At 41.9% G+C, this 144,179-nt stretch overlaps 1 protein-coding gene across 2 annotated transcripts; it reads left to right on the top strand.

The window, feature by feature from the left end:
- Positions 1 to 261: 261 nt before the first annotated feature.
- On the top strand, positions 262 to 87,477 carry LOC126203132 (protease inhibitors-like). Of its 2 annotated transcripts, XM_049937379.1 has the most exons (4): positions 262 to 418; positions 29,098 to 29,208; positions 56,226 to 56,384; positions 87,205 to 87,477. In XM_049937379.1, the coding sequence occupies exons 1-4, from the start codon at positions 352 to 354 to the stop codon at positions 87,318 to 87,320; spliced, it is 453 nt and encodes a 150-aa protein (XP_049793336.1). In that variant the 5' UTR covers positions 262 to 351; the 3' UTR covers positions 87,321 to 87,477. The 2 variants fall into 2 exon arrangements, with proteins under 2 accessions (XP_049793336.1, XP_049793337.1); XM_049937380.1 differs by lacking the exon at positions 29,098 to 29,208 and having other exon boundaries at positions 275 to 418.
- The last annotated feature ends 56,702 nt before the right edge of the window (positions 87,478 to 144,179 follow it).

Here is a 144,179-nt window from a genome sequence, read left to right on the forward strand (position 1 = left end):
AGAGCAGGGCGAAGCGGGACACATCAAACCAGTTTGAAGACTTACGAAATAAAGAAGTATGTATTACAAGACAAACTGAAAGAATAAAATAAGCGGTTAAAACAGAGAGATTGGTTTACGGAGGCATAGCCGTTTTCCTCCCGGTCAGTATGCTAAATGATATTGGCACGAAATAACCTCTGAGACGCCATGCACTGTACAGCGTCCAGTGTGCACGTGCCCTTCGCTTCGGAAGTCAGAGGTCATCAGTAAACATAGAATTATCGCTGGGTCGACACAGCTGTCAGATAGTCGGTCGTGGCTAGGCAGCTGTTAGGTCCAGGCGTCTTCAACACTAGCAGTATAGCAGCCATGAACACCACAGCCTCCGTATTAGTCCTTTTATTGGCGCTGGGGTCTCTGGTGGATGCTGAGAAAGGTACAGTAGACATTGCTAAAGTAGTGTGTAGATAATGCATACATCAACACACCTTTCATACTGTCTCTTGCGCTGAATGTTGCCTCCTACTGCTTCACAACGTATCACAATCTTCCATGGGGAGAAAGTTCAGTTCACATCTACATTCATACTCCGGAAGCCACCTTAGGGCTGTCGTGGAAGGGCAGTTCGTATAGCACTATCATTCTAACCCAACCCCCTCCTCACCCTCCTCCCCCCTTTCCACCTTCATTTTCCTGTGCTACTCGCGTACGACTAACTCACCAGATAAGCTTCAATTTCTGTTATTTTCGTGTCGCGATAATTTCGCCACATGCATGTGGGGCGGAAGTAATTTGTTGCCAGCCTCTTCTGGGAACATATACTCCCGGAATTTTAACAATAAATCTTTCAGTCATGGACAGGAGTCTCTTGCAGCGTCTACTAGTGGAACATGATGTGAACATCCTTAGTGCTACCCCACTTACTACTTGTCAACCATATCCTGTTTAACCCACCCACAATAAACCAAAAAATTCACAGCCTCGGTCGTAGGAGATCTGAAAGAATTCATTACAGCAAATCGATTTTTGTCACTGTGTGACCATCTTCAGTGCTACAAAACTATTGGCCATAAAATCAGATATGAAGACCGTATTATGTCACAGTACCCAATTTTTGCAAACAACCCATTACACTGCATATATTTCATTAAAAAGAACCAATTAAAAACGTAATCACTGTAACCCGAGAAATCAATAATATAAATAATACAAAAATATAGCAATACTAGAAATTACACTCTCAGTTGTACGGAGCTTTGCTGCACGCTATTGTAAGCCGCTAGCTCAGTTCAAAATTTGTTTATTAGCTGCTATGTTCTTCTGTATTGACGCCCTGTTGAAGTGGCAATATGTGTTTTTATTGCGTTAAACTTCAAGACTTAATTTTTTGTATGTACTGTATGTTATAATTGTAATATATTCGACGTGAGGTATGCCTACGTTACATAATACGGTCTTCATGTCTACTTTCATGTCTTATAACATCACCGAAGATGGTCACAGAGCGGCTGAAATCGATTTGCTGTATCAAATGATTTCAGACCTCTTACGATGGAGGCTGACATTTTCTTTACAGTACTAATATTGCCGTCGCTGAACACGTGGTTCCCAGTGGAATCTAACGTCAAGGAGGTTTTTCTTATACATCACAGAGCACGTCACATTTCACGAACTAGCTTCGACAGTGTAAGGAGATAATTAGAAAGTGGATTTTACACATGCGAGCAATTTAGTGGGCCTGAACTACAAATTAATACTTTGAAACACAAACGTATTGGCGCGTTCTTCTTTTTCGACGCTGTTTCGTATAACATTTTTATTGTGTGGTGGTAATTCCTGGATTCTTCTTCTTTGGAGAAGTTATGTACGATATTAATTTTTTACTTCAGCAGAGACCAAACGTGGTTAGTCAATGAGTAGCAACTGCTTTGTGTTCACATATCTACGAGGGCGCTTCAAATAGTAAGATATAAATTATTACAGCTGGCGGACTATGTTTTATTGAATGCTGCACCACACTTCAAAGTGACACAGACACATTACACTATTTTTTGTCATTGCCATCAAGCCTCTGTAAATAATGGACAGAAAGTTCTGCCAATCGTTCAGGTCCTCGACATAGAAATCCGTTCCTTGGTCAACAGAGCCATTCGAGAACCGCTGTGTGGGCGACCTCATGGTTGGAAAATCTCTTCCCACCACCTATTCTTTCAGCTTGCAGGAAGGATGGAAATCCCCTGATGAATAATGTGGAATTCCCTATCAGCAACACAGATTTATGCGCAGCCTTGGCAACATTTCACAACGGCTAGAGGCTACTTTGCCTTTTATAGATACAGCGCCTGTATTTCACCCAAAGAGGGCCAAAATTTCAGGCTGAATCTGTGTGCAATTTAGGCGTTTTGCCCACACGAACTGTACTGTCCCGCGTTCTTCAACTCTTCCGGTTGCCACGCCGTTTCAGTGGTCTGAGGTGAAACGACATGAGTAAGTTACTTTCTAAAGTCCATAAAGTACATGTTGCACCGCAATAGTGTTTGGTGGCACCGTAATGACTCCAAACATAATGAGTATGCCAAACTGAAGTTTCTCTCCAAGTAACTGGAATGCATACACACCAGTTGTCATCAGAAACACTACATCTGTGGAATAAAACGTCGTTTTTAATTTTGTGATGCCGTAAAATTTATTAAGGTGGGTTTTGTGTAAGGAGAGTTTCTATTTTATGCCGCCTTGGCTCTGCATCTTGCAGTGTAGCCAGCTCTTTACACATACCAAAACAATATTGTCTGTGCTGTGTGTCTTTCGTTAGTAAAATTCTGTAGTCAGTTATCTGTCCTGTTAAATCCGAAAGATCAGTCAGTCATTGCGGTAGACACGACAAAGCGTCAGCCACAACATTAGTCTTACATTTTATACACATTTTGTCGAAACTGTATTCCTGTATGAAAGCTGTCCACCTCGTAATCTTAGGATGTAGTAGCCAACAGGTCAACAAAAAGCTCAGAATGTGGTGATCACAAAATACCTAACGTGCTATAACTGAACTTCTTAAATGCCCATATTATGGCCAGAGCTTGTAACTGAGTAGCACTCTGAAAGGGTTCTCCTAGCAAAACTAATTGTATTAACTTCTGTCCTTTTCAGACGTTTGAAATGGACATGCACCAATTCACAAAAACGATGCGCCAGTGGCAACGCAAAATTCTACGTTCATGTCAACATGACATAGGATTTCAGAATTAGCTAAAGCATTCTTTACAGCGTTGAAATCTATTTGATATTTTACTGACCATTTTCATCGGACATTCTTTTTTAATAGTCTCAATAGTGGTGGACTGTTAAGCGGTTGTCCAGGAAAAAACGATGAAAAAACGAACAATGGTCAAGAAAAGCTTCCAAATGCCGTTTTGTGTACGGAGCTGAAAAATTTTTCACTGTACTTATCAGGATCAGGACTTATTCCTGAAGGAGATACCACATGCCCCAAAAATTTTATTTTCTCACGACCAAACTTTGACTTCTGCAAGTTAAATGAGACTCCAGCCTGTGAAAATTCACGAAATGTTCCTGTATAACAGCTAAAATCAAGAGATAATCAACATATAGTGTTACTTTGTCTAGGAGATCTGGTCCGAGAACAGTATCTAGTGCCATAGTTAATAAACCAGAAATTACGCTAAGTCCAAATGGCAAAACAGAAAACTGATAACTTCTGCCAGCATAGACAAAAGCTGTGTATTTCCTAGACTCATCTAACAATAAGACCTGCCAACAGGAGCAGGAGACATCTAGCCTTGTCAAGTCATGTACTACATGAAATTCCAGTAATTGCTCTTCTAGATTTTCTGGTTATTTGCAGACTGTTATAATTATTTCATTGATACCAGGCACATCCAGAATGAGACTTACTTGGCTATTATGTTTATTCACCGCTAATAATGGACTGCAGTATTGTGAATGTTATGATTCAATTACTTTTCACTGAACATTTGACCATATTTCTCGAACAGGAGCGTCTCGTTTCATTCACGGAATGAGGTAAGATTTATAGCACAATTTGTCCTATGGAATCATGTCCACATCTATTTCTTACGCCAGGTTTCGCCTCAACAACATGTAAGTATTTCAAAAGTATGTTTCTTAAATCTAATTACAGTTGTGTATCCAGATAAGAAGATTCTATTGTCTTATCTTGTAAATAAGCTATTTTATTCTCATTTTTACCATGATGAGTTGAGAAACAATCTTGTAGAACACTCTTGACCTTTAAAACTTTTACTTTATTCCCCTGGTAGTACATATCATGCACCATTGCTGATTGTATTAAATGTGCTTTGATAACCTTGCCCTCGATTCGTAAGTAGAACTGTAGAACTTACCCAAATAAAAGTCTAATTTTACAGAAAAACTCCATACCCAGCAAGCAGTCGACAACAAGCCTTTTTGCAATCAGTAACAGGAAAACACCTCTCCATTTCCAACGACGACATTTACTTTTGTCTGCGATTTGATAGGTTGCAACCTATTACCTAGAGCTCTCACAATTTTGTACCAGCTAGATTGGTACTTTGTCTACTACTTTAATCTTTTTTTAAACAAGTTATGTGGTAAAACCTCAATAGAGGACAAGTGTCTATATTTTTGTAGGAATTTTTCCCACTATGGCAGATACCGAAGCTAGCATTAAACCCCATGATTTCTTACTGCGCAGAAGCTGATCCAAAGTAAACTTACCTCTAATATCGGTACCGTCATCATACCTTAAGAGATTGACATGGTTGCCTTGAGAGCCCATACATCATGATACGTCTGCCATCACAGGGCTTAATCAGGTCGAAATTAGTTTGATTAAGCTTCTGTGGAGATAGCTGGTGGTGCTTCATTGGTGACTTCCTCAATCTTTAGCAAATGACTTTGATTTTGCCAACTGCTATCAGGCGCACCCTGCTGTATACATCTATTTTGCTGGTAAGTATTGTCTTCACTTCCTTGTCTCTGGGCTTCATTAACTGAATTCCAGAAACTGCTATCGTTCTTTCTGGAATTTTGTCTGCCTGTTCCCCTGGTACCCGGCGTCTTGCAAGCTATTTTTAAACCTTCCTCTGTAACTATTATCCGAATACCGTACCTGTGCCACTATGCAGCATACATCACACTTGGGTGACGTAGAAGGTGACATCACAGGAGCACCACAGTGCTCTTTAAGATTACCCGTGTTATATCCTGCGCGCATGGCTGACCTCAATGCAGCGTGCTAGTCTGGCCGATATGGTTTCAGTTATAGACATTCATATCCTCGTCAATAAGACCAGTAGAATCTAGAACAGACATAAAAATGTTCTAAATCCTCTTCTGGTACGTGTCCAAGGTTCTCACGAATATCGAAGTAGAAGTTTGGCTTCAGAATTCTTAAAACATGTTTGTGAGAAATCGGTTCGTCCTATTAACAAGTTTTGTTTAAATATTTCTCACAGTACCTGCGAAGAATATCCTGGAGTTTAGCACTGTCTGTGTCAAAAGGATCTCCACGGCCTTCTGTGTAGTCTGTGGTAAAACGGATGTTTTGATGCTCAGTCTAAGACAGCGGTAACACTCCTCTGGAAGCTAGTATAAACACGATTCTACGCGGAATATTTTTCTGTGGTATAAAGACTTTGACTTGTCTATGATTGAGCAGATTATCCTCAAGCAAAACAGATTAGAGTGAGATGCAGCTATTACCACATATGGTACGTGAACTACCGACTGGTTATTATACTTTGTGTCTTTATTGTACGTTGTACTATTTGTTGCAGTAGGACCGGTGTAATAATCGCATACTTTATAGACTGTCGTTAGTGTACATGGAACCACGCACCTGACTGTAGACAATTCCTGTTATGCGGTCGTGATTTGAGCAACTACTTGGTCACGCCATTCTAGCAGAACTTTGTTTAAACTAGCTTTTATTTGTTGAGATTAGGATTTTATCGATTTTCCAGCATTGTCTAATTCGGACATAGCGGCTGTGACCGTTTCTTCTACGACTCGCTATAGTCCTGAATTTATCTCTCATACTTTTGCAAAAACGATTGAGGAAAATCATTCACAATGTGTTTGCACTGTTCACGGAATTGTTTTTGAGCCTTCACGCTTTATTCTTCAATGAAAGTATCGACTTTTTTTTATAACTGCACAAGGGCATATTTTAATTGTTTTTCTTCTTTATATTATGTCCGTCGATCTTCCAGAAGGCCTTGACAAGCATTCATCATTTGGTAGAATATCTTACTGTAATGACAATATGTTGAAATTAGCAATCAGTTACTTTTTGCTACTAGGCTGTTTTTTTTTTCAAATAAGTAGACTGTGTCGCAATTCTTTGTACTGGTTTCGTAATTCTTTGGATTGGTTTTGTAATCATTTCGATTGATTCTCTAATTAGGTGATTATGTCGCCTCAAAATTTTCTAATAATAGAGCAATGAGGTCATTTGGTTGACCGGTTGTTTGCATTTTCGTTTCACGTGAAGTATTGCCAACATGAATACTTACTTCAAGTGAAACCTATCATCCAATTTATGAATTACACTACGCGAAAGATCACCTAAATTAGTATCATTTTCAGACAACGAATTATTTGTCGTACTATGAGGATTAGTTTCAGAGCACGTTTACACTCAGGTTCCGAAACTCGTGTGTGTTCAACTTCCGAGTTAGCAGACTAGTTCTCTTCAAAGTTAATATCTTCCTATGTAGTCATTTTAGGAATCTTACCTAATTTTACCATAACATTAATGTAAATCAAAAATATTTTTGCAAAAATTTTTAATGAATACGATCTGAAAAACATCTACTAGGTAAAATATCCAGCTCAGGAATGCCATGACAGATAAAAAGTTACGTAGACAGTCATCTTGTGACTTACATTCCTGTAATCTCATTGATAGTGCCAAGCGTTATTAAATGACTTGGATGAAAATTTCAGTACAACGTTTTTAATTTTTTTTTTTCTGATTGGTTTGATGCGGCCTGCCACGAATTCCTCTCCAACGCCTACCTCCGTTACAGAGTACCACTCACACCCTATGACCTCAGTTATTTGCTGCATGTATTTCACTCTTTGTTTACCTCCAGAGTTTTTACGCCCTACGCGTCATATGTTAACAGGTGTCCTAAAATCCTGCCCCTTCTTCTTGACAATGTTTCCCATACATTCCTTTTTCTGGAGAACCTCCTCTCTCTTAACCTTATCAGTCCACCCAATTTTCAACATTCTTCTGTAGCACCACATCTCAAATGCTTCGCTTCTCTTCTTTTCCGGTTTTCTCTCAGTCTATGTTTCCTTACCATACAACACTGTTCTACAGTCGTACGTTCTCAGAAATTTCTTCTTCCAATTAAGACCTATGTTTGATCAGCAGACTTCTCTCGGTCAGGAGTGCCCTTCTCGTCACTGATAGTCGGTTTTTTTGTCCTCCTTTCTCTGTCCGTCGTGGACTGTTTTGCTGCCTAGGTAGCAGAAGCCCTTAACTTCTCCTACGTTGTGATAAAAAATCCTGATGTTAAGTTTCTCGCTTTTCTCATTTCTGATATTTCTCATTACTTCCGTCTTTCTTTGATTTACTCTCAATTCATATCCTGCACTCATTAGACTTTTCATTCCATTTAGCAGATCCTGAAAATAGCAATATCGTCACCGAATCTTATCACTGTTATTCTTCTACAATGAACGTTAATTCCACTCTTGAAATTTGCTTTTGTTTCCGTCATTGCTTCTTCGATCTATAGATTGAACAATAGAAGTGAAAGACTACATCCCTCTCTTACAATCTTTTCAATCCGAGCACTTCGTTCTTGGTCTTCCACTCTTATTGTTCCCTCTTGGCTCTTGTACGTTATAACCTCCCTACAGAAAAAAATAATAAATAATATGAATAATATTCTAATTTAGTGTAACCTCAAAACAGAAAAATTCCTAAACTTCTCAACAGTAAAAATTATAATTATGTCGTTCACATTCAGTGTAACGTCCCAACAAAAAAATAAATTCAGTAACCTGGTAATAATACAATGTATCTAACCTCTCAATTAAATTGTCGCTCACTTATAACTTTTCAATAATTGACTGTGAATTTAACCTGGTAAATTTTGGACGTCAGCAGTGCTGCATCATGGCCCTGAAAGATCATTCTGAATAAAAAAAGAAAAATTCTTACCTCAATGAAGTCGCCGGATAACGCATATATATCTGCTCTTACAATAATTTTTTCTGGTACAACCCTGTGTAATGCTGGCCGATAGATTTGTCATTTATGAAAAGAAACAACTGATTTTTCTTTTGCAATAATCGGGATGATCATGGATTGGAGAAATTAGTAAATTCTTTAAATTGAAATGAATGGTTGTTAAAAGTTACTTTTTATGAGAAAGATTATTATTAGGACATTTTTTAAAACATTTACGAGGGACTTGAGATAACAATACTACATATGCGCGAGGCTGCTTTTACCTTATACAATAATGCTCAGGCTCCGGCATCACTGCACCACGACCTGCCCAGCCAACACGATACACCAGACCAGACTGCTCACAAGCAACAACTTACTCCTACAGCTACACAGTTCCTACTGCAGTCAACACTGCTCTCTGGTCTGAGATTCTCTTATACCTTACATATCGCAGGCAGTGCGTGAGCAATATATCGAAATTACATCTGCTCGGACCTCTTACATAACCCTCCACTGGGGGAGGGGGGGGGGCAAAAATTTGGCAGCGATGGTGAGTCAATTGGACTTGCCATGAGCAACAAATTTTTCTAAAATCTATTTAGTTATTAAGTCTACAGTCACAGATTATATACACTATTGATAAGTGCAGAACATATTAAGTAATGAAATAGAGTACACACGCACTGAGTACAGAATATATCAAGAAATTACAAAAAGTATACGCAATGAGTACAAAAGATATTAAAAAATGACAAAGTGCACACGCACTGTATAAGCCTTTACCAATTTTTACGTAATATCATGGAGTGAAATAAAGTGCACATGCACTGAATACAAAATATATTAACAAATTACATAAAGTGCACATGCACTGTAGAAGTCTTTAGCATTTTTACAACATATCATGAAGTGAAAAGAAGTGCACACGCACTGAGTACAAAATATATTAACCAACGACATAAAGTGCACACGCACTGTAGAAGTCTTTAGCATATTTAGAACGACTGATCATATTAACAATTGAAATGAAGTGCACATGCACTGTAAAAATCTTTAGCATTTTACAAGAACTAGGAAAGGAATGGGAAGGATTACATCATGGGTGTATCACAGTAGGTTGCACGTAGTTGCACCGAAAGTCCATATCTTTCTACAGAAGCACAACACCAAGTGAGACAATCTGAAGTTCTCTTCCCTGAAGTATTTATCAATGTAGCCAAGACACTGAAATGTTGTATTAATATTCAATGTTATCATTTTGGTAGTACATTAGGTACACTAAACAGTAGTACCATAACAACATCACCATCGTTCAAGGTGGTGGACAGCTTGGTATGTCAACACCACATTCTTGTAGAATCCATACTCTTTCACCAACGTAGAATTAATGCAAAAACCAAATATAGTGCTCCATGATCACGAGGATGGACAGGACAAACGGATATTGCAGTAATTTCTGGTAATTTGGTCAGAAGGTGAAGGACATTAAGTCTTATGCTAGTCATCATTGAGAATTACACTAGTCTGTCAACCGATTTGAGTAATTACTGGCATTCTTTGGCTATTTACACACCATTTAAGTAGTATGTATGGAGTATTACAGAACATTATTCATAAGTCATCTCAATATAGTAATTATTGGCACTCATTGGCCAGTTACAAAGCATTGTTTCATGCATTATTCAGAAGTCATCATTCAAAATGAGTTAATTATTGGCATAGCATTTATACATAATTCATCTAGTTATAGTAATCATTGGCATTCATTGGCCAGTTACTAAACATGTAGCAAGTATTGAATATTACAAAACACTATTCATAACTCATCTGATTGCGGTAATTATTGGCACTCATTGGCCAGTTACAAAGTATTCATATAGTTTTACAAAACTTTATTCAGATTTATTCAGAAGTCATCATTCAAAACAAGAGTTAATTATTGGCATAGCATTTATAGAGTATAACAATAATATTATTTACAGAAATTATTGGCATAGCATTTATGCATTATTACGAAACATCATTCAGTATTACCCAGAACTCATCATTCAAGTGGCATAGGACATATTTAAAATGTAACACACTGTAACTATTACTCAAGGTCTGTGGTCCCATAATACATTGATATAATGGATTCAATACAACAGAGAAATTTGTATTACATTTACATTTGTGTTAGCAATGCATTGCGTTGGGATTGATAATTGCTGAGGGCATGAAAATATATGCTTTTGACTTATTGCTGGAAATAAGGATTAATAACGTCATTCGTCATGAGTCAGCTGTAACAAGGTTATGAAACAAGTAGAGTATATGTGATCACATTCATGAATGATACACACAAATGGATAAAAAAAATGCAAGTACTAGAACAGGTTTAATGACTAACTGCTTATAGCACATTAATTTCATGAATAGCTTCTCCTGGAAAAAATACAAAATGGATTATTGAGCTGAAAGAAGAAACGCATATTATGCTGAAAAGTAGTGAACTTCAAATTAACAGGTAATGAAACGTGTACTTAATATGTATGTACTCTAGCTGTCTTTCCCAAAACATTCAGTCATTATACCATGCGAAATAAGACATACTGTGAAAAGGAACTGCAACAAATACTTAAATAACTACATAGCATTTCTTAACTGATAGTAAATATATAAACTTCATCATTCTCATCTGCAAAGAAAAACTTCATTATTCATATTACCATAACTTCATCACTATCATAACCTGCAAAGAAAAACTTTATTATTCATATTACCATATTCTTCATATAACTATTCATCATCATTTATTATCATCTGCAAAAAAGGACACTTCATTATTCATTACTCATTTTTCCATTTACTTCATACGACTATTCATACTATAAAGTTTCTTATTTCTAGCATATTTCATCACTTAAACTAAGATGTGTAGTTCTGTCTGACAGCCTGCATCAATCGCCTCGTATTCTGAAAGAAAAATAATTAGTCAAGACTGCTATCATACGATGTGTATAGTATATTCTGGTTAATGCTTGTTAATTCTGATCCATTTACTCTTCATGACAAGATATTGCATTTTCTTTCGTTCATTCCGAAGGTGAAATTCCCATTTCATAGTAATCCACTGTGGTTTGTTTAATTTATTTCTTTTACACGTTATTGCTTTCTGAAAATGATGAATAAGGATTAATATCTTGCATTTAAATCATATACTCATTAGATAAAAACTTGTTTCTAGTGATACAATAAGCATACAACATAGCATGACAGAAAACGTATTATGTCAAAAACATAGACAGTTTTGAAGTGCAAAAAATGTATACACAGTATCATAATGCAGTAGCAAAAAAATGTAGAATAGTTAAGACATTGAGATATCATAAGAAAAAAATGTCAAAGTCAACGGGTGTTTGTTATATCTTAGAGATTACATAGCGCATACAGACAAAAATTCTACTTTCGATAGGAAAACAATCATACATACATAAAAAATGAAAAATGTGCACGGTCTGATATATAACGACAAGAAAAGCGACTTGTTAACCTTACCAAGCCGGACCCTTGCCAAGAAAAAATATGATAATCATCAGTAAATAGTCACATAGATAGAATTGCATAAGTGGTCATAAAATATGAAAGTTTATCTGGAAAAATGTGCACGGTCTGATGTGTAACGACAAGAAAAGCGATCTGCTATCCTTACCTTGCCGGGCACTTGCCAAGAAAAAAATATGAGAATCATAAGTAAGTGTTCATATAAATATAATTGCATAAGTGCTCATATAAAATTAAAGGAAATGGCATTACAGTGTGATAAATCATAAAGTATATTCATTCAGTACAGGGTTTAATATTGGGGACATGGTGAATGCCTTTACTTTCTCTGGTTCGACGAGATGTAGGAACGGATACTAATTCTGTAATTTTGTTGGGTGGTTCAACATTTTTCAATATAACAGTCGGAGATAGCATAGTAGATTCATTTGGTATGGAGTTGATTACGTCCTGGAATGAGAGTATGTGTGTGTCCCAATCGATATGTTTTTTATGGCAGTATATTCTACATAGTTTACCGATTTCTTTCATTAGACGTTCACAAGGGTTCGAAGAAGCGTGATACTTGGATATATAGATCGGGCAAATGTTCCTTGCTCGTAACATACGGGTCCATATTGCAGATCGAAATTGTGGTCCATTGTCGGAAATTACTTTCAATACATGCCCTACATGAAATAGAAAATGTTTTACAAATGCATTCGAAACAGATTTAGATAACCTTTGCGTAACAGAGTGAAGGTAACAAATTTCGAAGTGAGTTCAACAGCGACAAAGATGTAGCAAAAACCTCTATTAGATCTGGGAATCGGACCAAAAATGTCTACAGCGGCCATGTGTCTCAATTTAACGGGTACAATGGGATGTAACGGAGGAATATGTGAAGTCGTGTCTGATTTAGCTTTCTGGCAGATTTTACATGACGCTAAAACTCGTCGTATACGTTTCTCCATGTTGGCAAATTACAGTTCTGTCTCAGTATAAGAAAACATTTCCTGGTTCCATAATGTGCGTAACTTAAATGAGTATACCAAATTAATTTGTTAACAAGCTCGTCAGGAATACATAATAGCCAATTGTTGCTGTCAGGGTGAGAGCGGCGAAACAGAATGTTATTGCGTACAGTGTAATGGTTTCTGATAGTAACATTATTCTTATCTTGCCAAAGGCGTTTAATTTATTTCCATACATTGTCTTTGCTCTGCTCCTGTGCTATGTCTCGTAATGATTACGAAATAAATTTTCGAATGCAACTTGTTGAATATACACGACGCTAAAATTTGCTTGGCAGAAGTTGGTTGCGATGTCTTGCTGATTGTTGCTGAGAGAAATGGATAGTGCGTCTGCTACATTTTGTGTACCGGGAATGTGAACAATTGTAAAATTATATTCCTGTAAATAAAGTTTCCATCTGCTTAATCTGTCATGTGAAAATTTTGCGGAAAGTAAAAACTGTATAGCTCTATGATCTGTGTAAACGTTAGTATGTCTTCCATAAAGAAAATGCCTAAATCTCGTAAATGCCCATACAACACATAATGTTTCAAGTTCTGTGACGGAATAATTGCGTTCAGCAGGTGACAGAATGCGACTTGCAAAGGCGATGTTTTTAATTACTGTATTACCGTCTTCTTCAATTTCCTGAAAAATGTGTACGCCTAAAGCTGTGTTAGAACTGTCGGTGGCAATGGAAAAATTTGTAGTAAGATCTAGGCGTGATAAAAGGGGTGCATTCAACAAGGCATGTTTGAAATTAACAAATTGAGACTGTGCTTGGCTATCCCAGGACCAAATAGCGTTTTTACCCGTCAATTGGCATAATCTAGGGATGTCTAAAGCAGAGTAATGAATAAATTTACGGAATAAGCCCAGAAAGCTGCGCAGTTATTTCTTCGTCGTTGGAACAGTAATGTCACGTAAAGTTTGAAGTTTTTCCGGGTCAGGCGCAATGCCTTCTGCTGATATTACATGTCGAAGAAATTTTATGGAAGTTTTACCAAAGTGCGATTTGCTAAGATTAATTGTGAGTCCTTGTGCACGAAAAGTTTGTAACAGTTGTCCAAGAATCAGATTGTGTTCAGACCAGTTAGCTTCTGCAATAAGAATGTCGTCTACATGCATTGTGATTCTGTCTTTAAGTTCTGTCGGAAGTATACTATTCAAACCGCGAATAAATGCTGCTGAAGAAATAGTTAAACCGAAGGGTAATTTACAAAATTGGTAACAGTCACCAAAACAGAGAAAAGCTGTGTACTTTCTGCAGTTCGGATGGAGCTGAATTTGCCAAAATCCCGACTTCAAATCCAATGTGGAATAAATAGCAGTACCATGAAATTTCTGTAGAAGTTGTGGGCGATCTGTTTCATTAATAATAATATCTTTGATGTGGCGCGAATCAAGTACGAGCCGAAGTGAGCCATCCCTTTTCTTAGCAATATGGAGCGGGTTTATGTACTGACCAACTGCCGGTTCAATAATTCCTTGGTCAAGTATAGCTTGCAATTCTTTCGTAACTTGTTCTCTGTGAATATACGGATTGGGATAATGTTTGGCTTTAAACGTGTCGTGCTGTTTAACTTGAAATTCATACATAAATCCGGACATAGTACCAGGGATGTTGTCAAAAACTGGAGCTTGCTGTAAAAGAATATTGCATAGTTGAGTACGTTCGTTGTCTGTATTTACACTGCTTTGTTTTACTTTATCAGAAATCATTTGCATAACGTCATAGTCGGCTTCGTCGTGTATTGTAGTTGCGTATGTACGTATCTGTGAACAATGTGGAATGACACTCTATATTACGCGATGTTGAAATGACCTCTGTCCGATTAATTGTTTCTTCTTCTGCAGATAAAGCGTGCTGAAATTCTAATACCTGTTGTACATTCTCATCCTTTAACATTAAACAGGATTTTTGAAAGTCAATAACTGCGTCATGTAGTACCAAAAAACTCGTACCTAAAATAACGTCTGTTGTCAATAAGGGAACAATCCAAAAATTTGAGTGGAACGTATGACCTGCAATACAAAATGATAAGTGTCTGTAATTTTACATCTACTCCTTTACTAGATACTGCTCCTTTTACTTTAGTTTTGCCTAATGGTAACGTAGGATAGGTATTCTCTTCGTTACATTCGTTGAAAGTTTCCTCATTTATAACTGACATAGGTGATCCAGAATCGATTACTGCTGAAAATTTGGATGATCCAATCTTCAATGACAGGGTGGGAAATGGTTTTTTGAATAACTGGTTTTTCCTGCAAAAGAGTCTCTCGGATGTCGTCAAAAGTAATAACATTTTCGTGAACAACATTCTACGTGTCAAAAGCATTGCTTACGTTGCTGAAAGATTCAGTCTGTACTGTACCTAGTCAAATTCTTTCTGACGTGTTGTTATTTGCGCGAGGATGCTGTGGCATTTCGACTATTTGTACTGTTCTGTTATTTCTTCCTGACATATTAGGTTCGGGATGATAGCGACTGTCTGGTTCATTCATGATAATCTGTTGTTGTGGTTGATTCTGCTGCTGGTAAGAGCGACTGTTATTAAATGTACGCTGAAAATTATGCTCATTACTTTTACGTCTGTCATGATAGTCATTGCTATACGGCGCGTTGCGATAGGAATTGAAATGATGTGTTTTCTGTACGTAGTTATTTCCTTGTTGCTGTGCATTACTATTTGGTGTAGCCGACGCTATACGTGTATGCGGCGAAACATGAAAGTTTGGTTGACCTTGCACATTACATTGTTGGTTAGGTATGCTAACCGACTGGTTTTGTTGCTGTTGTTGGGAAAAACCTCTATTCTTACCAAAATGTGGTTCCTGTTGCTGATAATTTTGACGATACTGATAATTAAAATTTTGTCTGTAATTAAAGTTCTGGTGGTTGTCGTTTCTGGAGCGTCTATTATCTTTGCTATTGAAATAGCGTGGCTGTTCGTAATTACTGTATGTTGGTTGGCCTTGGTTATGATGTGAAAAATTTTTCTTTATGAAGGGATAATCTGATTGCTGAACTTCCAAAAGCTGTAACAGATCTCTGAATGCCGAAATATTTTCTTTCTGCTGACCTGTTAAAAGTGATACTCTTAATGATCGTGGTAATTTAGAAATACATAATTGGATAAGTGCAGATCACTTAAGTACTGGTTTTGTTGGACCATGTGTTCAAAAAATTGCGTGACAGTGGGAAAATTTGAGTTCTCATAATTCGGTAAACTAGTTAATTGATCCTTGATTCCGCGCTGTGTCGTCTTCGACCAATACGCTGACAGAAAAGCATTCTGAAATTCTTCTACCTAGTAGCACTGTCTCGCGATCGGTCTCATACGAGTTGCCGGTTCGCCTTCCAAAAAACTGCAAATAAATTCAAGTTTGTGTGTTACGGGCGAGGCTGGTGGAAAAGCAAAGCTAAGTTGTTGTATCCAATCCAAGGGGTGAATCTGAATTCTGTCATTTTTAAATACCTTAAATTTTCTCACGGATAGAAAGTGCTTATAATCAAATTATCGTCTCTGTATGTATGAACAGGTTCAGGATTGAATGATAATCTGTTTGTCTGTGACTGTTCGGATTCTAAGTCACGTACACTCTGTAAATTACCTAAATTATACTGGCTATGTGAGTGTGAGAAATGTTCGGAATGTGGCGTATGCTGTGCCGTGTTAGAGGTTGAAACATTTTTCATCTCTGTCACTTCTTGTTGTAACGATGACAATTTTCTACGTAATGTATTATTGGACGAACCTATCTCACTGATCGTCTGCTGTAAATTTTGGAATTCGGGTGTTTGATTAAACGAAACTGGTGACGTATCGTCTGATTTGGTGTCATTATTATTTTCGATAACATCAATACGACTGGCCAATTCATCACGTTTTTCAGTCAGTGCTTTTACCTGATCATCGTTTTTAGTATCACAAGCATTAATTTGTTTCTGTAATTTACGTGTGGTTTTGTTCAATTTCTTAACGTCTGCTTTGATGGCATTGGAATCCTGTATTAATTCCAACTTTTCAAGTCTGAATGTCTAATGTGTGTGCGTCTGTTTTTGTTTTAAAATCGGAGATTTCATCATGCAATTCGGTGTTCAACTGTTTGATTTCGTCTGATACTGTAGCAAAATTGTTGTCTACGTATGTTTTTGCTTTCGTAAACAATTTACGCTTATCTTCCTGTCTCTGTGCAGTAATTGTTTCCATGACTTGTTGCTATACTTAATTCTGTTCCTGTATAAATTTACGGTAACGCGTTTCACTGTTTTGTAGGTGGTGATTAAAACGTTCGTCAATTAGGCTGCTTTGCTGTTTAAATTTCTTGTCGACTTTCGCATCCAGTGTGCGTGAAAGTTCTGTTGACATTAATTTAAACACGTCGCGTAACTGTGTTGCGTTTTCAGAGCATTGTTTAGCGACTGCACTAATTTCATCTCTAACTAATTTAGTTGTGGCTGCATGCGTATTACTTAATTCTTGTGCCACAGATCTAATTTCTTCACTACTATTCCTAGCACAAGCCTTAATTTCCTCACGTAATTGTTCTTTAGTATCATGACATTGCACGGCAACGGCTGTAATCTGTTCACTAAGTCGTTTGTTCTTTTCATTAAGTTGTTTGAAATTGTTGTCTTGTTTTTCATTCGACTGTTTGAGATTTTCATTAAGTTGTTGTTTGAGATTTTCATTAAGTTGTAGCAATAATGCCATAACTCGATCCATGTCAAAATTAGCTGCTGTACTCTCTGTGCTGTGTGATGGTGTATGTGCATTTGTCACGTTTTGTGTACCGGTAACCATTTGGTCATTGTCTGATTCACAATAAGGTTTGCCAATCGGATGTGCACTGTTGGTCACTACATCGGAATCAAATAAACTTGACGTGTTTTGTGAATATTGTTCACCTTCGTTAGAGTCATTTATCTGTTCACTGTGTAAATTTTGCAAATCAAGTGTGTTAAACTGGACAGCGTTCATTGTAACGGAACGTGCCGCGTCATCAATTGTCGTTGAATTAACAGAGGACACTATTGAATTTGTTTGCTCATCATTAGCATTAAAATCATTACTAGTGATCGGTACGCACTGATTGTAAATAGAGGATTATCACTATTACACTGAGTGTCGCAAGTATTATCGGTCAAATTATTCGAGTCGGCTATTCCACTCATTGCACATCGCGATGTACTGTTAGCAGTTTTTCGCGGCATTTTTCACAAATCAAAATTAAGCACAAAATGAAACAAAGACGAAGCAAAAATGGAACAAACACAATTACAACAAAGAGCAATAAATTGCCGATGATCTGTGAAAGAAAGAGTGACAAATTAGTAAGTGCGTTGCGCCAGATGCAAACTACGTTTAATATTAAGTAAATAAGAGCAGATATATGACTACTTCTCAGAAATTCACAAAAATACGATCCTGGCCGGTTGTCGCCAAGTGTAACCTCCCCACAGAAAAAATAATAAATAATATGAATAATATTCTAATTTAGTGTAACCCCAAAACAGAAAAATTAATGAACTTCTCAACAGTAAAAATTATAATTATGTCGTTCACATTCAGTGTAACGTCCCAACAAAAAAATAAATTCAGTAACCTGGTAATAATACAATGTAACTAACCTCTCAATTAAATTGTCGCTCACTTATAACTTTTCAATAATTGACTGAATTAAATCTGGTAATAATCTGGTAATAATACAATGTAACTAACCTCTCAATTAAATTGTCGCTCACTTATAACTTTTCAATAATTGACTGTGAATTTAACCTGGTAAATTTTGGACGTCAGCAGTGCTGCATCATGGCCCTGAAAGATCATTCTGAATAAAAAAAGAAAAATTCTTACCTCAATGAAGTCGCCGGATAACGCATATATATCTGCTCTTACAATAATTTTTTCTGGCACAGCCCTGTGCAATGCTGGCCGATAGATTTGTCATTTATGAAAAGAAACAACTGATTTTTCTTTTGCAATAATCGGGATGATCATGGATTGGAGAAATTAGTAAATTCTTTAAATTGAAATGAATGGTTGTTTAAAGTTACTTTTTATGAGAAAGATTATTATTAGGACATTTTTTAAAACATTTACATGGGACTTGAGATAACAATACTACATATGCGCTAGGCTGCTTTTACCTTATACAATAATGCTCAGGCTCCGACATCGCTGCACCACGACCTGCCCAGCCAACACGATACACCAGACCAGGCTGCTCGCAAGCAACAACTTACTCCTACAGCTACACAGTTCCTACTGCAGTCAACACTGCTCTCTGGTCTGAGATTCTCTTATACCTTACATATCGCAGGCAGCGCGTGAGCAATACATCGAAATTACATCTGCTCGGACCTCTTACAATGTATTGTATATTACCCGCCTTCCCCTTACCCCTACGTTACTCAGATTTTTGAACATCTTGCACCATTTGACATTGTCGAACGCTTTTTCCAGGTCTCTAAATCCTCTGAACGTGTCCTGATTTTCTTTGGTCTTGCTTCTGTTATCAACCACAACGTCAGAGTTGCCTCGCTGATGCCTTTACCTTTACTAAAGCCAAATTAATCGTCATGTAACACATCCGCTATTTTCTTTTCCATTCTGCTGTTTGTATTATTGTTGTCAGTAACTTGGATGCGTGAGCTGTTATTCTGACTGTGCGATAATTCTCACACTTGTCAGCTGTTGCTGTCTTCATAATTCTGTGGATGATGTTTCTCCGAAAGTCAGACGTTGTATCGCTAGTCTTATACAGTCTACACAACAAAGTGAATAGTCGTTTTGTTGCAGCTTCCCTCTAGGATTTTAAAAATTCTGATGAAATGTTAACTGTCCTTTCTGCATTATTCGACACTAGTCTTCCGAAGCTCTTTTAAATTTTGAATCTAATACTGGATCCCCTATCTCTTCTATATCGACTCCCGTTTCTTCTTCTGTCACGTCCTCCCCCTCACAGGGCCCTCAGTGTACTATCTCCACCAATCCGCTACTGGTCTGCATTTAACGTTGGAATTCACAGTGCGCTTTTAATGCTACCACCCTTGTTTTTAATTTCACAGAAGGTTGATTTGACATTTCCGTATGCTGAGTCAGTCCTTTCAACAATTCATTCTTTCTCGATTTATTCACATTTTTCATACAGCCATTTCGTCTTAGCTTCCCTGCACTTCCTATTAATTCATTCCTAAGCGATTGTATTTCTGTAGTTCTGAATTCCACTGAACATTTTTGTACTTCCTTCTTACGTCGATCAACTGAAATATTTCTTCTGTTACCCATTGCAGTTACTGTCTTTTTACCTTTCTTTTCAAATTCTGTGGTTGCCCTTTTTGGAAATATCCATTACGCTTCAACTGAACTACCTACTGAGCTATTCCTTATCTCCGCAGCTCGTGGTCTCTCGGTTGCGTTTTCGCTTCCCGAGCACGGGATCCCGGATTCGATTCCCGGCGGGGTCAGGGATTTTCACCTGCCTCGAGATGACTGGATGTTTGTGTTCTCCTCATCATTTCATCATCAAGATCGGACTGAGCAAAAGTTGGGAATTTGTACGGGCGCTGATAGCCACGCAGTTGAGCGCCCCACAATCCAAACATCATCATCATCAGCATTATCTCAGAGGACTTAAAGCACGTATCTTCATTCCGTAATTCTTCGGTATTCCACTTCTTTGTGGATTTATTCTTCCTCACAAACCTCTTAAACTTCAGTCTACTCTTCATCACTACTAAATTGTAATCTGAATTTGTACCTGCTCCAGGGTAAGCCTTAAAATCCAACATATGATTACCGGATCTTTGCCTGACCATAATGTAATGTAACTGAAATCTTCCAGTATCTCTTCCCACGTATACCTCTTACTCTTGTGTTTATGGAACAGATTATTCGCTATTACTATCTGAAATTTCTTTCAGAACTCAATTAGTCAGCTTCCTTTGCCATTCCTAGTACCACGCCCATATCCTCCCTTACCCCTTCTTTTACTCTTTACCGTACAACTACATTCCAATCCCCCATGACTTACATTTCCATCTCCCTTTACATATTCAATTACCACTTTCATATTCATAATGAGCCCTACTCCCGTTACACTATTTTCTGATGCTGTTGATGTTACCCTATACTCATCTGCTCACAAATCGTTGTCTTCTTTTAACGTTATCCTTTGGTTGGTTATTCAATCTTTTCGTCATGGTCACCTCCACCTGGGCAGGAGACTCCCGTCGTACTCAGCATGAGTAGCTAAAATTACGCACTGGCGACTATTCTTACCTCAAATAGCGCTACGTTGACGTTCTGAACATGTTTTCTGGATTTGATGAATGGAATTGGCTATTTTTAACCATTATTTTTCTTCTTTGTTACTGTTTATCGGTTTTTCCCTTTTTAAACGTAAATTCTACATTGAGATGTGGTAGATGCAACATAGAAAAACAACCAATGGTAGACAAGTCTTTCCGCAGGCTCGCCATTTGTAAACGCTCTTTTCCTTTAGTAAGGTGATAACATTGATTGCAGCGTATGCAAAAGGCAAAAGAGAGAAAGTGCTATTAAAACAATGAGGTGAAGGACGAAAATCGGCAAAGCCTCTGTAGTAGGGCTTTCTTTAACTCGGTGATGCGTGACCGTGGAAATATGACGAAGTAGTTCTGTGCATCAGAATTAACTTTGGAATAAAATGACGCCCACAAATCGGCATCGGACTTCGTTATCATGCAACTGAAATGAAGATAGATTCATTTTCTGAAAGACACTGTGAGCACTCAAGACGGCGACAGTGGCGGCCAGTCCATTGCATCACAGCAGATGAGGACAAGGACTAAATTAAATAATGCAAATAAATAAATCAATAATCATATTAGTGTAAGTCAGCTTATTTAAAATAACATCATGAGACACCACCTTTTATTCTGTCCGTTCACTAGGACGGCTACGACAGAATAGAGTGCAAAGCAGTATTGAGACACTAGCAATTGTCCTAAAAATAAATTCGAGGGGAAAAAAGTCGTAGGTCATATATCTGACATAGGGAAGTTGTCTTGATAATGATAAATTATGGGATTACATAAATAAGGAAATGCAGAGGAATTTCAGTGCTTATTCGCATGCAGAAAATACAATATAAATGCTATGCACATATTAAAAGAATCGATCCGACTAGAACAGCAAGGGAAATTCAATAGTTCGGCGACACTCGACACAAAACTAAAATCAACAAAATAATGTTAATTATATCAGTATAAGAAGACGCGAAATGCTCGTTGGAAAAACGTTTACGCAGAAAATTCACTACTTGATTATTGCGGTACTACATCAACTCGAGAAGACCGGAACCACACCGTCAAAAGGTAGAAGCAAGTCTATCCTGAGGAAATGAGAGTGTATGGGCACGAATTAAGCCCGAAAGAAAATTCAGAAATGACGTTTTTGGTATGTCGTATGGTACAATACTTCCCAAACGTTAATAACACGTACATACAAAAACTATACACTATCTCAACAAATGGCCGATACGGTTATTATTGTACATAAAAATTATACACTGCTTCATTAAACGTACACGGACAGCCTTAAGTAATGCAAAACTGACCATTAAATGTTACCAGAGGTGGGTCCACCAGTATGAGAGTAGGAGAGGAGTAATCTGCTGTCAACAGAGAAGCAGTGAAAGTAGAATGGATCGGTCAGGAGAGGTCAGTGACTCTGAACGTGAACCAGTCATGTGATGTTACTTGAGTAATAAATCCATCACGGACATTTCAGTCCTTCTAAAGCTGCCCCAGTCAACTGTTGGCAACGTGACAGTGAAATACTCGTAGAAACGCGAGAGTTCTGCTACAACCAAACGAAGATCAGATAGGTGTCATGCAGTGACGGACAGGGAACATCGAGCACGATGATTATAAAACAACCTCATGAAATGATCGGAAGGAGTCAGCCGTGAGTTGTGAAGAGCTATCAGCAATCACGCTAGCAGAATGACTGTGTGTATGTGTGTGGCAGTCCAGCTTGACAACGTTTCTACAGTCAGTGCTAAGCCGTTCTTGAGGTGGTGTAGAGAATCACTGGACAAAAATGATTCGGAGAAAGGAATCGCGCTCGCTTTACTCAGTGGTAGTTCTGTGGGCGGTTTTGGGTACATATTGCACTTAATAAAACGGTAAATACGGAAGTTTGTGAACACAGTTGACAACATTGCGTGCTGCGTATAGCACCGAACCATTTTGGAGACGATTTTTCAGCATATGAGGCAAAGATTGGTGGTGAATGCAATTCCTGAAATCGACTGTGCCCATAGTCACAACCCGAACCCAATGGAACAGTTTTGAGATGCAGCAGAACATCCATTTTCCTTAAAAACAGCCATCAAATGCGCATGTTCTTGGGTTAAACTGTCAGCGTCAGAAATGGCACATGCTCTCCGTTTTTATTTAACGGTAACCTTTTTGAACAGAATGACGGAGTAGCTATGGGTAGTCCTTTATCACCCATAGTCGCCAATTTATTTATGGAGGACTTCGAGGATATGGCACTGAGGTTTTTATGGAAAATGGATACTCCGAGAAGCAGATTCGTCGGGCTGTGGAGTTTGGACCATCCCTGGAGGTGCATGAAGAGGAAAATAGATCGGTGGCCTTTCTTCCTTTTGCTGTAGGCATATCGTTTAAGGAATTTTAACATCAAGAGTGTGTTCCGTCCACCTTCCAAGATCAGGGCGCTACTCGGCTCTGTGAAAGATGATTTGGGGCTTAGGAAACCCGGCGTATACAAAATTCCGTGTCAATGTGGGAAGGCTTAGATTGGCCGTTCGATTCGCACAGTTCGTGACGGGTGTGTGGAACATCGCCGTCTTACGAGGCTATAACAGCCGGAAAAATCGGCAGTAGCAGAACACTGCTTAAATAAGTGACATAGTATGAAATTTGATGAAACTGTGGTAGTAGCTAACATTTCCAGTTTTTGGAACAGTGTCTATAGAGAGGCGATTGAAATTAGGTTGGCGGATAATTTAATCAACAGAGACAATGGGTTTCTCCTAGCAAGACATGGAATCCTGTATTATCTCGTAACAAAATTGAACGTTCTTCGGTGTGGCCCTGAGTGCGATATATCGTTGCCAGCAGTGTTCTACTACGGGCGGCGCCACCTCCCTGTCTTGGAGGGCAGCAACCGTGATGGGCGGCTCATGCGTCGTGTACTGAACAGTGGCCTATATAGGACGTCCATTTGCACCCTGGCGTCAGTTCTCAGCGGGACTCATCGGCAGAAGCAGTATTCTACTGAAGATGGTGACCAGTTGGATCGTTGGATCGCCGAAATATCGAGCCAAGTTGATTTTAGGATCCGGCAGAAAACCCGAAGAGACTTTCAAGACTTATTACGCCGGGAAAACCTACGTAGTCACATCAAGTCCCAATGATGTTTTACGTTATAATTGAGTATTAAAAGGCCACTAACTAGATGACATTCCATCAGAATTTCTAAAATCATTGGGGGAAGTGGCAACAAAACGACTATTCACGTTTGTGTGTGGAATATATGAGTCGGCGATATACCATCTGACTTTCGGAAAAGCATCATCCACACAATTCCGAAGACGGCAAGAGCCGACAAGTGCGAGAATTATCCCACAATCAGCTTAACAGCTCATGCATCGAAGCTGCTTACAAGAATAATATACAGATGAAAGGAAAAGAAAATTGAGAATGCGCTAGGTGACGATCAGTTTGGTTTTAGGAAAAGTAAAGGGACGAGAGAGGCAATTCTGACGTTACGGCTAATAATGGAAGTAAGGCTAAAGAAAAATCAAGACACCTGCATAGGATTTGTTGACCTGGAAAAAGCGTTCGACAATATAAAATGGTGCAAGCTGTTCGAGATTCTGAAAAAAGTAGGGGTAAGCTATATGGAGAGACAGGTCATATACAATATGTACAACAACCAAGAGGGAATAATAAGAGTGGACTATCAAGAACGAAGTGCTCGTATTAAGAAGGGTGTAAGACAAGGCTGTAGCCTTTCGCCCCTACTCTTCAATCTGTACATCGAGGAAGCAATGATGGAAATAAAAGAAAGGTTCAGGAGTGGAATTAAAATACAAAGTGAAAGGATATCAATGATACGATTCGCTGATGACATTGCTATCCTGAGTGAAAGTGAAGAAGAATTAAATGATCTGCTGAACAGAATGAACAGTCCAATGAGTACACAGTATGATTTGAGAGTAAATCGGAGAAAGACGAAGGTAATGAGAAGTAGTAGAAATGAGAAAAGCGAGAAACTTAACATCAGGATTGATGGTCACGAAGTCAGTGAAGTTAAGGAATTCTGCTACCTAGGCAGTAAAATAACCAATGACGGACGGAGCAAAGAGGACATCAAAAGCAGACTCGCTATGGCAAAAAAGGCATTTCTGGCCAAGAGAAGTCTACTAATATCAAATACCGGCCTTAATTTGAGGAAGAAATTTCTGAGGATGTACGTCTGGAGTACAGCATTGTATGGTAGTGAAACATGGTGTGTGGGAAAACCGGAACAGAAGAGAATCGAAGCATTTGAGATGTTGTGCTATAGACGAATGTTGAAAATTAGGTGGACTGATAAGGTAAGGGATGAGGAGGTTCTACGCAGAATCGGAGAGGAAAGGAATATGTGGAAAACAGTGATAAGGAGAAGGGACAGGACATCTGCTAAGACATGAGGGAATGACTTCCATGGTACTAGAGGGAGCTGTAGAGGGCAAAAACTGTAGAGGAAGACAGAGATTGGAATACGTCAAGCAAATAATTGAGGACGTAGGTTGCAAGTGCTATTCTGAGATGAAGAGGTTAGCACAGGAAAGGAATTCGTGGCGGGCCGCATCAAACCAGTCAGCAGATTGATGACCAAAAAAAAATTAAAAAAAGGCCACTCCATTGATATTTTATCCAAAATAACATTAGTGTGTATAAAGGTAACTACACAGAAATTACCACTCATCTCGATTAGCATACTAAAAGGGGCGATCACAAAGTTTCCGTTTGAGGGCGTTGCTACAGCGTATACGCCTATGCGGGTATATAAGCGCGAACATGTAGGTGAGGGATTCGGGTGACATTTAAGACGTTCCGACTTGCGGTGCGGTAAATGCAGAAACGTGAACTATGGCGATGTTACTACCAAATTTGTCCAAATATGACCTATATGCTGTTATTCGCTCCTTGGCTGCCAAAGAACAAACACGAGCAGACATCCATTAGAGAAAGAATAATATGTATGGAGCAGCATGTTTGATGAAAACCTCCATTGTGCGCCACATTCTGTACTGGTCGTGATTCTACACAAGACGCCAGTCGATCTGAGAAGGCAGTCTCATCCATTACAACTCCCGTCGGAGACACCTGAGTACCCACCCTGTAGTCCCGATATTTCCCCATGCGATTATCACATCATTGGAGTTGTAAAAAAGGTCTTCTTGGGTAAACGAGAGATTAGATTAGTTTTTCGTTCCATAAATCCGTCCTCTCGTGGATGTGGATAATGTCAATGTTTCCTTTTCTTTTTTTTTTAAGCTGAAATAACAATACTAATAGTATGAATATGTACAATACATCATTTGTTTCTATCAAAAACTTCGTCAATGGAGTAGAAGGAGATAGTCACTAGTATGTCTTTCAGTCTCCTTTTAAACTGATCTTTATTTGTAACTAAATTTCTTATGTTTGCTGGAAAATTATTGAAGATGAGTGTTCCTGAGTAGCGGACCCCTTTTTGAACTAAAGTAAGTGCTTTTAAGTCCTTGTGCAGATCATTTTTGTTCCTAGTATTGTATGTATGAATTGAGCTGTTTGTTGGAAAAAGAGATATATTATTTAGGACAAATTTCATTAAGGAGCAAATATACTGAGAGGCAGTAGTTAGCATACCCAGTTCCTTGAACAGGTTTCTACAGGACGTACGTGAATGTACTCCACAAATAATACATATTACACGCTTTTGGACTCTGAAAACTTTTGTTTGACTTGAAGAGTTATCTCAAAATATTATACCATATGACATTATGGAATGAAAATAGGCAAAGTATGCAAGCTTTTTCTTTTTGATGTCGCCTATGTCAGCTAACACTCGAATTGCAAATACAGATTTGTTAAGGCGTTTCTCCAGTTCTGTGGTGTGTTCCTGCCAACTGAATTTATTATCAAGTTGTAATCCCAGGAATTTAAGACTGTCAACCTCTTCTATCTGCTCTTCTTCATACTTTATGCATATGCTGGGTGGAAACCTCTTACATGTTCTGAATTGCATATAGTGAGTCTTTTCGAAGTTTAATGTCAGTGAGTTAACTTTAAACCATTTATTAATATCCATGAAAATATCATTAGCAGATCTATCTAGAACTACACTCGACATACTATTTATTGCAATACTTGTGTCATCTGCAAACAAACCGAACTATGCTTCTGGCAATGTAAGTGATGAGAGATCATTAATGTACACAAGAAGAAGCAATGGCCCTAAGATGGGTCCTTGTGGGACACCACATGTAATTTCATCCCATTCTGATGATGACTGATGACTTAATTCACTAGTTCCTTGCACTGACACCCTTTGTGTCCTGTTAGCGAGGTATGACTTGAACCATTTTGCAGCACTGCCCGTGACACCATAGAATTCTAATTTATTTAAAAGGATGTTGTGGTTCACACAATAAAATGCCTTTGACAAATCACAGAAAATACCCGCTGCTTGTAATTTGTTATTTAATGAATTGAGTACATTTTCACTGTAGGTATAAATAGCCTTCTCGATAGCAGAACCCTTCATAAATCCAAACCGTGTTCTTCATAATATGTTATTTGTGGGCAAATGGTTGAGAAGCTGCCTGTACATTATTTTTCTACATTTTTACGATTCCAGTCGCACGATGATGTGCAACAGGCGGTTGCGGACTTCTTTGTACAGCAGGATCTTGTGTTTTACCAAACGAGTGTATCTTCAACCTGGTTGTGGGGTGATTGCCTCAGTGCTCAGGGCGATTTTATATGATTGGCTTACCGATTCAGGAGCGTACAGCATTCGAACGGAAACGATTCGATCGCCCCTTGTAAAAGTTGCTTTGTTCCACATACTAAGCAGCCGTTTGCAGTGCAGCAGTTCACATTTCAGGCTGATGAATAGGATTTGGAATGGCGTACAGGCTATACTGATATCCAGAATAGGAAGAACAAACTGTATGGAATGCAACCTTTCGGTCCCTACAGGTCTAATGGGCTGCTGCATTACATTTTTTCACAATGCGCTGGGACTGCTAAGCTCCGTCAGTAAATCTACATCTACATCTACATCTACATTTATACTCCGCAAGCCACCCAACGGTGTGTGGCGGAGGGCACTTTACGTGCCACTGTCATTACCTCCCTTTCCTGTTCCAGTCGCGTATGGTTCGCGGGAAGAACAACTGCCGGAAAGCCTCCGTGCGCGCTCGAATCTCTCTAATTTTACATTCGTGATTTCCTCTGGAGGTATAAGTAGGGGTAAGTAATATATTCGATACCTCATCCAGAAATGCACTCTCTCGAAACCTGGACAGCAAGCTACACCGCGATGCAGAGCTCCTGTCTTGGTGAGTCTGCCACTTGAGTTTTGCTAAACATCTCCGTAACGCTATCACGCTTACCAAATAACCCTGTGACGAAACGCGCCGCTCTCCTTTGGATCTTCTCTATCTCCTCTGTCAACCCGACCTGGTACGGATCCCACACTGATGAGCAATACTCAAGTATAGTTCGAACGAGTGTTTTGTAAGCCACCTCCTTTGTTGATGGACTACATTTTCTAAGGGCTCTCCCAATGAATCTCAACCTGGCACCCGCCTTACCAACAATTAATTTTATTCGATCATTCCACTTCAAATCGTTCCGTAAAGGTCTAAGAGATTTTTACCTCCTTCAGGGAGGATTGTGCACACGTTAAGGTGGCTGCACTGAAGGAGGTGGGTTGTTAGGGTTTTCCAGCCTACATAGCTCCTCCTACCCCGTGGCCCTCTATATGGAGGGGGGGGGGGGCTGGGGGCTTACATCGCACGCACCCCACAGCGCCCTCAGGCAGCAGCGCCAGCTTAGGAGTTAACTGAAAGGGTGAACAACCGCGAAGGAGGAGGAGATTAGTGTTTAACGTCCCGTCGACGACAAGGTCATTAGAGCCGGAGCACAAGCTCAGATTAGGGAAGGATGGAGAGGAAAAACGTCCACGCCTTTCGAAGATGGCCGGACATGGTTTGAACTGTCGTCCTCGCGAATGCGCGTCCAGTGTACTAACAACTGCGCTACCCTGCTCGATGTGAACAATCCTAACAATGATGTTGTTTTTCAGAATGTACTCCTGGCGAGACGAAGCAACTGGACTGCAACACATGCTTTTGCACCGCTCGTGGCGTCTGGGGATGTACGCTCATAGGGTGTCACACATATACTCTGCAGCCAGGTCTGTATCAGTTGCTTTACATCCCATGTGGCTCAGCGACTTCGCTTTAAGTGGCAGTTTTGTGGTAAAAACTAAGCAGGTACGCCGGCCCGGGTGGCCGAGCGGTTCTAGACGCTACAGTCTGGAACCACGCGACCGCTACGGTCGGAGGTTCGAATCCTGCCTCGGGCATGGATGTGTGTGATGTCCTTAGGTTAGTTAGGTTTAAGTAGTTCTAAGTTCTAGGGGACTGATGACCTCAGAAGTTAAGTCCCAGAGCCATTTGACTACGCAGGTACTGTCAAGTAATTCCGAATGTCCTGTATTTTCGTATCATTATACTTATATGTGAAACAATAGAAGGCAAAACTCCATCGACTGACTGCCGGCCGCTGGTGGCCGAGCGGTTCTGGCGCTACAGTCTGGAACCGCGCGACCGCTACGGTCGCAGGTTCGAATCCTGCCTCGGGCATGGATGTGTGTGTTGTCCTTAGGTTAGTTAGGTTTAAGTAGTTCTAAGTTCTAGGGGACTTATGACCTCAGCAGTTGAGTCCCATAGTGCTCAGAGCCATTTGAACCATTTGAACCATCGACTGACTCAAACTTTTCGGACAGACGCAAAGCTTAACATTCTATGTATTTAAAATGGTTCAAGATATCGAAAAGATGTTTCCTGCAAATCACAGCACATAGAGGGTCATGTTACTCTATGGGGCAGTGCAATGGAAACGAGACACGGAAAAAAGTAAAGAAACTGTTTATTATTACAAAAGTAATCGCGATAATTGTTAATATATTTGTCCCATTGTGATACAAGATGATCAGTGTCTTCAATGGAGCAATGTTCGGTGTCGTCTACGGAACCATGATTGCGGCCAAGCGTGAACCTCTTTGTCCGAAGCAAATCAGCGGCCACGAAAGTTTTTCTTCAGGGCTCCAAAATCGTAAAAACCTCAAGGGGAGAGATAGGAACTGTATGGACGATGTGTAAGAGCTTCCCAGAGAAGTTTCTGCAAAGTAGTCGACACAGCGAGACCTTCAGAGGTAGTGGTCCGGATTTCTGTACACACCGGTATCTCTAATACCCAGCAACACGTTCCCTTGCACTGATGCATGCCTGTAATCGTCGTGGCATACTATAGACAAGTTCATCAAGGCACTGTTGGTCCAGATTGTCCCACTCCTCAATGGCGATTCGGCGTAGATCTCTCACAACGTTTGGTGAGTCACGTAGTCCATAAATATCCCTTTTCAATGTACCCCACACATGTTCGATAGGGTTTATGTCTGGAGAACATGCTGGCCACTGGGAGTCTAGCGATGTCGTTATCCTGAAGGGAGTTATTCAGGAGATGTCCACGATAGGGGCGCGAATTGTCGTTCATGAAGACGAACGCCTCGCCAATATGCTGCCGATATGGTTGCACTATCGGTCGGAGGATGGCACTCACCTACCGTACAGCTGTTACGGCGCCTTCCCTGACCACCAGCGGCGTACGTCGGCCCCACATAGCGCCACCCCAAAACAGCAGGGAACTTCCACCTTGCTGCACTAGCTGGACAGTGTGTCTAACGCTTTCAGCCTGACCGGGTTGCCTCCACTCATCGGTGAAGGGAACGTGATGCCAATCCTGAGCGGTCCATTCGGCATGTTGTTGGGCCCATCTGTACAGCGCTGCATGGTGTCGTGGTTGCAAAGATGGACCTCGCCATGGACGTCGAAAGTGAAGTTGCATCATGCAGCCTATTGCGCACAGTTTGAATCTTAACACGACGTCCTGTGGCTGCACGAAAAGCATTATTCAACATGGTGGCGTTGCTGTCAGCTCCGAGCCATAATCGGTAGGTAGCGGTCATCCACTGCAGTAGTAGCCATTAGACGGCCTGAGCGGGGCATGCCATCGACAGTTCCTGTCTCTCTGTTTCTCCTCCATGTCCGAACAACATCGCTTTGGTTCACTCCGAGACTACTGGACACTTCGGTTGTTGAGAGCCCTTCTTGGCACAAAGTAACAATGCGGACGCGATCTAAACGCGGTATTGACCGTCTAGGCATGATTGAACTAGAGACAACACGAGCCGTATACCTCCTTCCTGGTGGAATGACGAACTGATCGGCTGTCGGACCCCCTCTGCCTAATAGGTGCTGCTCATGCATGGTTGTTTACCTCTTTGAGTGGGTATAGTGACATCTCTCAACAATCAAAGGGTCTGGGTTCGTGATACAATATCCACAGTCAATGTCTATCTTCAGGAGTTCTAGGAACCGGGGTGATGCAAAATTTTTTTTGATGTGTGTGATATCTGATCAGTTTTCCTCTCCCCAAACTGTACGAACCATGATTTTAGCGCGATGTGGTGGCTTGCTTACCTCTATCATGTTGATGTCGGTGACGGAGGTGCAGCCGCACTAGAGGAGGCGCCACCTATGGTTTGTGAAGAGGGGCAGCAGCCCTTCCAGTAGTAGCGGGGACAACACTTTGGCTGACAGATTTAACTGCCTGTTTAACAATAGCCAATACTTTCCTATTCTGTTGGTACAGTGAATGTCTAAAAACAAGGGTAAATTGCAGCCATTGTACTTGTTGTTGACATTAAGCTCTACAGTACGATTTAATGGCGTGGGCATCCTCTTGTGTAAAATTTTTTGACAGTAAAATTGTCTGGCATTCAAACGTCCAAGTTGGAACTACTCAGGACAATGTTACCATCAGGAACTACCCCATATGGCGTTCTACGGGTTGGAAGGTTGGAAGGTGGAATGTTGGATTGTCCAGTCGAAGAGCTACGTGGGAGAGCCTCAAAATAGAAACAGAAAGGCTGAAGCCAGATATGGTAGGGATTAGCAACGTGTGATGGCGGTTAGAGTAGGACTTCTGATCAGCTGAATGTGTTAACAACACAAAACTGTGGGTAACGCGGTGGATGATTAATGAATAAGAAAATAGTGATCAAGACTGAGTTACAATGAAAAATATAGGAGCCAATTATCGTAGCCAATAGGAATAGGCTCGATCTGCCATAGTAGTAATGTACCTACTAACTACGCAGATGATGAAGATATTGGGAAATGTATTATGAGTTAAAAGAAATTCTTCAGTTCATTAAAGGGGATGAAAATATAATTTTGATATAAGATGGAAATCGATAGTACAAGAAAGAAGTGAATTAAAAATTGTAGGCGAACATGGGCTGACGGAAAGCAATGAAAGAAGCAGTCCCGTAGTAGAATTTCCCACACAACGTAACTTAACATATTCAAGATACCTGGAAACACCATATCGTTTCAGACAGATTACATCCTGATAAGACAGAAATTTCGCAACCAGATTTTAAACTGCGAAATGTTTCCGGTGGCAGATGTGGACACTCACGATAATTTATTCGTTATAAACAAGGCGTTCAAACCGAATACATTACTAAAAAGTAATATCGACAGAAAATGCAAATTTATGAACAGGAAGTTTGTAGAACCTTGCATGTCCATAGGAAACATAAGACTATATGCTGGCTATAGGAACATTTAAGAGACCTTTGCATAGAGATAAGTAGATGTATGAACATTAAGACCCGGTACCTCTGAAAATGTGGAAGGCAGGTACTGAGGGGCATGAATATTATTGAACCTTCATTTTAATGAGCATCGTGCATATGTTGTTCGAACACTGGTTTCACGCAGCTCTTTTCGCTAGTCAATCCCGTAGAAGTCACTCTACCTCTGCATAACTGCTGTAGCCAACATCCATTTGATCCAGCCTAACGTATTCGACCCTTGGTCTACCTATACAATTTTTACACCCCTCGCTCCTCTCCAGTGTAAAATAACGATTCCTTGAGACCACAGTAGCCTACGTGTTGCAGAACTCTCATTTTAGTCAGGTTGTATTAACCCCTTTTTCCACAGTGAATTTCGGTACCTCCTCATTACCTACTCGATTTACCCATTGAATCTTCAGCATTTCTCTGTAGCTATTGTCTTCTTGCCTGGCACTTCAGGAAAGGCTTCCTAGCATTTTAATTCATACTTCTCTTTTTCAGAAACGTTTTTCCTGAAATTACCTCCCTACTTCAACTGTCATCAGTTATTTCGGTGCGTGAACAGAAAAACTCATCTACTACTCATAGCGTCTCACTTCCTAATCTAACTGCCTCAGTATCTCCTGATATGATTCGGTTACATTCATTTTTTATTTTGTTGATATTCATCCAATAACCTCTTTTCAAGACACTACCCAGTTCCTATGATTGATTTTCCAAAGCTTCTGACCTCTCTGACAGAATTATAATGCCGTCAGCAGTGTTGAAACTTTTTATTTCTTCTCCCTTACCTTAATTCTCTTTCCAATTTCTCCTCGGTTTTCTGTACTTCTTGCTCAATGTACAGATTGAATAACGTCGCAGATAGGCTACAACCCTGCCTGAATCCCTTCTCGGGCACTGTTCCTCTTGCAACTGCCGACTGTTCACTGTGCAAGTTGTAGGTAATTTTCCGCCCAATTGCTTTATCCCTTCTGCCTTCTGCACTTCAGATAGTGAATTCTAGTAATTCTCTGAACTTCAGTCACCTTTCCAACTATCTCCTTCGTTACTTTCATAACATGCTCCAAATTTAGATAGAATAACGACTGCGATTTGCTACGATCATGTCTCACCCCCTTCTCAACCGCTGTATACCTTTCACGTCTTTCAGCTACTTGCAGTCTTGTTTCTATACAATTTACAGGTAAGTATTCACGCCCTGTGTTTTATTCCTGCTACCTTCAGAATTTCAAAGAGTTCTCTACAACTACAGTTTTTCTTGTCTTGAACCTGTATTCTAAAGTACCGTGCGGTTAAGTGATTTTCCTCGACGTCGTCCTCTACGTTTTTTTCTTTTTTTTCATTCTCCTATAAAAAATTTTGTCAGTATTTTTCAAACATGACTTATTAAGCGGATAGTTCGGTAATATTGACACATGCCTTCTTAGAATTGAATAGTTTATATTTTAACACTGGATATTTCGCCTATATCAGATTCTTGCACATCAAGCAGAATAGTTTTGCCACAGCTAGCTCACCAAGGGATCGCTGTAATTCTGTTGTTATGTCGTCAACCCCGGGGGCCTTTTTCCGCATCGTCTCTGCCATACTCTTTTCGCTGTTTCATAAGTCCGAATTCACCTTCATTTACATACTCTCGAGTTTCTGTAATAGTATCTTCAAGTTCATTTCCTTTGTACAGTCCTTCTCTATATTCCTTCCTCTTCCCAGTTTCTCTTCCCCTACTTCGTACTAACATGCGTCCAGCCATCATGATTTAGGTTTGCTGGCAGTTCCCTAAATCTCCTAAGGCAAATGCCGGGATAGTTCCTACAAAATGGCACGACCGCTTTTCTCCTTCACATTCCCTAATCTGAGCTTGTGCTTCGTCTCTGGTGACCTTGCTGTCGACGAGACATTAAGCGCTAATCTCCTCCTCCTCCTCTCCCTCCTTCTCTCCGTGTTCCTCTTTACTTTGTACTAGCGGTATCTACGTCAGGTGTGCTCCTACACTCTCGCATTTGTCTTCTAGCCATATCTCCTTAGCGGTATTTTACTTTATCTCAATTTCATTTTTTTGACTTCTGTATCCTGTTTTGCCCTCTTTGAGCTTTTTTTTACATTTTCTCCTATTATTAGCTACAGTCAATATCTCGTGTCTTATCCAAGAATTTCTAATGGACCTTGGTTTTTTTGCTGGCCTTTGTGGCCGAGCGGTTCTAGGCGCTTCAGTCTGGAACCGCGCGATCGCAGGTTCGAATCCTGCCTCGGGCATGGATGTGTGTGATGTCCTTAGGTTAGTTAGGTTTAAGTAGTTCTAAGTCTAGGGGACCGATGATCTCTGATGTTAAGTCCCATAGTACTCAGAGCACTATTTGACGATCTATAGTCTTCACTGTATCTTCTCTCTAAGATACTAATTAGTCTTTGATAATATTTCTTTCCTTGCTTCCGTCAGTCTCAGCCAAATGCTTCTTTTGAAGTTTGAGTAAACTGTAATTCTCAATGTATTCAGTCCCCATCTACTTAATTTTCTACGCATTTTAATTAAAAGTCCATAACCAATAAATTGTGATTAGAAACCACATCCACCCGTGAAAATCTTTTGAAGTTTAAAATATGTCCCCAAATTGTTAAGAAGTGAAAAAACTGGTAGAACTTGACTTCGAGACAGATCAGTTGCAATTCTGAGGAAATGTAAAGACACGTGGGGAATTACTGATCCTACAACCTTCTTAAAAAACAGGCCATGGAAAGCCAAACCTACATTTAAAGATGGAGATAAGGCTTTTGACACTATTGCTGGAATTTGAAAATCTGAAAGTAGCAGGGATCAAACACAGGTAGAGAAAGAGTAGTTTTATTTATCAGTGGAGCACTCGTAGAAGGATGCTGGACATGCCACGAATTACGATTTAAGAATTATACATATATACTATGAAGCGCCAAAGAAACTGATATTAGTATGTGTACTCAAATACAGAAAAATGGTTCAAATGGCTCTGAGCACTATGGGACTCAACTGCTGAGGTCATTAGTCCCCTAGAACTTAGAACTAGTTAAACCTAACTAACCTAAGGACATCACAAACATCCATGCCCGAGGCAGGATTCGAACCTGCGACCGTAGTGGTCTTGCGGTTCCAGACTGCAGCGCCTTTAACCGCACGGCCACTTCTCAAATACAGAGATATGTAAACAGTCAGAATACGGCGCCGTGGTCAGCAACGCCTATATAAGACAATAAGTGTCTGGCGCAGTTTTTACATCGGTTACTGCTGCTGCGATGACAGGTTATCAAGATTTAAGTGAGTTTGAACGTGTTGTTACAGTCGTAGCATGAGCGATAGGACACAGCATCTCCGAGGTAGCGATGAAGTGGAGATTTTCCCTTACGACCATTTCACAATTCTATCGTGAATATCAGGAATTTGGTAAAACATCAAATCGGCGACATCGCTGCGACCGGAAAAAGATCCTGCAATAACGGGAAAAACGGCGACTGAAGAGAATCTTTCAACGTGACAGAAGTGCAACCCTACCACAAATTGTTGCAGATTTGAATGTTGGGCCATCAACAAGTGTCAGCGTGCGAACCATTCAACGAAACATCATCGATATGGGCTTTCGGAGCCGAAGGCCGACTTGTGTACCCTTGTGACTGCACGACACAATGCTTTACGCCTCGCCTGGGCCCGTCAACACCAATATTGGACTTTTGGTGACTGGGAACATGTTGCCTGGTCGGAAGAGTATCGAGCGGATGGACTTGGACACTGCATGTTCAAGTTGGTGGAGGCTCCGTAATGGAATGGAGCGTGTGCATTTGGAATGATATGGGACTCCTAATACGTCTAGATACGACTCTGACAGGTGACACGAGCGTAACCATCCTGTCTGGTGATCTGCAGCCGTTCATGTCCATTGTGCATTCCGACGGACTTGGGCAACTCCAGCAAGACAATGCGACACCCCACACGCCCATAATTGCTACAGAGTTGCTCCAGGAACACTCTTCTGAGTTTAAACACTTCCACTGGCCACCAAACTCCCCAGACATGACCATTATTGAGCATATCTGGAATGCCTACAACATGCTGTTCAGAACACATCACCACCCCTCGTACTCTTACGAATTTATGGACAGCCCTGCAGGATTCATGGTGTCAGTTCCCTCCAGCACCACTTCAGACATGAGTAGAGTCCGTGCCACGTCGTGTTGCGGCACTTCTGCGTGCTAGCGGAGTCTCTACACGACATTAGGCAGGTGTTCCTTTGGCTCTTTCTTTAAAACTACCAAGGCACACCACGAATTTAGATTAGTGTCAGTCGTAGGAAGGTATGCTAGTATGTGGGTTCATAGCCGCCAGCTTCATTAGGAGAGTTCAACAAGGTTTTTTATTGAGACTAAACTATGCATAGTGTACAAATCCCATTGATGCATTATTGGTGACTCTACAAATGTATCCGTTGGACTCTGAAATCAGCAATAGATGAGTCTTATATTGTTTAGTGAAATACAGTTTAATGTAAGTACAGAAAATACTTCGAACTGAGCGAAAACGAATAAGTAAATATAGGATAGCGTCTTACAATTGTGACAGAAAGAATGGGACACATCAAACTCTGTCAAGAAATACTATCAAATTCTATTTAACATCAGGGATATACTAAAACTAAGATTTATGTGCCTATAGAACACACTGATATGTTACCTGATCTGTAATATCCTGTATGCAGCGTTGTACCGTAGGTCTCTAGAAGAGCATAGCGTTCCAAAGGATTGGAAAAGGGCACAGGTCATCCCCGTTTTCAAGAAGGGACGTCGAACAGATGTGCAGAACTATAGACCTATATCTCTAACGTCATCTGTTGTAGAATTTTGGAACACGTATTACGTTCGAGTATAATGACTTTTCTGGAGACTAGAAATCTACTCTGTAGGAATCAGCATGGGTTTCGAAAAAGGTGGTCGTGTGAAACCCAGCTCGCGCTATTCGTCCACGAGACTCAGAGGGTCATAGACACGGGTTCACAGGTAGATGCCGTGTTTCTTGACTTCCGCAAGGCGTTGGATACAGTTCCCCACAGTCGTTTAATGAACAAAGTAAGAGCATATGGACTATCAGACCAATTGTGTGATTGGATTGAAGAGTTCCTAGATAACAGAACGCAGCATGTCATTCTCAATGGAGAGAAGTCCTCCGAAGTTAGATTGATTTTAGGTGTGCCGCAGGGGAGGGGAGTGTCATAGGACCGTTGTTATTCACAATATACATAAATGACCTTGTGGATGACATCGGAAGTTCACTGAGGCTCTTTGCAGATGATGCTGTGGTGTATCGAGAGGTTGTACCAATGGAAAATTGTACTGAAATGCAGGAGGATCTGCAGCGAATTGACGCATGGTGCAGGGAATGGCAATTGAATCTCAATGTAGACAAGTGTAATGTGCTGCGAATACATAGAAAGATAGATCCCTTATCATTTAGCTACAAAATAGCAGGTCAGCAACTGGAAGCAGTTAATTTCATAAATTATCTGGGAGTACGCATTAGGAGTGATTTAAAATGGAATGATCATATACAGTTGATCGTCGGTAAAGCAGATGCCAGACTGAGATTCATTGGAAGAATCCTAAGGAAATGCAATCCGAAACCAAAGGAAGTAGGTTACAGTACGCTTGTTCGCCCACTGCTTGAAAACTGCTCAGCAGTGTGGGATCCGTACCAGATAGGGTTGATAGAAGAGATAGAGAAGATCCAACGGAGAGCAGCGCGCTTCGTTACAGGATCATTTAGTAATCGCGAAAGCGTTACGGAGATGATACATAAACTCCAGTGGAAGACTCTGCAGGAGAGACGCTCAGTAGCTCGGTACGGGCTTTTGTTAAAGTTTCGAGAACATATCTTCACCGAAGAGTCAAGCAGTATATTGCTCCCTCCTACGTATATCTCGCGAAGAGACCATGAGGATAAAATCAGAGAGATTAGAGCCCACACAGAAGCATACCGAAAATCCTTCTTTCCACGAACAATACGAGACTGGAATAGAAGGGAGAACCGATAGAGGTACTCAGGGTACCCTCCCCCACACACCGTCGGGTGGCTTGCGGAGTATGGATGTAGATGTAGATGTAGATATGCTACACATCCGTTCAAAACATACATGAATGATAGTTGCACCTGCGGTAGTGTGGGCACTCCAGAGCACACGTTGCAGGACTGTGCACACTACGAATAGAGGTGCAGTGGGGTAATGGTTGGCAGGCATTAAGGATACTGCATCGCAAAAGAGCACTGTGGAATGGGTCGACCTGACGATTCTAGGAAGATCTGTAGCTACAGTGTCCAGAAAGGTCAACGAGGACTTCACAGGGCAGAGCGGTTTCATCCAGACGAGATAGTATTCTTTACACATGGAGAGAATGCAATTGAGGTCGGCAAAAACCGGATGAAACTGTTTTCAGGAATGTGCAAGCTTTTACGGAAACGGGTATTTAAAGAAGTTACAGCGAATGGTTTAATAGATTGTCACTGTGGAAATGCTGCTTACCGATTGTCCTACACCCAACGAATCCGTTCGATAATGACTGTTCCCTGTGGTAGGTTGTGGCCTGATCCAGTGGCGGAAACAAATTGCCGTGACCCACCTCGCAGCCCCTTTAAGCATAGTCTACCCGTTAGCCGCAGGTAGTAACCCGTACTGCATATTCACAAGGCGAAGCCCTGACTACAGGAATCGGGCGACTCTTCGCAGAGGTTACCAACGTCAAGGGATTACGTTACACATCACTCGCAAGTACAGGCTATCATGTAAGGCTCGACCCCCGTGATTCATTTGGCAGTCATTTCTGAAATGCGGCTCGTGAATGAAGGCCTGGAGTTCAGGAGCAGAGTGGGGTTTCAGTCTGAGTCTTCGAGTGGGTCACCAGCCGACCACGACAGCTCCAGCATCAGACCGAAGCGAGACACTCTTCGAGAGTGTCTACAACAGGATAGAGATTCACTGTAAAACTGCATTTCATCTCTAACAGGACTGTTATGGACTTCCGTACCTTAACGTTCTTGTAATAAAATATGTCTTTCGATCACTGTGGTGTAATCATTTCGGCAGCGATGTTACTGGAAGGGGTGCGTGATGTGCAGGTGACTGATATGAAGATAGAAGTAGCGCCTCAGTGACACTGGCATCAGCGGCATCATGATGAAGTAGACACATCAGTATGGATATATCAGAATGTTCCCTGTGAAGTGGGCAAAAATTGTATCAGTTTCCCTTATAGAATCAGAAATTCCCAACATTGATACTAGAAGCTGCGTAATTTGTTAAGGTGATATAGTTTTGTAGTGTTAGAAAGTAGATTTTTTCGATTTTCCTGTTTTTTTGGTTGTAGTACTAGTTCTCTTTTCTAGTATTGTTGAAAAATCAGAATGTTATGTCTTTGTAGTATTGTAAGCACCAGATAGGAATAGTGATTGTATTATTTTCTGCAGGAAAATGTGAGTTTTTTGGACTATATTAGCATTCCATGTAACAGACTAATGGTGAAGATCAAATCACTAGTGTACAGGATGGCGGGTATGGGCAGGCGGTGGGCGTTATGGAATAATAGGGTAATTTTAGAGAAAGGCCATTTATTGGCTAAAGCATATTGATAGGGGCTACATAGGCCTAGGGAGGTGAGGGTGAGCCAGAGCTTACAATTTGGCGAACATTGTTCTCGAAGCTACCGAAAGTTGTTGTCTGCCAAAACTAAGTCCACAGTGCCGCAGCACTGGGAGAAGCGGGAGATGTTCAATGCTACAGGGCGCGCATCCGACTCGCGGGTGAGCAAGAATACCAGAGCGCGGGCCCGGCGACGGGCGGCCGGGTTTATTCGACGCACCACGCGGCTTCCTCCACCCTGATTGGTCAGGACCGAGCAAACCGTGTGGGCGGCATGGAACTTTCCAGAGCGTTGCCTGCAAAGCGACGCCTGGGGCGGCGTTACCTCGTAAGCACATGAGAGAGGCGCGTGATCAAGGTGCCCTTCATCGGTGCTGACTTCCTGTTACTAAACCGTGGGACGAAAGAATTTACAGGCAGCTAACACTGCCGGCCGTGGCTTGGCCGTAATGGAAAAATGAAGTTACCGGTTTGAGGCTCATATAATAAAGTAAAATCCCTTATTGTCTGGCTCATCCTTTACATTCCTCCCCCTTCCGTGGGAGCGGAGAACGTACGTGAATTCGCTCAATGTAATTATTATTTGAATGTAAACAAATGTAGCTTGTAAAACAAAGTAAACATTACTTGATTAAGAATGGCCCTCACGGGAGACGGCAGGGGTCTTAACCTACGGGAGGATATAGAGACTCTAAAGAACTCCTAGGGGTCGCAAAGGGACTTACATCAATAATATTGTGTGTATACAAGAATCATCATAAAACATCAGAACATCATAAAACATCAAAACATCATAAAATCATCACAAAATTAGAACAAAACATAGTAGTGTGAATTAGATAAACATGTCAAGTGTTCTTGTTGCTAGGTTGAAGTAAAAATGTCTCTTTTTTTTCTTTTGTTGGAATAAGTTGAAAATATAAACATATCACCACCGATGAGTCACTGCGGGGGCGCCTGGCGCGAGGCGGCGTGGTGTGTTGTCCTCAGCGGCAGCGCGCAGGCTGTCGGCGGGAAGGGGGCGTGGCCGTGGCCAGGGCCGTGCACTGGAACTCAGCGCAGGGGGGGTATGAGGGGAGATTCACACGTTTCAAAACACAGTTGAAAAGGGAGTTATTACTAAGGGAACACTTCACTACACTACACTAGTTTTTCCACATTAATTGATATCTCAGTTTCACTCTTAAAACTAAGGGAGGGCACATGCCTGATAGGTTTTTGTTTTCTCTTTTTTTTTTGGGTTTAGTTTGTGGCTGTTTGTCATTCATTCAAGTGTGCCAACAGGCGAACGTAAGAAATTTGTCCTTTTTCATGTTTTAGAAAGTCAACAATTGACGATAGGAGGTGAACATTTGATTTATTAGATAAAGCTGGAAAGTTAGCTGACAAGGGATCACGCATAAGCTTTCAGGTATAAATAAACATAATGAAAGAGGCGCGAATACTAATTGAGTAAGCCATAGTGGCATGAAAGGTTATTAATGGTGTTCCAACAGGAACCGTTTGCTGAAGATCTGCGCGGAGGCTACGTCAGAGTAGCAGCTGACTGCAAGGCCGAATCTCGCGCTACGTCAGAAACAAGCGCGGCAGATATCTTCAAAAGGCAGCGCCGCGTCAGAGCTGCACGCGGCAGCTGAGGGGTCTACGACTGTCAAATGCCTTACGCAGGGAGCACGTGCTCTGCGCAGGAAGCAAGCGTTAGGTGTAAGAGCGAGAGAGAGATGAAGCATACCTACGCTGTCCACTGCGCTGTCTGTACTTTACACAGTCTCTACATGTTCTTGGGCTCCTGCGCCCGAGGAGCTTATTTATGTGCTCCAAAATGAGAAGTGACAAATATTAATGTCACAAAAGGGGTATACTGTTACTGAATAAAAGGGAATAGATGTGCGCAATCGATTTGGTTTACTCAACAATGACCAACAAAACAGAAGTGGGATTACTCGTGACATCACGCTACATGCGCTGTTACAGCGGGTTCTGTTTAAAATTACATTATGCCATAGTAAATTACTTCATAAGTGGCAGATACGTCACAACCCCGTATCATAGGTCCTATGAAATCCATTTTAGCCCAAACATAATTGTTACAAAAACATGAAAATATAAAAGTAAGGTACACAAGTATCATATTAAATTGTTGTATATACCATATCACTAAACAAACAAAGTTACATGTAACTGTGGGCTGACCATCTAACTGCAATAACGTTCACATTGTGAGAGGAAGTTTCTCATGCGTCAATATATTTGCAAAACACCATCAAGTGATACTGAGAAAAAAACGTTACACCAGTTTCGTGCAGGTGGGGCGTAGATTGTGTCGTTGGATGTCAAGGCTGTTGCTAACAAGAGGAGAAAAATAAAACTCGAAGGGAATCTAGCGATTTCCATAGTGGAGACAGAAAGCGTAAGAAATTGGATTAGAATATAATTTGAGCGTAATTTCTGAAGGACTTTTCCTTTATGAAGGTATAGTGCACGGCGCATCGTTGACACGACATTATCGCATACTTAACTGTCTATATGACAATTCTGCGGCTCCAAGATAGCTGCTACATACTTCTTCGTCAAACTCGACTTCTCCGACTTAAAAAATAACTTTACTGTGCGACAAAATTCGTCGTCTTTATCCGCTCAACATCTTGCGACTAAACTCATCGTCTCTACCCTCTCAACATCTTGCGACTAAACTCGCCGTCTCTATAACTCCATGGTGCTGGCCTCATTGGGCCCAGCTGGTTGCTTAAAACTCCGTCTATCATTGGTTATCTGGCAGTGTCTTGGGACACGTCTTACAGTTAAATGCTACTACTTCAGTAGTCGGTATTCCTTCGGAAAATACAACGGGAAACAGTCAAAGAAGACTCAAGGTTTGAACAGAGATTTCCGCTTACTGGTGTTTAGCTGCGGGCTAGACGCGGTTCGCGTCTGATGGTGCCTGATCAGTTGTCGTCAGAGAGCACGGAACACTGTTCTCGTGAACTCTTCTTCGACATGGAAGATCAAAGTCTGGGCTGAATAGTTTTGTGTCTGTTGAAATTTGACAGATGAAAGTGGGTAGGATGGACTATGCCGCGAAACGGAAAAGTGAAGGAACGACACAGACAGCTAAGGGACCGCGCAGGTGCCAACCGCGTCACGTAAGATACGTGCCCTTGCGGGTTGTGCATAACTCGTCATGTGTTGTGTTGAGAGAGGAAAGATGAAAGTGGGTAGGTGGGACTATGTCGCGAAACGGAAAAGAGAAGAAACGACACAGACAGCTGAGGGACCGCGCGGGTGCCAACCGCGTCACGTCAGGTACGTGCCCTCGCGGGTTGTGCATAACTCTTCATGTGTTGTGTTGAGAGAGGAAAGATTGGATACAATGGACTATGCCGCGAATTGAAAAGTGAAGGAACGGCACAGACAGCTAAGGGACCGCGCGGGAGCCAACCGCGTCACGTAAGGTACGTGCCCTCGCGGGTGTGGTTCTCTTGTTCATCCAACAGACTAGGTATATAGCCAAAACTTGCTCGTTCTGGGGGTGTGATTCGCTCTGTTTACGTTATCTATCACGGGGGTAGGCATGTGGTATGTCCCTCCAAATAAACATTCAAATACAAATGAAAATAAAGCATGGTTACATTCCAAACTACTCTTCCAAAACAATTTATCACCTAAGACATCATTATTATTAAACAAATAATTGGCAGTACTCGGGAACTTACTCTAGCATACTTGAAATTCTACAAAATGATTATCCTCATCAGTATAGTAACACAGCGACACATGGAAACACTAGGTTGATACAAATACTAAATTACTGGTGCTGGCAAAACTTTAGCAAAATTCTCTAAATAGGTAGCAATAAAACAGTCAAAATGAACGACAATAAGATAATACATGGACTTAAGTAATTGGACACAAGTAATTAGACATAATTAATTGGCAACTCGTCATAGTGATACAAGACATGGCAAAACCGCAACAAATGCAAAAGTTCAAAATAATATTTCCTTCAAACAAAACTTCCTTATCCTCCAGTTACATTTCGTAGCAAAATGAATGTAAGCATCCCTCGGTATTCCTTTATGCTCTCGTTTGTGTCTCCATACCAACTAATAGTCTTTGGTACTTTTACCTAGCAGAAAACTGTCTTTAAGTAATGGCAATGTTGTGTGTAATGCTGTGGAATAGTGTAATATCACGTTAATACTTCCTTTAACAAGATTCGGATGAAAAATGATTTTATGTCTCCTTCAATGGACAGAACCCCCCCCCCCCCTCGCCCCATGAACCATGGACCTTGCCGGTGGTGGGGAGGCTTGCGTGCCTCGGCGATACAGATGGCCGTACCGTAGGTGCAACCACAACGGAGGGGTATCTGTTGAGAGGCCAGACAAACATGTGGTTCCTGAAGAGGGGCAGCAGCCTTTTCAGTAGTTGCAGGGGCGACAGTCTGGATGATTGACTGATCTGGCCTTGTAACATTAACCAAAACGGCCTTGCTGTGCTGGTACTGCGAACGGCTGAAAGCAAGGGGAAACTACAGCCGTAATTTTTCCCGAGGACATGCAGCTTTACTGTATGATTAAATGATGATGGCGTCCTCTTGGGTAAAATATTCCGGAGGTAAAATAGTCCCCCATTCGGATCTCCGGGAGGGGACTACTCAAGAGGACGTCGTTATCAGGAGAAAGAAAACTGGCGTTCTACGGATCGGAGCGTGGAATGTCAGATCCCTTAATCAGGCAGGTAGGTTAGAAAATTTAAAAAGGGAAATAGATAGGTTAAAGTTAGATATAGTGGGAATTAGTGAAGCTCGGTGGCAGGAGGAACAAGACTTTTGGTCAGGTGATTACAGGCTTATAAATACAAAATCAAATAGGGGTAATGCAGGAGTAGGTTTAATAATGAATAAAAAAAAATAGGAGTGCGGGTTAGCTACTACAAACAGCATAGTGAACGCATTATTGTGGCCAAGATAGACACAAAGTCCATGCCTACTACAGTAGTACAAGTTTATATGCCAACTAGCTCTGCAGATGATGAAGAAATTGATGAAATGTATGACGAGATAAAAGAAATTATTCAGGTAGTGAAGGGAGACGAAAATTTAATAGTCATGGGTGACTGGAATTCGTCAGTAGGAAAAGGGAGAGAAGGAAACATAGTAGGTGAATATGGATTGGGGGGAAGAAATGAAAGACGAAGTCGCCTTGTAGAATTTTGCACAGAGCATAACTTAATCATAGCTAACACTTGGTTCAAGAATCATAAAAGAAGGTTGTATACCTAGAAGAATCCTGGAGATACTAAAAGGTATCAGATAGATTATATAATGGTAAGACAGAGATTTAGGAACCAGGTTTTAAATTGTAAGACATTTCCAGGGGCAGATGTGGATTCTGACCACAATATATTGGTTATGAACTGCAGATTGAAACTGAAGAAACTGCAAAAAGGTGGGAATTTAAGGAGACGGGACCTGGATAAACTGAAAGAACCAGAGGTTGTAGAGAGTTTCAGGGAGAGCATAAGGGAACAATTGACAGGAATGGGGGAAATAAATACAGTAGAAGAAGAATGGGTAGCTCTGAGGGATGAAGTAGTGAAGGCAGCAGAGGATCAAGTAGGTAAAAAGACGAGGGCTAATAGAAATCCTTGGGTAACAGAAGAAATATTGAATTTAATTGATGAAAGGAGAAAATATAAAAATGCAGTAAATGAAGCAGGCAAAAAGGAATACAAACGTCTCAAAAATGAGATCGACAGGAAGTGCAGAATGGCTAAGCAGGGATGGCTAGAGGACAAATGTAAGGATGTAGAGGCTTGTCTCACTAGGGGTAAGATAGATACTGCCTACAGGAAAATTAAAGAGACCTTTGGAGAGAAGAGAACCACTTGTATGAATATCAAGAGCTCAGATGGCAACCCAGTTCGAAGCAAAGAAGGGAAGGCAGAAAGGTTGAAGGAGTATATAGAGGGTTTATACAAGGGCGATGTACTTGAGGACAATATTATGGAAATTGAAGAGGATGTAGATGAAGATGAAATGGGAGATAAGATACTGCGTGAAGAGTTTGACAGAGCACTGAAAGACCTGAGTCGAAACAAGGCCCCGCGAGTAGACAACATTCCATTAGAACTATTGATGGCTTTGGGAGAGCCAGTCATGAGAAAACTCTACCATCTGGTGAGCAAGATGTATGAGACAGGCGAAATACCCACAGACGTCAAGAAGAATATAATAATTCCAATTCCAAAGAAAGCAGGTGTTGACAGATGTGAAAATTACCGAACTATCAGTTTAATAAGTCACAGCTGCAAAATACTAACGCGAATTCTTTACAGACGAATGGAAAAACTGGTAGAAGCCGACCTCGGGGAAGATCATTTTGGATTCCGTAGAAATGTTGGAACACGTGAGGCAATACTAACCTTACGACTTATCTTAGAAGAAAGATTAAGAAAAGACAAACCTACGTTTCTAACATTTGTAGACTTAGAGAAAGCTTTTGACAACGTTAACTGGAATACTCTCTTTCAAGTTCTGAAGGTGGCAGGGGTAAAATACAGGGAGCGAAAGGCTATTTACAATTTGTACAGAAACCAGATGGCAGTTATAAGAGTCGAGGGGCATGAAAGGGAAGCAGTGGTTGGGAAAGGAGTGAAACAGGTTTGTAGCCTCTCCCCGATGTTATTCAATCTGTATATTGAGCAAGCAGTAAAGGAAACAAAAGAAAAATTCGGAGTAGGTATTAAAATTCATGGAGAAGAAGTAAAAACTTTGAGGTTCGCCGATGACATTGTAATTCTGTCAGAGACAGCAAAGGACTTGGAAGAGCAGTTGAACGGAATGGACAGTGTCTTGAAAGGAGGATATAAGATGAACATCAACAAAAGCAAAACGAGGATAATGGAATGTAGTCAAATTAAATCGGGTGATGCTGAGGGGATTAGATTTGGAAATGAGACACTTAAAGTAGTAAAGGAGTTTTGCTATTTAGGGAGCAAAATAACTGATGATGGTCGAAGTAGAGAGGATATAAAATGTAGACTGGCAATGGCAAGGAAATCGTTTCTGAAGAAGAGAAATTTGTTAACATCGAGTATAGATTTAAGTGTCAGGAAGTCTTTTCTGAAAGTATTTGTATGGAGTGTAGTCATGTATGGAAGTGAAACATGGACAATAACCAGTTTGGACAAGAAGAGAATAGAAGCTTTTGAAATGTGGTGCTACAGAAGAATGCTGAAGATAAGGTGGGTAGATCACGTAACTAATGAGGAGGTATTGAATAGGATTGGGGAGAAGAGAAGTTTGTGGCACAACTTGACTAGAAGAAGGGATCGGTTGGTAGGACATGTTTTGAGGCATCAAGGGATCACAAATTTAGCATTGGAGGGCAGCGTGGAGGGTAAAAATCGTAGAGGGAGACCAAGAGATGAATACACTAAGCAGATTCAGAAGGATGTAGGTTGCAGTAGGTACTGGGAGATGAAGAAGCTTGCACAGGATAGAGCAGCATGGAGAGCTGCATCAAACCAGTCTCAGGACTGAAGACCACAACAACAACAACAAATGGACAGACCAATAATTATTAAACGTGTGATAAACCGTTTCCTGTGTTGATTTGTTTTTGCAAATATTTGTGATTATCAGTCACCCAGTCAATCGTTCAAGGATATGACTTTGTTCCTTTTGTTAATTCTCTCACCTACCTGCTTCCACAGGATAGAGCAGCATGGAGAGCTGCATCAAACCAGTCTCAGGACTGAAGACCACAACAACAACAACAAATGGACAGACCAATAATTATTAAACGTGTGATAAACCGTTTCCTGTGTTGATTTGTTTTTGCAAATATTTGTGATTATCAGTCACCCAGTCAATCGTTCAAGGATATGACTTTGTTCCTTTTGTTAATTCTCTCACCTACCTGCTTCCATATAATCAATATTGGCGGCGCGACGAAGGCGGCTCGGAAGACGGTGATATGACTTACCTGTCGGTGTTTTGGCTTTTTATAAAATTAGAGTTCATTTGTCATATAAAAAGTGTGTAGGGAGCAAAGTAAGTTCCTGACTATTGAAAATGTTTATAAAGTTATTCAAAGGGTTCGTTATACAATGGTTAAGTATTTATGTGTTGAGATTCAGTGCATCTTAAGGTGCTAAGGTGCGACACGCGTCGCGCTCGTGAGATTGTAAGTTGCTGACAGTACGGCTGCGTCCGGTTTCACTGGCTCGGCGGCATAACTGGCGTTCACTCTGGGTCCGTCCTCTTGCTACGCATGGAGTTTATCTCTCGGTACAGTCACAAAATTTCCTTCCAGAATTATCTTATGTTGTTCACGACAGTTATGCATGGAGGATGTTCTTTTCTAAGGAACTCTAATAATTTCAGTCGCTAGAGGTCACAAAACTATCGGGTTCCAATTCTTTTACTTAAACACTCTGTTCTTCTAAAATTTAGGTAACTGGCAGGTGTTAGGCTTCTACAGAAACTGTATTTTGCGATGGCATTCCAAACCCAACTCCTCGGCTAACGCGTTTCCCACACAGCGGTCGTTTACAGGACAGATATAGCGGCAAGTGCCGGCTTCCTTGACACCATATAGATCCGTTTATTAACCGTGGTGGTAATACAACATAGCCGTAGATCGATTCGATCTGAATTTCCAATGTTTTCTAATCCTGATAGTTTCCACAATGCGTACCAGGAAAAAGTTCTCTCTGCGACAACACAAATAGATCCCCATCTTAGATCAGGCTAGTAAAATCTGTAGGGCAATATTAAGCTGGTGAATTTATTTCTATAATTATCACTTTAGGTTTGCTGTTTAAACTGCAACGTACGGATGTACGAATGTGTAGCGTGGCTGACGCACGTGGCGTGCAGGGCGAAGGGATGGTGGTGTGGAGGGGCGAGGGGAGAGGTGCAGATGCTGTATGCGCCAAAGACAGAGGCGGTGGGTGGGGAAGTGGGAACTGCAATGGCCGCTCTCTCGGCAGGCCGGCGAGTGGGAAGGGAAGGGGGCCGCGTCGCCAGCTGACAGGGAGGGGCGGGACTCGCCGCATGTGAACAGCTGTAGACAACAGCGGCGGTATTTGCGCGACTCCTTCCGTGGCATTTAATATACAGAAATACGTGGTACCAAGAAAACTTACCTTGTTGTCTGTTCACATCGCATCATGAAAACAATAAAATAGCACTTGAGGAAGACTCCTTTTACTTTAGAGTAACCTATTTATTGTTTAACTTGGACATACTTATTCTTGTTATTATCGTTGTGTGACCATTTAGCAAAACATACATGTAATTGGGCGTATTTCAAAGGATAGGTAGACGGCAGCATGTAGTCACTACTGGCAGTTACGAAGGCGTGTTACTATCAAGTTTTTATGGTAAAGGTTTAGCAGCTGTGTTCGTGCACTATTCACTAAATTAACAGGTGAAATGTGAATCCCTTTGATATATTCTAGATTAACTGATTCTTTCTCTAAGTGTTCTGTTGGCAAGGACAATTTTCCCCTTAATTCCATGATTAAAGAATGTTTGTGTTTTTAATTCTCGACTGCTACGATAACATTACTGGAGACGTTAAATGACAAGACAAAATGATTACATAACTTCAATCACTTCCATTAACATGTGACGTCATAAACTCTATTACCAGTTACCAATGGTTGCCAATTCTTATGTCTACTTAGAACTAACATGCACAACTTAATTAAAGGTATAGTAACGACGGTGTTTTCCGTCAATTGATTCTCTTGCTTCATGCAGGACTTTTTCAACTGTTTACATACCATTTCAGACCTACTTTCTGGAACGCAAATCATAGGGGTTTGACCTTAGAGCATATCTACGTTGCTGTCTAGGCGGTTGTATTTTTTTTTTTTTAATTCTTTATTCAACATTAATATTTATACAAAGGTTCAAATGGTTCAAATGGCTCTGAGCACTATGGGACTCAACTGCTGAGGTCATTAGTCCCCTAGAACTTAGAACTAGTTAAACCTAACTAACCTAAGGACATCACACACATCCATGCCCGAGGCAGGATTCGAACCTGCGACCGTAGCGGTCTCGCGGTTCCAGACTGCAGCGCCAGAACCGCGCGGCCACTTCGGCCGGCTATACAAAGGAACCCACCACCTCAGTGATTAGTGGGTCATAACTATTCTACAATGTTAGATATTCAGCAGCTAGCTCTATTTATTATTATATGGTACTATGTTTATTATTGTGAGCTACAGACAGGATACTACAGGATAATAGGCAGACTACAGCTATTAATCTGTTCTACTTGCTAATTGTTAGTTTCTTCCTACTTGTTAATTCCTAACTGCCTGCAGCGTTACAGGTGTATCTGCCTAGATATAAACCTACTGCTTTAGGCCCTGTTCGTCGAGCTAATCCCGATGAGCGTGCCCCTGACACTGGGCTGGCCAAGATTGTTTGTCGCTGCAGGTTCCTAACTTAATATCTATATCTAAAGCTACAACTACGGTACTAACCTACATCAATTCCGGTGCTTTAGTCCTAATTAGTGTACCCTGATCCCCCTAGTCCTGCACGTGGCGGATTGCAACTGAAAAGTCGACCTGTCCACGCACAGGCGGTATAGGATAAGGGTAATTGGACACATTCGGTAAATGTCGTTAATCGTGAAAGTCCCTCAAGTATCCCGTAATGGGACACATTTGGTATATGTCGTTAATCGTGAAAATCACTCAAGTATGCCGTCAGTACTTTTCGTGATACCTCATTTGCCAGTTTGTTTAGAGTTTCAAAAGTTCCTTCGTGTCTTAATAAGTCATATGTGTTGTTATGTGGAAGCTGTTGTCTTAGTGACACTGCTACATCATCGAAAAGGGGGCACTCGTAAACCACATGGTCGGGAGTGCCCTCCGAAGCACCACAGTCACACTCGGGTGTAGCCTTTTTCCCAAACCGACACAAGTATGTCGGGTAGGGCCCATGACCAGTGAGAAAATGTATTAGACCCCGCGTTGGCTCGTAGTACTTCATCCCTAGCCTTTCTTTTACATTTGGCAAGAACCCGAAGGTTCTTCTGCCAGTTTCTTCTATTTCCCAAGACTGCTGCCATAAGTCCTCGCCCCTTCTACGTATTTCTCCCTTGTCCCTTACCAGTGCTCCCAGGATGTTCTCTATTTTCGCGTTGTTCCCCTTCTTGACCCAATACCATCCTTCTTGTTCTCGAATTTTTATATCTAAAGGACAGAGCCCCATTATTATTAAAAGTGCACTTCCTGGAGTTGTTCTGTACGCCCCTATAGATCTTAAAAGCATGTTTCTTTGTACTCTTCTCACTGCCATGGCAGGCACCACCCTCGAGAGCCTATGTGCCCAGACTCCCGATCCGTAACCCACTACTGACGTTAATATGCTATTATGGTACAACTTGATTAGGTGTGGTGGAAGGTGAAATCGTTTATGGCCTATTGAGGTAAGGTTGTTTAATAATTGTAATGCTTTTTGGGTTACGGACTCAATGTGCCTTCCAAAGTTCCACCTTTCATCGATGATGACGCCCAAGTAGCGAGTCTCTTGTCGTCTTATAACTGGTGAGCCTCCGATTCTGACTGTAGGGTTCCTTACCAGCTGTCCCTTCAGTAATAAGTACGTCGATTTTGTTGGTGAGATCGTCATCTTGGTATTTGTGCACCACAGTTGTAATTTGGTCATTGCTCTGTCTATTTTTGGCTCGATGTCCTCGCGGCTCCGGCCGCCGACCAGCAGAAGGTGGTCATCCGCGTAGGCTATCACCTCTAGCACTTCTTCACTCTGTTCCAAACTATCTAAAAGCGGTTCCATATGGATGTCCCAGAACAGGGGACCTAAGACGGAGCCCTGGGGACATCCCTTAGTTATAGATTTTCCTACTCTGCCGCTAGGGGATGATAGCCAGACCTCCCGCCCTTCACAATAGCTCCTCAGGCAACCATATAGCGACCCTGGACACTCCTTCTCCCGCAAGCAGGAGAAGAGCGAAGGCCACCACAGGTTGTCAAAGGCGCCACTGATGTCAACCATGATGCCAACAACGTACTTGTATGGGGTAGAGTCGCAGACCTCAGCCGCCAGAGCGATCGCATCAGTTGCCGATCGCCCCGGCCTGAAGCCGAACTGCCTGCCACTCATCCCACACAGCACTCGGTGTGCAGTCAGTCTGTCAGCTAGCAGTTTTTCAAATAATTGCCCAAGGATGTTCAATAGGCAAATCGGCCTATAGGACTTGACATCCGCTGGGTCCTTGTTGGGTCCCTTTCTGATTATCACAACATTTTCCTCTTTCCAGATTTTCGGGAATTTTTCCTGTCTTAGGCACTCATTGTATAACTGGGTTAGTGGTGCCACCAGTTGAGGTGCCAGGAACTGCACCACCTCCGCCACAATGCCGTCTGGGCCGGGGGCTTTTCCTGTTTTTAGTGCTTTGACGTGGCCAGCCACCTCCTCTTCAGAGAAGGGGTAGACTGTCCTGTTGTTAGCTATTCTATAAAGATCTTGATTTCGTAACTGGGACTGGCCCTCTGTGTCGCTGGCCTCATCGTCATCAGGCAGCAGGGACCGGAGAAGGACCTCGGCAGTCTCCTGCCAGGACTCCGTCATCCCATCCCCGCGCCTGACCGTTGATAGCATCATTGGGGATCTGATCTTTTCCCTTACTAGTTTGTAAGGTACTCCCCATGGATCCAAGGCCAGCTGGTCCAGCACAAATCTTTCCCAACTGCGTATTCTGACTTCTTTCAGTTCTTTTTGAAATTTGTCTTTTGCCTCCCGGTATAGCAGTAACCATCTTTGCTTTTCCCACCAGACGACACTGCGCTGGTAGTGGCTCCTCAGCCTTCTGACAGACTGACGCATTTCCTCAAGTTCAGCTGACCATGGTGACGGGGAGGCCGCCATGGCCCTCCTCCTGGTTGGAACAGCTGCCTTAACCGCTCTGGTAACTGCACCTACAAGTTCTTCGGCCCGCTTGTCTATGTCCAGGTCCTGTTGTGCATCACCTTCTGGCAATGGAGGAATGTCGCACTCTCTCGCTAGTCTCTCCCGGTCAGCTCTCTTGAAGTTCAGTTGCAACTCCCACCCTGCGGCCCAGTGACAGCCTCCATTTCCTAGGCTGAACATTATAAGATTATGGTCACTTGTTGTAGCGTTCTCTCTGACTTCCCAATTCTGAATGATGTTGGCAGAATTTGGTGTAACTAACGTTACATCTATATTAGTGCCGCCCCCCCCCCCCATCTGCATAAGTGGGAGGGTTGCCAGGTCTATTTGCAACCACAAGTTGTAAAGCCATAATCATATCCTCCACTTTTTCGCCATTTTCATCTCTTGTGCCACTGTACCACAGGGGGGATTTTGCATTTATATCGGCTGTTATAACCAGTTTGCGTCCCCGCAACGCCGTGGCTACTCTGGTTAGTTGATCCAGATGTTGTTCGATGTTATCTCCGTATTGAAAATACATATTTATAAAGGTTATAATTCCCATGGGAGCCTGTACCTCCACGACACTGCAGTGACTGGTGGAAAATTGTGCAAGTGTTGTTACACGTAGAGACTGGTTTGTGATGACAATTGCCGCTTTGGGGGCTTCCCCACTACTAACTATTTGCCATGTAGCGGCTGCAAATGAAAGTTTCCCAGCTTGAGAGTACGGCTGCTGCAAGCAGAGTACGTCAAGCCTCTTCTCCTCCACCTCTCTTCGGAGCTCCTGCATCACAAGTCTGCTGTTATGCGTGTTTAGTTGTCCAACAGTTAATTTAGTCATTATGGGAAGTAAGTGTGCATTCTATCGTCAGGCCAAGTCTTGCTCCAATCAAAGGCGATTCGACCATGAGCTAGGACTGATTCAATGTAGATGTCATTTAAGTCAAATTTCTCCCCACGTCTGTCAAACACTTTCTTGAGTAAGTCTCGCAGGGCTCCGAAGTCGGTGGGAAGGTTCACTGACTTTAATTGTATTCTATCCACAGCCTCCATTACCGAGAAGGTGACCTTTCTTCCATCCTCATGTCCTACCCGGACCACGTGTCGTAAGGCAGTGGTCAGGATAGCCGGCTGCTCCAGTCTCGCCAGTTGCATTGTGAATTCAATGTTGGGATACACCCTAATCGGATCTACAGGCGGTAGCCTGATTACTGGGGTATCTGCCACAGTTGGGTTTGCGCTGGTGCTGGTAACTGTACTTTCTTGGAGTGGTTGTCGTTTAGTTTGTTTAGTTTCGTGAGTAGGGGCCAGGGAGGCCGCCACCACTACAGGATGCTTCTGCCGTTGAAGATTTTTATTCGGCCTTTCTTTTGTGCGACTAATTGGCGCATTTGTGCATTTATGGCCTCGAGCGGGTCTTGCGAGACAGGTGCCTCTACGGGGGTATCCCGTTCCGTCACTCGTGTTCCCATCGGCATGTTTACAATTTTATGGGACGCTAGTGACCAGAAAAAAGTAATCATTGTTACAAAAAAAGGACGGCCACAAAGATTCTCAATCCAGCGGCGGAAGATCGTCGAAGCTATAGTTGTAGACATCGCGGCGACTTACATGGCGTGGAGGCGGTGCGACGCAGTGGTGGCGGCGACGGCGTGGTGCAGTGGCTGCGGCGGGCGGTGGTCGGCGGGCGGCAGCGGGCGGCGGCGGCGTCCGGACCCTCGGGCGGCAGCAGATGTGTTGGCGGCGGACGGCGCTGGCTCGGCCTGTCGGCGATGGCGGCAGCCCCTGGCGCGTCGGTGACAGCGGCGGGCGGCGGTGGGCGGCGCGGCGGCGGCTGGCACGGCGGCGGATGACGGCGTCCCGGCGTCCAGGCAGCGGGCAGGGCGGCGGCGTCCGGCTCACGTGGCAGACTAGCGTGGGCTGCCTCGCTGCAGCGCGCGCCCTGTGCGTGTTCACTGGCGCAGCCACGGAGCACGTGAAGCAAACGTGGCGGCCGGTTGGCGCATTCCATGCGCGAAGTGTACGGCGTCTTGCCGGAAAGAATTTTGTGTAGCGACAAAGTCACTACGGGAACGCATCCACACTTCTGACACCAGTTGTTCAGGATGGCGGGTATGGGCCGGCGGTGGGCGTTATGGAATAATAGGGTAATTTTAGAGAAAGGCCATTTATTGGCTAAAGCATATTGATAGGGGCTACATAGGCCTAGGGAGGTGAGGGTGAGCCAGAGCTTACAATTTGGCGAACATTGTCCTCGAAGCTACCGAAAGTTGCTGTCTGCCAAAACTAAGTCCACAGTGCCGCAGCACTGGGAGAAGCGGGAGATGTTCAATGCTACAGGGCGCGCATCCGACTCGCGGGTGAGCAAGAATACCAGAGCGCGGGCCTGGCGACGGGCGGCCGGGTATATTCGACGCACCACACGGCTTCCTCCACCCTGATTGGTCAGGACCGAGCAAACCGTGCGGGCGGCATGGAACTTTCCAGAGCGTTGCCTGCAAAGCGACGCCTGTGGCGGCGTTACCTCGTAAGCACATGAGAGAGGCGCGTGATCAAGGTGCCCTTCATCGATGCTGACTTCCTGTTACTAAACCGTGGGACGAAAGAATTTACAGGCAGCTAGCACTGCCGGCCGTGGCTTGGCCGTAATGGAAAAATGAAGTTACCGGTTTGAGGCTCATATAATAAAGTAAAATCCCTTATTGTCTGGCTCATCCTTTACACTAGTGAATAAGTACCGATGATGTAAAAAATACCCCATAACCATATCAAAAATGGATGTAAGATTTATTTTGTTCATTTTTTTCTGTCCTATGTTGCAGCTCACGTCTCATCAACAGCTCTCGTCTGTAATTATATTGTATGTGTCGACCTGTAGCTAACAGAAAGTTTTCTTCATCTAGCTCCGACACCTGGAGAGGAGGCAACCAGAGTGAGACGCTCTGAGGGACACTGCGCGCCAAACAAGACGTTCAAGAAGGAATGCAACACGTGCTCCTGCAACAGGGACGGCACAGCGGCCGTCTGCACGCTCAAGGCCTGCCTCTCGCGCTCCAAGAGGGGTGAGTGTCTCACAGGGGCGTCTCGACAGCTAACGAGGTTGCCGCAGGTCTTACCTCTACACTCTGCGAAACGCTACCAAGTGCGGTGTAGAGTATTTATTGAATCCAGTATCACGGATTTTTTCCACCGCCATGAACGTGAAGAGGCCCACTGATCATTTTCAAATTATTTTTAGTTCAGTTCCCTTCAGAGCAGTATCTTAGGAGTTGTATGCAACGCTTTCAGCTACACTACTGGCCTTTAAAATTGCTACACCAAGAAGAAATGCTTATGATAAACGGGTATTCATTGGACACATATATCATACTAGAACTGACATGTGATTACATTTTCACGCAAGGTGGGTGCATAGATCCTGAGAAATCAGTACCCAGAACAACCACCTCTGGTCGCAATAATGGCCTTGATACGCCTGGACATTGAGTCAAACAGAGCTTGGATGGCGTGTACAGCTACAACTGCCCATGCGGCTTCAACACGATACCACAGTTCATCAAGAGTAGTGACTGGCGTTTTGTGACGAGCTAGTTGCTCGCCCACCATTGACCAGACGTTTCCAGTTGGTGAGAGATCTAGCGAACGTGCTGGCCAGGGCAGCAGTCCAACATTTTCTGTATCCAGAAAGGCCCGTACAGGACCTGCAACATGCGGTCGTGCATTATCCTGCTGAAATGTAGGGTTTCGCAGGGATCGAATGAAGGGTAGAGCAACGGGTCGTAACACATTTGAAATGTAACGTACACTGTTCAAAGTGCCGTCAGTGCGAACAAGAGGTGACCGAGACGTTTAACCAGTGGCACCCCAAACCATCACGCTGGGTCATACGCCAGTATGGCGATGACGAATTCACGCTTCCAATGTGCGTTCACCGCGATGTCGCCAGACACGGCTGCGACCATCATGATGCTGTAAACAGAACCTGGATTCATCCGAAAAAATGACGTTTTGCCATTCGTGCACCCAGGTTCGTCGTTGAGTACTCCATCGCAAGTGCTCCTGTCTGTGATGCAGCGTCAAGGGTAACCGCAGCCATGGTCTTCGAGCTGATAGTCCATGCTGCTGCAAAGTCGTCGAACTGTTCGTGCAGATGGTTGTTGTCTTGCCTACGTCCCCATCTGTTGACTCAGGAATCGAGACGTGGCTGCACGATCCGCCACAGGCATGCGGATAAGATGCCTGTCATCTCGACTGCTAGTGATACGAGGCCGTTGGGATCGAGCACGGCGTTCCGTATTACCCTCCTGAACCCACCGATTCCATATTCTGCTAACAGTCATTAGATCTCGACCAACGCGAGCAGCAGTGTCGCGATACGTTAAACTGCAATCGCGATAGGCTACAATCCGACCTTTATCAAAGTAGGAAAAATGATGGTACGCATTTCTTCTCCCTACACGTGGCATCACAACATCGTTTCCCCAGGCAACGCCGGTCAACTGCCGTTTGTGTATGAGAAATCGGTTGGAAACTTTCCTCATGTCGGCACGTTGTAGGTGTCGCCACCGGCGCCAACCTTGTGTGAATGCTCTGAAAAGCTAATCATTTGCATATCACAGCATCTTCTTCCTGTCGGTTAAATTTCACGTCTGTAGTACGTCATCTTCGTGGTGTAGCAATTCTAATTGTTAGTAGTTTATTTACCCAGTCTTGGAAGCAGTGTTACAAATCGTCTGGTTGAATCGTGTTCAGATTTAGTTACGATTTCACTTGAATCTCTTGTAGGGAGTCAACTTTCAACTTGAGTTTCATTTCCAGGAAGACCGGAAATCGAAAGTGGCTAGATCAGGCGGATAAGGGTTGGTATGAGACAGTTGTCATGGCTTTTTTCGCTCATTCCCTCACAATGAGGAAACAGTCTTTGTTCTCCCATCTCACAAGCCGTTTGCTTCAAAAAGCCTCCTCAAAACATTTTAGAAGAACTTCGCTGTGACTTACTGACTGACCACAGGGAAGCAATTCCTTAATGCCAAGTGCATGCATGTAAAAAAAATTGTAACATCCACTTCATTTTGCTAGGAGTGTGGTACGCGTTTTTAGGCCATGGAGAGGATGGTGTATTTGCTTCATTGCCGTAACCATAAGTCTGTGCTTGATCGGCAGCTATGACCCTGTGCCGGAAATTTCGACCACCTCGAATACTTGCTCGCAGTTCACACCTAAAACCAAGAGTCTCATTCTTCAGCGTTGGAAAGAGGAGAAACAGACGTCATTGCAGTTCTTCAGTTTAATTCATTAGATAGAATGTGTTGACATGTGACGGAATGTCTGCACTCGTCCCTTTGTGTCAGTCACTTTAAGCACTTTCACGATTGTTTACCGAGTTGTACATGATGACGGTTCACCCTAGATGTTGTCATCCTCCACAGGCTCCCGACCATCTTCAAATCGCTTAAACCACTCAAATGTACTAGCTTAGCTGAAATCTTGATCACCAAAAACCTCTCTTAGCACACGCTGGGTATCAGCTCAGCTCTGCGGAGCTTAAAAGGAAACTTAATGCACATCATTTGTTCCTTCAAGTCAGCCAATTCGAAATTCGCAGACACGGTACGATACAGTGTTAAGGAATTAGGAACAAACATTACACCGATGCACACTCGATGATGCCGCCTGGCAGACTAGCATTTGAAACCACAACTAGAGCCACCTAGCTGCAATTGTTTGGGCTCAGTACCGAAATTTTCGGAAGCATCTTTTTCGTGAGAAGATTGTGTATGTTGCTAGATTCCTACAAGACTATTGGTTAATCGAGTTTTCTGCATAGCCTTATTTGGGTTACTGTCCCTGAGAGTTTTCGATGTTTTATTGACATGCGCCAATCTATTTGCCCGATACCAGTGACACTGTCCTGTGTTGTATTACTCTCTGTGATTCCTTTTAGTAGATATAAATCCTCTGTACTTAAGCTGCTGATTCTAGTACCACATTCGCAAGTTTACACGCATTTCTCTATTTGTAATTGGCAGCCGCAACCGCACGCTTTGGAAACATCAGAGTAGAGCAGGACACTGCAGAAGAAGGTAAATACAGACCTGTCAAAAGGAGAGCACGTGGACACCCTGGCAGTCAGATGCATGCCGCAGATAGGAGAAAATAAGTCTGAGTCTGGGAATGTGGAAATATTTGAGAACCATTCTTATTCCATGACCACGGCTTATTAGGTCGTACTGGAGGAAGGCAACAAAATATGGCCAACTATTACATTCAAGAAATTCAGAGCTACGCTTCCGAAAGGTCATACGTAATAACCAGGAGTACCAAATTGATCGCGGCCCTGAGAGGAATTCATTGCTGCAAACCTATCAGTGTGGTGTGTTTATTACAGGAGTTATATTCCTGGCAAATATTTGAAAACTGATGCCTGCTTAGTTTGTTGAGATATCTAAGCAAACAGTATAAAATATGTCAGCTGAAAATTATGTTAGATTTAGTCATTATTCATGTAATAAAACGAAAATCATTTGAATTGCACTCCTGAGGTTTAAAACATAAGCTCACTACCATCAAGTGTGCCGAAAAATATTCAAGTAAATATATGTGTCTTAATAGATCATACTCGTAAGTATTTAACCATCACTTACACGTTACATAATTTAATTAGTTATTCATATATTGTTTAATATACGATGTCGCAAGGTCTCAGAAGAACCAGACAAGAGAGGCGCTTCTCTCAGAATCTGTAACAATGCTCTAAATATGATTAAACTTGAATGGCGGTCCATTTTATTGGTAGTTTAAATGGAAGAGGGGGGCGAAAAAGGAAGTATACATGGCAAAGACTGTGGAAGCTGAACGCACTGGGTCACATGTCTGTGACTGCTAGCTCGAGAGGAACATTTGTTAGTCGGGAGCTGCAATGTTCAAGTGATTCTGTGCATCGAGTCAGACACTCACGTGAAATACTGTAACTTATAGTCGGACTCAGAGAAATTTCGGCGAGTTCGGGGACTGTTAAGACTAACATTTACGAAGGGAGCTTCGAACTTAGTTTTCGCTGCGGTAGTCGGTTTGGATGTTTGGTTTGTGGGGGATCAACTGTGCAGTCATCAGCGCCCGTACAAAGTCCCAATTTTTTCGCATTCCAATTTTTACACAGTCCACTCTAAAATCTGTCACGAATGATGATGACAAGGAGGAAATGATGAGGACAACACAAACACCCAGCCCCCGGGCAGAGAAAATTCCCAACCCGGCCACGAATAGAACCCGGGGCCCTGTGATCCAGAGGCAGCGATGCTAGGCACTGGACCCACGAGCTGCGGACATCGGTTTGGAGGGTGGTACAGATCTGAACTTTAAATAGTGCCAGCCAGGATATAGATTTTGTGTATGTCCGTCACGATCTAGTCAGTTTGTGCAAACTTCTTATACTGTTTGCACATTTTGGTAAAACTGAACTGCAGTTTAGGTTTTATTTGCCACACTTCAGTGCGTAACACGACACCATTTAAACCATGTTTTCTAATTGTTTAAATAGACCTGAGGTCGTTTAGAACTTTTATGTTTTGGTTTGGCCTACTGCATTAATCATCTGGGATTTATACCATTCACTCTCTTATCATGATTTTATGTACATAAATTCGCAGTTCTGCCATACATGGCGGTCTTACCGTAAGTTGAATATTTTTTTTAATTGCAGCTGGAGTTGCTGGTGTTTCAGTGAATGATAGCGGTGTGTGAACCACCCCCAAGGTCGAGAGTGAGCCAACATTAATAATTAGGACCATACATTTACCCACAAAACACAGTACATACAGTTCCACACATTAAATAGAATGACACCATTAATAAATATAGACTTCGATCAGAAACTGGTAGCTAAGGTAGAATATTCAAAATTTCTAGGTGTATGCATTGATGAGGGGTTGAATTGGAGAAAACAGACTGAAGATCTGCTGAAACGTTTGAGTTCAGCTACTTATGTTATTAGGGTCATCGCAAATTTTGGCGATATACATCTCAGTAAATTAGCTTACCACGCGTATTTTCATTCTCTGCTTTCGTATGGCATCATATTTTGTGGTAACTCACCATTGAGTAAAAGAGTGTTCATTGCACAAAAGCGTGTAATCAGAATAATTGCTCGAGCTCATCCAAGATTATCCTGCAGACACTTATTTAAAGAGCTACAGATCTTCACTGTAACCTCACAATATATTCACTTATGAAATTTGTTATTAACAATCCGAACGAATTCAAAAGTAATAGCAGTGTACATGGCTGCAACATTAGGAGAAAGGATGAGCTTCACTACTCAAGGTTAAATCTAACTTCGGCTCAGAAGAGGGTAAATTATGCTGCCACAAAAGTCTATGGTCACTTACCTAATAGCATCAAAAGTCTAACAGCCATATAACATTTAAAAGGAAATTAAAAGACTTTCTTAATGGCAACTCCTTCTACTCATTAATTGAATTATTGGATATAGTAAGTGGGTAATTTCCCCAATCACCACAAAAAAATTATAAATACTAAGTGTCATGTAATATTTTATGTAATGTAATATCTTGTATAGACATTTTTATTAACCTGACACGTTCCACATCATTACGAAGTGTCGTACTTATGATCTATGGAACAAGTACTAATCCAATCTAATCTAATCTAATCTCCAGCCATCCAGGTATTATATTAATCAAAGTATTTCTGTAACTGAAAAAAAAAACAACAGGAGGCTTTCACGTAACCTATATTACGAGTAAGTATACAGCGCAGCAGAATTAAAGGATTACTTTTCGGTACCCTATAATTGTCTCCCATTCTGACGTATAATTTTCAAATTTCGGATCAAAGGTTCCTAAAACCTTCCAGTGTAATGATGCAAAAGCGTGACGACATGTGATGCACCCTCGGACTCGACGATGCTACAAAAGGCGAGGTGTGAACACGTTCTAAAAAAAGACTAGATCTCAGAAGTTTATGTGACGTGCAGAGTGCGTTAATGATTTCTCAGTGGCACCAAAGTACACCACAATTTTTTTCAACGCCATCGCGTACGTGTCTAACGATGAGAAGCTCGTCGCAGCTCTTCTTACCGAGATTTAACCTCTTCTTTTGATGTCTCTGCGATGGAGGTCAGAACTGCTACACCCAGCGTTGGAATCACGCTGTTTTCTTATGAGTGGCTGAAAAAATCACTCCAGACGCGTCACCGCTCAGAAAAGAAACAAAAAGGCCTCAGGGGGGTGGCATAAAGGGCGTCAGTAAAACGACTCCTTTGCTTGGGATACTGATTCCCACACATTTCTCAGTAGGAAAACGACAATTACCAACGCATTGAGCAAGGGGAAGACGTTCTAGACAGCCTTTGACACTACTGACACCCTTCTCTGTGGACACTGCGGGGAAGCACTGAATGTGATTGCAGCCCTTTGGAGTCCAGCGCGATCCCAATTTTTCCTCTGGAGTACAGGTGGGAACCACTAGGTAAAGTTCAGGACCATTCGACAAAATGTGAGCATGATCCAAAGCAGGTTTAGGTTCTCCTGCTTTTTCAGTGCCCCTATTCCACGCTTTCCTGTAGGAGAGATCATGGAGGGGTGCAACATTGACTCACACAAAAGTAAAATCGCAGTGGGTCTCCCTAAGGCACCCTAGTTTGTCAAAACCCTCGTTGGCACGCATCCACATTTATTGAGAATTATAAAAATATTTATTTACAGAGAAAACCGGAAAAGTATCCCTACGTGCCTGCAGGTAGGCAACCATTTGACAAACCTCTGAGAGCACTTGCCTACCTGAAGGCGCCTACAAGTATTCTGTAGATTTTCTCTGTAAAGGCGCATTTTTAAAAATCTCAATAAATATTGGCTATTGCCACTCAGGATTTAACGCAGCAAGGTATCTCAGACGAACCCTTTGCCTTTTATTCACGCGTGTGTTAGTATCACATCGGCCGTTCACCACGCGACAGGACGGCGTGAAACAGGAGCATTGAAACAGCGTAAGGAATATTTGCTGCTTCAGAGAACGTTCAAATGTCACCGAATGGATTTGAATGGTCCCTAGTGGTTCCACCCCGTAAACCAGAGCAAAATTACGGTCGCACTACACTCCAAACGGGTTAGATCACTTTCAGAGGGACTGTAGCCCCGTGATGTCCGCCGAAAAGGGTTGAATAGCCCAAGAGGTTTCAACAGTGCCAAAAGTTGCCAAAAACGTCACCCTTTTGCTTCGTTGCACTGCGAAATGTAGATTTCGATTGTGAAATGTGCGAGAATCGACGTTCCAGGAAAGAGACAGCTTCATTGAGGCCCTTTATGTCGCTAGCTGAGGCCTTTTCGTTTCAGTTCTGAGCAGCGGTGTGTCTGAAATCTTTACCTGGACCACACACAAGAAAATCGCGTGAATTCACCGCTGGGCCTTACGGTTCTGACCTCCATCAGGCAGGCATAAAAAAAAAAGAGGTGAAATGTCGATACGAGGGGCCGTGAATACCTTCCCATCGTGAGACACATCCACGGTGTCGTTGTGTAGATTTGTAGCGGCATTTGGTCTCACTGTGACGTCGTTAACCAACTTTACACGTCACGAGAACTGCTGCACGCTGGCCTTTACTCAGCACGTGTCGACACCTTGCTGCTTGAAGCGTCATCGAGCCAGCTGATGACGTCACAAGGCGCTACGCTTTTACATCTTTACAGAGGAAGTTTGTAGGCACCTTTGAGCCAAATTTCGAAGTTATGCGTCGGAATGGGAGACAATTACGGGTTTCGAAACAGTGATCCTTTAATTTTATTGCGCAGGGTAATTTACTATGCAAAGCTAGTTAGTTAGTTACGTGTTCCATTGATCAATAGCACGGAAAGACCGTTATGATGTGGAACGTGTCAAATGCACAAGAAATGCTCACAGGAAACAAGGTTTTTTTTTACATTATAGTGTTATACCTAAATATTTCTATTATCTGTCCCATTCCCTTAAATGGCACAAAATGCATATATTATATCCCCAGATTTATTTACTCATATTTAAGAATTCATGTATGGTATAGAAGGAGTTGTCAAGGAGGTATGATTTCAATTTGTTTTTGAAACTATTACTGCTGTCTGTCAGACATTTTATTTTATTTGGTAATTTATCAAAATGTTTTATAGCAGCATATTTTACCCCTTTCTCTGCCAAAGATAGGTTAAGTAAAAGATAGTGTAGGTCTTTCTTTTTTCTGGTATTGTAATCATGAATGTCGCTGTTGATTTTAAACTGGTCCATGTTGTTGAGAAAAAATTTCATTACTGAGTAAATGTACTGTGAAGCAGTTGTAAGAATTCCTAACTTTTTAAGCAGATGCCTACAAGATGTGCGGCTATGAACCCCACACATTATTCTAACTACTTTCTTTTGAGCCGTGAATACCTTTTGCCTAAGTGATGAGTTGCCCCAGAATATTATTCTGTATGACATCAGAGAGTGGAAGTATGCAAAGTATGTTAGCTTACTATTTTCTACATCCTCAAAATTGGCAATTATTCTAATTGCAAAAGTTGCTGAACCCAGTCGCTTTAGGAGATCCAAAATATGAATTTTCCAATTAGATTCTCATCTACACGTACACCCAAAGACTTAGTATGCTCTACCCTGGCTACTCACTTCTTTTGGTGTGTTATATTTATTGAAGGAATTATATTTTTTGCAGCAGAAAATTGGATGTACTGTGTTTTTTTTCAAAGTTCAGAGGAAGCCCATTCGCAGAAAACTAATTAATAACTTTTCCAAAGACCTTATTTGTATCATTTTCTATCGGACTTTCTTTTACTGGATTAATAATTATGCTTGTATCATCAGCAAACAGTGTTAGTTCAGCTTCTTGTTTCACATAAGAAGGGAGGTCATTCACATATATCAAGAACGGGAGAGGACCCATGATCGAACCCTGTTGAACACCTAATGTAATTTCACCCCAGTTAGATGAAGTGGCAAACTCCTTTCAATCACTTGAAGCATACAAAGAGACTTTTTGCTTCCCGTTCTTGCTTGTTGTTGCTTGTTGAATGTTGTGGATTATAATAATAAATAGTCCCATACTCGGGCATTGAGTGCAGGAGAATAGATGCAGGAATCCTGCACAGCTGCTCAGGCCTAGAGGAGCTGGTTTGCCATTCCCTTATTCCGACCTGTTAAGAAGTATCAAATGTGTTACGGTGTCTTGTGGATGATTTGCACAAGTGCTTGTGCGTGTAGTGTTACGTTTGTGTTGTCATGGATGAAGTGAAGGGAGAGGGTTACGCCCTGTGCCGCCACATAGCCAGCTCCTCTTGGAGAGCACCAAGGGGCCCTTCCTAGCTTAACGTCCCCATCCGACGTGCCCTCACTTCGTGAAACACTGTGGAGAAGTTTGGGATTTAATCCAGCACTTTGGTGCAAGGACTGGTGGTCAGAGATTTTATACTACCACCTCCCGTTGCCTGGCAAATACTGGCAGCGAAAATTTCTTCCCACACCAGGATTCGAACCAGCTTACCTGCGAGTGAGCGCCACTGCACAGGCGTGGGTTAGCGACCTTGGTTATTGAGGGAGGTCACTATGTGGTGTAGAGCGTGTTAAAAAAGTATTCCACATTTTGAGAGGTGATAGCAGAGACTGAAACAAGGCAAAGGTGCCCAGTAAACGTGGCCTCTGAAATGGACTAGGGGTATCTCTCTGGTTAGTAATCAAAACGTCCTCAGTCTCAGGTTCGAAACCCACCACCACTTAAATTTTGACTAATAATCAGCTTGGCGGCCGAAGACATCCGGCATAAGAAGTCACCTTCATTCTTTTTAGAGAGGGTGGAAGAGTGGACAGAGGTTCAAGGCACTCTCTTGTCCTAGCGGTGGGAAACTACCCTTAAAGGTGGCAGAATCAGCAATTGCCAATGGCATAAGGATGCAGAAAGCAAGGGAAACCACTATGTTACAGACACACAACGCATATCCACAGGACATGTGGCCTGTAATTAAAAAACTTCTAACATTCTGCGTGGTGTCTGTTTGTTCTAAGTCGTGTCTCCCAACCACTTTCGCGCAACGACGCTCTGAGCGTGTTTTTTAGGGAATTGACTAGTTTGAACCTGGGACCTATTGCTGGTGAGGAGACGCCAGACCACACATGACATGTAGAGTTCCGAAGAGTTCAGTGAGACTAGCGATGATATAATCAAATACTTAATGATCTCAGCGTCAGCTCCACTGCACTCCCTGTAAAAGAATCTTCATACCAACTAAATTTAGTGGAAGGGGTTCAACGCTTTCCTATTTTTAGTTAGCTGGTAAAATAACTTCGAAAATTTTTATTCTACTCGAATTCGAATTTTTATTCTACTCACAAAACATTGTTTATAAATTGTACTATTGATAGAAGGAAATATTTTAATACAGGATGATAAAAACCAACTGCGTTCAACAAAAATGTGAACGAATATTCCCCGAATGGGTTTCCAAGTTCTATAATGGATCGAAGGATGACCTATGCCATATCACATCTATAATCTAGGTTTAAATTAAGTTTCATAAAAGAGAAAACTATCAAAAATGGTCTACAGTGCTCCTCAATTAATCGCGTTTCAGATTATAACTTCAAGTAGCAAATGTAAATACCACGAAGTTTAATTGACGATCGACACTAGTATTATGTAAAAAGGGGATGTAACAGATGAGACTTCTGCAGTTCTGAGTGAAATCTTATGCGCTCTTATGTGGCATCGCGTGTGTTCATTACCTTGTCGGTGATTAGGCAGCATCAGGGACGGCTGGCGGCGCAGCTCCACGCACCTCGCCATCTCGGTAGCAACTCTCTCAAACTTATCCTTACTACTGTTTACCGAAGTTGGTTTAAGGAAAAGGTATGTGGCTGTGGTTTCAACTGACCAATCAGCGTCTCAATGTTAACCTTAAGCTCCGCCTACAAAAATTCTGTCCATCCAATGAGAAACGTTATACTTTATGTCGTGGGGCAATGTTTTTAATGTTTGCTATGTAACAGAGACGTGTATAGTCTCACGCTAAAACTTGCAGCTGGTGTGGCCCTTTTAGTGTTATCATAAGATCCATACTGTTCTTCTGGAGGGCTCTATCTTTTAACATGGGCTGGGGGGGATGGGCCTCTTGGCGGTCGGCCGGCTATGCAGGTGTCCCATTGTCCGGCTTTTATTGTAGGGCCTTCTAGCCTACACAGCTCTGCTCTCGGCTTCTGTTCTCGTTTCTCCCCTTGGAACTGCGTCTGTTACACGGTGGAGAGGTATGACATGCATTTGGACATTCTTGTGTTGGTCTGTGGTATTCCATTTCCTGTCTCGTTGATCATATTACTTTGGTTAATTTAACGTCAGGATTTATTCAGAGCTATGTGACATATTGCCGTATTTGGTATCTTGTCAGGGTTTTCAGGGAAGGTGTTGGATTTTCCTGACACCTTACAAACTGTCATGATGATCTCTCCAATGGCAAAAGATTTCAGAGTAGTTAACCATTCGGGTCTCCCGGAGGGGACCGCCAAGGAGGACGTGACAATGAGAAAAAGACTGAATAACCGACCCAACGATAACGTTCTATGAGTCGGGGCATGCAATGACAGAAGTGTAAATGTGGTATGGAAGCTAGCAAACCTGATGGAGAGAAAAGAATTTCTGGTCAGATGAGTAGAGTGTAATATCAACAGCAGCAGAAAGTGGTATAACGGGAGTGGGATTAGCTATGAATAGGGAGGTAGGCCAGAAAATATGTTACAGTAAACAGTTCAGTGACAGCGTTGTTCTTATCAGAATCGACAGCAAGCCAACAACGACAACGGTAGTTTAGCTACACATCCCGATGTCGCAAGCTGAAGATGAGGAGACAGAGAAGGTATATGAAGATATTGAAAAAAAAGTGGTTCAGATGGCTGTGAGCACTATGGGACTTAACATCTGAGGTCATCACTCCCCTAGAACTTAGAACTACTTAAACCTAACTAACCTAAGGACATCACACACATCCATGCCTGAGGCAGGATTCGAACCTGCGACCGTAGCAGCAGCGCGGTTCCGGACTGAAGCGCCTAGAACCGTACGGCCACATCGGCCGGCAAGATATTGAAAGGATAACACAGTATGTAAAGGGAGATGAAAATCTAATAGTCATGGGGTACCGGAACGCAGTTGTAGGGGAAGGAACAGATTACAGGATAATATAAACTTGGAACAATCAATGAAAGAGGAGAAAGGCTAATTGAGTTCTGTAGTAAGTTACAGCTAGTTATCGCGAATATTCTGTTCGAGCAGCACAAGAGGAGGAGGTATACTTGTAAAAGGCCGGGTCATACCCGAAGATTTCAGATTACATCATGGTCAGGCAGAGATTCCGAAATCAGATACTGGATTGTAAGGCGTACCAAGGAGCGGATATAGCATCAGATAACAATGTAGTAGTGATGAAGAGTAGGCTGAAGTTTAAGGCACCAGTCAGCAAGACTCAATGGGCAAAGAAGTGGGATGCAGAAGTACTAAGAATTGACGTGATACTTTTGAAGTTCTCTAAAGCAATAGACATGGCAATGAGGAATGGTTCATGCAGTAAACTTGAGCAGGAATGGACATCTCTAAAAAGGGCACTCACAGAAGTTGGAAAGGAAAACATAGGTACAAAGAAGGTAACCGCGAAGAAACCATGGGTAGCGGAAGAAATACACTAAAGAGCCAAAGAAACTGGTACACTTGCCTAATATCGTGTAGGGCCCCCGTGAGCACGCAGAAGTGCCGCAACGTGATGTGGCATGGATTCGACTAATGTCTAAAGTTGTGCTGGAGAGAATTCACACCTGAATCCTGCAGGACTGTCAATAAATCCGTAAGAGTACGAAGAGGGTGGAGGTCTCTTCTTAACAGCACTCAGCAAGGCTTCACAGATATGCTCAATAATAATCATATCTGAGGAGTTTAATGGCCAGCGGAAATGTTTAAACTCATAAGTGTGTTCCTGGAGCTACTCTGCAGCAATTCCGGACGTGTACGGTGTCGCATTGTCCTGCTGGAATTGAACAAGTCCGTCGGAATGCACAATGGACATGAATGGGTGCAGATAATCATACAGGTGATTACGTACGTGTTACCTGTCAGAATCGTATCTAGACGTATCAGGGGTTCCATATCACCCCAACTCCACACGCTCCACACCATTACAGAGCCTCCACCAGCTTGAACAGTCCCCTGCAGATATGCAGGTTCCTTTGATTCATGAAATTGTCTCTATACCCGTATATCTCCATCCGATCTATACAATTTGAAAAGAGACTCGTCCGACAGCGCAGCATGTCTCCAGTCATTAACAGTCCAAGGTCGGTGTTGACGGGCCCAGGTGAGGGGTAAAGCTTTGTGTCGTGCAGTCATCAAGGGTACACGCCGGCCGCGGTGGTCTCGCGGTTCTAAGCGCGCAGTCCGGAACCGTGCGACTGCTACGGTCGCAGGTTCGAATCCTGCCTCGGGCATGGATGTGTGTGATGTCCTTAGGTTAGTTAGGTTTAAGTAGTTCTAAGTTCTAGGGGACTGATGACCACAGCTGTTAAGTCCCATAGTGCTCAGAGCCATTTGAACCAAGGGTACACGAGTGGGCCTTCGGCTCCGAAAGCCAATATCGATGATGTTTCGTTGAATGGTTCGCACCCTGACTCCTGTTGATGGCCCAGCACTGAAATCTGCAGCAATTGGCGGAAGGGTTGCACTTCTGTCACGTTGAACGATTCTCTTCAGTCGTCGTTGGTCTCGTTCTTGCAGGATGTATTTTCAGCCGCAGCGACGTCGGAGATTTGATGTTTTAGCCGATTCCTAATATTCACGGTACACTCGTGGAAACAATCGTACGGGATAATCCCTACTTCATCGCGACCTCGGAGATGCTGTGTTCTCTCGTTCGCGCGCCGACTGTAACACCACGCTGAAACTCACTTAAAGCTTGATAACCTGCCGTTGTTGCAGCGGTAACCGATCTAACGACTGCGCCAGACACTTGTTGTCTTACAGACGCGTTGCAGACCGCAGCGCCGTATACTGCCGGTTTCCTGTATTTGAATACGCATGCCTTTACCAGTTTCTTTAACACTTCAGTGTACTCAGTTGATAGACGAAAGAAGGAAGTACAAAAATTTTCAAGGAAATTCACGAATACAGAAATACAAATCACATACGAACGAATTAATAGGAAGTGCAGGGAAGCTAAGGTGAAATAGCTGCATGAAAAATGTGAAGAAATGGAGATAAATTGGAATTCCATTGTTATATGCAGATAGCGGATAGGAGGAGAGAGTACAGTGAGGACCTCTGTGAGGTGGAGAGTTTGTCTGACGACGTGACAGAAGAAGAAACAGGAGTCGATATAGAAAAGATATGGATCAAGCAATAGAATAAGAATTTAGAAGAGCTTTGGAAGATTTAAGATCAAATAAGGTTGAAGCGATTGATAACATTGATCAGAATCCCTAAATTCATTGGCGGAAGTGGCTTTAAAATGACCATTCATGTTGTTATGAAGAATGTATGAATGTGGCGACATACCATTAGACTGCCGGCCGCGGTGGTCTCGCGGTTCTAGGCGCGCAGTCCGGAACCGTGCGACTGCTACGGTCGCAGGTTCGAATCCTGCCTCGGGCATGGATGTGTGTGATGTCCTTAGGTTAGTTAGGTTTAAGTAGTTCTAAGTTCTAGGGGACTGATGACCACAGCTGTTAAGTCGCATAGTGCTCAGAGCCATTTGAACCAAGGGTACACGAGTGGGCCTTCGGCTCCGAAAGCCAATATCGATGATGTTTCGTTGAATGGTTCGCACCCTGACTCCTGTTGATGGCCCAGCACTGAAATCTGCAGCAATTGGCGGAAGGGTTGCACTTCTGTCACGTTGAACGATTCTCTTCAGTCGTCGTTGGTCTCGTTCTTGCAGGATGTATTTTCAGCCGCAGCGATGTCGGAGATTTGATGTTTTAGCGGATTCCTAATATTCACGGTACACTCGTGGAAACAATCGTACGGGGTAATCCCTACTTCATCGCGACCTCGGAGATGCTGTGTTCTCTCGTTCGTGCGCCGACTGTAACACCACGCTGAAACTCACTTAAAGCTTGATAACCTGCCGTTGTTGCAGCGGTAACCGATCTAACGACTGCGCCAGACACTTGTTGTCTTACATACGCGTTGCAGACCGCAGCGCCGTATACTGCCGGTTTACTGTATTTGAAAACGCATGCCTTTACCAGTTTCTTTAACACTTCAGTGTACTCAGTTGATAGACGAAAGAAGGAAGTACAAAAATTTTCAAGGAAATTCACGAATACAGAAATACAAATCACATACGAACGAATTAATAGGAAGTGCAGGGAAGCTAAGGTGAAATAGCTGCATGAAAAATGTGAAGAAATGGAGATAGATTGGAATTCCATTGTTATATGCAGATAGCGGATAGGAGGAGAGAGTACAGTGAGGACCTCTGTGAGGTGGAGAGTTTGTCTGACGACGTGACAGAAGAAGAAACAGGAGTCGATATAGAAAAGACATGGATCAAGCAATAGAATAAGAATTTAGAAGAGCTTTGGAAGATTTAAGATCAAATAAGGTTGAAGCGATTGATAACATTGTACCAGAATCCCTAAAATCATTGGCGGAAATGGCTTTAAAATGACCATTCACGTTGTTATGTAGAATGTATGAATGTGGCGACATACAATCGGACTTTCGGAAAAAAATCGTCTACATAATCCCGAAGACTGCAACAGCTGATAAATTCGAAAATTATCGCACATTCATCTTAACAGGACATGCATCCAAGTTGTTTACAATAATAATATGCAGAAGAATGAAAAAGAAAATTCAGAGTGTGTTAAATTACAATCAGGTTGGCTTCAGGAAAGGTAAAGGCACAAGAGGAGCAATTTTGAATGGCTCAAGTGGTTCAAATGGCTCTGAGTACTATGGGACTTAACTTCTGAGGTCATCAGTCCCCTAGAACTTAGAACTACTTAAACCTAACTAACCTAAGGACATCACACCCATCAATGCCGGAGGCAGGATTCGAACCTGCGACCGTAGCGGTCGCCCGGTTCCAAACTGTAGCGCTTAGAACCGCTCGGCCACCCCGGCCGGCTAGCAAGTCTGACATTGCGGTTGATAATGGAAATACCACTAAAGAAAAATGAAGACACGTTCATACAGTCTGTCGACGTGGAAAAAGCGTCTGACAATCTAAAATTGTGCAAGATGTTCGAAATTCTGAGAAAAATAGTGGTAGGCTATAGGCACTCCGTCTTCAGCCTGCAAGTGGCCCTTCGGTACCATCCGACCGCCATGTTATCCTCAGCTGAGGATGCGGATAGGAGGGGCGAGCGGTCAACACACCGCTCTCCCAGTCGTTATGTTGGTTTTCTTTGACCGGAGCCGCTACCAGTCGGTCGAATGTCTCCGCAATCGGCATCACGAGGATGAGTGCCCCCCGAAAAATGGCAACAGTGCACGGCGGCCCGGATGGTCACCCTTCTAAGTGCCGACCACGCCCGGCAACGCTTCACTTCGGTGATCTGACGGGAAACGGTGTACCCACTGCGGCAAGGCAGTTGGTAACCTATAGCGAGAGAGTTTTTATACAAACTGCACAAGAGCCAAGATGGCCAAGAGCGGACGACCAAGAACGACGTGATCGGATTAAAAAGTGTGTAAGACAGGTATGTAGTCTTTCGCCCCTACTGTTTAATCTGTACTTCGAAGAAGCGATGGTGGAAATAAAAGAAAGGTTTAGGCGTGGAATCAAAACCCAAGGCAAAAAGATACTGGTAGTCGCGAGCTCTATCTCCTTATCTCGTGTTTTCTATGGAAAATCTAGTGCTTGTACTCTTGTTAACTTTACTATTACAGAGATCGTCTAACTTTTATTTTTTTTTTTTTTTTATTGGTCCTGTGCACAACAAATAACTTACTTGGTCTTTCTACTGCCACTGCTTGACCTGCTGCATTCCATTATTTAACAAAAACATAGAAAAACATAATTCTGCATGGCGACTCCTGCTGTTAAGCGGCGGTTGCTGCTGCTTACTACAACTACATATAATTCAAGAGAAAGGGTTTGGTCAAATATAAACTCGATAAATGATAACCCAAACACGTAATTCTTTTTTTAAAAAATAACTATATTCTGAAAGCGATTCTTTCTCATTCAATTAACAAAACGCTAGAAGCTCTTTGAACAATCGCTTGGTATGTAAATCTGCCTCCAGTGGCATTAAAGCAATATTACAAATTAATCAAACTCTTGAGACAGACTGAAATACTTCTCAATTAAATACATAGTGAAACTATTCCTGACAATTACAAAAGAAATCAGTGACAAAAATCAATACTTAATCTTTTCGCCTGAGAATGGTTTCCCTTAAGAATTCAACTCGTATCATTATAAAATTACCGTCTGCTGCTACGCACATACACAAACCCTTTTCTTTAAATTAATAAGCGCGCTGCAAATTATAAAAAATTTCGGCTCAATACCAAATCCTGTGTCGCTGCTGGCGGACACGGCAGTACAACAGCTCGGCGACCACCCCTCGCCCAACACACGTGCGCACCATAGCAGGCAGGCCCCTACACTGGCCTCATTACTGCCGCTAGTTAATCCGTGCGCTGCGAAGCGCGACAACAATATCTTAGATTCAAGAGCTTGTGTATGCGCGCTGTAGCCAACCTTTAAATCCTAAGAGAGTATTGCTAACTCTCATAAACACCAACCTCATTTTTGAAAATTTTTCGGGGTTATTCTTGCCTGACATATTGGCAAGGAACAAACAGTAAATTTTTTTACAAAACGACGAAAAAATTAGGCAAAGAGAAAAAATGTTACAATTTATCCAATGACTTTTGCTTAGCATCTAAGTAAAATTTTGTTTAAACGACGAAAATTTTCTTGCATGGCATATAGGCAAGAGAAAAATGTTAAAATTTTATACAAAATGGCAGAAATGTTGCTTGCCTAATTGATTGGAAAGGAGAAAACACAGCTCCTTTTACAAAAACAATAGTAAAATGTTGCTAGCCTAGTATGTATGTAATAAGAAAACATCAAAGTAAATATAACAAGTTTCTTACATAAGTAGATAAAAAAGATCATATAAGTTTTAACAGATGTGTAACAATAACTACTTAAGCATTGAATAGTCTTCAATAAGCTAACATAACCCAATAACCAGTAAAAATAATATTTTATTTTGTGCGTTTGGGCACTTACATTTCCTTGACATTAGTCAGTAATGGCCTGACTACATGATATTTTATGTTTTTATGCTCGCAGTTCCCTCTGGTCAAAAGAAACCAGGTCTACATGTTTGAAGTGCAGCAGATTCAGGGACTTCATATCCACTGACAACCACACTGATATTCCAACATCAATTAATTTATGGTGTAAGCAGACTCAGCGACTTCGTATCCACTGACAACCACACCTGTTTTACATCATCAGTTAATTTAAGGTGTAGGCAGACTCAGGGACTTCATATCGACTGACAAACACACCTGAAGTCAAATTTTCCTGTGGTGAGACAGTTTGACAACGTAAGCAGACTCAGGGACCTTGTGTCCACTGACAACCATACGTAACGTCCATTCTCCCAGGATGACACAGTTTGACAGTGTTGGTAGAGTCAGGGACCTCATGTCCACTGACAACCACACGTCACTGCATTATTGCATAAGTACCTCCTCAAACTTATGTAGTACAAGTCTCGGTCGAGTATTTCTCTATACTGGAAACGTCATATTTTATAGAAAATAGATTCTCCCTTTAAAATACGATATCTCTAACCTAATTACAGAAATTAAGCAAGGAATAATATTATATCACATAAACAGGCATGCGAGTTCTGAGCTCATTTAAATGTTTTCTTTAACTCTATTGCCACAGCAATTACAGATATCTGGCATATATCTCAAGTCATGAGTAATGTGAGGCTCACCACACGGTGGCAAAGTCAATTTTCTTTAAATTTCTCGCCACAGCAATCACAGATTTGTGGCATGTATTTTTCAATTCAGCCATAATAAGAGGCTCACCACACGGTGGCAAGTTAATTTGCTTACGATTAGTTTGCCCAATAACAGTGGCAAAGTTTTGATTCTGACCACGAATCATTACAAATGTGACACCACACAAAAAATATTATTTTAATTTCAAGGCATAAATCCTGTGCCGTTGAACCCTAATTACCTACTATTTTTACATTACTAGTGATGATCAAAAATAATGTTACAATATTCGTTACAATAATTGTTGTATACATTTTGGTTATAAAATATTTAAATAATCCTACAAATAGAATAGTAATTCCATAGTGATGCTATTATATATAATAAAAGTTACAGAATCATTTAGAAAAAGTCTAGCCAACAGCTTGCCAAATCAATTCATGAATATGTACAAAATTTAGTGAATAATAACGTGACTTTGCGGCAGAATTTTTACACTCTCATTACTAATTTATACCAAATTTATAATTATTAGTCTGTAATGACTGTCAATATTTCTGATGTCAAACGTCAATGCCTGTGGTATAGCGTCTCAATCGTTTTTATATGGAGTCCTCATTGCCTCTGTTTGGAGGCCTCCCTAGTCTTTGTATGAATCTGTGTGGCCATACCTTGGATGGTCACAAAAAAACAAGAAAAAGAAACAACCTACAAACCTCATAATAAAAAAAAATAGATTATTCACAAAATACAACACACAAAACCCCTCCATCTGTCCAGTAGAAACTGAAAGAAATGGTTTATTCATCACGGTGACAAGAAATAAATTTATGACATGACAAGAGAAAAATCATCACTTTCCAATTAACCTCGTACTGGAATCGGCACAGCATCACTAAATGACAATCATGAAATAGAAAAATACTAGATCAATATTAAATTGACTTATTTTACACTACTATTTACACATTCTTAAAATATGGCAGATACTCTCGCCTCTTGGCGTAAGAGTCATTTCACTCTGGAAAGAGAAAATATATCGTTTAATGCACGCCATAATTATCTAGGTCATAACTCAGTGTCTTTTTTTTTTTTTGTCACGGTCGACTGTTTCTGGAACGTCCTTCTTCTCGCGACCCTTAACGGTAAGTGTGCTAAGCTCCCATCTGAAAATATCGTCTACTACACAAAATTACGTCACGTTAAGTGCTTTCGTTTCTGCAATGGAGAAAACTTCCGTTGCGGTCATGTTTCCTGTAAGAAATGCAATAAAGTCAACCTTAACAACAATAAGGAGAGAAACGAAACTATCATTCTTACCATTACACAATTTCACAGAGCAAAAAATATTCTTGGCACTCATTCATCACATAATTTAACACTTTGCTGTGTATTTGTATCAGAACTCCTTTCGTGACTAATAGCTATGTCTTAAATTTACTGTGACTTAGATTTTAAGTAAGTATGTACTCTACCTTAACATTACCGTGACTTAAATTTTACACAAATTTGTGTAAGCTATATCTTCCTTCATAGAATACCGTTGTGGGTTTCTTCGTTTAGAAGTGTATCTTTCTTACCTTATCTTGTTCTATAAATGTCGGCAAAGTGCTTCCTCATTGTGTCACACTATTCATGAGTGGTCCATAAATCCTAATACGCCTTATCTAGCAAACTAATAAGCACGAAAAATCCACATAAATCATCACTCTTCAAACTACCTCATAAATCAGAATAAGTGTGAGTTCGAAGGTTTCCTAATTATACTATTGCCCATCAAATATACCTTCTCAATTCAGAGCCACTTATACACTATATTTTACCTGAAGATAATGTCAACAGTTTCTGTTATTTCATGTTATTTCTCCCTAAAAAACGTACATAGTTATTTCTTGCGTTTTCCTTCAAATAAGTCACGAAAATTTCATTGTTTCAGTGAACAGTCGCAAGATGTCAACAGCTGGTATAATCCTCTCGTCAGAAATGTCCCTTTGCAAAGTTCTCATTCTCTCCAACAATACAAATCATTCATAATCATTCATTCTTGGTCTTTCATACAGGATAGATTGATAGTAAAAGATTAATAGATAAACAGGTTAGTCAAAGATTATGAGACAGTACTGAAAACTAAAATCGGAAGAATATATTGTAACGGCTGGGGCACCTATGCTCGCCAAACATATATTTACTAAAGATCAGTAAACTCCATAGGCCCTTATTCCTTGATTTATGTGTTCGTATTGTCTCAAGTTCCACAGCGGTTGTGTGTGCAATGCGTCGTATACGGAAGGGTCCTTCATACACCAAGAAAAGTTTCCTACTCAAATATTTTCCCTTATGAGAGAGTCGATGTGATCGAAGCAATACCTTTTGACCTACCTGTAAATTCTTGACGTTGACTCGTGGATTATACAGTTTCTTTCTTCTGTCTGCAGCTTTCTTCATGTGCTGTAATGCTATACTTACTACTTCATGGTGTTTTTGCAATAGTTCATCTAGAGTCTGTGGTCTATCGGTTTCAGGTAGGATTATCCCTTTCCTTTACCACGTGTAATGGGCTGTTATATGAACTCACAGCAGGTTCGATGATTCCCTGCTCTAACATGGATTGTATTTCCTGTTTGACTTTGTCTCTGTGTGTCAATGGGATGACGTATGGTGGTACAAAAAATTTATTATGTTCCTTGACCTTGAATTCATAAAGAAAGTTACATATTGTTCCTGTCTTGTGAGAAAAAACTTCACAATTTGTTTGTAATATTTTAAATACACTCCTGGAAATTGAAATAAGAACACCGTGAATTCATTGTCCCAGGTAGGGGAAACTTTATTGACACATTCCTGGGGTCAGATACATCACATGATCACACTGACAGAACCCCAGGCACATAGACACGGGCAACAGAGCATGCACAATGTCGGCACTAGTACAGTGTATATCCACCTTTCGCAGCAATGCAGGCTGCTATTCTCCCATGGAGACGATCGTAGAGATGCTGGATGTAGTCCTGTGGAACGGCTTGCCATGCCATTTCCACCTGGCGCCTCAGTTGGACCAGCGTTCGTACTGGACGTGCAGACCGCGTGAGACGACGCTTCATCCAGTCCCAAACATGCTCAATGGGGGACAGATCCGGAGATCTTGCTGGCCAGGGTAGTTAACTTACACCTTCTAGAGCACGTTGGGTGGCACGGGATACATGCGGACGTGCATTGTCCTGTTGGAACAGCAAGTTCCCTTGCCGGTCTAGGAATGGTAAAACGATGGGTTCGATGACGGTTTGGATGTACCGTGCACTATTCAGTGTCCCCTCGACGATCACCAGTGGTGTACGGCCAGTGTAGGAGATCGCTCCCCACACCATGATGCCGGGTGTTGGCCCTGTGTGCCTCGGTCGTATGCAGTCCTGATTGTGGCGCTCACCTGCACGGCGCCAAACACGCATATGACCATCGTTGGCACCAAGGCAGAAGCGACTCTCATCGCTGAAGACGACACGTCTCCATTCGTCCCTCCATTCACGCCTGTCGCGACACCACTGGAGGCGGGCTGCACGATGTTGGGGCGTGAGCGGAAGACGGCCTAACGGTGTGCGGGACCGTAGCCCAGCTTCATGGAGACGGTTGCGAATGGTCCTCGCCGATACCCCAGCAGCAACAGTGTCCCTAATTTGCTGGGAAGTGGCCGTGCGGTCCCCTACGGCACTGCGTAGGATCCTACGGTCTTGGCGTGCATCCGTGCGTCGCTACGGTCCGGTCCCAGGTCGACGGGCACGTGCACCTTCCGCCGACCACTGGCGACAACATCGATGTACTGTGGAGACCTCACGCCCCACGTGTTGAGCAATTCGGCGGTACGTCCACCCGGCCTCCCGCATGCCCACTATACGCCCTCGCTCAAAGTCCGTCAACTGCACATACGGTTCACGTCCACGCTGTCGCGGCATGCTACCAGTGTTAAAGACTGCGATGGAGCTTCGTATGCCACGGCAAACTGGCTGACACTGACGGCGGCGGTGCACAAATGCTGCGCAGCTAGCGCCATTCGACGGCCAACACCGCGGTTCCTGGTGTGTCCGCTGTGCCGTGCGTGTGATCATTGCTTGTACAGCCCTCTCGCAGTGTCCGGAGCAAGTATGGTGGGTCTGACACACCGGTGTCAATGTGTTCTTTTTTCCATTTCCAGGAGTGTAACTCATCAGTGCCTGCATTAGGATCTACTTCGTCTCGGTAAACTTTCCTTTTAATTAATTGTTCTGTACTAATGGGTTGTTCTGTTTCACAGTAAAACGTAGTGATGTTATCCGTGCAACTATTTGACAAATTCAGTGATTGTTGTGCCTCAAGCGGAAAGAGAAAACGCAGATAATTCACTTCCTCATCCTCCTTTGTTAGCCATCCTTGCAATTTAAGCGTGAATAAGCATTTGATTTACTCGTAACATGACTTCAGCATTACAAAAGTTTAACATTGCTTTATATTCACGTAGGAATTCCACACCCAAGAAATTTGCAGAAAACTCGTGTCCTTGACACCTGAAAACTAAAGAAGTCTGATTGCGTACGTCTACACTCTTTCCTTGAATGACTCCCTTTAATTTGGTCTTTAATAATGGCAAGGTTGGACAAACAGATGCCTGTTGACACTTCTTAAACATTGTCTCGCTAATTACATTCACAGGGTTGTCATAATCAAGTACAGCTGAAAGTAGAATATTTCCTACCGAGATTTTTATAATTGGATGATTATACATAATTTCGCTGTTGTCATTTTGTTGTAATAATATGTCCTCCAGTCCAACAAAGTTAACATAATTTGCGTGTCGGCTTTCCGCCGCTACAAACGGTTCCTTTGTAGTCCTTGTTGCTAGTAATTGTTGTGCCAGCTCGTGTTGCCGCGAATTATTGCTTTGTTTGGGTGATCTGATTTCCACATTGTTGTCACGCTCTAAATTGGAATTTCTGTGATCCTGCCAATTTGGATTTGTCCCCTCATCATAACTGTTTTAGTTCTTATTATTGTTATAACCTTAATTGTCACGTGGGCTCGATGCTCTGTATTCTGCATGAGCGCCGCGTTCCGAATTGTAACTTGCGTGTCCACGCCAATTTCGGTTGTCTCTACCGCGACCATTCCTTCTAAAATAATTTTCATTTCCATAACGCCTTTGCTCTTGCGGTCCGCGATCTCTATTACTGTACTGAGAGTTCCTATGACCATAAAAATCATTTCTCTGGCGTCTATGATCTGTGTTATACGGTTGATGCCCCATATCGCGCCTATCTTCTTCCGCCATGTACTCGTGAGGTTCGTCCGAGTTCCATACGCGTTTACGGTCACGCCGCGGATTATTATTTTTCCAATACTGATTACTATTATCTCTTTGCGTGTTTTCATAGTTCTCAAATTCTAATTCTTGCAAAAGAGCTTGGAATGCCTCCAAGTCATCTTTGCACCTACCTGCCAAAATTATGTGGCGTAATCTGATCGGCAGTTTTGTCAAACAGATACGAATTAATTCCGACTGACTGTACGGATTCGTCAAATATCTGTTCATGCACATCATGTTTTCAAAATATTGCATTGGAGTTGAAAATTTCGACTGCTCATAACTTGGCATCATAATGATGTAATGTTTTACACGATCATGTGTAGTCTCTGACCAGTAAGCAGATAAGAATGCGTGATAAAAATCACCATATGTGTGACATTCACGTACTATTGAGCGCATTCTTGTTGCTGGCTCTCCTTCAAGATAACTGCAAATGAATTCCAGTTTGTGGCCATTTGGCCATGTTGGTGGTAAAGAATAGTCAAATTGTTGTAACCACTCTCAGGGGTGGATTTCGTGACTAGCATTCCGAAAAATTTTAAATTTTCTAACTGTGAGAAAATGCTTATAGTCAAACTCGTCATTTTTCTTAGCGCATGAGTTTTCTTTTACAGCATGACTCACGTTTCCTTCATTACGTCCCGCAAACATGTCATATCCGCGAGAAAAGTGGTCAGCATTAACATAATTATCACGCTCATTGTCGTTACCAATTTGGTAATTATAAGATCTACCAGTGTCATTGCTGCGATCGATCTTTTCTTCGAAGCTGGCAAGGTGTTCCTGTATATTTTTTACGTAACTTTTGTTTTGCTGATTGTCATCTGCCCTTGTTTAACGGGTTACAGAGTCTGAAATTCTTCGGTATCCGCTATCGGTACTGGGTGAGTGTCATCTGACCTCGTATCTAACCCGCTACTCAGTTCTGTCACTTTCATGGATAATTCATATACCTGTTTAGTTACTGTCATTAATTGAGTTTCTATCTTTGAAACTTCATTAGTGGTCTGTAACTGCAGTACTCAACATTTTTCGCTAATTCCTCTACTTGCAGTTCTTGTTGTGACGTCTGTCGTTTCACTTCAACAATATCAACATTTTGTACGTGATCAAGTCGGGATACAAGATTATTAATATCTGATTTGAATTCTTCACGAACTTGACTTTTCAACTGACTGGTCATTTCTTCAAATTTACTAATTAAATTGTCATTCGCCTCACCCTGAAACAATGTGAGATTCTCGTTAATTTCGTTCTGAAGCGATTTGAAATTCTTTGCGTTATTGTTGTTAAATTCAGTGAGTTTACTTTCCTGTCTGTCATTAAATTCAATGAGTTTACTCTCCTGTCTGTCATTAAATTCAGTGAGTTTACTCTCCTGTCAGTCATTAAATTCAGTGAGTTTACTCAGTAATAACTGTAAAACATCATTACTGGGGGCAGGGAGTGCAACGTTACTCTTCTCTGTTAAAGCAGAAGCAGTACCTGCATTTCCACTAACAGAAGGAAAGGCAAAATTACTCCGCACTGTCGGAGTGGCAACCAGACCTGAATTTCCACCGAAAGTGGGGAAAACAAAATTACTCTGTACTTTTGAGGCGCAAGCAACGCCGGAATTTCCCATAATGAGTTCGGTTTGCGTCACTGTATTGTCATGTCCTTAAGTTGCGTGTAGCACACAGTTGTTCATCACGCATTGTTGGCAAATGATCGCCTACATTCCGATTCTCCGCAGTATTGTTCGAAAATTCTGGATCTCAGTATTCTCAAAAGAATTTTCTACTCTCTGTTCCGAATTTTCGTAAACTGCGTTTGAAACCGCTCCTAGATTCATGTTCGCAACCGTATCTACGTTCGCGTTTGCAGTAGCATCTGCATTATTTTCCATTTTCTTTTGTGCTCGCGTCCTCATTGTCGCAATGCGAATGAAAACATGTCACTAAAATACACCGCTATCCTAAAAATTCCACTGTTCAATTAACTATTACACAATGCACCAACAAATTCAAAGCCAAAACTGCTGAAATAAAATTTTTTGTTAATACAAAGCAGTGCGCAAGCGATCAAAATGCTGTGCCTCCACTAATGATTACTGTTGCGTAAGCTTGCAGTTGGCAGTAGAAAGACGAAGCATATCTAACTACGACTCGTCCAAAAAAAAAAAACGTATCCTGGCAGGCATGTCAACAGGTGAAAGTCGCGAGCTCTATCTTCTTATCTCGTGTTTTCTACGGAAAATCTCGTGCTTGTACTCTTGTTAACTTTACTATTACAGAGATCGTCTAACAATTTTTTTCTTTTATTTCCTGTGCACAACAAATAACTTACTTGGTCTTTCTGCTGCCACTGCTTGATCTGCTGCATTCCATTATTTAACAAAAACATAAAAAAACCAATTATTCATGCTGAGTGCAATGCATGTTCTGTATGGCGGCTCCTGCTGTTGCTGTGGCTGCTGCTCCTTACTGCAAATCAAGAGAAAGGGTTTGGTCAAATCTAAACTCGATAAATGATAACCCAAACACGTAATTCTTTTTTTTAAAAAAACTATATTCTGAAAGCGATTCTTTCTCATTCAATTAACAAAACGCTAGAAGCTCTTTGAACAATCGCTTTGTATGTAAATCTGCATCCAGTGGCATTAAAGCAATATTACAAATTAATCAAACTCTTGAGACAGACTGAAATACTTCTCAATTAAATATATAGTGAAACAATTCCCGACAATTAAAAAAGAAATCAATGAAAAAAATCAATACTTAATCTATTTGCCTATCAATGGTTTCCCTTGAGAATTCAAGTCGTATCATTATCAAAATTACCGTCTGCTGCTACGCACATACACAAACCCTTTTCTTTAAATTAATAAGCGTGCTGCAAATTATAACAAATGTCAACTAAATACCAAATCCTGTGTCGCTGCTGGCGGACACGGCAGTACAGCAGCTCGGCGACGACCCCTCGCCCAACACACATGCGCACAACAGCAGGCGGGCCCCTACACTGGCCTCATTACTGCCACTAGTTAATCCGTGCGCTGCGAAGCGCGACAACAATATCTTAGATTCCAGAGCTTGTGTATGCGCGCTGTAGCCAACCTTTAAATCCTAAGAGACTATTGCCAACTCTCAATACGAATGATACGATTCGCTAATGACATTGCTATCCTGAGTGAAAGTGAAGAAGAGTTACATGATCTGCTGAATGGAATGAACAGTCTAATGAGTACAGAATATGGATTGGGAGTAAATCGAAGAAAGACGTAAGTAATGAGAAGTAGCAGAAATCAGCACAGCGAGAAACTTAACATCAGTATTGGTGGTCACCGAAGTAGATGAAGTTATGGAATTCTTCTACCTAGGAAGTAAAGTATCCAATGACGGACGGGGCAAGGAGAACATCAAAAGCAGACTAGCCCCGGCAAAAAGCACATTCCTGGCTAAGACAAGTCTACTAGTATCAAACATAGGCGTTGACATGAAGAAGAAATTTCTAACAATTGTATGAATGCGAAACATGGACTGTTGGAAAACTAGAACAGAAGAGAATCGAAGCATTTGAGATGTGATGCTACAGACGAATGTTTGAAATTATGAGGACTAATAAGATAAAGAACGAGGAGGTTCTCTGCAGATACGGAGAGGAAAAGAATACGTAGAAAACACTGACAAGGTGAAGAGACAGGTTAATAGAACACCTATTAAGACATCAGGGAATAATTTCCATGGTGCTAGAGGGAGCTGTAGAGGGCAAAAACAGTAGAGGGAGACAGAGATTGGAATGCATCCAGAAAGTAATTGAGGACGTAGGTTGCAAGTGCTACTCTGTGATGAAGAGGTTGGCACAGAAGAATAATTCGTGTCGGGTCGCATCAAACCAGTCAGAAGACTGATGACCCAAAAAAATGGATACCTTAAGGCCACGTCCTCATTCAAAATGGTCGAAAATTCGATATTTTATTGCATTTTTGAAAGATATATGTGTCTAGAATGTTAGTACGCGGCGGTTTTTTAATCCGTGTCTTACAAATGTTTCTACAGCCAATTGTTCGAAGCAGTGTAATGGCCGGCGGGGGAACGCTCTCAGCCTGAGACGTCCGTCTCAGGTAGAAAACTTGTCGTGCCATGACGCACATTCACAAAATAATTTATGTAGCTCAGCCGGATCGGCTTTTTCCGCCAAAAAGAACGACAAAATTGCACTCCAGCAACAATTCGAGTTAGATGAGGGGTTGATATATGATCCTGGGATTACAGACTAAACATAACTAACGTGGGTCAAATTTTGGTCAAAACTCGTCAAGAAGTAAGTTTTGGACTAACCGTTTTGAATTTTCAAATTCTAACTTCAGATCTGTGTTCAGCGACATCAGAAATACATAGTAACGTTTAGTTTTTATGCAAATTGAACTAATAATACATATGAAAGTTTTTCCTAAATTTCATATGCGTTTTTTCTCGAGAAGCCATTTAACAAAACTGCCCGCAGCATGTTAACTTTTCTTGGGAATTTACACCTATAATATATAAAACTTGTTAATACGAGGGTTGGAACTTTAATAGTGGCAACTATTTATTTACAGCTCGTACAAAATAGATACGTGTTTCAAACATTTACTGACCTTCAAAGTGGTCATCAGTATTGTGTATAACCCGTTGCCAGCGATGTGGAAGTCGTAGGATGCTCTTAGCACTACCAGTTGTGTTGACAGTTCGAGCGGCGCGGTCTGTTGCCCGTCGAATCTGTAGCAGTTCTGAAGCGAATGTCTTGAAGTATTTCCTTCAGTTTAGAAATCGAGTTGAACTCACGAGGTCTTACGTCAGGGGAGTGCAGTAGGTGGTATAGCACTTAGCAACCACATCAGTCAAACAAATCAGTAGCATCTTGCACTCTACATGCCTGACCATTGTCCTGCAGAAAGTGTCATCAATTCTGTCTCTATCATCATCATCATCAGCTCCGTCTTTAGGCCACAAGTGGCCCTTCCGGGACCGTCCGGCCGCCGTGTCATCTTCCGAGGAGGATGCGGATAAGGAGGGGCGTGTGGTCAGCACACCGCACTCCCGACCGTTAGGACGGTATTCTTTGACCGAAGCCGCTACTAATCGGTCGAGTAGCTCCTCAATTGGCATCACGAGGCTGAGTGCACCCCGAAAAAAGGCAACAGCACATGGCGGCGGGATGGTGACCCATCCAAGCGCCGGCCACGCCCGACAGCGCTTAACTTCGGTGATCTCACGGGAACCGGTGTAGCCACTGCGGCAAGGCCGTTGCCCATCAATTCTGTCTCTATGCTATTCATTTTTGGAACACAACCTACGACCAACCTAGAGACAGAAGAGACGACACTTTCTGCAGGACCTGACCAGCATTTTGCAGGACAGTGCTCAAGCACGTACAGTGCAAGCTGCTACTGATTTGTTTGACTTATGGGGCTGCTAAGTGTTATACCACCTACTGCACTCCCCTGACTTAAGCCCTCGTGAGTTCAACTCGATTTCTATACTGGAGGAAACATTTCATGGCATTCGCTTCAGAACTGATACAAATTCGACGGGCAATAACCCCGCCGCTCGAACTGTCAACACAACTGGCACTGCTAAAAGTATCTCTTTGAAGATCAGTAAAACTTTGAAACACGTATCTATTTTGTACGAGCTGTAAATAAATAGTTGCCACTATTAAAATTCCAACCCTCGTATTAATTTCTCTTTGTAAAGCCATAAAGAGCGAAAAAAAAAACGAACTGAAAGTTCGAGTTAGCACCACATCATTAAATTTAAGGATGTTTCATTGTGGTTAGGTATAAGCTCCCATAAATTTAATGTAGTACTGACCGATGTTATCCATTTTTTATTTCAAATAACTCCTGAGAGGCTAAACTGCACGCAGTTTGCGTACTTCAAACTCGCAGGCCCTCGATCATACCATAATCAAAGACGCAGTTCTCTTTTTTTTATTGAAAATATAAAAATTTCATTTTCTCAAAAAAATTCCTATCTTTGCTTTTTTTTGCCCATTTGAATGTGAACCTGGTCTTACGGGATATGAGCAGTTGTTCATTCCGCTACTGTGAAACACTACTCTTCTACCACAAGTTCTTTGCTGTTATAAACGACCTACAGAATGCAGTAAACAGACAGGACTCATTCTTATTTTCCGTGGATACAGAATGTATTGCTATTGTAAACCGTATTCACGATTCTGCTTAAGTCCTGGGCTGCGGTGTTTCAGACCAACAGAATAATATGTTGTCATTTGTTTACTGATTTTCTTGCTGCATTCTACTGGTCGCTCGTAACACAAAATAGCTTACAATATAAGAGACGTTTTTCACACTAATGACGATTAACATGTTCTCGTAGCTCTGAATGTGCGCTTTTTAGAACACACATTTGTTAGTTGTTTTGGTCCATACTACCACCTCTCGAAATATAGTATATTTGAAACACACTGTATAATAGGTTCTGTGGCATTATCACTGACTGAACAAGTTGTGAACGAGCTAAACAAAGGACACAGCAGTAATGGAAACTGTTTTGTCTTCCAGAAGTGTCCTGCACCCCCGGGGCTACGTACAAGGAGGGGTGTAACACCTGTCGCTGCCGGTCAGATGGAAAGTCCGGAGCCTGCACAAAAAAGGCCTGCCAAGTGGACTCCAACTGAGGACACCCCTCAACATTCAACATTTTGTAATAACAGTTTGAAGAAACATGTATAACATTTCATTTATAACCTCTTCACTCCTGAGATAAAAAAAAAAGTTGCACCAAATTTTTCTTTTCATATTTTCCAGCAAACCAATAAATAAGTGTGACACAAATGTAAATGAAATAATTTTATGATGATTCACTAAGGCATAAATGGAGGTCCACGTGTGTGGCCTCCGGTCTTACTTACCGTGAAAACGTACTAGACTTTGCTTTGTATTTTCTTTCACCTTTATTTAACAAGAACATTTTATTCAGCATTATACATATTTTATTTGAAGCAGTAAACTGTATTTGTTAATGCACACAGAAAATAGGATTCTTAATGTTAACATTTTTAACTATATGATTTCCAACACAAGTTTCTGTTCAAGTTCTAAAGCAGATTCATATATACAAGAAAATAATAATTATACAACAATTTTGGCAAGTAGTAATTTGCCACTGCCGATACATAAATCTTTACTGGTTTATGATAAGCTTAGAGACAGTTATGCGACAAATGTGGACTGTATTTATGCAGTGTGAAAACACTGTATAAATACATTCCACGTTTGACGTACATGTCTCTCATCTTGGAATTGCAGCCATATTTCGTTCACTTTGAGGCATTTCTTTCTCCATCAAATTTTGATTTTCGGTCAGCTTTGTAAACCAAGCTTCTGAAACTAACTGTTGCAGACCTATTCTTGGCTTTTTATTAACAAATTCTTCATCATCTACATCTTCGCTATCAGAAGAAATCACTGTACGCGAACGTCTTCTTCCCCAAACGACTGGCAAGACATATTAACTGTATTATTATTTACCAGTCAGTTTCATCAAGCTCAGCAGGACAACCTTCAGCCAAAAACGAGAACTCATCATATTCCCTTTCAGATAATTCCACAGGGACAAATTGCCTATTGACTTCTGTCTCGGGTTCTTCGGCCGCCGTTTATCTAATGATTTTACTGAGGTTTCGCAAGCACGAGTGGCTGGCATTGTCAAAGCTTCACCCTCCATTGCCGGTGGTGAACTGAAGCCGAGATTTTTTTTTAAAAAAAATAGAGATGGGGCCCCTCGACGACCGCGCCAACGTAGTGACCAAACCAAAAGTTCTACTGTCACCTCCGTCAACATGTTAGTTATCTAGTAAATGGATCACAGGATGCTGGGCTGTAATGTTATGCGTGCGTCTGGGTAAGACTACGCATTAACACGGTCCATCAGGTGATAGATAGTGGACGAAACGCGAGTGAGTATAGCAATTTGAAGAGCAGAGGGAAAAAAGTGCCAAGGCTCGTGCCGTGGTAAAAATCATCTGCGACAGTGGGATGGGTAGTAAAAGCAGAATTGGCTGACTAGCTGCGATAGTTCATGCAAGGTTAGATTTGTTAGTATGGGTATCATGCATCATTACCGTGGCAAGCGATGGCGATGTATCCCAGTTGCTGCAGCAGCTACATTCCTGGAGCAATCAAGACCGTTATACAGTAGTGGAGGATCGCCCATAGATCATCTCACTGTGTGGGGGATGTGTGGAGCTTGTCTGCATGCAGTGAACGGTACGGCTTCCCTGCGTGGTGCCAGTTTTTCGGCAGTGTATTCCAGCTGGATATCCAGTAATGGCGTCTGATTAACAGGGGCTCATCTGTACCGTTGTGTTTGCGTGCTCTAGGCCATAGATGTTAGGTCCTTACAAGTATGTCTTTTGGTCTCTTATGTTTCCATCTATGGTTGTGGTCGTAGTTCCCCAGATTCAGAATAAACGGGTTCTGCGAATGTCTGGAGTTTCTGTATAGTCTTGTGGTGAGTTTGTGGATTACCTCCTTGAGAGTCTCAAGTCGGTATTCCCGGTGAAGGTCCGCGATGCGTGTGTATCGTGGAGCATTGCTTATGATTTTGAGTACTTTGTTTTGTATGAGCTGCAGACCCGACATTGCAAGTGGGTCCGTTTTCTCCTTTACCGATCTAAGGCACTCTTTGATCTTCCTTGTCGGTTTGAAAATCGTCTTTACGCAGTGTTTGTGCAATATACGGCCGATTCTGTCCGTCATTCTGGGAATGCATGGCAGAAAGGCCGTACCCGACATTTCTTTTTCTGATTCCTTACTTCGCCGAGTGTATGGCTCTAATACAATCCTAATATAACTAGTGGAGTACCCATTGCTCCTCAGAACACTTTCCAGGTGTTGCATTTCACGTCCGAGGTGCTGCGGCTCACATATTCTTCCTGCTCGCTTTACGAGCGTATTAATTATGCCTCTTTTCTGGCTCGGGTGGTGGTTTGTTAGTTTGTGCAGTTATCGGTCCGTGTGTATCGGTTTTCGATACACGCTTTGTCCCAGGTTTTCACCATCCCTTGTGACCAGCACTTCTAGAAATGGCAGTTTTTGTCCTTTACTACTTTCATGGTAAATTTTATGTTGGCATGGAGGCTGTTCAGGTGTCTTAAGAAGTCACCGAGCTGTTCTTCACCATGGCTCCACACAACGTAAGTATCATCGACATACCTGTACCACACCTTAGGTTTGCAAGTCGCCAAGTCCAGTGCCTGTGCTTCGAATTGTTCCATGAAGAAATTGGCCACCACTGGACTAAGAGGACTACCCATGGCGACGCCTTCCAGCTGTTCGTAGAAATCGCCATTCCACGTGAAATAGCTCGTGGTGAGACATGCACGGAGGACCTTTGTGATGTCTTGCGGGAAAATGGAACCAATGTGCTCCAGAGCGTCACTGAGAAGCTGTAGAAATACAAAAACGCGCGAACAGTTTCAACAAGAAAGAGGAAAGCCTTAAGGTAAACGGATCCTGGCTTCCCGTACTGCAGCGAACGACCGTCGCAGGTGGCAAGAGAAGAACCGCACCGGAAATGACCGAGGAGAAGCCCTCGGACGTTGGCGCGCCAGGTACTTACAGTCTGCGGCCGCGAGCTTGGCTCCAGATCGAATGCCGGGCATTTGCCACGCCGGACATTTGCCACGCCGGACATTTGCCACATTTGCCCCTTCGCCAGGTAGCTTGAGTAGCGATCCATCAGGTAAGGGACGCCCTTCCCCGCACTACCTCTGTCCGCTTTCAAACCGCCGTCTCCACATCTTACTCGATACAACCAGTACGTAAGGGACATTCTTCTTCAACATCTTGGCCAAATACAGAGCTTCTTTTCCGAAATCGAAATATTTATAACTTTTGGGAAACGAAAGCAATACCGACGATTATGTCAGTATGTAATTAGTTCTGCCAAGTATAAATATAGATTCCTCTGAATATGCGGTAACTTGCTTTAACGCTTACTGATTGCGATAGAAACAGTCCATCGGCATGGGAGCAACAAAAAAGGAACGATGAAACGAGAATGCGAATGTACGCTAATCATTTCTTTTTGATCACTGCATTTGTGCCTACGTTAATTACTACAACTGCATACCCAAAAGACCATAGGGAAAGAATAAATGGGTGTGTGAATGTTTGAAAAGAAGAACGACATACTCCATATTAATTTACTCTCTAAAAACATTATTTAATAAAGTGTAGTGGGACAATGTTCAATACGTAACTGAAAATACGTTCACTAAATAGAGATAAGAGCATCTATGATTGACATGTCATCTAAAGTCGACTTACAATTTTAAAATGTTAGAAATAAGGAAATGAAGTAATACAGAATGCTACGCTTGTAACGTACAATGTTGTCCTACATTGTTTAGCTCTGGTATTTACAGGGTCACAGAGAAAGCATCTGAGGTTCTGGACGGAAAAGCCGTAATTGTAATCATCTGCACTACAACAGAAACAAGAAGGGCAACTTAAGGAAAAATAATGTAAGCTCATAATCGACTATGAAGCAGATAGTTCCTGTGACTTAGTATGGGCAGAGGCTATATTCGAAAACCGGAATAAATTAATAACTGGCTCTTTTTTCCGAGCCCCTGTCTCAGATGAAACAGTTGCTGAACAGTTCAAAGAAAAGAAAACTCGATTCTCACCACAAATAGGTACCCTACTCATACAATTCTAGTTGGCAGTTAATTCAATCTACCTTCCGCGTGTTGACAAAAATACATTTTCATACCCTGTTGTAAATAGAAAACAACTTCTGTAATTGTTCTAAACGCTTTTTTTAAATTATTTTTAATAATTAGTTGACGAGGCCATTCAAATTGTAAATGGTTACGAAAACACACTTGACCTCTTAGCCACAAATAATCCTGAGCATCACGATGGATACAGGGATTAGTGAACATGCAGTCGTAGCGAGGCTCACTTCTGTAACAAAGAAATTCACCAAACCTAAACGCGAAATATATCTTTTTATAAAAGCAGCTAAACATTCGGGTGACGTCTTTCTAAGAGATAGTCTACAATCCTTCCAAACTATGTAAATGAAGACCATATGTGGCTTCAGTTCAAAGAAATAGTATCAACAGCGCTCGAGATGTTCATACCAAATAAGTTAATAAGAGACGGAACTGATCCCCCATGGTACACAAAACACGAAAGTTGTTGCAGGAGCACGACAAACGGCACGTATAATTTAGACGAACGTAAAATCTCCAAGATTGGTGAAGTTTTACTGAGGCTCGAATTTTGGTGCGGATTTCAATGCGAGATGCATTTAATAGTTTCCGCAACGACACTCGCTCTAGAAATGTGGCGGAAAAAAGAGATACTGGTCCCATGTTAAGTAAACCAGCGGAAAGGCTCAGTAAGTACCTTTACTGCGCGTCAGCGACGGTAATGTTACTGATGACAGTGCCACTAAAGTGGAGTTAGTAATTGTATGTAGGATCTAATTTGATTTTGTAGTTTTGTCCTCTAGCACCTATCCATCCTTTTTCATTCCTTTTAATCAGATCATCTAATCATGACTTCCCAAGTAATCGAAACTAGTTGTGATACCAGCTGTGTTACCTGCAGTTGAAAAATAAAGTAGAAGAATTTACTACGGTATATTGATAATTTTCACTTATGGACCGTCTGACAGCAACTGAATAAAACACAATTTTAGTGCCATACGCGTTTCGCCTTTATTTTCTGCAAGGCATCATCAGTGGCCTGGAATATGTACATATGTTAGCTATTTTATTTACATTTTTGTCACTGTGCCTATAGGTTATAAACAGTTCTGGTGGTTGGTATTTCCTATTAAGTAGTAATATTTTGAACTGTACTTACAGGTTGCGTAGACAGTTTCTTACATATTACGCTCCTGTTGCATTTTTGGTGTTGTTCTTCTTCCTATGAGCGCCAATTTGCTGTTTTTTCCCGCATTCCACAGCACTATGCACTGAGCGCTTGTTTTAATGCAATGTTTTGGTTTCTGTTGCCGACTGTCAAATGTTTTTGCCAAAGATCGAATATTACTGCCAAACTTATGAGTGTAACTATTGAAGTATCTGTGGTCTGTTCGTGTATGCATTTGTGTGTGGGTCTGTGTGTGTGTGTGTGTGTGTGTGTGTGTGTGTATGAGTGTGAGTGAGTGTGTGAGTGGTTTTTGGTGTCGTATTAATTTAATTTAATTTTAATTGTATTTATTTATTTATTTTTGTTTTTGTCCTGTGTATGTGTGTGTGTGTGTTTTGGTGTAATATATATTTTTTTGTGCTGTGTGTGTGTGTGTGTGTGTATGTCTGTATTTTGGTGTTATGAAATTTTTTTTTGGGTGGGAGGGGGGCTGTGTTTTTTTTTGGGGGTGGGAGGGGGGCTGTGTGTGTGTGTGTGTGTGTGTGTGTGTGTGTGTGTGTGTGTGTGTGTGTGTGTGTGTCTGTATTTTGGTATTATATATATATGTATATATTTTGTTTATGTTAGCATTTCCTTTATTAAGTGTAGTAGGGAGCCTGTGTTGATGTGTGTTTGTTCATTTATCACATGTTTGTTTTCTGCTATGGCTTTCTGGATGTGGAAGTTTTCTTGCATTTGTATAAGATGTTGGTCATGGTTGCTTATTCTCATTATTTTCATTTCTTGTTCCATGTTTGTAGGATGATGGTTGTAGTGTTTTAAATGCTCTGCAAATGTGGAATGGTTTGTTTCATACTTCCAACATCTGATATGTTCTTTGTATCTTGTTTCAAAATTCCTGCATGTCATGCCTATGTATACTGCATCACAACTTTGACATTCAAGTTTATATATTCCTGATTGTTGGAATTTGTCCCTCTTGGTAGCTGGCTGGCTTAGGTGTGATTGAAGGGTTTTCCCAGGCTTATATGCTATTTTGAAGCCCTGTCTCTTTAGGATGTTTGCAACTCTGTGTGTTAGTTTATGTGTGTAGGTCATGGTGTACCATCTGGTTCTTTTCTGTGTGGTGTTGCCATTGTGTGTGTTTGTTGAGTGTGTTTGTAAGTTTTCAGCTTGTGAGTTCTTTTTTATTGTGGAAATGTTGTGTTTGTTTTTTATTTGTGTTTTTATTTTTTGATTGAGCCTGTGTACCACATGTGTGTCATACCCGTTGTTCCTAGCTATTTGTATGATCGTGTTCATTTCTTGTTCATAGTTTCTCTTACTGAGTGGGATTCTGTTTAATCTATGTAACATGTGTCTTAGTGCTGCAAGTTTCTGGCTTTGGGGGTGGTTGGATGTGGAATGTATTATTGTGTCCGTGGCTGTTGGTTTTCTAAAGATGTTAAATGTATGTTTTCCATTTTCTTTTTTAATTGTAACGTCAAGAAAATTTATTTGATTTTCTTTTTCTTTTTCAAGTGTGAATTTTATGTTCTTATGAGCTTTGTTTATTTCTGAATGGAGTTCATCTATTTTTTCGCTTGGCTCGTCTACCAGACAAATAATGTCATCCACGTATCTGTACCAATACATGATTTTGAAACTTTCATTTGTGGTTATCTTATCAAATATCTGATTTTCAAGGTGACTGATGAAAATGTTTGCTAGTGTTCCTGATATTGGGGATCCCATGGGCAGTCCATCAGTTTGTAGATAATATTCTTCCTCAAACTGAAAGTAGTTTTGTTCAGTTGTCAGTCTGAGCATATCTGTTATTTCTTTTATTGCGTCTGTGGTGAGGTTGCTGTGGGATGAGAGATTTTGTTCTATGATTTCTATTGTTTCTGTGATAGGGATGGAGGTATACATATTTTCTATATCGAATGAAATCAGTGATGCTGTGTGTGGTACCTGTATGTTCTGTATGTTTTCTATTAGGTTTCCTGTGTTTATCACTGTTCTGTTGTTTTCTACTTTATAGTGTTTTGTAACTAACGTTTGGAGGTGTTTGGCTATGCGGTATGTTGGGGCTTTCTTGAAGTTGATAACTGGTCTCATTGGCATTCCGTCTTTATGTACTTTCGGTTGACTGCGGAGTGTTGGTGCTTGTGGGTTTTTCTGTGTTAAGTAGTATTTCTGTTTGTCTGTGAGTGTGTGTTCAATGTTTTCCAGTGTTCGTTTCACATTTGCCTGGAATCGTGTAGTTGGATCTGACTTCAGTTTTTGTATTGCGTTGGTGTTTATGTATTCCTTGGTTTTTGTGATGTATTGCTCTTTATCCATGAGTACTGTTACATTTCCCTTGTCTGCTCTTGTTATTAATACGTTGTTGTTTGTTAACTTTTGTTTTAACCTTTTCATAGTAGCTGCTTCTTTTTGGTTGTTCTTATTGTGTGTCTGCTGTGTTTGTTTTATTATGCCTTTTATTTCTTCTTTTACTAGTTCTCTTGTCAATCCTATGTTTATTTCACAATTATTTTGTTGTTCTTCACGTGTAAGGATGTGTTCGGTTTCTACTATGAGATTTTCTATGTATTGATTGTTCACTTTGCTATTGGTGCAGTGTTTCAAACCTTTTTCCAAGAGCATTTTTTCGTTTTCGTGTAGTTCTGTCTCTGTTAGGTTAACTAAGCGTGGATGGAATGTGTGTTGGTGTTCATGTGGTTTCACATTTAAAATGTAAATGTATTTTTGCGTCTTTTTTACTGTTAGTTTCATTATCTTGTGTTTATGTTTGTTTTGTAAATGTTTCATTGCTATGTATGTGTTGTGCTCAGTTTTTTCTACTAGTGCCATGAAAACTGCGGCGTTTCCTACGTTTTTTGCCAATTCTAGATGAGTCTCATAGAGCATCATGTTTAGGTGCTGTTTCGAAAAAACACCTCTGGCCGTAATAACGGCCTAGATACGCCTGGGCATTGAGTCAAACAGAGCTTGGATGGGGTGTACAGGTACAGCTGCCCATGCAGCTTCAACACGGTACCACAGTTCACCAAGAGTAGTGACTGGCGTATTGTGACGAACCAGTTGCTCGGCCACCACTGACCAGACGTTTTCAATTGGTGAGAGATCTGGAGAATGTGCTGGCCAGGGCAGCAGTCTGAAATGTAACGTCCACTGTTCAAAGTGCCGTCATTGCAAACAAGAGGTGACCGAGACGTGTAACCAATGGCACCCCACACCATCACGCCGGGTGATATGCCAGTATGGCGATGACGAATACACGCTTCCAATGTGCATTCACCGCGATGTCGCCAAACACGGATGCGACCTTCATGATGCTGTAAACAGAATCTGGATTCATCCGAAAAAATGACGTTCTGCCATTCGTGCACCCAGATTCGTCGGTGAGTACACCATCGCACGCGCTCCTGTCTGTGATGCAGCGTCAAGGGTAACCTTTTCGATTTGTGGAGGTAACCATTACCTATTGCGACCAGCTATGTAGTAACGCACAAATCGTTCCTTGTAAGGTGCTGAGCTGATAGTCCATGCTGCTGTAAACGTCGTCGAACTGTTCGTGTAGATGGTTGTTGTCTTGCAAACGCCCCCATCTGTTGACTCAGGGATCGAGACGTGGCTGCACGATCCGTTACAGCCGTGCAGATAAGATGCCTGTCATCTCGACTGCTAGTGATACGAGACCGTTGGGATCCAGCACGTCGTTCCGTACTACATTCTGAACGCACCGATTCCATATTCTGCCAACAGTCATTGGATCTCGACCAAAGCGAGCAGCAATGTCGAGATGCGATAAACCGCAATCGCGATATGCTACAATCCCACCTTTATCAAAGTCGGAAAAGTGATGGTACGCATTTCTCCTCCGTACACGAGGCATCACAACAACGTTTCATCAGGCAACGCCGGTCAACTGCTGTTTGTGTATGAGAAATCGGTTGGAAACTTTCCTCATATCAGCATGTTGTAGGTGTCGTCACCGGCGCCAACCTTGTGTGAATGTTCTGAAAAGCTAATCATTTGCATATCACAGAATCGTCTTCCTGTCGGTTAAATTTGGCGTCTGTAGCACGTCATCTTCGCGGTGTAGCAATTTTAATGGCCAGTAGTGTATTTTAACTGCATTTTTTGTGTTACACAATACATTTTGGGAATTATGAGGGTTCCATTCGTTCAAGGGCACACAAAATTGTATGAAAAAATCTTTTGAATATAATTTCCAGTAATTGGCGTAATCTCATCTACATTGCCTTTGTTCTAAAATGCTTAAGTTAGACATTCAAGACTTTCAGTAAAGCGTTAAGCTCTATTTCAATAACTCATAATAAATAAAATTTTGTTGCCAAATATGTAATCACAGTGGAATTAGTCCGACTGTGATATACAATTTTCATCAGTTTTCCTCTGGTAAATGCATTTTGCGTTACAGCTAGATTATCTCGTATGAAGACAAAGTAAATAGTCGAGAACTAAAATCAAGAACAAACGTGAGTAACATAGAAGTAGATATCCACGGTGTAGGGAAGCAGCTTAAAACTCTTACTAAAGGCAAGTCCTCCAGTCCAGTTGTTTACCACTCTGGTTGTTTTCAGACTAAGCTGATACAATAGCTCCAAACTTAGCAGTCATACACAACCAGTAATACGCTGCAAACGTCGTTTTTCAGTAGTGTTTTGGAACATATACTGTGTTAAAACATTATGAGTCATCTTGCAGAAAACAAGTTGAAACGTCCCCTTAGAAAAATTAATGAAATGACTGTGCTGATAAACCTCTATGTTATATGCTTTTCAAACAGTTGAGCAAAACTGAACGTACTCAGACATTTCTCTCTTTACTTATTCTGATCAACACTAAACTTACACACAATAGTTTTAGCGCAACGCAATCTGACTTTCAATAATCCCTACAAAAGAATGGCCCTGACTAACCTATACCTTTCACGAATCACTTACCTCACAAAAATCTTCGTTACTCGAACTACTGTAATACAGCGAGCGCCCCTACTGCCAGCTAAATAAAAGATTCTAACTACTGAAGGCACTAACTACTGATAGGCATACTTAGCAAATTAAAGATTTTGATAGAGAACAAACAATGTATTTACCTTAATAGTGTTCAAAAGTCATTATATATATATATATATATATATATATATATATATATATATATATATCAGTTCATGATATCCAGTATTAAAAATTCACTCTTTCTGGTGGACGGACGTCCAGATCGTGCGCTCTCATAACTCCGCCATCTCACTCCCCACATCCACCACTGCTGGCGGCTCACCTCCAACTGCGCAACGCTACGCGCTGTTAACAGCCAACTGACCAACACTACAATAGCGACTATTGCAACAATGCCAACCCCCCACAGACTTCACACAGCACAGTCAGTGATTTTCATACAGAGCGCTACGTGGCGTTACCAACACAAAAACCTAAACAGCCTACTTACAAAGTTGTTGACAAACAGCCAAAACCGATTTAGAAAATGTCGTTCTTGTGAAATACAACTAGCTCTTTATTCTCATGAGATAAAGAGTACTACTGACAGGGGATGTCAAACTGATTCCATATTTTTAGATTTCCAGAAGGTTTTTGACATTGCTACTCATTACCGACTTCTAATCAAACGGCGAACCTATGGAGTATCGTCTCAGTTGTGCAACTGGATTCGTGATTTCCTCTTAGAAAGGTCACAGTTTTTAGTAATTGACGGAAAGTTATCGAGTCAAACAGAAGTTCCCCAAGGAAGTTGTAAGGGGTTCATTACGTATGAGGTATACTGTTCACTACCCTACTGGAGCAAATGTAATTTCGATGTATCACTCACGCACTGCCTGCGATATAAAACATCTCTGCTGCAGTAGAATCGCAGGACAGAGCAGTGTCGGCAGCAATAATAATCGCTCGCTCCTACAGAGCAGTCGCAATAGTTCGTTGTTATGGAGCAGTCGCAATACTCCGCTGTTACGGAGAAGTCGTAGTAGCTCACCGCTACAGTACGGTTGCTAGCCATGTAAGAGGTATAGCAGTCTCCGCTTGTGCAGCGCAGTTCATTGTCATGTAGTGTAAGGTAAACTTTTTTATTCTTCATCGCCATGCGCGTACTTAGATTTGTTCTCTGAGATGTTAGTAGGAATTTGTTTCAGTCTTTTGCGATTTGTCAGCACTAATTAAGTCAGACTTGTAATGTTCAATTTTTTATGTAATGCGTTGCAGAAATGTTTTCAATAATAAGTTCTTTTTCAGAATATAATTTTTACCAGCCATTTACTTGAATTTAAATATTTTACAAAGTTTTCCAGATCATAGTCATGTATTGTTTAATAATCAGAGGACCAGCTATGCAGCTGTGTCAACAAGTAAAGTCAGGTTTTTTCTAATAATGCAAATCTCAGACAAATGTTGTTCAGTAGTAGTAAAATGGTTCAAATGGCTCTGAGCACTATGGGACTCAACTGCTGAGGTCATTAGTCCCCTAGAACTTAGAACTAGTTAAACCTAACTAACCTAAAGACATCACAAACATCCATGCCCGAGGCAGGATTCGAACCTGCGACCGTAGCGGTCTCGCGGTTCCAGGCTGCAGCGCCTTTAACCGCACGGCCACTTCGGCCGGCTCAGTAGTAGTAGATAGGACGCATTGTACTAAGCTGTGCAATTTTGGAGCAGATCTATAAACAGCGCTCTCAGGCGACACCATTATGAGGTAAGAATTTTTCAGTTCATTCAGGTTGATTTCACAGGGCCATTACGTAGCGCTGCTTACGTCCAAAATTTATCAGTTTCAATTCTCAGTCAATTTTGTACCGGAAATTTGTATATACGGGAAGGTTGCAAAGTGTCACTCTGCTTAGAAGACAATCTGAGCAGCCCAATTAGACTGTTTACAGATGATGCTGTCAGTTTCCGTCATGTAAAGTCATCACATGATCAAAACCAATTGCAAAATGATTTAGACGAGATACCTGTATGGTGCGAAAAGTGGCAGTTCCCTAAAGAATGAAAACTGTGAAGTCATCCACATGAGTACTACGAGGAATCTGCAAAACTTCGGTTACAGGACAAAATACACAAATTTAAAGGCTGTAAATTCAACCAAATAGTTAGGGATTACAGTTACGAATAATTTGAAATGGAACGATCCCATAGGTAATGTTGTGGGAAAAGCGAACCAAAAAATGCAATGTACTGGCAGAAGACTTTGCAAACGGAACAGGTATACTAAAGAGACTGCTTTCACTACGCTTGTTTGCAGTCTCCTGGAGTATTGCTGTGCGGTGCGGGATCCGCAACAGATAGAAGTGACGGGAGGCATCGAAAAAGTTCAAAGAAGGGCAGCTCGTTTTGTATTATTGTGAAATAGATGACAGAGTGCCTCGGATATTATACATGAATTGGGATGGCACCCTTTTATTATGTCTGAATAAAAGTGTCATTTCCGCTCGTGTAAATTTACATTTCTCTCCATGTCCTTCTTTGGTCTACCATACTGTAGTAGTTCTTTCTACGTAGAAATGACGTTCCATCGACCTATGTTAGTAGTGCCACATCTTGCGTGAGTCACTTCCGTTGTTAAATTTTGTACACCAGCGTTTTTTACAAACTCGCTAACCTAAGTTTATGATCAAATAAAAGTTTAATGTCCTGTTTTAAATCCGAAACGTGCCTGCTAAATTTCCAGAAGGTCCTGAACCACCTAAGGTTACAAAATTTTAAACGAAGTTGCGTGTAGAGAACGAACCCGTGGAAACGTTTCTTGGTGGGGCAGGACTGGTGGAAAGGGCACACAGAAGCGGGCAAAGGGATGCCTGTGATGGAAGCTCTACAGTGTGTGTATTAAACCAAGTGCGAAATTAGTGACTTAACTGAAGAACTATTTATCAACCGCCATTAACTGTGTAGCGATGGTCCAGGACTGATTTTGTATGTTAGCTGGGTATAGGACTCTCGGATGAAACTTATTGAATCATTTCTTTGTCAGCCGCTGAAGCCTTGAAAGCTACTCACTCTGCTCATTATAAGAATTTCTGCAAAATAGTACACAAGATAACTGAAAGAAGTACACAAGGAGACGAACAGAAATGAGACTTTATTACGAAGACAAGAATTACACTGAAGTCATGTGGAATTGTGATGGTTCTTCGTACATTGCAAAAGGCGGAACAGGATTCCTTGTAGGATGTGTGATCAAAGCGGACGGCAGTGCTTTCTGTAACGTGCTCCCACGCTGGCCGCAACATTGGTAAGGAGTTCATGTGGTAGGGTGTTCCGATCTTCCACCAGCGCAGTTGGCAATGGCTGGGTTGTCACTGGTGCACGTGGGCGTGCTGGGAGACGTCCCCACAACGCATCCTACACGTGACCGACGCGAGTTCAGTCGGGGTAACAGGCAGGCGAGTCCGTTTGACCAATATCCTCTGATTCCAAGAACTCCTCCACTTGGCCTGTTCGATGAATTCAGGGTCGAACGCTCGTGGGCAAGGAGTACAGTATCACAGTAATGTTGACCAGTGTTGGTACAGTAGAGTCTCGATAGTTCGAGGTGAACGGGACCGGAACCACCTCGAACTATCGAAAACTCAGACTATTGAAATTTAAATGGTAAAAAGAAATACTATGATATTGTAAGTAAAATATGAACTTTATTAAAATAAATTTACACGTGCATTTGCATTGGCAGAATAACAATAATTATTTATTTAAACAAGTAATAGTGAAGTGTCTTTTGTTTGGCGAAGCTGCAACGTTTCCTCGCGCGGCAATGTCACGCCACCGTCTCTGGAGCAGTAGGTCAGTTGGTGTCGCCTCAGGCTGTTGTTCCACGTAGCATATGCCGGCCTCGAGAGCAGCGTAGCCATCGGTGTGACTCATCATCGGTGCAGCCTCTGCCTCGTCATCCTCGTCACTCTCACACTGCGATGGAATGTTAACCATGTCAATTATAGAAGAGTCTGTCTTTCACTTCCAACTGTTCGTCCGAATTTAACCACCCGCCTACTACCACCTCTTCTGTCTCTTCACACCCTGGCAATCTTCTGATTAAATTACACAATGGTTGATCGTCCTCATCTGCTAAATCTTCAGTTTCTGTGTCTGGAATACTTTCCTGTAGAATTTTCCTCCATGACTTAGAAATTGTGTCTGACTATATTTCGCTCCGATATTCGCTAATCCAGTACACGATGTCCTTCAAAGTCACTTTTTTCAAAGCTCCTACAATGCTTTCGTTGTCTTCGGAATGCAGGATTGACTGTAGAAATCGCCGTCGATGCCATTTTTTAGACATTCCAGAACGCTCTGATCCTTGGGCTGAATGAGACAGGTAACGTCTGGTGGGAAAAACAAGGCGCTGTTACTATCGCACTGCGGTTCTCCTGCACTTGGATGTGAAGACGCATTATCCATGAACAAAATTGCTCTCCATGGCAATCCCCTTTCTTTTAAAAAATTCTTGCAGTCAGGTACAAATGAGTTAAAAAACCAGTTCTTGAAGATTTCCTGATTCATCCAGGCATTATTCTGATGTGTATAGACAACCGGAAGAGCTGAGATGGATACATTCTTGAATGCTCTTGTCTTGGCAGACTTTCCAATCACAACTAGTTTTAGTTTGTGGTTTCCAGTTGCATTTGAAGCAGCCACAATTGAGAGCCTCTCTTTACTTTTTTTTGTGCCCAGGAGCACTTTTTTCTTCACAAGAAGCAAGTGTTCTCGCTGGTAACATTTTAAAATTTAGCCCAGTTTCGTCACAATTAGATATTTGTTCTTTACACCAATTTTCGTCAGTTAAGATTTTTTTAAACTCGACGATAAATTTTGAAACGGCCTGAGCGTCACCAGAGAGTTTTTCTCCACATACGTCTAGTTGACGCACTCCATACCTCTTCTTCCACTTGTCGAGCCAGCCCACACTAGCGGCGAAATTTTCATCTACTTCCTGCATTTGGCTGCTCAAAAGAAAGCTTTTTCTTGAAAGATTGGGCCAGAAATCGGAGCACCTTTCTGTCTCTGTTGGGTAAACAACATGAACAGCGCCTCACTTGTTTTTTCGAAGTCTGATTTCTTTATACTTCTTCGACTGAGAGATTCGTGTGAGCATTTCTGTGAAGAAAACTGTTCCAATTTGAGTCGGTTTCCTCTCCAGTCACCAACAGTAACTTCACCGACACCATATTCGAGAGCAAGTTTTTTTATTGTTTCTCCTTTGTCAGGTCGTCTTAGTGCTCCTAATTTTAGATGCAAAGGTAAAAATTTCCTCTTTTTTGTTACAGCACTCATCTTTGTAAGGTGTACAACGGAACACACAGACAACTAACAAAACGACACACAACACTGTACAGTACGCGTACTGGGAACTACAGCAGCGTATGAACTCCCCAGTTTTGATCCGTAGCAGCCGGCAGCAGTCGGGGTATTTCTTGCCGCACTGACAACAGATGTTCGTGCAACAGGGCAGCGAGCTAATCGTCGAGGTTGATTGCATTGTTGTCTGCTTTGTCACTGAGCTGTACTCTCCCTATCTATCTTTTGCAATGACGTTTTCATTATTTATCATGTCAGTAAAAAAAAGTAGTTCGTTGCAACTAATTTTTAAAAAAAATGGGGGCTCGGATTGTTGGAAACTCGAACTATCGAGACTCTACTGTACCGTGTTCAATGGTTTGTTGCCCATGCAACAATATGCCTTGAATGACCATAATAGCCGGACCATCAAAACGATCATTTTCTACGTTTCCCGTTCATTACATGTTCCCGTTTCTCGTGATACGACTGCACGTCAAGCGCTGTCGAATATCATCGTTTTGTTACTCGAAGTGTTACTGTGTGGGAACAATAATGTTGGATGTGCATACTGACCTCCAAATCTTTGAACACGATACACTCACGGTCAGCGCTATTGTGAGGCTGTACTCCTCCCCCATAGGCATGGCATATCTTTAGAGATGTATTCGGCCGTGACTTAATTCTTATGGATGACAATTCGTCAGCACTTTGAACGCGTTGGTAGAGGATCTCTTTGGAGAGAAAGGATATTCGGCGAATAGATTGTCCCACCCTTTCCCTCGACTTAAGTGGTGTCGAGCAGTTGTGGGATGCGTTAGGAAGAAGTATTGCAACAAGTCCACATGCAGTAACGCCCATCCAACAATAAATAACCGCTCTGGTCGAGAAAGGGACGCCCTGCCGCAACAATTCCTTACCAACTTTGTGGCCAGTATGGGAACACATTCCAGAGCGTGCATTGTCGTCTGTGGTGGTCCACTTCTTTTGGGTCATCAGTCTTCTGACTGGTTTGATACCGCCTCCCCAATAATTCCCCTGCCGTGCCAACTGCTTGATCTCGTAGTAGCAATTGGTGGTCCCTAAGAAACCGAAAAATTATGTTCCGTCTTTTGTAATGTCCAGTACACCATCTCGAATCACGGCTTCTGTATAATCATTACCTTTGAATGAAAGTGTCATTTCTGTTTGTGTAATTGCCTATTTCTTTCCGTTACCTTCTATACTATACAGCAGCAATTTTTTGTATACGTGGTGATTCACCTGCCCCTACCACTTGGATTTGTGAAACCAGCAACGCCTTCAAAAACCATGCACGGCGGTTTTCATATTCTCTCGCTCACTACATGCAACCTATTTAGTCCTACAAAAAATGGAAGAGGACCTTTATATACAAAATTTTTCTTAGTTAATCTGATTGATCTGGGGTATGTTTTTCGCTGGAGGCCACAGTATACGAGTTATTCCAGTTATTCCTCTTGAATCATTCGAAAACTACAGCTTCTAGCGGACACGTATCCCACTGCAAAATTTAGCTACATTGAATTTACACTACTGGCCATTAAAATTGCTACACCAAGAAGAAATGCAAGTGATTAACGGGTATTTATTGGACAAATATATTATACTAGAACTGACAAGTAATTACATTTTCACGCAATTTCGGTGCACAGATCCCGAGAAATCAGTACCCAGAACGACCACCTCTGGCCGTAATAACGGTCTTGATCCGCCTGGGCATTGAGTCAAACAGAGCTTGGATGGCGTGTACAGGTACATCTGCTCATGCAGCTTCAACACGATACCACAATTCATCAAGAGGAGTGACTGGCGTATTGTGACGAGCCAGTTGCTCGGCCACCATTGACCAGACGTTTTCAGTTGGTGGGAGATCTGGACAATGTGTTGGCCAGGGCAGCAGTCGAACATTTTCTGTATCCAAAAAGGCCCGTACAGGACCTACAACATGCGGTCGTGCATTATCCTGCTGAAATGTAGGGTTTCACAAGGATCGAATGAAGGGTAGGGCCACGGGTCGTAGCACATCTGAAATGTAACGTCCACTGTTCAAAGTGACATCAATGCGGTGACCGAGACGTGTAACCAATGCCACCTCAGACCATTACGCCGGTTGATTCGCCAGTATGATGATGACGAATACACGCTTCCAATGTGCGTCACCGAGATGTCACCAAACAAGGATGCGACCATCATGATGCTGTAAACAGAATCTCGATTCATCCGAAAAAATGACGTTTTGCCATTCGTGCACCCAGGTTCGTCGTTGAGTATACCATTGCAGGCGCTCCTGTCTGTGGTGCACCGTCGAGGGTAACCGCAACCATGGTCTCCGACCTGATAGTCCATGCTGCTGCAAACGTCGTCGAACTGTTCGTGCAGATGGTTGTTGTCTTGCAGACGTCCCTATCTGTTGACTCAGGGATCGAGACGTGGCTGCACAATCCGCTACAGCCATGCGGATACGATGCCTGTCATCTCGACTGCTAGTGATACGAGGTCGTTGGGATACAGCACGGCGTTCCGTATTACCCTCCTGAACCCACCGATTCCACATACTGCTAACAGTCATTGGATCTCGACCAACGCGAGCAGCAATGTAAAGATACGATAAACCGCAATCGCGATAGGCTACAATCCGACCTTTATCAAAGTCGGAAACGCGATGTTACGCATTTCTCCTCCTTACAGTAGGCATCACAACAACGTTTCACCAGGCAACGCCGGTCAACCACTGTTTGTGTATGAGAAATCCGTTACAGCCATGCGGATAAGATGCCTGTCATCTCGACTGCTAGTGATACGAGGCCGTTGGTATCCAGCACGGCGTTCCGTATTACCCTCCTGAACCCACCGATTCCACATTCTGCTAACCGTCATCGGATCTCGACCAACTCGAGCAGCAATGTCGCGATACGATAAACCGCAATCAAGATAGGCTACAATCCGACCTTTATCAAAGTCGGAAACCTGATGGTACGCATTTCTCCTCCTTACACGAGGCATCACAACATCGTTTCACGAGGCAACGCCGGTCAACTGCTGTTTGTGTAAGAGAAATCGGTTGGAAACTTTCCTCATGTCAGCACGTTGTAGGTTTTGCCACCGGCGCAAACCTTGTGTGAATGCTCTGAAAAGCTAATCATTTGCGTATTACAGCATCTTCTTCCTGTCAGTTAAATTTCACGTCTGTAACACGTCATCTTTGTGGTGTAGCATATTTAATGGCCAGTAGTGTATTTTTCTGAAGGACTAATAGTTCGCTCATAGTGAGCGAGAGAATATGAAAATCTTCCGCGTGGTATTTTGAAGACGTTGCGGTCTTCACAAAACGCGGTGATATGAGCAGCTGAATCGCCCTTTGCATCTTCCAAGTGTCATCCAACTATCTTGCTTGGCAGCGAGACACCATGCAGAAATTTCTTTCGCACATATGTTTTAGTAATCACTGGATAATCAAGATCCGCTTAATCAGTCTCGTCACTCTTGTAGCTTCATTCCGGAGCCATGAAATACGAAGTTTATTAGCAGCACGCCGTTCGTCACTAACGTTACTAGTAACTTTTATTATTTACGTTTTTCGTTCTTGTATTTGATGTGTCGGCTTCTTCCATGAAGCAGCTTTCAGCCTTTTTGCCCCATAATTGTGTTCAAAGCTCATGTCAGTGTGAAGTAGTGGTTTTAACAAAATAATTTTCACCTCATGGGAGACTTTGCGATCGAGTCTGTAGCCGAGAGATGGAGAGTCGTCTACAGCAAATGGAAGTGGCCAAAGTAAAGGGCGGCTGGTTGCTGAGGGCTGGTTGTACGGCTCACACACGCGGTGGGGACAGCGAGCCGCCTACCTGTTCTTTAATGCGTCGTGTTCTGCCGGCGAAATTTGTTATTCAGGACATGCAGATATTAGGATAAAGGAGCTCAGCAATGCTCGTAAACGAAGTCCAATAGCCACAAACCGTAGCACGCTATCGAAAAATAGAGGGCAGTTTTGTGACAACAAGAGCTTGACGCATTATGGAACGTTAAATAAAATCTGTAGATAATACTGAAGCGTTCATTGCGCTCACTGACACTACTCAACGATTACCTGTTTACATTGCTTAACACAGCTGCGGTATGTTGTTTGTTAGGTTTAGCGATTTTAAGTTCAGTTTACAATAGCTGATGTATTATTTCGTAGGAGGAAGTGGCTATACTATCCTCGTGGACTATTAGTAGAGGTATTTTTATACCGAGCACAAATTTTTCTCAGAATCTGTTGGTAATTGGTAATCATTTCCCCATTCGACAACATCCTTTCCAGGTGAATTGTGCGCTGTGTTATATCCACTTGTAAATCCAGCGTGCTTCTTCCTTTACTTGGTCGAAATCAGAAGCGTTTGCAGTTAGTGATAGATGAACGTCTATTACATTGCATGCAGAAATCTGCTTGGCATGTAGCTTATGTCTTTCTTCTCACGTGACGGTAAAAAAGTGTAATATTTTCCCAGTTTACCATCATTATCTTTCTCCGCAGATATTCGAAAGAAATGTAGTTACGCAATTTTTCTCAAACTTATTTCACATCTAGAATTAATCGTTTCTCTTGAACCCCCATTATCCGCTAGTTCCTTACCTATCACATACCTGAATGCCTTTAAACATATCATGTGGCCTTATTTTCGAAATTTAGCTATTCACTATGTATGTATCTGAATCATTTACTCAACTCTGTTCTCCCAAGGTCATTCCATCAGACTCCTTTATTAATGTTGGTTCATCAAAAAAACTACAACTTCTGTAATAACGTGAATTATTACGTTTATTTTCAGTTCGATAGTAACACCTTTGACACTAAACTTTTCAGCCAATCTATGACCGGGTTGTCCATGGCCAACTTCTACCAAGGAATATTCATCACTTTATTTTCCCTCAAATTTTATTTCCAAAAGCAGATTTTCTTCCTCTATAGTTTACGCAGAGGAGCACAACAGTTCAATAAAATTCTTGAACATCTAAGAGCGAAATGGAATTAACGAGAAACAGAAAACCAATGGAACAAAATTTGGTTTCCGTTTTCAGTAGGGCTCTTTCACTTACATTGCTGTCTGCAAGGGTGAACAGAGTAATCAACGGGTCCTGGTAATGAAGAATGAAAGGCAAGATATAAAAGTACATTCCCGTACACAATTCCAAGCGTTTCCTGTAGAAAATAATGAAAGCAACTGCTGGGTGACACAAGATCGGAGGGAAGCAAAAGTGACAAGTAGGAAGCTGCAGGTCTGATGGGATGCGAGAGAGGAATTTGTGAAACAGATCAAAATGAATTCTTTTTATTTCTGTTACTTGCACTCTAAATGACGAAGGCTTAAGAAAGACCTTTCAGTTTAGAATTCTTCGTTTTAAAATCAGCTCAGACCTACACTTCTTTTCACGTATTTTTACGTTGTGTAACTGTAGAGCTTTAGTGCCTCCTGTTGGGTGCTGACACTCATTGCCTCATCACATGCGCTCAGTGTCTTATCTAGAAGACTCATCACGGCAGTGCTCACTGGAGCTGGCCATCGCGACAGGAAAGCGATGAGGCATCCAAGGTCCCCCACGTCCGTCGGGTCGGGAAATGGCGTTTCGTTGTACCACTGTGCAGTCCGACCGCCTACCTGCCTCTCGTACACTAAGAGTTTCCAGTCTTAGCTCGACGTGACTCTTGGCAAGCTACTGCAACTCTGCAGAATACACAGCTATCTACGCCTCCAATATACAACGACCAGCTGTAAGACACTTTTTATTATATATTGTTCTGCTCTCCTGTCTGTACAGTGGTTTGATCCAGCTCTCCGTTCTCGCCTATCAAACGCGAGGCTGTTGATCCCTGCATAACTGCGGCAGCCTAGATCCTTTTGAAAGTAAAATTCCAAGTACCGACTTGACAGAAAATCCTAGGAAGTTCTGGTCTTACGTTAAATCAGTAAGTGGATCGAAACAGCATATCCAGACACTCTGGGATGATAATGGTATTGAAACAGAGGATGACACGTGTAAAGCTGAAATACTAAACATCTTTTTCCAAAGCTGTTTCACAGAGGAAGACCGCACTGCAGTTCCTTCTCTAAATCCTCGCACAAACGAAAAAACGGCTGACATCGAAATAGGTGTCCAAGGAATAGAAAACCAACTGAAATCACTCAACAGAAGAAAGTCCACTGGACCTGACGGGATACCAATTCGAATCTACACAGAGTACACGAAAGAACTTGCCCACCTTCTAACAGCCGTGTACCGCAAGTCTCTAGAGGAACGGAAGGTTCCAAATGATTGGAAAAGAGCACAGGGAGTTCCAGTTTTCAAGAAGGGTCGTCGAGTAGGTGTGCAAAACTATAGGCCTATATCTCTGACATCGATCTGTTGTAGAATTTTAGAACATGTTTTTTGCTCGCGTATCATGTAATTTCTGTAAACCTAGAATCTACTCTGTAGGAATCAACATGGATTCCGGAAACAGCGATCGTGTGAGACCCAACTTGCTATATTTGTTCATGAGACCCAGAAAATATTAGATACAGGCTCCCAGGTCGATGCCATTTTCGTTGATTTCCGGAAGGCTTTCGATACAGTTCCGCACTGTCGCCTGATAAACAAAGTAAGAGCCTACGGAATATCAGACCAGCTGTGTGGCTGGATTGAAGAGTTTTTAGCAAACAGAGCACAGCACGTTGTTCTCAATGGAGAGACGTCTACAGTTGTGTGGCGTGCCACAGGGGAGTGTTATGGGACCATTGCTTTTCACAATATATATAAATGACTTAGTAGATAGTGTCGGACGTTCCATGCGGCTATTCGCGGATGATGCTGTAGTATACAGAGAAGTTGCAGCATTAGAAAATTGCACCGAAATTCAGGAAGATCTGCAGCGGATAGGCTCTTGGTACAGGGAGCGGCAACTGACCCTTAACATAGAGAAATGTAATGTATTGCGAATACATAGAAAGAAGGATCCTTTATTGTTTGATGATGTGATAACGGAACAAACACTGGTAGCAGTTACTTCTGTAAAATATCTGGGAGTATGCGTACAGAACGATTTGAAGTGGAATGATCATATAAAATTAATTGTTGGTAAGGCGGGTGCCAGGTAGAGATTCATTGGGAGAGTCCTTAGAAAATTTAGTCCATCAACAAAGGAGGTGGCTTACAAAACACTCCTTCGGCCTATACTTGAGTATTGCTCATCAGTGTGGGATCCGTAACAGGTCGTGTTGACAGAGGAGATAGAGAAGATCCAAAGAAGAGCGGCGCGTTTCGTCACAGGGTTATTTGGTAAGCGTGATAGTGTTATGGAGATGTTTAACAAACTCAAGTGGCAGACTCTGCGAGAGAGGTGGTCTTCATCGCGGTGTAGCTTGCTGTCCAGGTTTCTAGAGGGTGCGTTTCTGGATGAGGTAGCGAATATATTGCTTCCCCCTACTTATACCTCCTGATGAGATCACGAATGTAAAATTAGAGGGATTCGAGCGCGCACGGAGGCTTTCCGGCAGTCGTTCTTCCCGCGAACCATACGCGACTGGAACAGGAAAGGAAGGTAATGACAGTGGCACATAAAGTACCCCCTCTGCCACACACCGTTGGGTGGCTTGCGGAGTATAAATGTAGATGTAGATGTAGAACCTGCTTACTGTATTCATCCCTTGGTCCATCTCTACAACTTTTTACTCCGCATACTTCCATTCATTACCAATTTGGCAGCCGGCCGAAGTGGCCGTGCGGTTAAAGGCGCTGCTGTCTGGAACCGCAAGACCGCTACGGTCACAGGTTCGAATCCTGCCTCGGGCATGGATGTTTGTGATGTCCTTAGGTTAGTTAGGTTTAACTAGTTCTAAGTTCTAGGGGACTAATGACCTCAGCAGTTGAGTCCCATAGTGCTCAGAGCCATTTGAACCATTTGAACCAATTTGGCGGCTCCTTGGTGGCTGATTGTGTGTCCTGTCAAAACTTAACCTCTGACCCAAAAGGCCACGAAGGCCCAACGGTACCTACTGGTCACCGTGTCATCCTTAGTCCACAGGCGTCACTGGATACGGTTATTGGGGGCCGCATGACAGTTTACGAGATCAGAGCCGCTACATCTCAGTCAAATAGCTCCTCAGTTTGCCTCATAACGGCCGAGTGCAGCCCGCTTGCCAACAGCGCTCGCAGGCTGGATGGTCACCCATCCAAGTACTAGCACAGCCAGACAGCGCTCTACTTCGCTAATCTGACGGGAACCGGTGTCACCACTGCAGCAAGGCCGTTGACCTCTTTTCACTTAAGGTGAACCATAACTAAATTTTCTCTCCGTTTGGTTTAACAACTTCTTTATTATTTGCTCAGCTTATCTATATAATTCCAGCAGACTATTTAGCACCATATTTCAAAAGCATCTAACGACTTCTTTCATGAACTATTTATCGTTCGCGTTACACTTCAATACAACGCTTGTCCCTAGATGAAATGGCTTTAAGAATGTACTTCTGACATTTAAAATTATGTTGATTGTTAATAAATTTCTTCTCTTCTGAAATGTTTTTCGCGCTACTCGCTGTCTGCATTGTATATCCTTCCTACTTCAGCTCTCATCAGTTATTTTACTGACCAAATAGCAAAACCGATCTAGCACTTTTAATGCCTCGTTTTCTAATCTAATTCCCTTAGCTCCACCAGATTTAATTCGAGTTCATTTCATTAACCTTATTTTTTGCGCAGAAAGCTTTAGATATGAAGTAAACCTTGTAACCCTAAGGTACAGTATAGTTACACCGACTATACCTTCGCTGTGTGGAGCCATGGTGAAAAACATCTCGGTGACTTCGTAAGACACTTGAAAAGCTTCCATGATAACATAAAATTTACTGTGGAAGTAGAAATGGACAAAAAAACTACCATTTATAGATGTACTGATCACAATGAATCGTGAAAACCGGGGACACAGGGTGTACCGAAAACTGACAAACACGGAGCGATGCCTGCACCAACTGTCAAATCACCACCCGAGCTAGAAAAGCATGATTAATACACTCATAGTCCGCCAGCTTATCTGGGTGGTTACGTGCTTGACTTCCACGCAGCGGGCCCGGGTTCGATTCCCGGCCGGGTTGGGTACTTTCTCCGCTCGTGGACTGGGTGTTGTATTGTCATCATCATTTCATCCTCATCGCCGGCACGCAAGTCGCCCAGTGTGGCGTCGACTGCAATAAGACTTGCACACGGCGACCGAACGTCCCCGGATGGGGCCTCCCTGCCAAAAATGTCAAACCCTCATTTCCATTTCCAATACTCTCGTAAGGCGAGTAAGACGAATATGTGAGCTGCAGCATCTCAGACGCGAATAAATAAATGTCGTGTTGTAACCTCCCCCTCACTTATCGACCTTAATGACAGTGAAAAATTAAACCGCGTGTACCTAATGGAAATTTGGGAAAAGCAATCGTCACCGAAGTTAATCTGTCGGTAAAGAGGGAGGAAAGGGTTACATCTAAATGAAAGAAAATGCAAATGAAATTGGTGGAAATTAATTTTGAGAAAAGGGTAAAATTAATGAAGAAAATAAATGAGCGGTCGTCACGTTAACAATTAATTGGCGTTAATTAGATATTTGAGTTTTGGGGAAAATTACGGTCGCCAATCCTATGGACAACTACTATAATAACTGAAAAAGAAAGGTTATTGCACATATAATTAGCACTAAAAGCGTGGCAACTGAAGGTTGACACGTGTTGTGTGAAAACTGAAAGTTTGTCAGAAGTAATAAATTTCGCTACACTCTGACTTAATTTAGCAAAAGAATTAATAAAACCCGAAAATTTAAAGTTAATTTAGTGACTGAAATTAATAGTGAACTTTGTTTCTGAAGCACTACGAAATTCAATAAAATAAGGTTAGTCTTGGGCTACCTCAACAATAATTTCAAAAGCTACTTGAATCTACGCAATTTAGAAATAAGAGATTTAACTTTGAACTTGAATTAAATGATTGTGGACAATTGACAGTAGTAACATTTAGCACGTACCAAGCTGAACTGCAGTCACAGGTAAGCTAAAATACGGTAACAAAACTCGCACTCTTAATTTGTGCTTGTGTAATCTAAATATTGTAGCCAGCTATGAATACCTTAACTGAACTTTGAAATTAAAGCAGTGAAATGGAATGATATTACTTTAATGCTGGCGTCTGAATTTCAACGACACTCGGGTTCATTTCTGGAAAGGAAGGGACCCTGCTTGGTAATGCAATTGGGACAATGAGCAACAAAGGTTCATGCTAAGTTGCTGTAATTTTGTGATGCAACAATTTTAAAAGCTGAGGTCTGCCATACAGTTCTAAAACTTTACGTGCTTCCAGTCTTCCTTGTTGGTTGATTGAAGGTTTGAAGCCGTCGATCGAGGAGGTGGCGACAGTCACTCATTGTCGGCCGTCGCTGTTGCAGAAGCTGGATGTTGGCGCGCCTTCTTCTCGACACGGTCACCAGGCGAAACGGGCTCTTGATGTGCGCCAGCTAATGCTTCCCGTCCGCGACACCGTGTCAGAAACTATCATAGCAAGTCGAGGGCAATTACATGCTGTCAAACCCCGAAAGCGCGGAAACTCGCGGGAGCGTCACACAACACACCTGCTCCGTCGCCCTACCCCAGCCAGACTCAGCTCTGCCCGCGCTCCACGCGTCAGAGTTAACACTACCAAAGATCCTAAACACTTTGGTTTTCCACACGACCTATCGATGTAATCGTTCGATAGCATAGTTTTCCCTAGGCAAGACCCAGCATAAAATTACAAATAATATTTACAAAACAAACCAATTATACATCGACATAAACGCATAAATATATATACACAAATAGTAAAACAATTACAATATATAAAGACACAGAAATGTTATATCTTCAGGTAACAAAATAAGGAAAAAAAACTTATAGTACAATAGATGGAAATAGGAGGATATGCATTTCCGGCGTTACAGTGTGACTAGCGCCTCCCGTCGGGTAGACCGTTCGCCGGGTGCAAGTCTTTCGATTTGACGCCACTTCGGCGACTTGCGCATCGATGGGGATGAAATGAGGATGATTAGGACAACACAAACACCCAGTCCCTGAGCAGAGAAAATCTCCGAGCCAGCCGGGAATCGAACCCGGGCCCTTAGGATTGACAGTGTGTCGTACTGACCACTCAGCTACCGGGGGCGGACAGACGCAAAATGCAACACCCGGAGAGTGTTCTGTGGAGCAATGGGTACTCCAGAAGTTATATTAGAAGTTTAACGGAGCCAGACCCTCGGCGAAGTGGCGAAACAAAAAAGGGTACGGCCTTCCTGCCATACATCCCAGAGTGACAGACGGAAACATCCGTATACTGCGCAAAAATGACGTAAAGACTATTTACAAACCGACAAAGACGACCAAAGAGTGTCTCAGATACGCAAAGGAGAAAAGGAACCCACATGGAATGTCGAGAAAATACTGCATACCATGCACATGCGGAAATGTTTATGTTGGAATGACTGGACGATCAATCAACACCAGGATCACAGAACATAAGTGACATTGCAGGTGGAGAAATCGGCCGTGACAGAGCATGCGCTGTGTGAGACCGACCACGTAGTAAAATTCGCTGACATGGAATTTCTAGCTGTAGAGCAGAATTATCACACTTTCTTGTTCACAAACACGAGAACAGCTTCAATACGAAAGGAAAGAGCCTCAGAATAAACGGCCCCTGGCTTCCCATGCTGTAGCGAACGACCGTCTCAGATAGCGAGAGAACGGCACCGAAACTGACTGTGGAGCAGACCTTGGACATTGGCGTGCCAGGTACATATAGTTTGCGGCCGAGAGCTCGGCTCCAGTCCACCACCTGCAATGGAGGGTGAAGGTTGGACAATGCCAGCCACTTGTGTTGGCGAAACGTCAGAAAATCATCAGACAAACGCCGTCCAAAGACCCCGAGACAGAAGCCAACAAGCATTTTGTCAAAAAGTGGCCACGAAAGTCTTAACAATTCTGTATTTTCAAACTGTTTGCAAGACAACCTTATTCCCTTCAAAATATTCTCCATTACGACTAATACATTTGTCCCACCGGTGTTTCCACTGTTCAAAACATTTTTTGTAGTCATCTTTAGAAATGGCTGACAGCTCCTTCCTCGTTTTTTTCTTGACTTTTTCATCGTTGTCAAATCTGTGTCCTTTTATGCACCTTTTCATGCTCGGAAATGAGAAAAAGTTGCACAGAGCCAGGTCAGGCGAGTAAGGTGCGTGGGGTAACGGAACTGTGCCATATTTAGCCAAACTGCCTAACAAAGATGGCTGTGTGTGGAGGTACGTTGTCGTGGTGGAAGATCCAGTCTAATGTCTGTCACAAATTCGCTGAACCGGGCTCCAAGATAACCCACTAATCTCTGGCAGTTGATCAATTATATGTCGACGGCCTGTGAGCAAAAGCTCTCGAAATTTTTAATATTTTCGTCGATTCGAGGCAGATGACCAGAACGAAGTTTGTGATCACTTGACAGTTCGCCATTTTTAAATCGCGCAAACCATTTGTACACTTGATTTTTTGTCACTTTGTAAGCTGTTTTCAACATAACGGTTTCAGCAGCATTTTTATCGAGTAGAAAAAAATTTTCACAGCTGCACCTTGTTCACTATACACTCCTAGCGGCAGAAATGCGTACTACGTAAGCTCCGCCCACGGTACTGTTACTCCGTTTTTTTTTTGCGGGGGGAGGGCGTGGCGGGGGGGGGGGGGGGGGGGTACCCTCTCGTATGTCCTCAGGGCAACACAGAGTTATAGACAAGTGTGACAAATCAGGAAGTGCCGCTTGTGCCTGAGTCAATTGCACACTACATATTGCCCAAATATGGCAAGCATCGACACATCTTAACAGTATTGCCGTCGGTCGCCATTTTTCAGTCTGCATTTCTGTCGACCTACCTGCTTACTTAGTTAGAGGTACATTCTCAATCAGCGCTCTGCTCGATATGGTTGCATTACATCGTAATGCTCAGGAGAATTTAAGACTACCAGCAAGATCAGAACCAAATATGGTATAGGACCGTTTATTGCGGAGACCCAGCAGGCACCTTATCGTAAAGAGACAATACATAAAACCGTAAAATCAAAACACGCTTTTCCTATATATTTTGTCGCCAGTTATGGAAAATACCCATGCTAGTGAACAGGGGTAGACACGTGGTTCGTCAACTTACACCACTTATTGCCCGAACTACCCGTTTCTTAGCCAAAAATTACCTTCTAGTATGGGAAGAGTTACCCCAAAATATATAAGTGAATGAAACTAAGGAAAGTAGAGTAATTTTCGTGTCTGAGTGGGGTACTGTCAAATGGGGGGGGGGGGAGTTTCCCCAGGGACCAGTGTTGCTTACTGATGACACTAGCTTGGTAGTAAAGGATGTTGTGTGTAACATTGGCTCGGTTTCAAATATTGCAGTTCATGACAGAAGTTCATGGCTTGTAGACAATAAAATAACGCTAAATCACAGTAAGACTCAGTTTTTACAGTTTCTGACACAATTCAACAAAACCTAACGTTTTAATTTAACAGAATGGGCGTATGATTGGTGAAACTGAACAGTTCAAATCTCTAGATGTTAGCCTAGATAGTAAATTGTCGTGGTAAGCCCACGTTCAGGATCTCGTTCAATGACTTAATGCTGCCATTTTTACTGTTCGAACGGTGTCTGAAGTAAGTGATCGTTCGACACAAACATTAGTCTACTTTGCTTATTTTCATTCTCTTATGTCGTATGGTATTATATTCTGGGGTAACTCTTCCAATTCTAAAATGACATTTTTGTCTCAGAAACGGGAGGTTCGGTTAATAAGTGGTGTACTTTCGCGAAGCCCTAGTCGACCCCTGTTCACTAGTCTAGGTATTTTGACAATGGCCTCTCAATATATATATTCTTTACTGTCGTTTCTTGTTAACAATAGCACTTAATTCCCAAAAATAAGCAACTTTCACTCAGTTAATACTCGGCATAAATCCGACCTGCATTTGGCTTGGTCTTCCTTGACTCTTACGCAGAGAGGTGTGCAGTGTACCGCTGCATCCACTTTCAATAAGTTACCACAAGCAGTAATGTACGCGCTTTAAAATCGAAACATAAGAGTTTCCTCATGGGTCACTTCTTCTATTCTGTTGAGGATTTCCTTGAAGAAATAAGCTCATTCTTATGTTATATTGTTAATTGCGTTTAGCCGGCCGAAGTGGCCGTGCGGTTAAAGGCGCTGCAGTCTGGAACCGCAAGACCGCTACGGTCGCAGGTTCGAATCCTGCCTCGGGCATGGATGTTTGTGACGTCCTTAGGTTAGTTAGGTTTAACTAGTTCTAAGTTCTAGAGGACTAATGACCTCAGCAGTTGAGTCCCATAGTGCTCAGAGCCATTTGAACCATTTAATTGCGTTTACTTAAACTTAAGGCTAGACTTTTTCTGGGTTCATAAACATTTTATTTTTATCTCATATTATTTTCATGTTGTGATTTCATGTACTGACGCGTTCCAGGACCTTGGATATTTGCTCCTCAATTTCTTCCTACGGAACTTGACGAATAAATAAATAAATAATAGTTCGGCTGCAGCAAGGGGCTCGATTGGCCCTGAAAAAAATTAATTCAATTCGTTGAGAGCTCTTGACCTGAAAAACAGTTTTTGATTTTACTTTTCCGATGCCCACACAATGTAGATACTTCCAGAGAAACGCGATTTTAGAACTGCTGCACACAAATACGCGGGCGTGACTGATTGTGTCATTGCTAATTCATTGCTTTATGCTGTGTCGTAGCTTTCTGTATTCTTCATAGGTTCTGGTTCCGGATTTGCTTTGAAACATTTGTGAACAGTATCTCTGTTGTTCATCATTTGACGTAAGTCAGTTATCAGCCAAGAAGCAAGAGTTTTTTCTCAATCCCCAATCTTTATCATGTGACGTAAGCCAGTTGTCACCCAAGAAGCTAGAGTTTTTCTCAGCAGAATTGTACGTAAGGCTGATTGTTTGTCGTAGAGAGCTGTGAGTTTATCACTGAGTTCACAATTTTTTTTATCAATTGTCGCCGCTCTAATTGTTTGATGCCCTTGTGTTTCCGGGAAGTCACCCTGTTAGGGCGTCACGATTTACATAATTAAAGTGATTCTTGAGTTTCTCCCGGCGTATTTGATAATCAAAATATCCACGGGTGTACTGCCGGTCTACAGTGTCCAACGGCCACAATATTTCGGCGATCATACATGTCGCCATCATCAGGTGAACTGACGGACTGAGCTCCTGTGAACGTACCGGTACGGAGATCCGAACGCTATGGCTGCTCAGGGGGAACTGGGTTCGGTCCCGGCGGCAGCCGATTTAAATACGCTCCGCCCGCGGCGCACTCCCTCCGCCGTCCGCGCCCCGCGCCGCGGTCGCGCGGTGGAACAGATTGTGACGGCGTCACAGATGACGTCGGTGTGATGGCTCTGTCCGCCGTGGTTGTCACAACTATACGTTTGCTCGATTTACTCTTGATTAACCCAATCGCTGGTTCCCAAGCCTTGCTAAGATTATAGCCACAGTCACGGTTTATGAGGTCGTCATTGGTGCGAATTTCGATGGCCTCTCTAACAACGCTGTCCCAATATCTCGACGTCTGTACCAGAATCCTCGTGCCTTCATACTCCATAGCGTGATTTTCCGACAAACAACGTTCAGCGACCGCCGACTTGCTCGGATACATCAGCCGAGTGTGCCTCTGGTGTTGACGGCATCGATCCTCGACGGTACGCATCGTCTGACCAATATACGACCTGCCACATTGACACGGAATCTGGTACACGCCGGCCTTCCTCAAACCAAGGTCATCTTTGGCGCTCGCCACCAGTGCACGAGTTTTATTCGGAGGACAAAACACAGTTCCGGCCGGCGTGTGGTAATGGTAACAGATAGCATTGTTCCATGTTTTAACTTTGTTCACAACTTGCTTATTACGTATTACTCACAAACACCATGAGGGAGTACAAGTGGTGAGACAGCATAACTGAACAGCGCCCGTCTTGTATTATTCAAACTGGCTCGGTATATCATTCTCGTAGCGCCTTTGTGGACTGAGAATATGTCTTGGTAACGCACGGAGTTGCAACACAGTGGCATAGGTACTCCGCAAGTGTCGTGCAAGCCACCGAATATACTATTTGTATACACGATACTTTGTCTCTTTTGACTGAGACTTATCGTCCTATAGTTAAATTACAAAATAGTTCCCATCTTCCAGCTCTGCTCAAGCTTTTACGGAGATTTTCTTTTCGGCTGTAAGGCTAGTGCCGGGACCAGAAATTCTCTTCCAATATTAATATTTGGGACATTTTGACACCGGTAATACGAGTACACCGGTCTAATACTGGTTACACAACGACTTGTCCATGAAACGGACGTGAATGTAGCAGCACTGAAGGGTATACGCACTTTACTAAAATTCCCTTTTCACTTAGCTGATTGTCTTGAAGTCGACTTCGTTTTATTCTTGTGGCGAGTGAGAATGCTGCAAGCTGCCTTGTACGAAGAACATTCACAGGTCCTAGGATGCTGAAAGTCTGCTGAATCTCTATCTACGAAACAAAATAAATATCTGCACAATGAATATCTGTGAAATGGGTGTGAAATCTTATGGGACTTAACTGCTGAGGTCATCAGTCCCTAAGCTTACACACTACTTAACCTAAATTATCCTAAGGACAAACACATACATCCAAGCCCGAGGGAGGACTCGAACCTCCCCCGGGACCAATTGAATATCTGCATTTAAACTCTTCAAACATCGGAATAACAAAATGTAACATTCCTTCGCTTCCATGGGCTATTCCACATATAATGTCTGCCATCTACCAAGTCACGAAAAACGATTTCTCTCCATTACCACACAGCTTCCCAACAAGTGTACAAGGATGAAACACAAAGACAACATTTGAAAAGAAGACGTTTACATCCTTGTCGAAGACATAAACTGATAAACATTTAGCAACGCTGAGTGGATTTAATTTTATACATTTTTACGTTAATTCTTCGAAATTGATTGTAAACAACTAAGCTACAAATAGTTATGTATGAAATAATGAATTTCAGTGGGTGTAGTTTTATACGAACAGATAAATTTATATCGATGAATTTTGAATATTTTGAAATAGATTAAATGGCATCCAGTACCGGTTCATCTGTATTTGGCTGAAGAGCCCCTGACTCTACAAGTGGCCATTACTTTAACAAGTTTCTCTACCCAAAGTATAAGAAGAAAATGTTAGAATGAAATACTTTACATCTGATAAGAAGATTAATCAGAGGAAACAAGTTTTACGATTCTGTTGTGTCATTTAGTTCTACACTGGCGGAAAAATCAGTGGGTCTGATCCTCAAAAACACGTCAAGAAATGCTTCTCATCTGTTGTGAGTTATATTAATTTAGCATGTAAGACTTCATTCGTTATGTGAACATTATATAATAATAAATTGTATGTTCTGAAATATTTCTGTGAATGAAACTGGACACATGCGTTTCTGGTTGCCTTTAAACGACATCTTTACCCAGGAATTATGTTAAACTCTTCTCTATTAGCAACATCAACTATATAGTTCGTCTTTTACAGTGATCGATTTATCAAGTACAAGTAGAATAGTTTTGTAGTTTAGTGCAATTTTATCCTAGAGAAGGTCTTAAGAGAAAGAAATTGCGGAGTGTTAGGGCCTTCGCATAGAAGTTGGCAGGTTTAAGGTGTTGGCTAACGCAGACGACATAGCGTTAGTGAGCAAGAGCGAACAAGATCTTAGGGAAATGAGCAACAGGGTCGCCATAGCAGCCAGTAAAGAAGGATTACTCATAAAGCAACAAAAACAGGACATATGCAGGTAGTCAGAACTAAATATTCAGAAGAGCACTTCACAGTTAACGAAGAGCAGTTTGTCTTCTGATCACTTCGAGTACTTGGGAAATCGGTACAATTACTGCAATCAAGTACCACACAAATGTAAATGAAAGTATTTATGATAGCTCCAGATATCTATATGCCCTCAAAGATGCGTTTAAGTCTAAAGCCATATCACAATATGTGAAAAAAAAACTACAAAACCTTTATGCGCCTGATTGTCCTCTACCGTTCAGGAAGCTGGACATTAACTGTAACTGAGATGCAAAACCTGCTAATATTTTAACTAAATACAATGAGGAGGAACTGTGGCACATTGAGTCGCGGAAATATTTGCATAACAAGAAAGATTAATGAAGCCTATAAGATCAAGAACCAGCGACAGGTTTTAGAACATCAAAAAGCAGATGACTTCAATGGGTAGGTCACGCAATTCGTATCTCAGGGACCCGATTTCCTGAAGAAGCACTCGTTGCCCATACTACAACTAAAAGGCCTCTGGTAGGCTAATAAAAGAATGGGAAGACGACGTAAAGTAAGATGCGGAAGTTCTGTAGTTAGTTGTGAGCGAGCAGTGCGGACTCGTATCGATTCTACTGCCGATAGCCGGCGCACTCTTTGGCTTCCGGCCAGAAGGCAATGAAAACCACTGTACTTTTTTTTTTTTGTCTTAACACTCTTGTGACTGAATTTATGCTGCCCGCCACTAATTCCTCTTCCGTGTCAATCTCTTCATCTCAGAGTAGCACTTGCAACCTCAATTATTTGCTGGATATATTCCAATCTCTGTGTTCCTCCTGAGTTTTTGCCCTCTACAGTTCCCTCTGTTACCATGTAAGTCATTCCCTCATGTCTTAACAGATATCCTATCATCTTGTCCCTTCTTACCAGTGTTTCCCACATATTCCTTTCCTCCAGATTCTGCGCAGAACCTCCTCATTACTTACCTTATCAGTTGCTCTAATTTTCAACATTCGTCTGTAGCACCACATCTCAAATGCTTCGATTCGCTTCTGTTCCGGTTTTCCCACAGCCCATGTTTCACTACCATTCAATGCTGTACTCCAGACGTACGTTCTCAGAAATTTTTTCCTCAAATTAAGGCCTATGTTTGATACTAGTAGACTTCTCTTGACCAGGAATGCCCTTTTTGCCATTGATACTTTGCTTTTGATATCCTCCTTGCTCCGCCCTACATTGGTTATTTTACAACCTAGGTAGCTGAATTTCTTAACTTCATCTACTTCGTGGCCATCAATCCTAATGTTAAGTTTCTCTCTGTTCCCACTTCTGCTCCTTCTCATTACTTTCGTCTTTCTTCGATTTACTCTCAGCCCATATTCTCTACTCCTCTTCATTCCGTTCAGCAGATCACGTAACCCTTCTTCACTTTCACTCAAGGTAGCAACGTAATCAGCGAATCATATCATTAATATCCATTCAGCTTGAATTTTCATTCCACTCCTGAACCTTTCTTTTATTTCCATCGTTGCTCCTTCAATGTACAGGTTGAACACTAGAGGAGAAATACTATACCACTGTCTTATACGCATTTAATCCGAGCAATTCGTTCTTGGTCGGCCACTCTTATTATTCCCTCTTGGCTCTTGTACATATTGTGTATTACCCATCTCTCCCTACAGCTTACTCCTGTTTTTCTGAGAATTTCGAACACCTTGCATTTTACTTTCTCGAACGTTTTTTCCAGGTCGACTAATCCTATGAACGTGTTTGATTTTTCTTTAGTCTTGCTTCCATTATCAACCGCAACATCAGAATTGCCTCTTTGATGCCTTTACCTTTAATAAAGCCAAATTAATCGTCATGTAACACATCCACAATTTTCTTTTCCTTTCTGTTGTTTGTATTTTTGTTGTCCGTATCATGGATGCATGAGCTATTAAACTGACAGTGCGATAATTCTCGCGCTAGTCGGCTGTTGCTATATTCGGAATCCTATGGATGATGCTTTTCCGAAAGTCAGGTGGTATTTCGCCAGACTCATACATTCTACACACCAACGTTAATAGTCTCTTTGTTGCCACTTCCTCCAATGATTTTAGAAATCCTGATGGGATGTTATCTATCCCTTCTGCCTTATTTGGCCTTAAGTCCTCCAGAGCTTTTTTAAAGTCTGTTTCTAATACTGGATCCCCCATCTCTTCTAAATCGACACCAGTTTCCTCTTCTATCACATCAAACAAATCTTCCCCCTCATAGAGGCTTTCAATGTATTCTTTCCAGCTATCCGCTTTCTCCTCTGCATTTGTCCTTGCGACAATCATTTATTTTTCGATTTCTTCACATTTTTTCCTGGAGCCATTTCGCCTTAGCTTCCCTGTACTCCCTATTTATTTCATTCCACAGCGACTTGTATTTCTGTATTCCTGAGTTTCGCAGAGAAGTATGGTACTTCCTCCATTCCTCGAGAAAATGAAGTATTTCTTCTGTTACCCATGGTTTCTTCGCCGTTACCTTCTACTTTTGTTTTTCTTTCCAACTTCTGTGATGGCCCTCTTTAGAAATGTCCATTCCTCTTCCACTGTACTGTGTACTGAGCTATTCCTGCATTAAAGACTCATAATGTGTATTCAAAGGACACGTGGTCTGTAATTGAAAAGTGTCATGATGATATCTCCATTGCCAAAAGATACCACGATATTTCCCCTCTCGGATCTCCGGGACGGGACTGCCAAGGGGGTTGAATAACCAACGGAAAGATACAGTTCCACGAATTGCGGCGTGAAATGTGAGAAGCTTGGATGTGGTAGGGAACTAGAAAATCCGAAAACGGAAATGCTAAGACTCAGTCTAGATATAATGGGAGTCAGTGAACTGAAATGGAATGGATGGATTTATGGCCAAATGAGTACTGGGTAATATCAACAGCAGCAGAAAATGGTATAACCGGAGTAGGATTCGTTATGAATAGGAAGGTAGGGCAGAGAGTGTGTTACTGTGAACAGTTCAGTGATAGGGCTATTCTCATCAGAATCGACAGCACACCAAGACCGACAACGATAGGTCAGGCATACATGCCGTCGAAAGCCGAAGATGAAGAGATAAAGTATGTGAGGATACTGAACGGGCAATTCAGTACGCAAAGGGAGATAAAAATCCCAAACGCAGAGGCGGACTGGGATGCGGTTGTAAGGAAAGACTAGAAGAAAGGGTTACGGGAGAATATGGGCTTGGCACTAGGAATGAGGGAGGGGGAAGATTAACTGTGTTCTGCAATAAATTTCAGCTAGTAATAGCTAATACTCTGTCCGTGAATCACGAGAGTGGGAGGTATACTTGGAAAACGTCGGGAGATACGAGAAGATTTCAGTTAGATTACATCATGGTCAGGCAGAGATTCCGAAATCGGATGCTGGATTGCAAAGCATGCCCAGGAGCAGATATAGACTCAGATCACACTATAGTAGTGATGAAGAGTAGGCTGAGGTTTAAGAGACTAGTCACGAAGAAGCAATGCTCGGAAGTACTAAGGAATGAAGAGATACGCTTGAAGTTCTCTGAGGCTGTAGATACTTCGATAAGGAATATCTCAGTAGATACTTCAGTTGAAGAGGAATGGGCAACTGTAAAAGGGAAAATCTCAGAAGTTGCAAAGAAAAACATAGGTATAAAGAAGGTAACTATGAAGAACAGTGAGTAACAGAAAAAATACTTCAGTTGATCGATGAAAGAAGGAAGTGCGCAAATTTTCAAGTAAATTCAGGACTAAAGAAATGCAAGTCACTTCAGGATGAAATAAGTAGAAAATACACCGAAGCAAAGACGAAATTGGTGCATGAAAATTGAGAAGGAATCGAAAACGAAATGATTATCGCAACGAGTGACTCAGCACACAGGAGAGTCAAAACAACCTTCGGTAAAATGAAACGGAAGGGTGGTAATATTAAGAGTGCACTGGGAATTCCCCTGCTAAATGCAGAAGAGAGAGCAGGTAGGTGGAAATAATACATTAAGGGGGCTAGGACGTCAAACGGGCAGACTTGGAGCAGGAGAGGCACCACAGGACATTTTAATTTCCACTGTCTATACTTTTACAAATAAATTCATGAAACTTCGTCAGCATGACCAGGAATGATTCATAATTCACACTCATCGCAGTGGAAGTTCGAAAACATAACGAAATGATTTTTGTTACGTGTGAAATTTCATCATTTTTTTCACTTACTACTCAGTATTTGTTGCTATAGGTACACTTTTCATCATAAGTAAGAGAGATTCTTCGATGAATTTTGCACAGCATACAAACCATACTTAAAGGGGTATGAAACTCTAGAATTTTCAAAATCTATGAAAAACTGTGGTAAAAATTGAGGTAATTAACTACAAAATTAGTCATCAATAAACACTTCCGGGCTAAGTTGCCGTGGTCGATCTGTAAAACTTCTTCTCCCTAACGTTTCGTTCTCAACTACGGAGAACATCTTCGGAGTTGAGAACGAAACGTTAGGGAGAAGAAGTTTTACAGATCGACCACGGCAACTTAGCCCGGAAGTGTTTATTGATGAAGACGCCGGCCATGAAAGCCTACATGGAATGATACAAAATTAGTGTTTTTTCTAAACATGAAGTTTAAAATACAACAGCTCATTCGTTTTTTCGTAAATTAAATAAATTCTAGAGTTTCATACACCTGTAAGTATGGTATGTATGCTGTGCAAAATGCATCGCAGAATCTCTCTAACTTATGAACAAAAGTGTACCTATACCAACAAATGCAGCCATTAGTAAGTGAAAAAAGATGAAATTTCGCACGTAAAAAGTTTATTTTATTATGTTTTCGAACTCCCATTGCAATGAGTGTGAATCCTGAATCCTTCCTGGTGATGCTGACAAAGTTTTATGAACTTATATGTGAAAGTATAGACACTGGAAATAAAAATGTCGTGTGATGCCTCTCCTGCTCCAAGTCGCCTCTTTTGACGTCCTACCCCCCTTAAAGTCCTTTATGAGAGGGCTGACTTGTCTCATGACGTGATAGAGAAGATACATGAGTCGAGAAAGAAGAGACAGTGGAACCAGTATTAGAATCAGAATTTAAAGAGGTTTAGAAGACTTAAATTAAATAATGCAAAATGGATAGATAACATTCCATCAGAATTTCTGAAATCATTGAGGGAAATGGCTACAAAACGAATATTCACATTGGTGTGTAGACTGCATGTGTCTAGCAATACACCATCTGACTTTCGAAAGGATATGATCCACACAATTGCGAAGATTACAAGAGCCAACAACTGGGAGAATTATTGCACAGTCAGCTTAATAGCTCTTGCAGACAAGTTGCAGACATCAATAAGATACAGATGAATGGGAAAGAGAATTGACGATATGTTAGATGACGATCAATTTGGCTTAACAGCTCTCGCAATCAAATGGCAGCCAGAAATAACATATACAATAATGGGGACGAGAATTAGGGATGTATTATTTGACAATCAACTTGGCTTTACGAACGGTAGAGGTATCAGAGAAGCAGTTCGGATGTCGCCACTTGTAACGCCGGAAATTCATATCCTCCTACTTCCATTTATTGTACTATAAATTTGTTTTCCTTATTTTTGTTACCTGAATATATAACATTTCTGTGTCTTCGTATATTGTAATTGTTTTACTATTTGTATATATATATATATATATATATATATATATATATATATATATATATGCATTTATGTCGATGTATAATTGGTTTGTTTCGTAAATATTATTTGTATTTTTACGCTGGGTCTTGCCTAGGGAAAACTGCTATCGAACGATTACATCGATAGGTCGTGTGAAGAATCAAAGTGTGTAGGATCTTTGGTAGTGTTAACTCTGCCGCGTGGAGCGCGGGCAGAGCAGTTGGAGTCTGGCTGGAGTAGCGAGTGGAGCAGGTGTGTTGTGTGAAGCTCCCGCGAGTTGCCGCGCTTTCGGGGTTTGGCAGCATGTAATTGCGCTCGACTTGCGATGATGGTTTCTGACACGATGTCGCGGACGGGAAGCATTAGCTGGCGCACATCAAGAGCCCGTTTCGTCTGGTGACCGTGTCGAGAAGAAGGCGCGCCAACATCCAGCTTCTGCAACAGCGACGGCCGACAATGAGTGACTGTCGCCACCTCCTCGATCGACGGCTTCAAACCTTCAATCAACCAACAAGGAAGACTGGAAGCACGTAAAGTTTTAGAACTGTATGGCAGACCTCAGCTTTTCAAATTGTCCTTAGGACTGGCGACCGTAATTTCCCCCAAATCTCAAATATCTAATTACCGCTAGTTGATTGTTAACGTAACGGCCGCACATTTACTTTCTTTATTAACTTTACCCCTATTTCAAAATTAATTTCCACCAGTTTCATTTGCATTTTTCCTTTCATTTAGATGTAACCCTTTCCTCCCTCTTTACCGACAGGTTAACTTCGGTGACGATTGCTTTTCCAAAATTCCCATTAGGTACACGCGGTTTCATTTTTCACTGTCATTAAGGTCGATAACTGAGGGGGAGGTTACACGTGGCGACCTGGTGACAGGACAATCTTCAGATTTGAGGTTGTTCTGGCCACGAATTTTGCATTGTGCAAATCTCGTAACAAAGTACTGGTTACCAAACGGTCGATACGTCAGCGAGAATATTAGTGTGAGGGATCCTAATTAGATTTGAGATTTGGCATGTATATTGAAAATTATTAAAATGAGTGAAGGCAACAATTACCAAAATTTGGTAGGCTTGGATGAGGAACAATCGGTCGAACAGTGGGAAACGCGCACCGCGGTACCCATTGTTCAGGGACAGGCGGCTAGCATGAAAGACGCGACCGCCGAAACGCAACAAAGAGCAGAAATGGAATTCCACGCTTTAGAAAATGTTTTGGAGTCAGAATTGAAAATCAAATGTGAATCCCTTGATGACGAATACGGGGGGACAGTTAAAGAGGAAGCCGCTACGGAAGTAAAACCGGTAGTTTCCGGGAATTTAACTAATTTATTGAATGTTTTGATTAACGAAATCAAGAGTCAATCGGCCAAGCAAGAAGCTCAGTCTGAAAAAATTGAACGAAAGCTAGACAGTCACAACAAAGCTATTAATGTTGTTAACAACAATGTTGGAGTTGTTAACACAAAAGTTGATAAAATCAAAGAAGATATTGTTGTGATTAATACCGAAATCGGTAATCTTAAACAGGAAATGATAGGCATTCAGGCGGAAATTGCGAGCATAAATGTTTTTATTCCGAAATTAGCAGAATCGAGAAAAGTGTAGGAGAATCAGTTGCTCCGATCATCGAGAATAAGGTGATGGAACAAATTCAATTAGTGAAAAAAGAGGATCAAAAGAAGGTGGAAACTTTAAAGGCTTTAGTATCCGAAGTAGATACCAAAGTGACGAAGCAGGCTAATACCTGCGAAGGAAAAAAAAAAGGGAAGTAGAAACGCTTGCGACAGCCACTTGCCAAGTAATTACGAGAGTGTCGGAATTAGAAAAGAAACTTGACGAAAAACAGAGCTATGTGCCAATCTATGCACATAGTTCGGAATTGTTGACGAAAGAGGAGCGGTTCGACCCCTTGAAAAAAGGCGGTATACACGCGACAGATTTCATTAAGAATTGTGAAAGAGTTTTGCCCAGATCATGGACTAATGAAAGAAAAATTAATGCGATTATTGATGTGTTGGCTGGTGATGCCAAGAGTTGGGGCTTAAACCTCAACATTACGAACCTGACTTTTGACGAATTTAAAAATTTGTTTCTGGCTGAATACTGGTCAGAGCAAAAACAGCAAAGTGTCTGGCGCGAATTTGTCATATCGAGGCCTTTCGATGCGAATTCTCGCGGTTCGATGAAGGAGTTTTGTGAGGGCTGGATCCGCAAGTTGGAATATTTGCGTGATCGCCGCACGGAATCCGAAATAGTCTGGGAACTCTACAAAAAGCTTCCAGATGATACAAAACGCTACGTAGGAAGCAATTACAGGACAATAAATGATTTCCTGGAAAGAGTGGAGGACGAGGACAATTGGCGCAATAATCGCGACAGTGGTAGAGGCCGTGGTAACAACAACGGGTACCACAGTAACCACAACAACGATAACCATGGGAATAATGCATACCGCAACCATGGCAGCAATAACAATAATGGTTCGGACCGTAATAACAATCGGTACAATGCAAATAATAACAGGAATGACGGAAACCAGTATCGTACTAACGTGATACGGGCTTCACAGAATAGTAATAACGCCAGAGGGTGTGATCAGCCGCCTCAGCAGCATCCGGGGACCGTATCTGCTGGGACGAGACAGGGAAAGCATTAGCCGCGCCGGTGAGGGGCCGACAGGGCGTGGAGAAATTTTGGCGGCCCAATAACAGGAGAAAACCCAGGTGTCGTCGTTATGAAAATTCCGTGTGGAATAATCAACGGCGGGAGAGTGTGCCAGTGTTAGGAGAAATGAGTGCGCCCACAAGTAGTAGATCAGCTGTATACACGGCAGTAGGAAGTACATTCACTGTCAGTGAGAACAATTTAAGTAGTGTTCCGGAAATCGATTATAAAGTGGCAGCTGTAATACCCACAGCGGAACTGGAGGTTGAGTTTAAGAATGATTCGCAAGTGTTGAGAGAAGATCAGATGTCGGATAAAACGTCCGTCATCGAGCGAGGGGATGCAGAGAGGGATGAGGTCTGGTTAAGGCAGTTCGGTCGCTTATACGACGAACTAAGAGATTATAGGGGCCTGTACGGGAGAAGTGTTTATGGGGAGCGCGGGCAGGATTTGCCGCGTCTCGTCCCACAGGAAGATAGTATTTGTGAAGTGATAGAAAGTTCTGGCCCTAACCGGCAGACTTTACTAGAAATAGTTGATGTTAATGGGGAGCACGGGCAAGATGCGTCGTGTTTCGTCCCGCAGGAGTTGGATGTTGAAGTAATAACGGAAAGTTCTGGCCCTAACCGGCAGACTTTACCGAAAGTTATAGTGGGAGAAGTAGCCGACCCATCCGACGCAAACCTCCAGTTTAAACATTGCGAGAGTATTAAGGAGAAAGATTGCAAAAATTTTAGTGATAGCCGGACACGATTGGTAGAAAAGCACGTAGATTACAGTGTGTATGAGGTTAGAGCTGACGTTATACGGTCAGACGATAACAGTGTGGGTTGCGCAGATCTAGAGGAAGTAATTGCAGATACTACTGGGCACATTTCTCCAGGTAGATTGGCAGATGAGATCAATCTGGCTAAAGAGGAATCAACGAAGGTGACAATTAGTGAATTGATAGCAAAGCAACACTCACTAGTTGACGAGTTACAGGAAAAGGTTTCGGTATTGGAGGCGAAGCTACAGACTAAGCCTCAGGACAAACGTGTTGAAATTAAAACTGTATGTGAACAGAGGCTGAAAAAGCCGCCAGATAAGCCGGATTTGGGATCAAAGCCGGATGGTTTTTTCTGGAATGACCTGGATATAGACGAGGATTTACTGTGGGAAAATAAAGAAACAGTCGAGGACAAGTGTAGACAGATAGTAGTGTCTGTTAATATGCACGACCTACAACTAAACGTGTTGATTGACACCGGTGCAGAATTGGGTGTTGTATCTGGGAAAATATCTGAGTTACTGAAATATAGACCTGGCATCGTAGTTATGCCAGTAACAGGAGTGAAAATTATCGGTGCTACTGGGAAGGCCAGTAAACCGGTCACAAAACAGATTTTTGTCCACTTCGAGATATGTGGGGCACGATTTGAACAAGAGTTTGTCGTCGTGCCAGACTTAACTACGGAAGTAATTATCGGGTTAGATTGGCTATTAAAGTACCGTGCAGTGATTAATTGCGAAAGCAAAACTTTGACATGTACGTCACAAGATAAAACAATATTAGTTAGTTCTGACGAGGCAGGGGACGGTGTGCATAGGCAATACCAGCCTATACACATTGTTAACTGGCCGGATGACATTGACGTAGGAATGAGTTTGAACTGCCGTAACGTGAGGAATTTCGGCATTGACAAAAGTGTAGAAAGTGAATTGGAAGAGCTAATCAAATTCACTCCACGGATTGACATTAGTATTGGTGTGAAAAAAGATCGTTTGCGAGAAGTAATGAAGCTAAAAGCTGATGCTCGCATATGTCGTCATGACGCTAAAGCGCGTTTTGCTAAGTTTGCAATCGGAGACTTAGTACTTGTAAAAGCTCATGAGAAATCGAGCGAAATAGACAATGAAATCTCTAAATTTAAGTTTGTTTATAATGGACCATATAAAGTCGTTGGTATACCTCACACAAATGCTTATTGCTTAGAGTATCCAAGCTCTGGAAAACGATTAGGTATACGGAATATTGTAGACTTGAAATTGTACCAACCTAGGGTTGATTAATACCACAGAATGGGTAATTTGTACAGTATGTAAAATAGAGTGTAAGATTTAACGATTTGCTAGATTGCCATGCTTTTGACTGACCAAGGTCATTAAAGAAGTTGTAATTAATAAGTAATTAATTTTGATTAATCAATTTAATTTTAATCAATTTAATCATGATCTAATCAACTGAAAAATCCAAGCTGCTAGTTTAAGTTTTCAGCTGAGTCACAGTAGATTAAGGAATGTAAATATGATTTTGTAACTAGCTGTAAGATTCCATAAATATGTGATTTACTAGTCATTGCCGATGTACTTAGACACTGTTTTAAGTTTCAGGCTAGTACATGCGTATGATGATGGACAGTGTTGAGTTATCCACTGTGATAGTGTTTATGGACTCCTTGAGATTACTCGGGAGTGAGTTTTACCGAAAGAATTCAGTGAAACGGACGTTCTGGAAATGCCGTTACAATGGCGAGAGAGATCAAGCGTGCCGCACAGGCTGCCGCAACAATACTGGCGGGGCGGAACCGCTGTCGGCTCTTGTGCCGCTGTCGGCTCTGGTGCCGCTGTTGGCATTCTTTGTACTTGTGAGTACGGAAGGCGGAGTTGTTTTTCTTCCCGGACAGCTGATATGAAAGAATTCTGTTGTCAATATTTATGTTTTTGTCGATCTGCTGTGTATTATTTTCTTGTTTAGCGTTAAGTGCACACTCATGACGAGAATATTAATTATGAAAAGTTTATATAAAATACAGATTCTATGTAATTAATTATTAATTTGCGTATTTTGATATACCTGTTTTCTATGACCATGTAATCTGATTAATTTTGTAAATAGTACTCCATTTCTTGATACTGCTAGGAATTTAGATTTTTAGAATAGCTAAACCATTTTCTATGTTTTCTATGAATTTGAATATGTTGTCAACCTGTTTTATTTTGATCAAGATGACAGAGTGGAATAAGATTAGGAGTGTCTCCACTCAGTTATTATCGTCTAAAAATTGGTTTATGGTTAATTAGGCGAATGCTAAATTTTGTTGATGTTTTGAGCATATGCATTTCCGCTGTTTCTTTTTTGGGACATTTTCTGAGTCTGTTTAGGTTACACGAACATCCTCAGACAATGTGGGGCACGTGTAACGCCGGAAATGCATATATATATATATATATATATATATATATATATATATATATATATATATATATATATATATGCATTTATGTCGATGTATAATTGGTTTGTTTCGTAAATATTATTTGTATTTTTACGCTGGGTCTTGCCTAGGGAAAACTGCTATCGAACGATTACATCGATAGGTCGTGTGAAGAATCAAAGTGTGTAGGATCTTTGGTAGTGTTAACTCTGCCGCGTGGAGCGCGGGCAGAGCAGTTGGAGTCTGGCTGGAGTAGCGAGTGCAGCAGGTGTGTTGTGTGAAGCTCCCGCGAGTTGCCGCGCTTTCGGGGTTTGGCAGCATGTAATTGCGCTCGACTTGCGATGGTAGTTTCTGACACGATGTCGCGGACGGGAAGCATTAGCTGGCGCACATCAAGAGCCCGTTTCGTCTGGTGACCGTGTCGAGAAGAAGGCGCGCCAACATCCAGCTTCTGCAACAGCGACGGCCGACAATGAGTGACTGTCGCCACCTCCTCGATCGACGGCTTCAAACCTTCAATCAACCAACAAGGAAGACTGGAAGCACGTAAAGTTTTAGAACTGTATGGCAGACCTCAGCTTTTCAAATTGTTCCATTTGCCTCGCAAAATTACAGCAACTTAGCATGAACCTTTGTTGCTCATTGTCCCAATTGCATTGCCAAGCAAGGTCCCTTCCTTTTCCGAAATGAACCCGAGTGTCGTTGAAATTCAAACGCCAGCATAATTCCATTTCACTGCTTTAATTTCAAAGTTCACTTTAAGAATTCATAGCTGGCTACAATAGTTAGATTATACAAGCACAAATTAAGAGTGCGAGTTTTGTTACCGTATTTTGGCTTACCTGTGACTGCAGCTCAGCTTGGTACGTACTAAATTTTACTATTGTTAATTGTTCAGAATCGTTTAATTCAAGTTCAAAGTTAAATCTCTTCTTTCTAAATGGCGTAGATTCAAGTAGCTTTAAAAATGATTGTTGAGGTAGTCCAAGACTAACTGTATTTTACCGAATTTCGGTGTGCTTCAGAAAGAAAGCTCACTATTAACTTCAGTCACTAAATTAACTTTCGATTTTCCGGTTTTATTAATTCTTTTGCTAAATTCAGTCAGAGTGTAGCGAAATTTGTTACTTCTGACAAACTTTCAGTTTTCACACCGCACGTGTCAACCTTCAGTTGCCACGCTTCTAGTGCTAATTATATGTGTAATAATCTTTCTTTTTCAGTTACTATAGTAATTGTCCTTAGGACTGGCGACCGTAATTTCCCCCAAATCTCAAATATCTAATTACCGCTAGTTGATTGTTAACGTAACGGCCGCACATTTACTTTCTTTATTAACTTTACCCCTATTTCAAAATTAATTTCCACCAGTTTCATTTGCATTTTTCCTTTCATTTAGATGTAACCCTTTCCTCCCTCTTTACCGACAGGTTAACTTCGGTGACGATTGCTTTTCCAAAATTCCCATTAGGTACACGCGGTTTCATTTTTCACTGTCATTAAGGTCGATAACTGAGGGGGAGGTTACACACTGATAGTGTAAGCAAGGCTACGGTAAAATCAAGTCACGTTCAATGGATTGGTCTATCTGGAACAAGCGTTCGGCAGTGTAAAATGGTGCAAGATGTCCACCACTATGAGAAAAATACGGGTAAGCTACAGGGAAAGACTGGTAATGTGCAATACGTACAAGAACCAAGAGGGAATGATAAGAGTGGAATACCAAGTAAGAAGTGCTCCGATTAAGAAGGGTGTAGGATGTAGTCTTCCGTCACTACGGTTCAATCTATACATCGAAGAGGCAATGACGGAAAAAAGGAAGGGTCAAGAGTGGAATTAAAATTCAAGGTGAAAGAATGTCAGCGTTAAGATTCGCTCATGACATTGCTATCCTCAGCATCTGCTGAGTGTAATAAACTGTCTAATGACGGCAGAATATGGCTTGAGAGTAAATCGAAGAAAGACGAAAGTAACGAAAAGTAGCAGAAATTAGAACAGCGAGAGACTTAATATCAGGTTTGATGGTCACCAAATACGTGCAGATAAGGAATTCTGCTGTCTAGGCAACAAAATAACCCATGGCAGATGGAGCAAGAAGGACATCAAAAGAGGACTAGCACTGACAAAAAGGGCATTCATGGACAAGAGTGGTCTACCAGTACCAAAATAGAGCTTACTTTTGGGAAGACATTTCTGAGAATGTACGTTAGGAGCACATGGACTGTAGGAAAGCCGTAACAGAAGAGAAAAGAAGCATTTGAGATGTGGTGCTGCAGAAAAATGTTGAAAATTGGGTGGAGGGGTAAGGTAAGGAATGACGAGGTTCTGCACAGAATCTATGAAGAAAGGAATATGTGGAAAACACTGACAAGACTATGAGACAGGATGGTAGAACGTCAGTTAAAACATCAGAGGATAACTTCCATGGTAATAGGTGGAGATGTAGAGGCTAAGAATTGTAGAGGATGACAGAGATTGGAATACATCCAGCAAATAATTTAGGACGTAGGTTGCAAGAGGTACTCCGAGGTGAAGAGGTTGGTGCAGGGGAGGAATTCGTGGCGGGCCGCATCAAACTAGTCAGAAGACTGATGACTCATAAATAAATGTGTCATTAGTAGATGACTCAAGATGCAGTCCTTACTTACGCCAGCCCCAATCGATACATTTTCTCATTATTCAGCCAAAGAAGCTACTAATAAAATTTTTCCAAGCCTAGGGAGTAAATCTTGAAGCTGCTTTGTTTCCATTATTTGTAGCTGGCTTTAATTTCTTGAAGCCTGCCCCTTCTACTCTCTATTTCGTATCGAATCTGGTACCGAATAATTATTACGCCTTATCTAGTAGTTTTTTGTCTGTCCTTTATGTGCGACTGGGCATACATTTGTTATTTAGAGGCTTGATAAAGGTTATACTGTTGCTGTGTTTACACCTATTTCGCTACTGTATTTTGTTTTTAAATAAGAGCCAGCGTTCAGTATTACCACCTCTTTTATACCAGCATCTCGACCTTTGGGCACAGGAACCAAATGTGCGATAAGGGTCAGCCACCATTTCAGGCAGCTTGGGCTGCGAGAATATTGAAAATCTTTTGGCTCCCTTGTTGCCAATAGCAAAAATAAGGTAAGTTCTTCTGTAATTTTAAAACTTTTGTAATTTTGACTTTTTCTTTGGTTTTTCAGTTGTTTGACTCGTAAAAGCTGCTTTTCTCTATATCTTAGTCATTTTTATTATTTAAAACTGTTTATCTATTTTACTGCTTCTTTACATTAGGTGCAGTTATTGTTTTACGTAATTTAGAGTTGTTATAAATTTTAGGCCGTCCATTGTTCACTTGAACAAGTAAAAGGTTGCTCATGTAATTTCAAGCTGCTAAAATTTGAGTTCTCACTGTTTCTTGTACAGTAAAGCAAAAATAAAATTTTTAAAGTGTCTTTGCAGTCTGGAATCTTTATTGTCAATCCTTTTAAATTATGAGTGTGAAATAAATGTGTTGATCCTTTTTTTTTTAGAGTCTGGTGTTTTAAATTACACGAGGTCCAGTGCTTCCACTCAACAGCAAATGCTGGCACCGACTTAGGCGCAGTTACCAGGCTCAGTGAGGAAAAACCAGCAGGTAGTTGATACGTTCCGAGAAGAGCTTTGATCCAGGAACAGAACCGCGCACGTCATCTTTCTCATCTAATTAGAAGTCAATGGTGTAATCATTCTTCGCTCGTCTCCCTTCGTAGAATAAACTCTTCTTTACTTCAATGTATGCAGCTAAGGAATAATATAAAGCTTTCTGAGAAGTTCTTCAAGCTCATGAAAAGACATTCTAGTCGGTGGCGGTAGCCACACCCCACTCAAAGAATCAGCACTGATACAGGAAAATCCACTCATGTGACACAGAGGTCGCTTTATTTCCACATGACATCTTTGAAAGTAATGAACGAAAGTAAAAAGGCAGATTCCAACACTTCCTAGATTCCGGAAAGTAAACAGTTAATGACCAACATACGGTCATAAGTAACAACTTTTCAGATATGCCATTAATTAGGTGAATGTTTGACAAGTAGAACTGTGTACGTTATATTGGACGGAGAAAGTTCAGTCAAAAGAAAAGTAAGATAGGGCGTGCACCAAGGAAGCGTAGTAGTACCTTAACTGTTCTCATTTTGTTTCGGCGAAATATCAGATGGTCCACAGTATCATCAGGCTGTTTATCGACGACGGGTAATCTGCAGGAGAGAATATTTCCATGATTATTATGATCAAATACAGGAAGTATTAGACGTACATCCATTTGGTCCACTGAGTGATAGCTCTCCATAATATTAACAGCTGCAGAACAACACCAATATGCAAGTGAAATAAACGAAATGATATCAGATTACAGTAGTTGAGAGAAACATTTGCAAATTACTACAATGTTTCAGTATGTAAGGGTGAAATGAAAAGAACACGTCAAGCCACTGGGGACACGCAATGAGAGACTTAAATTTGTTAATAAAGTGATAGATTTATATTTGCTGGGGGAATACTGGGAAAATACAGCGAATCCTTCCGTTAACAACAAACAAGACATCAATGATACCAAGTCCAAGTACAGCTTTCGTGCTTGTAATCCTTGTACACATCACACCGGACACCGAACGAATTCATAGACGCGCTGCTAGCATCAGAGCAGGTGGACATAGTTCAACGAAAGCGTAACAGAGATGTTCAGCGAATGTAAATGGGAATCTTTGGAAGCCGGCCGTTGTGGCCGAGCGGTTCTAGGTGCTTCAGTCCGGAACCGCGCTGCTGCTACGGTCGCAGGTTCGAATCCTGCCTCGGGCATGGATGTGTGTGATGTCCTTAGGTTAGTAAGATTTAATTAGCTCTAAGTCTAGGGGGCTGATGACCTCAGACATTTAGTCCCATAGTGCTTAGAGCCGTTTGAACCATTTGAACCAATCTTTTGAAAAAAAGGAGGCACATATCTCTCGGTCCCCTGTTCGATAAATTTAGAGAACTGCTATTAGAGTAATGTCGTATGTCTCGACAGTTCTCTTGCCGCCGTCGTATATCTCAAGTAGGGATGATTGCAATGAGGTAAAGGGAGCTGACGGTGAGTACTGAAGCTTTTATAGGAAGTATCGTAATTATTAACGAAAAAGACCCAAGTGAAAGTACATGATAACAGAACCAGAAACTTTCCAATAAACTTACGTCCACACACTGACCGTTTGCGAAATGGTAGAGAATGTGTGGCTACCAGTCGCCACTGATTCAGTAAGAAACATTGTTCCAGTTAGTACAAATTTAGTTGAAATGCGAACTTTACAGTAAGTCGAAATTTAATTGGGCTTAAATTTCGCCAGTGTTCTACTTTAACGAGGAATAAAGTACTAGTTGTTAAGCCGGCCGTAGTGGCCGAGCGGTTCTAGGCGCTAGAGTCTGGAACCGCGCAACCGCTACGATCGCAGGTTCGAATCCTGCCTCGGGTATGGATGTGTGTGATGTCCTTAGGTTAGTTAGGTTTAAGTAGTTCTACGTTCTAGGGGACTGATGACCTCAGAAGTTAAGTCCATAGTGCTAGGAGCCATTTAACTAGTTGTTAAGTCAGCAAGACTCATTTCATCAGGAGCACCTCTGAAGATGTCCAGAGCAGCTCTAGACAAAACGTCAGGAACCGAAAAGCCGCTTCGACTGCAGCCATACATCCAAGAAGACTCATCAGCGACTATGACATCCGGTCGTGAAAGCCTTCATTGTAAAATGCAATACTCCTTCAGCATATTACTTGTTACAATTTACCATATACTCTCACCTGTTAAAGTAGGTTTGCCATGTGCCGTTCTAAACTTTGTAGACTACACTTCACTCATCTGTGCAGTGTGTTACGAATTAATTCAAACACTCCTGGATCATTTCCTCGCTCTTGACAACGCAGAACAACTCATTGTTCGATGTCTTCAACTGAATTAAAGGGAGTGCTGTGCACTTAGGAGATGAATACAGACGTCTTGGCAATGACGTCGTCATAGATTAGAAGCAAAATGATCCGGTGCCACTTAGTGTCCATAGCATATTTTCATGCCATGGGCCATGCTTGAAATTCAAGCTCAGTCGGAAAATTTACAATACAGTTATGAAATAGGGATAGTTACGGCCTCTTAATATAGCCAGAAAGGAAAACCGGGAAGGGCTGAACCAGTGGGAATTTTACGCACTTCTTCATTCACTGGTAGAACACAAATTAATTTTACACAGTTTCAGTCACATAGCAGCCAATTAAGCTTAATTAATTTTTTTAATTAGTTAAAAGGCCAAGCAACGATAAATTAATTTAAATTCAATGCCAATTTAAATATTTTACAGGAAATTTAAAGTTAACTTGAACCCAAAACCACTTGATATTCTTTAAAGCAAGGCATGCTTTATATAAGGCACATAATAAAATACGTCTAAAGTCGTAATAAAGGCAGACGCAAATCTAAACAACAGTACCAGAACAGATCAGAACGGCCTTAATTACATGATTTCTAACTGACTGATCAAAAATAACCTAAAACCATACGTAAAACAATGAGAAACAATTCAACACCAATATCTAGGCAAGATAATTTTAAACAAATCAATTGAAGTTTTAACACGTTTTCCAGTAACACCATAATATTGAATTACAATAGATTAAGGTATATGTTGAGATTCCAACGCACATCAAAATTTGCTTAAGGTGAAGACCACAAGCTTACGGACACAAATTCATAATTATTCTGAGTACAAACTTTGCTTGAGCAGGAACACTGAGTCGGACGGGAGCGGTTGCAGGAAACAACGCGAAAGACAGGCAGTGACGAGAGCTGCCGAACTCATGCACTCCAAAAGAAGTAAAGAAGTAAACAGCCGGCTAAGCAAGCCGACGAGGCGTGTGTTAGTGGGGTCCCATCCTGGGTAACACTAACCAGCAATGGAGTACAAGACATTTTTAACGACAGTTTCCTGCAGCTCAAATAGTTTTAGTTAGACAACACGCAGCTGTGGTTCAAATGGTTCAAATGGCTCTGAGCACTATGGGACTTAACATCTATGGTCATCAGTCCCCTAGAACTTAGAACTACTTAAACCTAACTAACCTAAGGACATCACACAACACCCAGCCATCACGAGGCAGAGAAAATCCCTGACCCCGCCGGGAATCGAACCCGGGAACCCGGGCGTGGGAAACGAGAACGTTACCACACGACCACGAGATGCGGGCCACGCAGCTGTGTATCAAACAAATAACTCTTAAGGTAGAATTAACTAATGTGAGCTCTTACCAAAAACCATGATAACTTTTACTGCTTTTTAGAAAAGCTAACCAAAGGATTTAAGAAACCAGTTACAAATATTTTTAAAAAAATAATTTCAGTAATAACATAGGAATATCAGAGAAATTTTCCTTTCTAGCAAACCATTAAAGCGGTCACAAGGACACTCGCATGACATTTAAGCCTCGTCGGTACACACATTAGTCCATAGCAGTTCGGAGAGAACAAATGCCTCCTGGAACAGACTAAAATTTATCTGAGCCTCTTACACAAAACAGGCGCACTGCATAATTTCTTAGACAGTATAGGCCTTCAGCGTTAGTTCAAAGAAATCATAACAACAAAAGCAAATTGTAAATACACCAATAAAATAGCAAAACATACATTCTGACATGAATAATTAATCATGTGTGGTAAGTGGTACTACTAAACGTTTCACTGTGCCACCAACAGAAAATTACATGACCAATCACTTGCTTTAAAAATCAGAAGAATTTATGGGAGGCGGACAAGAACAGGAAATGTATACACTAATGCACTCTTCCAACCTTCCATATAAGCTTTCTTGCGGAACACTGAACAGGTAATACATACACTAACGCACTCTTCCAACCTTCCAAATAAGCTTTCTTGCGGAACACTGGCTAAAGGTTCACAAGCACCAAGGGTACATAAGATTAATATTTAAAACAAATTATAATGAAATGTCGGCCAATAACTCAGTCTAAAATGTTTGCCAGAGCTTGCAATCATCTTGCCCTTCGAATACCATCGAGACATGGGTATCCGTACCCAACTAACAGAAGGAAGACAGACAAGAATGACAGTGACCACTGTCCTGAGAACCATTCTAATACAAGGCGACACACGGGAGACGGACGGTTTTTAATGAAATAATACTCAGCCAACTTTAAATTTAATGCATGTTTATTTATACAAAATCAAAGCTTATTATTTGCCATTTTAGTTAACAAAGTTATTTGTGAAAAATAATGTCGTCAAGATGATGTCCATCATTTCGAATGCAGGACTCAAGCCTCTTCTCAAAATCCTCCATCACACGGACTAAAATCTCTGCAGGGATGGTAGCAATTTCTTGAATGATTGCATTCTTCATCTCGTCCAAATTTCGTGGGTTGTGGTTATAGACACATTTCTTAAGGTACCCCCACAGAAAAAAAGTCACATACTGACAAGTCGGGAGACCTGGGAGGCCAAGGAACATTGCCAAAACGTGAGATAATTCGGCCAGGTAACATGCGTCTAAGAACTGTCATTGAAGTGTTTGCGATGTGCGATGTTGCCCCATCCTGCTGGAACCAAACGCGTTTTAGATTCGTCGTCTTCTTAGTTCTGGTTGCAAGAATGTTTCAAGCATACGAATGTAACGAACTGAATTAACAGTAACTGTGGCCCCGTTCTCTTCGAAAAAATAAGGAGCTTTATCGCTCATCAATAAAATTTCATTTTAATTCGATCGCAAAATCACTTGCATTCTGTAAGCGATGTCTTCTCGTACAGCAAAATCAGTTTCCTTAAGTTGTTGGACACTGAGCATTTTGTAGGCATGGAATTTTAATTATTTATGCAAAATTCGTCTAACCGATTCACGATTGATTCGTAACTCTCTAGCATGACGCCTAGCTGACCGTCCTGGGCTTCTGACTCAAGCTTGCCTTACCCTTTCAATATTTTCTGGTGTCGTTACTCTGCGTCTCGGGCCTGGATGGTTCTTATCCAGTATGTTTCCAGTTGATCTGAAGTTTCCCACCCATCTCAGGATTGTGTTACGGCTCGGAACAGCCCCATGTCAACCGACATTAAACAGCGCACGAAACAATCGCTTGTTGTTGTTGTGGTCTTCAGTCCTGAGACTGGTTTAATGCAGCTCTCCATGCTACTCTATCCTGTGCAAGCCTCCTCATCTCCCAGTACCTACTGCAGCCTACATCCTTCTGAATCTGCTTAGTGTATTCATCTCTTGGTCTCACTCTACGATTTTTACCCTCCACACTGCCCTCCAGTACTAAATTGGAGATCCTTTGATACCTCGGAACATGTCCTACCAACCGATCCCTTCTTCTAGTCAAGTTGTACCACAAATTTCTCTTCTCCCCAATTCTAACCAATACCTTCTCATTAGTTATGTGATCTACCCATCTAATCTCCAGCATTCTTCTGTAGCGCCACATTTCTAAAGCTTCTATTCTCTTCTTGTCTAAACTATTTGTCGTCCATGTTTCACTTCCATACATGGCTACACTCCATACGAATACTTTCAGAAACGACTTCCTGACACTTAAATCTATACTCGATGATAACAAATTTCTCTTCTTCAGAAACGCTTTCCTTGCCATTGCCAGTCTACATTTTATATCCTCTCTACTTCGACCATCATCAGTTATTTTGCTCCCCAAAAAGCAAAACTCCTTTACTACTTTAATTGTCTCATTTCCTAATCTAATTCCCGCAGCATCACCCGACTTAATTCGACTACATTCCATTATCCTCGTTTTGCTTTTGTTGATGTTCATGTTATACCCTCCTTTCAAGACACTGTCCATTCCGTTCAACTGCTCTTCCAAGTCCTTTGCTGTCTCTGACAGAATTTCAATGTCATCGGCGAACCTCAAAGTTTTTATTTCTTCTCGACGGATTTTAATACATACTCCGAACTTTTCTTTTGTTTCCTTTGCTGCTTGCTCACTATACAGATTGAATAGCAACGGGGAGAGGCTACAACACTGTCTCACTCCCTTCCCAACCACCGCTTCCCTTTCATGTCTCTCGACTCTTATAACTGCCATCTACTTTCTGTACAAATTGTAAATAGCCTTTCGCTCCCTGTATTTTACCCCTGCCACCTTTAGAATTTGAAAGAGAGTATTCCAGTCAACATTGTCAAAAGCTTTCTCTAAGTCTACAAATGCTAGAAACGTAGGTTTGCCTTTCCTTAATCTTTCTTCTAAGGTAAGTCGTAGGGTCAGTATTGCCTCACGTGTTCCAACATTTCTACAGAATCCAAACCGATCTTCCCTGAGGTCGGGGAAGCGTAGCAATAAGAGACTCACTACTTTTCACGAAACTGGCATAGACAAACACTCGACGTTGCAATTCCCACTGCTCCATAGTGGCTGAGTAAATGAAATGGCGTCTTGTGTGGATCAGAACTATCCCCACCACGACCACCTCCCACCACCGCGCCCTCAGTACTACGCAGTTCAAAACCGTCCGTCTCCCGTGTGACACCCTGTAAATCACATTACAAGCTACGTCGATACTCCTCCATAACTTACACGGGGTGACATGACCCCAATACTGATCGCCCGCCAGCAGTTAACGCTCCGGCGAAGAGGCTCCAAGGAGACCTCGTTGCACCTTTATTCTTCAGCTCAGACTGCCCACCAAACCGGCCACCACGCCCGGATCCGCCGCACCAGAGAGTGTTGCGCTCCAACGGTAACATTTTACTCAAAGATCGTACGAATAATGATGTCGGTTAACTGCGAGAAAACTGTCACTGCTGAGTTAGCACTCGTTTCTATCGCCTTCAGTCTGCAGACCGGTTTGATGCAGCTCTCCACACAAAACGTCCTGCGCAAGCCCCTTCTTAAATTCACGGCTACTGCAGCCTGCATTCATGTCAACGTGCTTACTGTCCTCGCATCTTATTCTCCCTGTACAATTTGTATCCTCTACACTTCCTTCCATTAAAATTGACGACTCCGTGGCGGCCTGTGAACGTGTGCTTTCAAGCCAGCCCTTCTTCTGGTCGGGTCACGCCGCAATTGCATTTTTCCGCACTTCCAGTCCGTACTCTGTAAGGGGCCAACCGCTGCTTACATATTGAGAACACTATATCTTTGCCTCATGCAAGTCGCAGTCAGTGTTGAGACTCCGAGCAAGTAAGTTGTTGGCTGCTAAACGAACAGGGCGGATTTCAGCAGGGTGGCCGACCGCGTTTAAATTTGTTAACGGCTGTGTGTGTTACCCAAACCCGTGGGCCTGTTCTCTAGCAAATACGTAAATGGCGTTAACTGAGTGATTTGTTTCTTTAAGTGTCCACGCGCGCTCCGTGATTACGCGACAACCGCGTCAGATACCCACGATTTGGACTGCAGTGAGGATTGTGTATTCAGTATCACATGAGGAATATTGGCGTGTGACGACATTAGAAGGCTATCTGTAGAGTTAACCATCAATATTTTGTCAGATGAAGGGAGTAACTGGCTCATTCATGCTGCTTAGACAAAAGACATGGAACATTAACAACATAGTAAGTACCGATTATTGCTACCTGACATCCTAATTAGCTTTGTTGGTTTTGATACGAAAAAACTCCCGTGCAAATATTAACCGATCAGCCTTTATCAGTTGCACTCGGTCAAACTATTTTAAACTGTTACGCTATTATCCATTATTCAATAACGGTGGATTTAATAGGAAGTGTTTCAACCTTCCCATTAGTTATTCGATCTACGTATCTAAACTTCAGTATTCTTCTCTAGCGCTACATTTAAAAATCTGTTCTCACCGGGACAGCATTTTCAGTTATCTCGCAATCAGTTTGCGAACTTCTGTTTGCTGGAAGCTTTATGCTTGTGTGAGGGTTGTTCAAAAGAATGGG

This window comes from Schistocerca nitens, chromosome 9, assembly GCF_023898315.1.
Source record: "Schistocerca nitens isolate TAMUIC-IGC-003100 chromosome 9, iqSchNite1.1, whole genome shotgun sequence".
Classification (NCBI taxonomy): domain Eukaryota; kingdom Metazoa; phylum Arthropoda; class Insecta; order Orthoptera; family Acrididae; genus Schistocerca; species Schistocerca nitens.

Bases quoted from the DNA above. Each gene is read 5' to 3' on its own strand.
- LOC126203132 (XM_049937379.1), top strand. From the start codon at position 352: ATGAACACCACAGCCTCCGTATTAGTCCTTTTATTGGCGCTGGGGTCT. The intron at 29,209-56,225 runs GTCTGTATCAGT...TTCTTCATCTAG, and splicing joins CACATATACTCTGCAGCCAG to CTCCGACACCTGGAGAGGAG. The intron at 56,385-87,204 runs GTGAGTGTCTCA...TTTGTCTTCCAG, and splicing joins CCTCTCGCGCTCCAAGAGGG to AAGTGTCCTGCACCCCCGGG.